This window comes from Bombina bombina, chromosome 8, assembly GCF_027579735.1.
Source record: "Bombina bombina isolate aBomBom1 chromosome 8, aBomBom1.pri, whole genome shotgun sequence".
NCBI classification, from domain to species: Eukaryota; Metazoa; Chordata; class Amphibia; order Anura; family Bombinatoridae; genus Bombina; species Bombina bombina.
In genome coordinates, this window is record NC_069506.1 from 212,584,133 (window position 1) to 212,728,311 (window position 144,179).

A 144,179-nucleotide genomic window follows, 5' to 3' on the forward strand; every position below is an offset into this window, starting at 1 on the left:
AGCAGCAGTTATTATTAAATACACAGTCAAATAAGGGCCGGCTTTAGAATTCTGAAAGGATCCTGTATAAAAAAGAAAAACACAGAGATTCATTAAGTAAACCGTACACAAAAATAACACATGCAAACCTATGTAAAAGAAAGCCAATGCATTAAAGGGGTATGCAATACTAATAACTATATACCTTTCAGAGATGGAAAATGCCTTTTAGAAAATTGTACCAACTCTCAGCAACAGCAGCAGCAGTTATTATTAAATACACAGTCAAATAAGGGCCGGCTTTAGAATTCTGAAAGGATCATGTATAAAAAAGAAAATCACAGATATTCATTAAGTAAACAGTACACAAAAATAACACATGCAAACCTATTTAAATGAAAGCCAATGCATTAAAGGGGTATGCAATACTAATAACTATATTATTACCTTTTAGAGATGAAAAATGCCTTTTAGAAAATTGTACCAACTCTCAGCAGCAGCAGCGGTTATTATTAAATACACAGTCAAATATGGGCCGGCTTTAGAATTTTAAAAGGATCCTGTATAAAAAACAAAAACACAGAGATTCATTAAGTAAACAGTACACAAAATAACACATGCAAACCTATGTAAAAGAAAGCCAATGCATTAAAGGGGTATGCAATACTAATAACTATATTATTATATTTCAGAGATGGAAAATGCCTTTTAGAAAATTGTACCAACTCTCAGCAACAGCAGCAGCAGTTATTATTAAATACACAGTCAAATAAGGGCCGGCTTTAGAATTCTGAAAGGATCCTGTATAAAAAAGAAAAACTGTTAAGTAAACAGTACACAAAAATAACACATGCAAACCTATGTAAAAGAAAGCCAATGCATTAAAGTGGTATGCAATACTAATAACTATATACATTTCAGAGATGGAAAATGCCTTTTAGAAAATTGTACCAACTCTCAGCAACAGCAGCAGCAGTTATTATTAAATCACAGTCAAATAAGGGCCGGCTTTAGAATTCTGAAAGGATCCTGTATAAAAAAGAAAAACACAGAGATTCATTAAGTAAACAGTACACAAAAATAACACATGCAAACCTATGTAAAAGAAAGCCAATGCATTAAAGGAGTATGCAATACTAATAACTATATACCTTTCAGAGATGGAAAATGACTTTTAGAAAATTGTATCAACTCTCAACAGCAACAGCTGTTATTAAACAGTCAAATAAGGGCCGGGCCCGGCTTTAGAATTCTGAAAGGATCCTGTATAATAGCAAAAAATAAAACAGGTTCTTTAAGTAAATAAAACAGTAGACAACAAATAATTTAAAAGTTAAATTATCTTTATAACCACTTTCCTACCTTAGAGAGCTTGTGGAGCATACAGCAGGAGAAGTCCTCTTCTTTAAAGAAACCCATGTTTTGCGCCATTTTTTTTTTATATTCGCCAGGTGGTGATGGTAGATTTTTCATGTTCGTTTTTACAAAAAAATACTATAATTTGCAGAAATAGCAGCAGCAGTAGCAACATCAACTGTAGATTATGAATGCCAAATATCATATAACATTAAATTCTAGTGGTACAAGACACCGTCTATCTGATTAGAAATCCAGCAGCAGTAGATAGGTAGGCCAGTCCAGGAAGCAGTAAAATGACATAAAAAATAATAATTCTCTTTTATAATTTGATTTATAAAAAAATATTTTTAGATTTTATATCCTTTTAAAAAAAAATAATTTGGGGGAGGTTTAGATATTTGTATCCACCTCAAACACAATTGGTCTTTGTTCTGAAGGTTCATTGTCTGTATCACTGCTGGTAGTGTTTTGTCTGATAGCCTCCAACTGATATTGTTCTGGTATCCAGTGTTGATTCATTTTGAGAAATGTTAAATGGTCAACATTTACACTAGATTGTCTATTTTGCTGATCAGTCACAACACTACCAGCAGCACTAAACACACGCTCTGACTGAACACTCATTGGAGGACAATTTAAATATTGAACTGCAATATGTGACAATTCTAGCCATAATATTTTTTTGGTTTTCCAGTAACTCAGTGGGTCAGAAAAAGGCTCAATAAAAGTGTTATCCAACATATACCATTTGCACTGAAGAACACTGATTGTCTTCATGTAATCTTGCATCTTGACTTGTAGCCATAATGCCATATTTGCCAAAAAGACCCCACAATGAGTTACTGGAATTACCTCCGCAAACTGAATTGTCAGATATTGAGTCAGACTCAGAACTGTTACAATCTGGGAAAGATGGCCGACCACTACCAGTGCAACTGCTGCTACACTTCTTTGTAGAGTTGTTTGAGTTTGCTTGCCAATTAATTTCAATTTCTTGCTTGACTTTGGAGATGAGTACTCCCTTGCATCTCTCAACTGTATCCCTCTACAAAATTATACATCTGACCTTTAAAACATGGGTCCAAAAGAGTAGCAAGAAGGTACTCATCTCTTTTTTTTGATGGAGATGATCCTTGGATCTTTCAACAAACAAATAATTAATTTTCTTTCAAGCTGAGCAAGATCAAACAACTCTATATCATCATCATCTTCATCAGAATCAGATAGACAGTTATCTTGTACTTGATGCAAGGAACTCAGTCTAGTTTCAAGAAGTTAAATTAATGGAAGGACCAGACTAAGGCTTGCATCTTGTTCACTTACCATTAATGTTGCCTCTTTAAATGGCTGAAGAACCCTGCACACATCACTCATAAGATGCCACTGTGCCGAAGTCAAATAAACTCCATCTAATGTTTTTCTTAAAGTCATAAGGTATTCAATTATTGGCTTTCGTTGTTCATAAAGGCATTGAAGCATGTCAAACGTGCTATTCCATCGCGTAGAAACATCAATTATGAGTTGATGGCGTGGCAAATTATTATTTTCTTGTAATGTTAGTAACGAATTTTGGGCATGGTAGGTGCTGTGGAAATGCGAGCATATCTTTCGTCAAGCATTCAACATGTCATGAATATGTGTTGAATCTGAAAGAAATTTGTTAACAACCAAATTTAATATACACTGTGTGCAGAATTATTAGGCAAATGAGTATTTTGACCACATCATCCTCTTTATGCATGTTGTCTTACTCCAAGCTGTATAGGCTCAAAAGCCTACTACCAATTAAGCATATTAGGTGATGTGCATCTCTGTAATGAGAAGGGGTGTGGTCTAATGACATCAACACCCTATATCAGGTGTGCATAATTATTAGGCAACTTCCTTTCCTTTGGCAAAATGGGTCAAAAGAAGGACTTGACAGGCTCAGAAAAGTCAAAAATAGTGAGATATCTTGCAGAGGGATGCAGCACTCTTAAAATTGCAAAGCTTCTGAAGCGTGATCATCGAACAATCAAGCGTTTCATTCAAAATAGTCAACAGGGTCGCAAGAAGCGTGTGGAAAAACCAAGGCGCAAAATAACTGCCCATGAACTGAGAAAAGTCAAGCGTGCAGCTGCCAAGATGCCACTTGCCACCAGTTTGGCCATATTTCAGAGCTGCAACATCACTGGAGTGCCCAAAAGCACAAGGTGTGCAATACTCAGAGACATGGCCAAGGTAAGAAAGGCTGAAAGACGACCACCACTGAACAAGACACACAAGCTGAAACGTCAAGTCTGGGCCAAGAAATATCTCAAGACTGATTTTTCTAAGGTTTTATGGACTGATGAAATGAGAGTGAGTCTTGATGGGCCAGATGGATGGGCCCGTGGCTGGATTGGTAAAGGGCAGAGAGCTCCAGTCCGACTCAGACGCCAGCAAGGTGGAGGTGGAGTACTGGTTTGGGCTGGTATCATCAAAGATGAGCTTGTGGGGCCTTTTCGGGTTGAGGATGGAGTCAAGCTCAACTCCCAGTCCTACTGCCAGTTTCTGGAAGACACCTTCTTCAAGCAGTGGTACAGGAAGAAGTCTGCATCCTTCAAGAAAAACATGATTTTCATGCAGGACAATGCTCCATCACACGCGTCCAAGTACTCCACAGCATGGCTGGCAAGAAAGGGTATAAAAGAAGAAAATCTAATGACATGGCCTCCTTGTTCACCTGATCTGAACCCCATTGAGAACCTGTGGTCCATCATCAAATGTGAGATTTACAATGAGGGAAAACAGTACACCTCTCTGAACAGTGTCTGGGAGGCTGTGGTTGCTGCTGCACGCAATGTTGATGGTGAACAGATCAAAACACTGACAGAATCCATGGATGGCAGGCTTTTGAGTGTCCTTGCAAAGAAAGGTGGCTATATTGGTCACTGATTTGTTTTTGTTTTATTTTTGAATGTCAGAAATGTATATTTGTGAATGTTGAGATGTTATATTGGTTTCACTGGTAAAAATAAATAATTGAAATGGGTATATATTTGTTTTTTGTTAAGTTGCCTAATAATTATGCACAGTAATAGTCACCTGCACACACAGATATCCCCCTAAAATAGCTATAACTAAAAACAAACTAAAAACTACTTCCAAAACTATTCAGCTTTGATATTAATGAGTTTTTTGGGTTCATTGAGAACATGGTTGTTGTTCAATAATAAAATTAATCCTCAAAAATACAACTTGCCTAATAATTCTGCACTCCCTGTAGATAAGTTGACTAATTTTTCATTAGGCTGACGTTCCTCTCCAGGCCTCAGACAAAATATAATCTGAAACAAAGAGAGGGCTATCAGCTCAATTTTAAGTATATTCTTAAGCCAATATTCCAAGTTACTCCATAGATTTCTCATTCTAGGACAAATAAAATTAATCCTCAAAAATACAACTTGCCTAATAATTCTGCACTCCCTGTATGTGCAAAACAAGGCACATGTATCATTTGTCCATTCTTGAGTGCACAAACAATGTTAGAGCCATTGTCTGAAGACACAAAGCCAACCGTGAGGCTGTGTGGCAAAAAACAATAATTTATTACTTCATTCAGCTTATCAAGAATATTAGCTGCATTGTGATTCTTTCGTTCAAAACTATTCATGCACAGTGTTGCATGCTTACGCTAAGATATGCGTTGCATTGGCCTTGAGGAAACATACTCATTAGAGTCATTACTTACAACAAATGATACCCAATGTGCAGTCACAGTCATATAGTCTGCACCCTGTGGACTTGTCCACATGTCAGTTGTAATATGAACTTTGTTACACTCTGACATTTCTAATTGTTTGCCAACATTTTCTAAAACAAGTTTATGAATTTGGGGAACACCTTTTTGTGAGAAATAATGACGACTCGGGATTTGCCAACGGGGAACCACTGATTACATTAATTCCCAAAAGCCTTGACCTTCAAAAAAACTAAAAGGAAGCATATCGATTGCAAACATTTTTGCAACTTTAAAATTAATTTGGCGAACACGTTTATGGTTTGGGGGATATTTTTGACCACTTTCAAAAGCAACTTGTAAAGTACTCTGCCGCTTAGACACTGCTGTACTCCCAGAAATTGGCAATAAATTTGATAAAAGTTGATTGCTGCTGCATGAACTTCTACTGGTGTTATTGAAGCCATCATCATTGGCAGTAGGTGGTAGCATAACATTAGTATTTCTTTCTGTGGATAAAGCAACATTTGTATTTAAATATCTGTCCCATATCACTTTGTGTCTACTATTCATATGAGACTGCAAGGAAGTGGTTCCCAAATTACTTCCTGCTTTTCCTCAACTTATTTTTTTTATTACATATTTTACATGTTGCTTTACTTTGATCTAGTTTATCGACAGAATAAAAATTCCAAACTACACTACCACCTACTGCACTACTACGTGGTCTGGGAGTCGTAATGGATGATGATGATGGAATTTCCATTACAGCAGCGCCAGCTGCTCTTATTTCACAAGTTGCAACTTGTGGTGGTGTAGCATCTAGTGGTTCAATTGTGGGAATTTTTCTTTGTTTGGCCCCGTTGGCATTAGAATTATTTCTATCTGACTGTGGCTGCAACATTGGTGACTCTTTGGATGGAATAGCATGTTTGAGATGCTTTTGGAACAGTGGATACGTAGAAGTGATGGTGCAAGGTGGATTTTGTTCCTCAATGGTACTGCAATCTGAATCATCAGAATCACAATGAAGAGTTGGAGTATAAACAGATCCTTCAGATATATAATCTTCAAATTCCAATTCAGAATTTTTTTCATTTTCTACAGAGATGCTGCTACTGCTGCTGCTATTCCTTCCGGAAGATTCCATAGTTATTTCAAGATCAACTTCATTATCCCCTGCTGGTTCTCTGGATAATTCATTAATAGAAGTGGATTTTTCTAATGCTGCTTCCTGCGAGCACTGCTGCTCTGCATGTTCAGATACAATTGGGGGATTTTTTTTCTTCAAAAAGGCATGAATTGCCATTCTTTGATGACCACTGCGTGTGGTTACGGACACTTTGTTTTCTTTAACTACTTCAACTGTCTCCATTAGCTTATGCTGCTGTTGTCTGCTGCTCCTGGAAGCTGAAATCATTCTTCTTGCAACTTTTTTGGGCATCTTGGTAGATTCCAATTAAAGAGGACACTGCTTTAATTTTATTGAATAATAAAATGTGATGAGTGACAAAATGCTATTGCACGTCTGTGTCGTTATTTCTTGTTGCTACTGCTGCTGCTGTATAAATCTTCTCACTCTATAAGTAACAATGAATTAACTTAGGATAAAACACATACATATACACCCAAAAATAACATATATATAATACATATAACATTACGTATATGTATAGTATGTAAACAAAAGTTACTAGAAATGTGTTACATTTTTGCATAGTCTACTGACTATGTGATTTTGAATGTTCTTTATTGACAAAGCAGAGTAGAACTGTATAGTTGTTAAAACTTGTATTGTAGTATATGTGAGTGTGTGTGTATGTGAGTGTGTGTATGAGTGTGTGTGTGTGGTTGTATGAGTTTGTTTGTTAGAGTGTATGGGTGTATGAATGTGTGTGTACGTGTGTATGAAAGTGTGTGTATGAGAGTGTGTGTATGAGATTGTGTATGTATGAGAAAGTATGTGTGAGAGTGTGAGTATGAGAGTATGTGTGTATGGGAGTGCATGTGTGTGAGAGTGTGTGTGTATGAGATTCTGTGTGTGTGTGTGTGGTTGTATCAGTGTTTGTGTATTAGAGTGTGTGTGTATGATAGTGTGTGTGTGTGTGTGTGTCAGAGTGTGTGTGTATGAGAGTATGTGTGTGTATGAGTGTGTGTATGTATGAGTGTGTATGAAAGTGTGTGTGTATGAGAGTGTGTGTATGTGTGTGTGTGTGATTGTGTGTGTGTATGAGAATGTGTGTGTATGACTGTGTGTGTGTGTGTGTGTATGAGTGTGTGTGTACGTGTATTTATGCAATTTTAATAAATACATTACAAGCGTGGAGGGGTCTCATTTCAAACATTTCGCCAAATGGGAGACCAACTGTCTTAGACTTTCATAAGTTAAAAAATTTGAATTCGAATTTTAATTAGAAATAAAACCATCTTATCTATTATAGTTAATAATGGAATGGTGTTAAAATTCAAATTCAAATTTTAACATCTCTAATAACTATAACAGATAAGATGTGTTAATTTTGAATTAAAATTCAAATTTTAACACCACTAGTAACTATAATAGATAAGATGTGTTAATTTCGAATTCAAATTCGAATTTTACATCTTTGCTATAGTTTTTAATTCGAAATTAACACAATAATAGATACAATTCGAAACTAAAACAATAACTATAACAAAGATGTAAAATTCGAATTTGAAATGAACATATCTATTATAGTTAATAATGGTGTTAAAATTCGAATTTTAATTCGAAATCAACACCTATATCACTTAATAGTTAGATTAAGTGATGGAGGTGTTGGTTTTCGAATTAAAATTCGAATTTTAACACCACTAGTAACTATAATAGATAAGATGTGTTAATTTCGAATTAAAATTCGAATTCAAATTTTACATCTTTGCTATAGTTTTTAATTTGAAATTAACACAATAATAGATACAATTCGAAACTAAAACAATAACTATAACAAAGATGTAAAATTCAAATTCGAAATGAACATATCTATTATAGTTAATAATGGTGTTAAAATTCAAATTTTAATTCGAAATCAACACCTCTATCACTTAATAGTTAGATTAAGTGAAGGAGGTGTTGGTTTCAAATTAAAATTCAAATTTTAACACCACTAGTAACTATGATAAGATGTGTTAATTTTGAATTAAAATTCAAATTTGACATCTTTGCTATAGTTTTTAATTTGAAATTAACACAATAATAGATACAATTCGAAACTAAAACAATAACTATAACAAAGATGTAAGATTCTAATTCGAAATGAACATATCTATTATAGTTAATAATGGTGTTAAAATTCGAATTTTAATTCAAAATCAACACCTCTATCACTTAATAGTTAGATTAAGTGATGGAGGTGTTGGTTTCTAATTAAAATTCGAATTTTAACACCACTAGCAACTATGATAAGATATGTTAATTTCAAATTAAAATTCGAATTTTACATCTTTGCTATAGTTTTAATACGAAATTAACACAATAATAGATACCATTCGAATTTAAAACAATAACTATAACAAAGATGTAAAATTTGAATTTGAAATGAACATATCTATTATAGTTAATAATGGTGTTAAAATTCAAATTTTAATTCAAAATCAACACCTCTATCATTTAATAGTTAGATTAAGTGATGGAGGTGTTTGTTTCGAATTAAAATTCGAATTTTAACACCACTAGTAACTATAATAGATAAGATGTGTTAATTTCGAATTAAAATTTGAATTCAAATTTTACATCTTTGCTATAGTTTTTAATTCGAAATTATCACAATAATAGATACAATTTGAAACTAAAACAATAACTATAACAAAGATGTAAAATTTGAATTTGAAATGAACATATCTATTATAGTTAATAATGGTGTTAAAATTTGAATTTTAATTCGAAATCAACACCTCTATCACTTCATATAGTTATATAAAGTGATAAAGGTGTTGGTTTCGATTTAAAATTCAAATTTTAGCACCTTTAGTAATTATAATAGATAAGATGGTTTTATTTAGAAGTAAAATTAGAATTTTACATCTTTACTAGTTAATAATTCGAATTAACATAATAAAAATTTGAAATTAAAATACTTAACACATCTATCACTTAATATAACTACTATAGGCCTTAAATTCGAAATGAACTCCATAATAACTATAACAAAAATGTAAAATTCGAAAATAACACCATAATAACTTTATTAAAGGGACATGAAACCCACATTTTTTCTTTCATGATTCAGAAAGACAATGTGATTTTAAACAACTTTCTAATTTACTTCTATTATCTAATTTGCTTCATTCTCTTGATATCCTTTGCTGACAAGCATATCCAGATAGCATCAGTAGCTGCTGATTGGTTGCTGCTCATAGATGCTTTGTGTGATTGGTTCACCCATGTGCTTTACTATAACTTCAACAAAGGATATCTAAAGAAGAAGCAAATTAGATAATAGAAGTAAATTGGAATGTAGTTTAAAATTGTATTCTCTACCTGAATCATGACAGAAACATTTTGGGTTTAGTGTCCCTTTAACTAAGATGTAAAAAATACAATAGATTATATAAGCACCATAAAATTCAAATAGATTATTCTTTACTTGAAAATTGTAATTCAAAATTATAACCTTTAGTAATTGTATTTTGAATAAAATAATAATTTGGAATTTCCAATAGAAAAAATACAATACAATCTACATAAGTACAGATAGCACTACAGCATTATCAACTCAAATGCAAAGCCAAAAAAATGCATACAATTTTTTTTTTAAAATAAATAGTACAAATGAAAAAAATCTAATTAAAATAAAATTAAAAAAACCATTAAAATAAGCATTTTAGGCTACAGTCCCTAATTATACATATAAGAGTTCATAAATCTAAAAGAAAATATATTATACATTAAATATAAATTACACCCTAGTCAGCATCACTGGCTGCCAATGACCAATTCCATACCAAGATATACAAGGCAGGACTAGCACAGTAAAACACAACCAACACTACATTACAACAATTACAACATCTCTATGATGAACATCAGTACTTCTCAACCACAGTCCTCAAGATAACCTAGGCTAGTAGGCTATCTTTATAACGTCTTAAAGGGATAGTCTAGTCAAAATTAAACTTTAATGATTCCGACAGAGCATGCAATTTTAAGCAACTCTCGATTTTACTCCTATTATCAATGTTTCTTCATTCTCTTGGTATCTTTATTTGAAAAAGCAAGAATATAAGCTTAGGAGCCGGCCCATTTTTGGTTCAGAATCAGAACATGGGTAGCGATTGTTGGTTGGTGATGACTACATTTATACTCCAATCAGCAAGCGTTACCCAGGTGCTGAACCAAAAATGAGCCAGCTCCTAAGCTTGCATTCTTGCTTTTTAAAATAAAGATACCAAGAGAATGAAGAAAAAATGATAAAAGGAGTAAATTAGAGAGGCGGAGCGAGTGGTCTGCCAAGATGGCCGCCAAACACTAAGGCTCTTGCGACAAGCTAGGAGCTACGAGAATTAATCTACGCTATTCAGCTCTTTTTTTTAAACATGGAGGTACATCCAGCTTTGTGAATCTAGCAGGACCACACAGATTCCACTCAAAAGTTTTTCCGACTCGTACTTGCAGTGATCCGCAGCAGGACAAGGCGCGGAGGCCCCACACCTGTGACGCAGCAAGTTAACGATCATCGGACAAATAATAGCTTCAGCCCATACCCCATCTTTTACCGGGAGGCTGACCCGCATCGTCAAATGCACACAAAGTATTACCGTCAACCATAGTGGCACCGAGAGAGAACCCCTCACATACGAGTCTGCCAGCTGCCGCTCCGGAGGGCCGTGGCTCCGCTCCGGGGCACAGGAGATGAACTACATATGCCCGACTTTGCTGCCGGTAAGCATATTGACAGGAGGACAATGTATAATGATATCTCACATGTGAAAATTAGCTACCCTAATGAGACACGAGATTGATGTGATATAACTGGCAAATAAGGGGCATTTATTGACGTTGTACTTACTGGGAAAAGTTAACAGCAGTAGCATTCTGAAAAGCAGTTGAGGACTTTTTTCTAAGAAAGCAGTAATCAGTTGGCTGGAAAAACTGCTGAACATAACCATGATATAAAAATATAAAGTGTATCACCTCTGCATTTTACCCTGCTAGTCCTTAGTATGTAAGCATAATAATAATGCAACAACAGGGCAGCATGGTTTACACAGTTTCTAAGAAAGCAGCCCTGAATTGGCACTGATAACAAGCTCTTAAAGATATTTTACATAATGGCTCTACTACAATATCTTCTATAACAGAGGCTCATTTGTACTATAAATGGTGCAGGGCCTTGTACACACTAATACAAACTGTTTAAAATAAGAAGGATTGCTCCTTCTCATTGCTTATGATCTTTACAATGAACGTCTGGTGCATTAAGTGATATCACTTCTGTATTAAAATCGCTCCATGGACCGTGTTTGAAAGAAATACCAGCAGGCCTAGCAGGGTCCAAATTGCTTTTTAAGCCCTAAGCCCAACTCCTAACCTCACGGTTCATACAACGACTCTGTAAGTCTGCTTACTGGGACATTAGAGACTGCCTCAGTCACACCCATTTCACACATAAAGCGGAGGGAAGAGGATTATCATTACTTGATCCCAAAAAAGACCTACAGAGGGTGCATAGTCCTTTTGAGCTACTGGATCTAGCCTCAGTCCCCCTCCCTTTCCCGCTGTCTTTTATGTCAGCGGGTCATATCCGCTTCCCTTTTCCCGAGATCGCTCTGTGAGAGTAAATTCCCTGGGGAGTGAGGCTCATCTACTAAATGCTTATTCTACTGTAACTATACAATCATCTATATTCAAGAAAATGTCGCAAAGAAGGTTAGTAAAATCAGACAAACCACAGAAAACACCTCAAAAATCGCAGGAGGCCGTTAGTGCCTTCTTTAAACAAGTAGATAAGAATAAACACAAGAGCGGTTCAACTCCTTTACACCCCAATGTCTCAGTAGAAAGGGAAGATTGCTCTGAAAGCTCCAGATGCTCGACACCTGAGGCAACTGAAATAGCTGATGAACCACCTATTACCTACAAGGCCATAAAAGCTCTAATAGATCAGGTTAAGATATGTATAAAGGAGGAATGTGCAGACCTGAAAAAGGACATTTCAGAATTGAGCCGTAGAGTTGACTCACTAGAAGAACATGAATATGTTTTCTCTCAGAAGATGGCAGATCTGACTTCCAAAGTTACGCACCAACACCAAAACTTTGCAGAAATGGAAGATAAGTTGGATGACCTTGAAAATCGCACCAGACGCAACAACTTACGATTTCGAGGCATCCCTGAAACAGTACAAAATAATGAAATATGTGAATTCCTACAAGATCTCTTCTCAGAAATGGCTGGTGCAGGAGATGTGGAGTTGACAAATGTTATCCTAGATAGGGCACACAGAGCCTTGTGTCCCAAACCTGACGACGACTCTCCACCCAGAGACATTATTGTTAGATTCCAAAATTATCAACATCGAGAAGATATATACAATCTGTCCAGAAAACAGCAAACAGTGTCATACCAAGGAAACCGTATACAGATCTTTCAAGATTTATCCACAAGGACATTGCAAAAAAGGAGAGAATTTTCAGCTTTAACACTTCATCTTCATCTTCGGCAACTGAAGATCCCTTACAGATGGGGATTTCCCACCTCAGTGATTTCCGCTAAAAATGGGAAGAGATTTGAATGCCGAAACTTATCTGACATTGAAAAGTTCTCTCATATGATGGGAATCCCTGCTCCAAACGGAGATTTGGAACTGCCACCTCAAAATCCTCTGATGGGAAAAACGGCCCCCAAACCACAGAGAAGACCTTGGCCGACAAAGTCAACAAGTCAACTTAAAAGGAAACAGATCAGTCCAGTGGATACTGACTTAATACAACCAGGTTGACCATGCTAGGACCTTCTGTCTTTTACCCTACTATAGGCTATGTCCTTTTTATCTGACTATGTTAGATCTTATATGTCAGAGATTGGACACCGCTTGCTACCAACTCTATGCGGAAGAAAACTGGTATGCAGCAGCAGCCGTAAAGGAAACCTTTTAGCTGCCTAATTTATCTAGGTTACCTAAGAGTTAGTTATATAATATTTTTGTCAGACCGATCTTAGTTATTGAAATAATATCATAGTTAGTGTTTTGGAAGCAAGGATATGAGATGATGAGATCTGCACAAACAATGACTGTTTTTGCCATGTGTTGGCTCCCTCGCACCTCTGGGCACTTTTAGGAGGATCTGCTTAACTCTACCCGGTATAACTACGATTTAGCCCGGCTGTGGGCGAGGGTAGAGGTGGAGCACCGCGGGTGTGCATGGGTGCGACTGATCTAGTACATTTTTAACAGCTAGATATAGATCATGAAAGATTGAACTGTTTGCGATGAATACTATAAGACAATATAAGAATATATGCCTACGAAATATCCCTTTACAATGTATGGGTGTACCCCCTAGTTAAAAATAGTTTTACCAAGTATGAAAACTGTATTTAAGTTATAACCAATTTATATTGCTATTTTTATGTTGTGCTGAATACAATACTTGCAATGTATGTAGCTACCTGGCCTGTTATTCTGCCTCACCTGTTGAAAGTTTTTCAAGTTCATTTTATTGTATTTATATACCCTTCCATACCACTGTTTGTGGTAATATTAGACACTACAACAAATTAAGCTCTGTCCACAGGTTTTAGCTTATTTATTTCTTTTGTTTCCTCAAATTTCCCTTTTCTCCCCCCTTTTTCCTTTTACCTTCTACACGTGAATGACTAAGAGGAGAGATCTTTACGTCCACTGAATTTGCCTGTAGACCTTAAACTGTGGGAATGAACACTGTTACTGTAGCAAGCCAAAATGTAAAAGGATTTCTATCCGCTGAAAAGCGTTCTATAGCATACTTCGACTTCCATAAGAAGGGAATTGACATAGTTATGCTACAAGAAACCCACTTTAAGAGACGAAATGAACCCCACCTAGCCACGCGCTATTTTGATAAGCACTTTTTTAGCTCAGGCTTAAGCAGAAAAAATTGTGTATGTATTTCAATTAAGCGTAATGTCCTCTTCAAATTAATTCAGAAATATTCAGATAGAGAGGGAAGACTGCTAATTCTGGTAGGGCTGTACTACGGTACCTTAGTCACTTTGGCCAATGTCTATGCCCCAAATAGGCCTACACCCAGGTTCTATAAATCAGTTATCAATGCCATCCTAGATATCTCAAAAGGCCCAATTATTTTAGGAGGGGATTTCAATTTTACTATGCACCCTTCCATAGACAACTCCACAGGGAAATCATACCTCAGTAATAAAATTCTAAAAGCCAACTGTGCCGCTCTATATTCTATCTCTTTGTTCGACACCTGGAGAGTAGCGCATCCCACACAGAAAGATTATAAATTCTTTTCTCACGCTCAACATTCCTACTCCAGGCTAGATTACATATTGTGCAGTCAGACGCTCTTAACTAACCTAGTCCAATCTAAAATATCACATACTGAAAGTAGAAAGAATGGGACAGGCGCAGCCTGACTCAAGTGAAATACAATTTATTTGAACAGTAAGTGCACAAGACAAGTGGCTACTTACAAACATAAAAACATTATAGGCATATATGTAAGCAAATTCCAAGGTGAAGACTACTGCAACAATCCACACTGTGCTGTTGAAAACACCTTCCAAATGGTGTCAGTGATGATGCAAAAAGTCATAAAATGGGATAGAAATGTCTCTACGCGTTTCGTCTGGGTTCGCCCAGACTTTGTCAAGAGTGATTCTGTTCTGTGCTCCAACCGGCTTTTAAAGGAGCTGATGCAGGTGATAGGTCAGCCTATCATATGCCACCTGTGTTACAACCTGTGTTCAAATGCCTGACAAAATAACATAGCTAAGTGCTGAGATCAAATTTGTTACAAATAAATAAATACATTGAAAAAAACAGCCATTGAAACAGTTTAAAAATGTACAATCTTATGTGGATAAAAACCTGAAAATAAACATAATATAATAATGTCTCTGAATTGATTAATTCAGGGAAGTGTATGATTTAAAACAGTAATACTTCACTAAAAAGCTAAAAAAGGTGTCGGCATTGTGGAGCCAAATTCAATTTTATAAAGTTAACAAATACAGAATCTAGTCGGTATAAGAAAGTGTAATTAAAAATTTGATTAAAAATAAATAATGAATATTTTATAAATATACAATGGATAGAGTGTTATTGTTGTTATCAACTGATGGGATGACTTATTAGGAGGGGTGATTACTAAAACATTTACATAAATGCCTGTAAATCTAGTTCTAAATTTAAACCAGCAGGGTGCATAGCATCCAGTTGGTATATCCAAAAGGATTCTCTGCGTCTTAGTGTCAGTAGCCTGTTAGGATATTTGTTTGGCGGAATCCAGTCAATAACTTGGATTTTTAAACACTTAGGATCAGAGTTGTGATATAATCTAAAATGTTCAGGAACACTATGTGTTTTTAGACCATTTTTAATGTTATTAATGTGTTCATTGAGTCTAGTACGTATGTTCCTTTTGGTTCTCCCTATGTAAATCATCTTACAGCTGCAGCTCAAAAAATACACTACAAATGTAATGCTGCAGTTGCATTTATATTTTTGTTTAAAGGTTTTAGTGCCTCCTGAACTAGTGAAATTTATGTTTTTATCTATATATTTACACAACCCACATCTTGCTACCCCACACTTGTATGTACCCGGTTTTTGTTGTAACCATTGTAGGGTAGTGGTACTTGTTTTTGGTTTCCCTGTTTGGCGTAGTTTGGTGGGTGCTAATATGTTTTTAAAATCAGTATTTTTCTTAAACGTAACTAATGGTTTATCTGATAAAATCCTTCCTAAAATGGGATCTGCTTTTAATACCCCCCAATGTTTACTTAATATGTTCTGGATATCTTTGGAGCCCTGATTATAAGTTGTTACGAATCTAACACTATCTTTATTACCATGTTGTTTTTCTAATTTGCGTGGTTGCAGTAATGTTTTCCTATCCATCAGTTGTACCTTTTCTTTGGCCTGTTGGATTATGGCTGCCTCATAGCCTTTTTCCAAGAATCTAGCATCTAAAATGTTTGCTTCATGTTTAAAATCACTGTCCCTGGTGCAGTTCCTTTTAATTCTCTGGTATTGACCCAGGGGTATATTGGTTTTCTACCTGGGTAAATGACCACTTTTGGCATTAAGAAAGCCATTCTTATCTGTTGGCTTGCGAAAATTCTTAACTTTAACTTTGTCATTTTCATCTGAGAATAATACTAGCTCTAGGAACTCAATCTGTTTTTTATCGATCTTAGAGACAAATTTAAGATTAAAGGTATTAGAATTCATATGGTTTATGAATTCTTTGCTCTTAACTTCACTGCCTTTCCATATTATTATTACGCCGTCTATGTATCTGGAATAACAAATGAGATTATTAATGTATGGATTGTTGGACCAAATGCATTTTTCTTCAAAGTTATGCATGTAAAGATTTGCATAAGATGGGGCGAAAGTCGTCCCCATCGCAGTTCCTTGTATCTGTTTAAAAAATTGCTCGTTAAAAACAAAATAATTATGCGAAAGTATGAAGCTAATGCTTTCTAGAATAAATTCTAAGTGTATCGTGGACTTGATATCTCTATTTAGGGTCTCGTTTATTGCTTTTATACCAAGGTCATGTGGGATGCATGTATATAGTGAAGATACATCACATGCAATCCATAAATAGTCACTTTGCCAATTCATTCCTTCAAAAATATTTATAGTGTGTATGGTGTCTCTGAGATATGCCCTAGTTTTTTGTACCACTGGTTGTAAGTAGTGGTCTATGTAAATCGAAAGATTATTGGTTAGGGAGCCTATTCCGGAGATGATTGGCCTGCCTGGCGGTGAAACTAAGGTTTTATGAACCTTTGGCAGGTGATAAAATGTGGGTATAGATGGAAAATTTTCAGATAGGAAGTTAAATTCATCATTATTCAAAATATAATTGTTTTTTGCTTCTTTCAGGATGTTGTTAAGCTCTTTTTTATACTTAAGAGTGGGATCAAAATTTTATTTTTTATATGTCATTGGGTCATTAAGGATCCTATGAGCCTCTGTTAGATAGTCCCCTCTATTTTGCACAACCACCCCCCCCCCTCCCTTATCGGCCACCCTGATTACTATGTCTTGATTACTTAGTAAATTTTTTAGAGTTTTCCTTTCATCTCTGGAAAGGTTGTCATTATATTTATTTGTCCAATTTTTATCTTTCTTATTCCAGAGTTTGGTGAGATCACCACAAACTAATTTATTGAATGTAGTTATAAATTCCCCTTGTGTTGAATAGGGATAAAAACTTGATTTACGTTTAAAGTGACTATGTTTAATAGTTTCTTCGTACTCATAAACACTTAGGTTTAAGAGATCCTGTTGGTTTTGTGAGAGAGTTGTAAAACTTTCCTCACGTGTAATTAGATTATTGAGTATTTCTAGAGTCGATTGATCTGAATGATCTAATGTAGTGACCGTAGGTGTGGATGCAATAGGTGTGGTCTTTAAGAATTTTTTTTTATTGTAAGGTTTCGAATATATTTCTGGAGATCTATATAGGTTTGGAATTTATCCGGTGCTTTTTTTGGGGCAAAATTGAGACCCTTGGCTAGAAGATTAATTTCTTTACTGCCTAGAACTGTATCTGAAAGATTAAAGATGTTGGCTTTATTCTTTTCTTCTTCATTCTTTTTGTGTTTGAATAATTGAATCTGTCTCCCCCCTCTGCATCCCCGCTTGGTCTTCTTCGTTTGCCTGGTGTGATTCTCGTATTCCCCCCTATTTGTTCTATTCCTTCTGTGGAGTTCCGAAATCTCCCTGTTGGGGAGGTTGCCAGGTCTAAAAAATGTAATTTATGACTTCTATTGCTTTGATCCCTTTCTTTATTAGTATTCCCCAAATTTTGTGCCGTCTTAGGTTTTGCCTCTTGAGTGTGCCAATTGGGATGTTGATAAATTTCCTGTTCTTGATTGGTCAATGTATCAAATCTATTGTAAGTTGGAACTGCTGATACATTGTATCCGTTATTATCAATAGATCTATTTTCTCTCATGTAAGGTGGTGTAAAGCAATTGGAATTATTCCGATTTCTCCAAGTGTTTTGTTTTGGGGTATTTGAGAATCTATTCTTATGTTCTGGTTTATATGTGTCCTGATGGTTTAAGTGGGTTACATGGTTATGATTTTTACTTGTGTAACCCCTATCGTTTGAACTATTAGACCCTCCATATGACATGTGAGGTACATATTTCAACTGGTTCCTGTCTTGTTCAAATGTCTGGGATGTCTCTGCTCTATGGCTATTCCCATTATGATTAAAACTCTGACGTGTCTCCTGTTTATGATTGGGAAAATTATGTGTATTGGTGTTTTGTCTGGTTCCATTTTTGTGTGTTGATTCTATGGTTCTCAGGGTTGAAAAATGTACTCTTTTGGACATACCAGATGAAGTAAAGTCTTCCCTATTCATATGTATTTGGTGACACATGTTTGTGCTTTCTACCTCACTAATTGGGTCATCTTTGATTTTATATGTGTGTACCCTATCATGTAGGTAGTCATCTTTGTCCCTACATAATTTTTTATATTTGGCTTTCATGAGATCTGAACCATATTTTTTATTTCTTTCCTGAATACTGTCATTTAATTTTTTCCAATATTCATCCGTTTGGAAATTTTGGATTTTGGGCAATAGATTATCTAAAGAGCTTTTGATTTTGTCTAATTTGTTCTCTCTATATCTAGTCAGAATCCTGATAAGGGTTAGAGAACAGTCGTGGAAAGCTTTATCCCACTCTGTGCTATATTCAACATCTTCTAGGTCGAAGGCTGTTTTTTTGTACAATCTTAAACCCCTGGGGACTATATCATGTAATAAATAATTGTCTAAAAGAATTAGATCCTGCCACTCCTTGGTGTCGTTGTTTAATAATTTTTCTAATTCTTTAAAAAGAGTGTTAGGATCCAATTGTTCCAAATTGTTTGTAGCCACATTTGTCTGGGCTAATAGATCCAAGGCCCGCTTTCTGTAGTGTCTATTAGGACAATCTCCAAAGTTATAAGTACTCATAATGACTCAAGTGTGTTTTTGACCCTATACTTAAGACTATTTTAGTGGGATTTGTTATACTGAGAGGATTCTAATGTAGCCTTTGGATTGTGTCTGTAATGTTTTGTTAGCAACCAAGAGTGAAGGAAAAATATGAATATATATAGAAACCAAAAAACACCCTAATGGAAATCAATGGTACAAAAAATCAAATGCGTTTTTACAACGTATAACTTGCCAGTAACAGAGATATGCGCACCATATAAAGTGTCAAGTAATGGAGCTATATTGTTATCTAATATTTTTGAGAACGAGTGTTTACATTACTACTCACGTGATCAGGATGCTGATATTGCTAAACAGTGTCGGCTTAATAATTGATTCCGACAGGCACTCTGTAAGTTGAGTAACTGTAGCTAAAAAAAATGCTGATAAATACTAAACAGTGTCGGTTTTATGATTAATTCCGACTGCCTGCCTCATTTTTCTCAGTATTCACATTTTGGGGTTGATCTCCCCTGGTTACGGCACTCCGGTATTGCTTACACTTCATTGGATGTCTTCACGCTTCCCTGTGGTTCCGGTTCTGGTCTAGGATTAGCGTTGCCGCACGCCGTGACTCTGCCCCATAAAGTGAGATGAAGTCTGGGAAGTAATATCTTGTTATGGTGGAAGTTACTTATCTTACCGTTTTTTGATTTGAGTAGGATGGGACATTCTTTCACGCCACGATTCTTGGCGGCGCAATAGAGACAGAGATTGTTTAACCTATGCCGAGTCTTTTTCTCTGGTTTCAGGGGGCCTCTTACAAAGGCAATATCCATAGGCTCATCCTGAGATTTTGTTGGGAGCAGAGGGGTAGACAAATAGGTTTTCTTGTAAGTGTGATCAGTAACTCCTTTCTCAAATTTCCTCTCCCTGAGGCGGCAATCTATGGATATAATTAAAATCATTAAGGTCTCTAAATTTTCAGGAATCTCTGCACGTGCAAGCTCATCCTTTAAGGAATCAGAGAGTCCAATCCGGAACTGGTTTCTCAGAGCTGGGGTATTCCAAAGTGTGTCTGGGGCCCATCTTTTGAATTCTGTGATGTACTCTTCGACAGGGCGTCTACCCTGTTTGAGACTCCTAATAGCAGTCTCGGCTGTATTTTGTTTGTCATGATCTTTATATAATAAAGACATGGCATTAAAGAATGACTCAAGTGAGTTAAGGATAGGGTTGTTATTCTCATAATAAGCGTTAGCCCAGCTTTTAGCTTTGCCTCTTAAATAAGATATTACTGTTAATACTTTTATTTTTTCAGTAGGATAACTACGGGGTTTAAGTGAAAAATAAAGATTACACAAATTCTTGAATTCTCGAATTTGAGATCTGTCTCAAGAGAATTTTTCTGGTGGACATATTTGGGCTTCAGGAGGTATAACTTCGAGTGCAGGAGTTTTAACAGTTGTTTGTTCACGGATGTATTTCCATAATTCCTGATTCTGTGTTTGCATGTCCCTAAGCCCCTGTATCATTAGGTCCATGTTTTGAGCTAATGCTCCCACATGATTTGTGAGTTCAGTTATGTCCATCTTTACTGAATATACATGGGTAAGTTTGTTTAAGGCTAGGTAATATGTAAGGATATGGCAAGACTACCCAAATATATGTATATACTTCTACAACTCCACTCAGTCTCACACCAAACCTCGGGTATTGTGATTTTGAAATACCCTTGTTATGCTCATAGATTTGAGGGTGACCTTCTGAGGGTCAAAGATGTAACACAAATAATATACTGAGTTGCTAAAGCGTAACTGGAATTTGCTAAGATACAATGTAGTTGGCCTGATGTATGTACACAGGAACACAGTGCTCTGAATTTGATTTGTACACTGAAAGAGATTTCACAAGCCTAGTGACGGAAAGGTATGCAACATAGTATAAGTCAGTTGTACTTATGTCAAAGTTAGTAGCTTATAGTTGATATGGATGAGATATTATGTAGCTGAAATTGAGGTTACGTAAGCAAATAGTAGCAAGAGGATTGAGGCCAAACAGGCAGATCAATGTACAACAATGAAGCTGGCAGTCTCAGACAGGTAAGCAGGGCAAGCAGTATAAGAACTTGGCACAAGGGGAGATACAAGCAGAAAATGCAAGAATGTCTTTACACAGTACCGTACAATTATGCCGTCCGTGCCGTTCTAAAACCAGCTGCCTGGTTGATGTTGTCGGTCTCTGCTGGTGACGTCACACGCTCCGGCACGTAGTAGCAGGATGGTTCTGGCTTGTTGCAAATGAAGTGCGCTATACGCTGAAGCAGGATCCTGTATAGCAATCTGGTAGATAAGAACTTGGTTAGTTCAAACAAACAAAGGTCGTAGTGATCAGCTGCAGATTTGGCTGTGTAGAGAGTGCAGGCTAAGATAGTCAGGCTAAGCTCAGAATGATATCCCAAAAATACCAAATTACCTAGCAGAGGTGTAAAGGTGGATGACGACTAAATAAGGAGGTGTAGTCACATGACAAGAGCACTTAAAGGGGAGGAATATCAAAACAAGGAATAGATGTTAACATGATCCTGACAATAATTGACTTCTCTGTGCTTCTAGGCATTAATAAAGCCTTTGATATTTTCTTGTATCCATCTCTTTATCTCGGAGATCTTTGGACAGTGCCTTGCCACCCATAGTTGATTGTTTGCTTTAGTTGCACTACCAGGGACTGGTATACTCCAGGAAAGCTCTTTTTTATGCTTGGCTAATCAATATGCCCACAGTTGATCACAGTTGGAGCTTTGTGTGTGTCATTGAGCAGGTGATTAGCTACACCTGATTGAGTTTACAAGTAATTTTACAAGGGGGTGATCCTTTTTCCAACTCAGTGATTCTGTTTTTGAATTGTCTTTAATTTTGTCTGACATGTTGGTGTTATATATTTCACTTGGATGTTATAAGTTGCACTGAGCAAATACAACTGGATAAACAAAAACTGTGCCTGTCTTTATTTCAGGCTGCAAAGCAACGGAATCTTTCAAGTGTGGTAATTATTTTCAATACCCACTGTATATATATATGCCATCCAAAAAATGCAGGCACTCACTGGACTTTTTTGTAAAAAGATAATTTTATTAATTCAATTTAAAATCCAGACATAACGTTTCAGCACATAATTGTGCCTTTGTCAAATGTCAAAAGAATCCAAAGAAGTACAATGAAGCACCTAAAACCACTGACAAACAACTAAAAACACACTCCTTAAATATCACCAAAGTTACCGCCATCAACCCGCTCGTGTCTCTCAGATGCGCATCACTGTCGTCACACTGGCACGCTAACGTCCCTAACGTAATGATGCATATTCCGACGTTGTCATAGCAACGTCCATAAACAATACAGCAAGGCGCGTATCACAACTACAAGCAGCTGGTGGGCACATACAGTCTAAATGCGCACGCGCTCAAGGCGCTCAATAATAGGTGGAAAACGTTGTCAAGACAACTGTCATAAACAAACCACGCAAATAGACAAATATATGTGGACATCACACATCTAACAGCGGCAACAATATACAATATGTGTCAAACGCTAAGTGCAATGTAGGCTCATGGGGCTATAACTGATCGATCACTCACCGGATCACAATAATCAAACAAAGATAAAATAGTCATCAGCTTGCCCCAGCCTAAGTTAACAAATTAGCGTTTGAGACATAGGAATCAAATCATGAGAAAAAACATAATTAGTCATACAGTTCACAGAAATGGCATACCGGACTGAAGGGAACATATTGTTAATAAGTGAAACTGCCCAGCACAAGCAGTGTCACAAAACCAAATGATATTATAATTAGTCAAATACATCAAGGGGCATCACACCTCAATGAGGTATGTTAGAAACTTCAGTAAATAGCAAGCACCCATCCAAATAATGGAGATATTAAAGGTGTACACAACAGATCTGTGGGAGTATTCAGGAATACATGAGACACTTAGTAAAACGGACTGAAGTCTAATGACATATTGAGGCACCTTGGAGCTAGTGTGTCCAACCTGTAGATCCACCTACTTTCCAGTTATAACAGTCTCCTGGCCCTATTGCCACCTCTAGGCATAAAGGGCACATGGTCGATTAGCATGGATCTTATGCTTGAAATGGCATGCTTGTGATTTACACAGTGGAATGCCACTGGTTGGTCTGATTCCCCCTTTTTTAGGGCCTCCCGTATGGCATATCTATGGTTCGCCATTCTCTCCCGGAAGGTAGTTATTGTTTTACCGACGTAAACACTGGAGCATGGGCAAATCAAGATGTATATAACAAAAGTGCTTGTACAAGTCAGCCGATGGTTAATTTTGAATCTATGTTTATTGTGCAGATGCTGGAATGTATCTCCTCTTAGCATACTATTGCAAGTAGTGCAACTGCCACATGGGAAACACCCCATTTTTGTCGACTTTAGCCATGTCTCCTTACGATAATGTTTGATGGGGTCTGATTTGACCAATACATCTCTCAGATTATTTGCCCTGCGATATACCATCCTAGGAGCCGTCATACTCTGAAATGGGAGTGTAGGGTCAGTCTCAACCACCGGCCAGTGTCTCTGTACTGCTTCTGTCAGTCGTTCACATCTAGGTGTAAATGTCGTAACCATATTTAGTTGTCCACAGGTGTTCTTAACCACAGTGTTGGTACCCTCAGTGACATCTGTATTAAACAGTCTCTCCTGAATATCATGTATATCCTCCATCGCATAGCCTCTTTTTGTCATTTTTTCTCCCATTTCCTTCATTTGGATTTGCATCATGGGTGTCTCGCTATTATTTCTAATGACACGAGTGAGCTGAGAGGTGAGAACACCTTTCTTTTGGTGCCTGGGGTGAAAGCTTCTTGCGTCAAGCAATGAATTACTGTCCGTAGGTTTCGTGTATAACGATGTACCGAACCGCACATCACCACAGGCATCAACCTTAAACACACACAAGTCTAGAAAATGTACATTATTGAGATGGAATTCAAGTTTAAATTGGATAGGATTCACCATGGAATTCAAATGTGACACCCATTCACGCAACATCACCTTGCTACCCCTCCATATCATGAAGACATTATCTATATAGCGAGTGTTGTGTTTCACATTAGGGTGATCAAATGGTTTCATCAATTCCTGTTCATACCAGGCCATATAGATGTTAGCGTAAGTGGGTGCCACATTCGAACCCATGGCGGTACCTGCAACCTGTAAGTAGTAGTCATTTTCGAACTTAAAGTAGTCCCTTTCCAAACAGAAAGTTAAAAACTCACACAAAATTCAACAGGCGGACCGTCACCATGGACCTGACAGCCCCCACCCCACCAATGTGGGGGATCACAGTGTAGAGACTGTCCACATCCATGGTGACCAGAATGTCCTCCTGCTGTAGACCAATGTACCCCCTAAGTACCTTAAGCAAACTAGGTGAATCCTGTAAATAGGCCTTGGTGTTCTTAACTACACTCTGGAGGTGTGAATCAATATATATGGCCAAATTAGTCAATACAGAACCACGGGCAGACACAATCGGTCTGCCCGGTGGATTCGTGAGAGTCTTATGAACCTTAGGAAGCAGGTATAATATAGGTACAATGGGATAATCAGTAACCAAAAAAGAATGCTCTTTTTCACTCAGTATACCTGCTTCAAAGCTACACTGTAGGAAATTGTCTATTGCTTTTTTATAGAGATAAGTAGGATAACCCTTCAACTTCATGTAAGTATTTAGGTCTGATAGCTGTCTCAGTGCCTCTTGTCGATAGTCAGCGTAGTCCTGAATAACGATAGATCCGCCCTTATCGGCAGGGGGGATAATAATGGATGTATCATTGCTCAATTCTGTTAGGGCCTTAGTTTCTGCAGCACTAAGATTAGAATAGGTATGTGTCTGAGGTGTTTCCTTAATGTTATTGGTGAGTAATCTTGTATGGGTGTTAGGTGGCTCAAAGGTAGAGGCCTTCTTAAAGGATTCAGACATATAAGTCTGATCCCTTAAATGACTGTATGTGCCCACCAGCTGCTTGTAGTTGTGATACGCGCCTCGCTGTATTGTTTATGGACGTTGCTATGACAACGTCAGAATATGTGTCATTACGTTAGGGACATTAGCGTGCCAGTGTGATGACAGTGATGCGCATCTGAGAGACACGAGCGGGTTGATGGCGGTAACTTTGGTGATATTTAAGGAGTGTGTTTTTAGTTGTTTGTCAGTGGTTTTAGGTGCTTCATTGTACTTCTTTGGATTCTTTTGACATTTGACAAAGTCACAATTATGTGCCGAAACGTTATATCTGGATTTTAAATTGAATTAATAAAATGATCTTTTTACAGAAAAGCCCAGTGAGTGCCTGCATTTTTTGGATGGCTTGGATACTTGTATAGCAGTGCACCGTGGCATTACTGGTTGTGGGTAAGATTGTGCTGTCCTTCCTGGATTTTGCATATATATATATATTTTATAGATGTAATGCACCAGTTTCAAGTGAAATAGCATACTGATAACATGACCCTTAATGTTAGTCAGACATTGAGTGGGATTCTTTGAATTTGGTGATTTTAAATAAAATAGTACACCATCCTCCATCGAGGTTTTTGCAATCTTGTTGGATTGTATAGAGGCATCCTTATTTTATAAAATTGTCATGTTCTGTATTTGGCTTCTCCAAAAATGAATTATAATTTTTATTACAGATACCCTATGTTTTAAAGGGATCTTTTGTGTTCTAGACAGAGCATACAATATTTAAAATGTTTCATATTTGCCTAATTCCCTTGGTATTCTTGGTTGAAGAGATACCGAAGTCGTGTCTAGGGCATTACATGGTGGGAAACAGTGCTGCCATCTAGTGCTTTTGCAAATGGATAACATTCATGCTCAACTGCTGCCACATAGTTTTCCAGACAAATGCACAATCCTGAGCTTACGTCCATGCTTTTCAACAAAAGTTACCAAGGGTACAAAGAACATTTTATAATAGAAGTAAATTAGAAAATTGTTTAAAATTAAATGCTCTATCTGAATCATTACAAAAATGGGGTTTCGTGTTCCTTTAAATGTACAATATTTATGCCTGTCATGCAGTTACACATCTATATACAATGTTTAACACTGCCATCTAGTGGTAACTGATGATATTTAAATCCATTATGAATGCCTTAAAAACAGAACAATGTCATTTTACTGTATATAAAAGTTTTTTTTTTCTACCTTAGACCTACTTGAGTATAAATAATATCATAAGAACTAATTTACCCTTCAGACTCACCAGTTTTTTGGTACGCAGCTGCTGTAAAAATCTGTGTTTCTATGTTTTGTATGCAAGTCACAATATACTTTTTTTCTTATAGGACTACATTATAGCAACCTGATAATCACTATTAAATAGTAAAATCAGACCCTTACATCTAGTTATTATGACAAGCCTCCCAGAACCTTTTGACCCAGATGGCTTTTTGCACTAGGATGTATATATCACACGCGTTGTTTTAACCCTTTAAATTCTGGCAGACTTATCCCCTCATCAGTATCTTCTTCATCACAATAAACCCCTAACATGGCCAGCCACCACAAGATACCCACCTAACATCTATTTTTTCCCATAGTTGGTCTTCCCCACAAAATGACCCCTTTACACTAAATTAATCGCACAAAACTATCTTCCCACTGCAATATACTCTTTCTTTAAGAGACATAAAACCACTGGGCCTGATTACAAGTCAAGAACAAAAATGCAAATGCTAATATCACACACCACTTGCATTTGTGTGCTCACATTACAAGTAGTTTTTTTTTGTGCCTCAGCTTAATGTTGTGAATATTATACATTGCACTAGCACAAACATACAGGCCAGCATTTATCATCGTGTATGCATTTATCATCTGCCAGAAGGACAGTGTTTTATCACGTGAACCTGTCTGCCGGGGATTGCAGAATGTGTTAAGCATAATGCCGCCCCCTGCTCTCGATAGCCCAATGGCGTACGAGTAGGGGTTGTCAATCACAGTGGGGCCAATGTACCCCGGGTGATTTAATCCACCAGCTAATAGGTGGCATACTGGTTAGGATTCTGCAGTCTGATGACTGCTGATTCTTAACTATGAGCAAAAATGTCCTTTGCTCCTTATGTTTTTACACTTGGGGGCCGATTTATCAATGCCTGGCGGACATTATACTCCAGGCATTGCAAACTGTTATCCTTCAGCTACTCTTTATCACTGTCATCTGTATGGGGAAAAATAGCCAGTCACCATCATCAGTTCACACTTTGGGGTAGATTTACCATTGTGCGGACAGACATGATCCACTGTAGCGATCATGTCCGCCGCACATTGATAAATGCCAACAGCATACACTGTCAGCATATATCATTGCACAAGCAGTTCGGGTGAACTACTTGTGCAATGCTGCCCCCTGCAGATTCTCAACCTGATGATATGTGATCAGACTTATTGCTGTATGCTGCCTCCTGTTTCCGGCGAATCTGAAGACTTGCGTGGAATCAGATGCATTAGGGGCCATTTGGCCCATAATAAATCGACCCCATTGCATTACAGGGACAGTAAATGTATAAAATAATCAGTCAATAGAATTTCAGTAGCTCTCATCCTATTGGCTGATTTGAGCAGCCAATATGATTTCAGTAGCTCTCATCCTATTGGCTGATTTGAATTTCCAAAATCAAATCAGTCAATAAGAATGCAAGGGATGCCATATTGAATCGCGTACCTTGCATTGAAGATTCAGTATATGGTGGTGACCGTATAAAGAGAATGCTCTGCGCCGGATGTCTTCAGAAGGGACCCACTCCGCACCACCGGGATGAAGATAGAAGATGCCATTGTGATGAAAATAGAATATGCCACCTGGATGAAGATAGAAGACGCTGCCTGGATGGATGAAGACCTCACCACCTGGATGAAGACTTCTCGCCGCCTGGATGTCCGGAAACTGTAAGTGGATCTTCGAGGGTTAGTGTTAGAATTTTTTAAACTTTTTTGGGTGTTTTTATTTTTTTACTTTAGGGTATGGGCTTTTCTTAAAAGAGCTAAATGCCCTTTTTCAGGGCAATGCAAAAGAGCTAAATGCCCTTTTAAGGGCAATGCCTGTATAAATGCCCTTTTCAGGGCAATGGGTAGCTTAGGTTTTTGTTAGAGATAGGTTTATTTATTTAGGGGGGTTGGTTGAATGGTGGGTTTTACTGTTGGGGGGGTCTTTGTATTTTTTATTACAGGTAAAAGAGCTGTTTAACTTAGAGCAATGCCGTACAAAAGGCCCTTACAAGGGCTATTGGTAGTTTATTGTAGGCTAGGTTTTTTTTTTTTTTTTTGGATGGGCTTTTTTATTTTTATGGGGCTATTAGATTAGGTGTAATTCTTTTTTATTTTTGATAATTTTGTTTGTTATTTTTCATAATTTAGTGTTTGTTATTTTTTGTAATTTAGTATTTTTTATTTTTTTAATTAGATACTTTGTAATTTTTATAGTAGTGTTATAATTTTTTAATGTGTATTTTAGTTTTCTTTAATTTGTAGTTAGTTTAATTTTAGTTTAATAGTTATATTAGTTTAATTGTTAGTTTAAACTTAGTTTTTTTAATTTAATTTAAGATAGGGTAATTGTAATTTTAATATAAAGTTAGGGGGCGTTAGGTTTAGGGGTTACTAGTTTAAATTAGTTAATTGCGATGTGGGGGCTTTCGGTTTAGGGGTTAATAGTTTAATTTAGTATATTTAATTGTGGGGGGCTTGCAGTTTAGGGGTTAATAGTTTTATTATAGTTGTGGTGGTGTAGGGGTTAATAACTTTATTATAGTGGTGACGATGTCGGGGAGCAGCAGAATAGGGGGTTAATAAATTTTATTAGTGGCGGCGATGTCCGGAGCGACAGATTAGGGATTAATAACTTTAATATAGTATTTGCGATGCAGGAGGGCCTCGGTTTAGGGGTTAATAGGTCATTTATGGGTGTTAGTTATTAGTTTTATGTAAAAGTTTTGTTGCGTAAAACTCATAACTACTGCTCTCAGATGGCGGTACGGATCTTGTCATTATAGGGTGTAACGCAAGCTTTTTAGCCTAAACACAAAACTCATAATGGCTGCGCTTTAGAAGTCCCATGCAAAAACTTCATTTTTATGAGTGCGGGACTGACGTTGCGTTACAGGCTAAAAGGCTTGCGGTACAACTATACCGTCAAGACTCGTTATGGCTGCGTTGCTGTTTTTTCAGTGTTAAAAGACGAACGCACAACTCTTAATCTACCTGAATGTTACATCATTCTGCAAATAGCAAATTCTGCAGCGCGCCTGCAAACCGCTTTTGAAAATAAGACATGATTAGAAGAGCCTGGCGAGGAGACAAGGTAAGTATAACTTTAGGGGGGAAAAAATCTCTCAAAATCTTTTGATTTTACAAGATGTCGCTAAGATGATGTTACATTATTCTGCACTATGTGCAGAATTATTTAACATTATATTTTACATTTACTGTCCCTTTAATGTGATCTTGTGGGGTTACACTTTGATCTTGCAAAATATTATAGTAAGTTTTCAATTGAGGAGAAAAATAAAGTGACTATGGTCTACATTTATCAAAGTGTCTATAAGAAGAAGAGAACTTTTAAGAGGATGTCAACCTCAATTTGTGTCAATTTGTCAAATTTATAAAAAAATTAACCCGGATATTTGTTTTAATTCGGGCAAAATAATAAGCGATGTTTGATAAAAAAGGAGTCTGTCTGGACGCGGATAAGTAAATTTATCAAACTGTGTATTTCTTTTGACTCACCTGATAAAGTTTATATTGCCAAATAGTACCTTCATGCAGTGCAACTTGTATATAAACTCAGTTCACAAACATTTCAATTTTTTTTTTTTTTTATGTCTGCACATACCACACTCCCTTGCAAGCCCTAAGACAAGCATCCTGATTGGATGTTTAAAATGCTTCTACAGTGGAATGTAGCTACTGAGGTTTTGGTTTATGTTGTTTACATAGAGATAGCTGTTCATGTTATCAGGGGTGTAACTAGCATTTATATAGCCCCAGGACATAGGACCCCCATTTTGATAGCGCCTTTTCATAATAATGCCTAATTACTTATAGACACCCATATTCCAAAGAATAGCAGATGGTTTTTTGTGGGGATATGCAATAGCAGTTTCTTCATATATAGCTAAACAGTGGGAAACCTGCCACCATATTTGTAAAGGCAAATCAATACATTTCCTTACAATCACCGAGATTAGAAGTTGTGTGCTAAACTCGTTGCATAAATAACACAAAAAATTAGCGGTATCGCACTCTCCATAGCGCTGCCATTACAAGTTACTGAAAACCTTCTTTTGTTGTGCAATATGGTGCAATAAGCTCCATAAAGCACAAAAGCCAAGGCTTGACTTGACGTTCTTGTGCACGTTTTCCCCCATAGACATCAATGGAGAGAAAGTGTTAGAAAAAAACTAACACCTGCGGTCGCGGAATGGCAATCGCTATAACGTAACCCCATTAATGTCTATGGGGAAAAGAAAGTTATATATAAATCTCACACCTAACATAAACCACTAGTCTAAATACCCCTAATCCACCGCCCTCTGACATTGCCGACACTAATTAAAGTTATTAACCCCTAAACCGCTGACCCCCCCCACATCGCCAACACTAAACTAAACCTGATAACCCCTAAACCGCCAGCCCCCTACATCACAAAACACTAAATTAAACTATTAACCCCTAAACCTAACACCCCCCTAACTTTATTATCAATTTTGCCTCTAAAGCTGCTAAAAATGATAATAAAGTTGGAAGTAATGTAACTACATAAGAATACGTCGATAATACGGCTAGGCCATTGAGCAAGCATTTGTCCTTCACTCCCTAGCAAGTACAAGCCCTGCAGGGAGAGCTGTGAGCACTATGTGTGATTCATAGGGATAATAAAAGGCTATATTTATATTTAATGTGTGGGACTGACACATTGCACCGGGCGGCAGTTTACAGTGCGGTATAGGGCTATATTATGTGTGCTCTAAATATCCCAGCATAACGCTCACAGCTCTCCCTGCATGTACATGCCTCTGCTTTATCGCCAGTGTCTCACTAGGTGGGTTGTCTGCTCTCACTAGGCGGGAGCTCGGCTGCACCGCCATCAATCAGCTAGGATTAGCTTGTTTGCCCATGCTGTATTCTGTGTATGCTCAATTATTTTATAGGCTATTGTACAAGCCCTGCAGGGAGAGCTGTGAGCGTTATGCTGGGAAATGTAGAGCACACATAATATAGCCCTATACCACACTGTAAACTGCAGCTCGGTGAGATGTGTCAGTCCCACATATTAAATATAAATATAGGCTTTTATTATCCCTATGAATCTCGCATAGCGCTCACAGCTCTCCCTGCAGGGCTTGTACTTGCTAGGGAGTGAAGGACAAATGCTTGCTCAATGGCCTAACCGTATTACCGACGTATTCTTATGTAGTTACATTACTTCGAACTTTATTATCATTTTTAGCAGCTTTATACATGTCAATGACAAAGTTTATTATCTTTATATGCTTTATTTAAATATCCCATATTGTTTTGAGTGTATAATGTCCCTTTAAAATAACTTACCTGTGAAAAAAAAACTAAGATTAAACAGTAAATTAACCTAACATTACTATTTTAAAAAAGAAAAGAAAAAAACTAAATTACATTATTAAAAAATCCTAACACTACAAAAAAAATTAAAAAAACCTAACTTTAGAAAAAAAAAAAAAAATGATGAAAATTAAAAATAATCTAACATTACAAAAAAAAAAACACTAACATTACGAAAAATAAAGAAATATAAGATTTCAAAAAATAATAAATGAAATTATCCAAAAAAAATAAAAATTAAACCTAATCTAATAGCCCTATAAAAACAAAAAAGCCCTCCGTAATCTAAAAACTGTTCTCTCTCATGCCTACTCTTCCACCATAAATAACTAAATAACCAAAGTATCGAAACAAATCCAAGCCCTAGAACTTAAAAAAACCCACAACATGCTGGAGAAATTTAAAAAGATCTATTATCACTATGGCAATAAAGCTTCCACTCTCTTGGCCTCTAAACTCAAACACAGAACAGCCCAGGCTAGGATAATGTCCATACAAACCTCCTCGGGGGTACACGTCTATGCTCCTGCAGACATAGGGAACGCCTTTGGACAATACTACCTAAATTTGTACAATATAGAAGCAAACCTAGAATCTCCAGCATGCCCCTTAGAGGATATCACCGCCTTCCTTAACTCTCTCTCTCTCCCCTCGTTGACTCCTGAGGACACCCCCACCCTAACAACTCCGATAACAACGCAGGAAATCTTGAAAATCATTCAAAACTTAAAATTAGGAAAAGCCCCTGGCCCTGATGGCTTCACAGCCAGATTCTACAAAGCCCTCCATCCCCATATAGCCCCCATTCTCTGCAGATTCTTCCAAGAGATATTCTCAGGAGTCTCCTTCAAAGCAGAGTTCTTAGAAGCCGTGATAATCACAATTTTGAAACCAGGTAAGCCACCTGATCTTTGCAGCAGCTATCGCCCCATTTCATTGATTAACCTCAATACCAAGATATACGCCAAACTCCTGGCCAACAGAGTCTCAAAAATTATCTCCCCTCTCATAGCGAATGATCAGGTTGGATTTATTCCGAATAGGGAAGGCGCAGATGCGTCCAGGCGAATACTCGATATCCTCAAAGTTGCAGCTCGAGGAGACACCCCCTTCCTGGCCCTGTCACTCGACGCTGAAAAAGCGTTTGACAGGGTCAGATGGGATTACTTATGGGAAACCATGAGCACTCTCCAATTCCCTGTTGCATTTATATCTGCGATAAAAGCCCTCTATAACCACCCCTCGGCCATCGTGCGAGGAGCTGGGTTCCAATCTTCCAAATTTACTGTAGCTAATGGCACCAGACAAGGCTGTCCTTTATCCCCCCTCCTGTTTGTTATAGCCATAGAACCCCTAGCCCAATTCATTAGACGAGACCCCCGTACCAAAGGCCTCCCCATCGGACCTCACACCCATAAAATCTCCCTCTACACAGATGACATTACCCTTTTCTTAACATCGCCCAAAGAATCCCTTCTTGCAGTATTTACTAACCTAAAAAGGTTTGGTGATTTGAGCTTTTATAAACTCAATATCGCCAAAACAGAAGCTCTTCCTATAAACATCCCTATTAAAGATCTCGCCCCCCTGCAGACGACACACCACTTCCAGTGGAAAACTACGTCTCTTAAGATTTTGGGAGTTCACCTTAGCCCGGATCCTTCCGCCACGATAGCTCAGAATTATACGGATAGGCTTTCAGACTTCAAAAAGGTCCTTGAGACCTGGGAGTTTCGGGAGATCTCATGGACTGGACGCATTGCCGCGGTTAAGATGTCCTTCCTCCCCAAGATCACATACCTTCTCAGAGGCATTCCATATAATGGCTCATAATCTTAAACATCTCTTATCCTTTCATTACAGCCTCCTCACCAACTCACATCCCTCCCATAAAATATCACAACACCACGCTTGGTAAAAAGAAATAGGGTTCACTGTAACTCTGGATGTTTGGCACTCCAGAATTATGACAACCAAAAAACTTCTTCACTGTGCCACTCTTTGGGAACTATATTACAAAGTTCTAGTCCGCTGGCACCTTGTCCCAATCATGTTACATAAGATCAACCAGTCACAATCCCCAGAGTGCTGGAGGAAATGCAGAGCTAGTGGTACGGCACTACACATATGGTGGTCTTGTCCGGTGATTCAGCCGTTATGGAAGAAAATATACACTCTCCTCCAATCCCTTGGCCTTACTCCCCCATTCACCCCAGAAGTAGCCCTTCTACACATGCAGATGCCCAATCTTACCCCCTCCGGGGAAGCCCTTACAATCTATGTCATCATGGCCACAAAACTTGCCCTAGCCAGAGCTTGGAAAGAGGAAGATCCACCTGCTCTTTCCCAGATAATCTCCACTGTCCACTTTGTTGGACAAATGGAACAATATTCATATAAAGTCCTTGACAAGGTTGATTCCTTCCATGAGATCTGGTTCCCATGGATTTCAAAATTCCCAATCTGAGGTACTAACCTCTAAACCCCCTCTTAGAGCTTTCCCTCCTCCCCCCTCCCCCCCCTTTTTTTTCTCCGCCCCCTTTTCCTCCCCCTTATCATTATTACTTCTCACAGGCTCCATTTTTTTAATAACACATGGATACAACACCACAAGACAGTCAACAGCAGACACAGCTCCTTGATATATTTTCTTCACAGACCACTTTCAGAAAAGAGACCCTTTCCATGCCTTCTCTTTTGTTCTCCATATATATATATATATATATATATATATATATATATACACATGCATATTCTACCTTTATAATGCTTCCTTATGTATTTTGTCTGTATCTATAGATGATCTTGTTCTGTATCATTTTAAGGCTTTGTTTTGATTTTTGTTAATTTGTTTCAATAAAAAATTAAAAAAAAAAAAGTCACCCCAAAATAAAAACAGCCCCTAATCTATCAATAAACTACCAATAGCCCTTAAAAGGGCCTTTTGTAGGGCATTGCCCTAAATTAAACAGCTTGTTTACCTACAAAAATTACAAAGTCCCCACTAAAAGTAAACCCAACCAACCCCCCAAAATAAAAAAACTGTCTAAAAAAATCCTTAGGTACCCATTGCCCCTAAAGGGGCATTTGTATTGGCATTTAACTTAAAAGGGCAATTAGCTCTTTTGTGACAATTAAAATAAAAAAGCCCTAATCTAAAAAAAAAAAAACTAACACTAACCACAGAAAATGTACTCACCGTTCCTGAAGTCCGGAAGTCCAGGCAGAGCAAAGTCTTCATACATGTGGCGAAGATTTTTTCCAGGGCGGCATCATCTTCTATCCTCTTTCCGGCGGTGCAAAGTGGTCTTCAGCAATGCGCAGATCCGGAGCGCTGGTCCTCATCTGGAGCGCTGGTTCTCTTCAGCAGTGAGGGACTCCAGCAACGTAGATCCACTTCATGCGATCTTCCGCCACATAATCAAGCTTCAATGCAAGGTACCCCTTTTATATTGGGGTACCGTTGCATTCCTATTGGCTGAAATATTCAAATCAGCCAAAAGGTTGAGAGCTGCTTAAATCCTATTGCTGTTCAAATCAGCCAATAGGAATTAAGCAACTCTCATCCTATTGGCTGGTTTGCATTTTTCAGCCAATAGAAATGCAACAGTACCCCAATATAAAAGGGGTTACCTTGCATTGAAGCTTAAATGTGCGGCGGTTAATAGGTAGTTTATGGGTGTTAGTGTACTTTGTAACATTTTTGTTATGAGTTTCGCAACATCCATAATTAATGGTCTCATATAGCAGAATGGAACGAGGTGGTATAAGCTATAACGCTAGTGTTATAGCCGGACCGCACAACCTGTAATACAGGCCCAATAAAAATCCCGCACTCCAAAGCCAATTTTTGAGTGCGGAATGGAGAGTTACCTAAAGGCTAAAATGCTAGCGTTATAGCCGTACCGTCGCAACTTGTAATACCAGAGACCTGCATATTCCGTGCACAATGACCAATTTTTCAGCAGTATAGCCATACCACATCACTTGTAATCTTGCCCATTGTGAGCAATGTTTTGTAAGATAGGCCCATATAGGAGTGGCCTGGTAAAAGTTGAGACCTCTGAGACCCCTGTAGATATGCACCTGCATGTCCTATATATGTATTTTTTTCATAGATATACTGCACCAATTTCAAGTGAACACATCCCTAAATGTTAGTCAGCAATGGAGTGTGATTTTTTGAATTTGGTGATTCACCAACTTTTTTTTTGTTGTTAAATGAAATAGTTAGTACACCCTTCTCCATTGTGTACTTGCAATCTTGTTGGATTGCATAGAGACATCCTTATTTTATAAAATTGTCATGTAGGGTATTTGACTTTTCCAAAAATAAATTATAATTTTTATTACAGATACCTTAAGTTTTAAAGGGATATGAAACTCCAATTTTTTCTTTTGTGATCTAGACAGAGCATACAATATTTAAAACGTTTCAAATGTACTTCTATTATAAAATTTGCATTGTTCCCATGATATTCTTTGGTGAAGAGATACCTAAGTCAGTTTCAGGAGCATTACATGGTAGGAAATAGTGCTGCCATATAGTGTTCTTGTAAATAGATAACATTCTTGCTAAACTGCTGCCACATAGTGTTCCAGACACATGCATGCTGCCAAGCTTACGTCCATGCTTTTCAACAAAAGATACAAAGAGAACAAAGAAAATGTGATAATAGAAGTAAATTTAAAAAATTATTAAAATTACATGCTCACGGGGGGCGGAGCCAGCAGCCGAAACAGCAAGACATGAATTTTCTGAGCTCCTGATCTCTGATCAATTGGGCCACTTTTACAAGCAAACAAAGTGATCCTCTTGACTGGGTCCTGAGATGCAGAACAAGCTTATTGAGACATTAAAAATGAGTAACTACAAAGATACGAAGATCTGAAAATACTCTGTGTCACCAGAGTAGTGCAAGCCGCCATCTTAAGAAATTTCTACGCACCATCACAACTTACAGTGAATTGTCCTTTGCACACTGGATTAGTTACCATATGGGCCTCTAGTTATCAAGCTGTCAACCGCAAATACGCTGGAATTCCGCAGCGTATTTGTGGCGAGCCTGATTCGCCTTAGTTATTAAACCCTACAGACCGGCAAAAGTAGAATATAGTGACGTTACATACGATCCGCCTGACTCAGTTCGACACAGATCGATGCTTATGTCACTCCAGATGTTCCGAACGCATGTTCGGCACAATCTGACTACTTTTGCTAGTTATCAAATAACTAGCAGGTACGCTCGGCACTTTTCCGGCCCAGCATACCTGGTTTTCAATCCGTCACCCTGGAGGTGGCGGATGCCATAGGAATCAATGGGAGTCTGACAGCAGCGAAAGCTCATGTTCGCTGCTGCCCGATATCCCATTGATTCCTAGGGTAATGTCTACACCTAACACCCTAACATAAGCCCCAAGTCTAAACACCCCTAATCTGCCCCCCTACACCGCCGCCACCTACATTAAACTTATTAACCCCTAAACCGCCGCTCCGGGAGCCCACCGCCACTCTAATAAACTTATTAACCCCTAAAACACCGCTCACGGACCCCGCTGCAACTAAATAAAGTGTTTAACCCCTAAACCGCCGCTCACGGAGCCCACCGCCACCTACATTAAATATATTAACCCCTAATCTACACCCCCTACACCGCCGCCACTATATTAAATGTATTAACCCCTAAACCTAAGTCCTAAATCTAAATAAATATTCCTATTTAAAACTAATAGTTACATTGTAGCTATCTTACGGCTAGATTTAGAGTTGGGCGGTAGCCGTCAAAACCAGCGTTAGAGGCTCCTAACGCTGGTTTTTAACGCCCTCTGGTATTTAGAGTCAGTCATTAAAGGCTCTAACGCTCACTTTCCAGCCGTGACTTTTCCATACCGCAGATCCCCTTACGTAAATTACGTATCCTATCTTTTCAATGGGATCTTCCTAACTCCGGTATTTAGAGTCGTGGCTGAAGTGAGAGTTAGAACTCTAACGACAAAACTCCAGCCGCAGAAAAAAAACAGGAGTTAAGAGCTTTCTGGGCTAACGCCGGTTCATAAAGCTCTTAACTACTGTACCCTTAAGTACACTAACACCCATAAACTACCTATGTACCCCTAAACTGAGGTCCCCCCACATCGCCGCCACTCAAATTTTTTTTTTAACCCCTAATCTGCCGACCGCAAAGCGCCGCCAGCTAAATTATCCCTATGTACCCCTAATCTGCTGCCCCTAACACCGCCGACCCCTATATTATATTTATTAACCCCTAATCTGCCCCCCTCAACGTCGCCTCCACCTGCCTACACTTATTAACCCCTAATCTGCCGAGCGGACCTCACCACTACTATAATAAATGTATTAACCCCTAATCCGCCTCACTAACCCTATAATAAATAGTATTAACCCCTAATCTGCCCTTCCTAACATCGCCGACACCTAACTTCAATTATTAACCCCTAATCTGCCGACCGGAGCTCACCGCTATTCTAATAAATGGATTAACCCCTAAAGCTAAGTCTAACCCTAACACTAACACCCCCCCTAAATTAAATATAATTTACATCTAACGAAATTAATTATCTCTCATTAAACAAATTATTCCTATTTAAAGCTAAATACTTACCTGTAAAATAAATCCTAATATAGCTACAATATAAATTATAATTACATTGTAGCTATTTTAGGATTAATATTTATTTTACAGGCAACTTTGTAATTATTTTAACCAGGTACAATAGCTATTAAATAGTTAAGAACTATTTAATAGTTACCTAGTTAAAATAAATACAAAATTACCTGTAAAATAAATTCTAACCTAAGTTACAATTAAACCTAACACTATACTATCATTAAATTAATTAAATAAAATGCCTACAATTACCTACAATAAAACCTAACACTACACTAGCAATAAATAAATTAAATACAATTCCTACAAATAACTACAATGAAATAAACTAACTAAAGTACAAAAAATAAAAAAGAACTAAGTTACAAAAAATAAAAAAATATTTACAAACATAAGAAAAATATTACAACAATTTTAAACTAATTACACCTACTCTAAGCCCCCTAATAAAATAACAAAGACCCCCAAAATAACAAAATGCCCTACCCTATTCTAAATTACTACATCAGCCAATCAGAATCAAGTTCAATCCGATTGGCTGATTCGATCAGCCAATCAGATTGAGCTCGCATTCTATTGGCTGTTCCGATCAGCCAATAGAATGCGAGCTCAATCTGATTGGCTGATCGAATCAGCCAATCGGATTGAACTTGATTCTGATTGGCTGATTCCATCAGCCAATCAGAATATTCCTACCTTAATTCCGATTGGCTGATAGAATCCTATCAGCCAATCGGAATTCGAGGGACGCCATCTTGGATGACGTCATTTAAAGGAACCGTCATTCATCGTTCAGTCGTCGGGCCGGATGGATGTTCCGCGCTGGAGGTCTTCAGGATCCTGCCGCTCCGCTCCGGATGGATGACAATAGAAGATGCCGCCTGGATGAAGACTTCAATCGGATGGAAGACCTCTTCTGCCCCGCTTGGATGAAGACTTCGACCGGATCATGGACCTCTTCAGCCCCCCGCTTGGGCTTGGATCAGGACATCGGAGGAGCTCTTCAGGACGGATCGGTGAACCTGGTAGGGTGAAGACAAGGTAGGAAGATCTTCAGGGGCTTAGTGTTAGGTTTATTTAAGGGGGGTTTGGGTTAGATTAGGGGTATGTGGGTGGTGGGTTGTAATGTTGGGGGGGGTATTGTATGTTTTTTTTTACAGGCAAAAGAGCTGAATTTCTTGGGGCATGCCCCGCAAAGGGCCCTGTTAAGGGCTGGTAAGGTAAAAGAGCTTTGAAATGTAGTAATTTAGAATAGGGTAGGGCATTTTGTTATTTTGGGGGTCTTTGTTATTTTATTAGGGGGCTTAGAGTAGGTGTAATTAGTTTAAAATTGTTGTAATATTTTTCTTATGTTTGAAAATATTTTTTTATTTTTTGTAACTTAGTTCTTTTTTATTTTTTGTACTTTAGTTAGTTTATTTCATTGTAGTTATTTGTAGGAATTGTATTTAATTTATTTATTGCTAGTGTAGTGTTAGGTTTTATTGTAGGTAATTGTAGGTATTTTATTTAATTAATTTAATGATAGTATAGTGTTAGGTTTAATTGTAACTTAGGTTAGGATTTATTTTACAGGTAATTTTGTATTTATTTTAACTAGGTAACTATTAAATAGTTCTTAACTATTTAATAGCTATTGTACCTGGTTAAAATAATTACAAAGTTGCCTGTAAAATAAATATTAATCCTAAAATAGCTACAATGTAATTATAATTTATATTGTAGCTATTTTAGGATTTATTTTACAGGTAAGTATTTAGCTTTAAATAGGAATAATTTATTTAATAAGAGATAATTAATTTCGTTAGATGTAAATTATATTTAACTTATGGGGGTGTTAGTGTTAGGGTTAGACTTAGCTTTAGGGGTTAATACATTTATTATAGTAGCGGTGAGCTCCGGTCGGCAGATTAGGGGTTAATGTTTGAAGTTAGGTGTCGGCGATGTTAGGGAGGGCAGATTAGGGGTTAATACTATTTATTATAGGGTTAGTGATGCGGATTAGGGGTTAATAACTTTATTATTATAGCGGTGCGGTCCGCTCGGCAGATTAGGGGTTAATAAGTTTAGTTAGGTGGAGGCGACGTTGTGGGGGGCAGATTAGGGGTTAATAAATATAATATAGGGGTCGGCGGTGTTAGGGGCAGCAGATTAGGGGTACATAAGGATAATGTAAGTAGCGGCGGTTTACGGAGCGGCAGATTAGGGGTTAAAAATAATATGCAGGGGTCAGCGATAGCGGGGGCGGCAGATTAGGGGTTAATAAGTGTAAGGGTAGGGGTGTTTAGACTCGGGGTACATGTTAGGGTGTTAGGTGCAGACGTAGGAAGTGTTTCCCCATAGCAAACAATGGGGCTGCGTTAGGAGCTGAACGCGGCTTTTTTGCAGGTGTTAGGTTTTTTTTCAGCTCAAACAGCCCCATTGTTTCCTATGGGGGAATCGTGCACAAGCACGTTTTTGAGGCTGGCCGCGTCCGTAAGCAACTCTGGTATCGAGAGTTGCATTTGCGGTAAAAATGCTCTACGCTCCTTTTTTGGAGCCTAACGCAGCATTTTTGTGGACTCTCAATACCAGAGTTATTTTTATGGTGCGGCCAGAAAAAAGCCCGCGTAGCTAACGCACCCCCTTGGCCGCAAAACTCCAAATCTAGGCCTTAGTTTTTTGTTTTTTTTTACAGACAAGTTTGAATTTATTTTAACTAGGTAGAATAGTTATTAAATAGTTATTAACTATTTAATAGCTACCTAGTTAAAATAAATACAAAAGTACCTGTAAAATAAAACCTAACCTAAGTTACAATTACACCTAACACTACATTAAAATTAAATTAATTACCTAAATTAAAATAAATGAATTACAATTAAATAAAATGAACTAAAGTACAAAAACCCCCACTAAATTATAGAAAATAATAAAATAATTACAAGAATTTTAAACTAATTACACCTAATCTAATTCCCCTAATAAAAAAAGCCCCCAAAATAATAAAAAGCCCTACCCTATACTAAATTACAAATATCCTTTAAAAGGGCCTTTTGCGGGGCATTGCCCCAAAGTAATCAGCTCTTTTACCTGTAAAAAAATATTACAATACCCCCCAACATTAAAACCCACCACCCACACACCCAACCCTAAAAAAAACTAACACTAACCCCCTGAAGATCACCCTACCTTGATAAGTCTTAACCCAACCGGGCCGAAGTCCTCAACGAAGCCGGGCGAAGTGGTCCTCTAGACGGGCAGAAGTCTTCATCGAAGCCGGGCAGAAGAGGTCCTCCAGATGGGCAGAAGTCTTCATCCAGATGGCAGCTTCCATCTTCATCTATCCGGTGCGGAGCGGGTCCATCTTCAAGACATCAGACACAGAGCATCCTTCCAGGCCGACGACTACCCGACGAATTAATATTCCTTTAAATGACGTCATCCAAGATGGCGTCCCTTGAATTCCGATTGGCTGATAGAATTCTATCAGCCAATCGGAATTAAGGTAGAAAAAATCCTATTGGCTGATGCAATCAGCCAATAAAATTGAAGTTCAATCCTATTGACTGATCCAATCAGCCAATAGGATTGAGCTTGCATTCTATTGGCTGTTCCAATCAGCCAATAGAATGCAAGCTCAATCCTATTGGCTGATTGGATCAGCCAATAGGATTGAAGTTTAATCCTATTGGCTGATTGCATCAGCCAATAGGATTTTTCCTACCTTAATTCCGATTGGCTGATAGAATTCTATCAGCTAATCAGAATTCAAGGGACGCTATCTTGGATGACGTCATTTAAAAGAATATTCATTTAAAAGAATATTCATTCGTCGGGTAGTCGTCGGCCTGGAAGGATGCTCCACGTCGGATGTCTTGAAGATCGACCCGCTCCACGCCGGATGGATGAAGATAGAATATGCCGTCTGGATGAAGACTTCTGCCCATCTGGAGGACCTCTTCTTCCTGGCTTCGATTAAGACTTCTGCCCGTCTGGAGGACCCTTTCGCCCGGCTTCGTTGAGGACTTCGGCCCGGTTGGGTGAAGACTTCTCAAGGTAGGGTGATCTTCAGGGGGTTAGTGTTAGGTTTTTTTAAGGGGGGATTGGGTGGGTTTTAGAGTAGGGTTGGGTATGTGGGTGGTTTTTAAATTTGGGGGGGTATTGTAATTTTTTTTACAGGTAAAAGAGCTGATTACTTTGGGGCAATGCCCCGCAAAAGGCCCTTTCAAGGGCTATTTGTAATTTAGTATAGGGTAGGGCTTTTTATTATTTTTTTATTTTATTTTATTAGGGGAATTAGATTAGGTGTAATTAGTTTAAAATTCTTGTAATTATTTTATTATTTTCTGTAATTTAGTGTCTGTTTTTTTTGTACTTTAGTTAATTTTATTTAATTGTAATTAATTTATTTTAATTTAGGTAATTAATTTAATTATAGTGTAGTATTAGGTGTAATTGTAACTTAGGTTAGGTTTTAGGTTTTTTTACAGGTACTTTTGTATTTATTTTAACTAGGCAGCTATTAAATAGTTAATAACTATTTAGTAACTATTCTACCTAGTTAAAATAAATACAAACTTGCCTGTAAAATAAAAATAAACCCAAAGCTAGCTACAATGTAATTATAAATATAAATATTTATTTAGATTTATTTAAATTATATTTAAGTTAGTGGGTGTTAGGTTTAAGGTTAGACTTAGGTTTAGGGGTTAATAACTTCATTATAGTGGTGGCGGTATAGGGGGCAGATTGGGGGTTAATAAATATAATGTAGGTGGCGGCGGTGTAGGGGGGCAGATTAGAGGATAATAAATATAATGCAGGTGGCGGTGGGCTCCGGGAGCGGCGGTTTAGGGGTTAAACAATTTAGTTGCGGCGGGGTCTGGGAGCAGCAGGATAGGGGTTAATAACTTTATGTAGGTGGCAGCGGTATAGGGGGCGGCAGGTTAGGGGTTAATATGTATAATGTAGGTGGCAGTGGGCTCCGGGAGCGGCGATTTAGGGGTTAATACATTTATTAGAGTTGCGGTGGGGTCCAGGAGCGGCGGTTTAGGGGTTAATAACTTTATTTAGCTGCAGTGGGCTCTGGGTGGGCTCTGGGAGCGGTGGTTTAGGGGGTAAAACAGTATAGTATAGTGTGGGTGCTTAGTGACAGGGTACCAATAAATCTGTAAAAAAGCCGAAGAGCAGCGAGATCGATGACTGTTAGTTAACAACAGTCCGCTGCTCATCACACCGTACTTGGTGCGTGGCTTTTTGACAGCTTTTTTTATAATTTTGGAGAGCGCATTCAGGTCCACGGCAGCGATGTTAGGCGAACTTAGGCGAGTGTATTGGGGTCGTCGAATGCCGTTAAGTTGACAGCTTGATAACTAGAGGCCATAGCATTCTAAAACTCTGGTAGCAACTAATACCCCCCCCCCCCCCCCGGAGTAAGAAGATCTTCATAATTATCATAGTCAGGTAATACGTATGAAGCCATGATACCTTGCACTATGGAGAGGCAGATAGCAACCATGCTTCGCAACCTACTGATCTCCCTGGACAGTCATCATCAATTCCTTATTGGGGAGTTGAACGCTACTGTGGACCCACTCCAAAATTCCCACTTAAATGCTGGTGAGGCCAAGGAACATAACAGTTCCGGTACACCAGATGCACAACTGCAGAGAGGAGATATAACTCAAAGTGCAGAAGACATTGCCAAATGTGCTCTCTGTGAGAAAGGGAGACATTACGGTAGCCCTGCTTCAGGAATTTTGATGCAAGCCTCAGTAATAACACATATGGAGGGCTCACATATCTGGCTTGATCTTGTTTATAGAGCCAAAAAACTAACCCTGCCTCTATCTTTACCTGGGAGCCCTGCTTACGCTATTAAGGGTGCATCCACGGTGGACAAGCCTGGCGGGCTATCTCGATCAACAGCCCTCATACAAGACTCGCAGCCCTTAGCAAAAAACTATCATGTCAAGAGAGGAGTTGGTTAGATGATTGGCCTTATTTCAGCACTCCTGGCTTCAACAAGTAGCAACCAGATTTAGTCCTTATGATTTGTCACTTTTTTACTTTATTTTTTTTAATTTAACGCTTAAGTTGTAGGACTATTAGTAGCAAACATTTAACCTATGCTCAGCATAATATTATGCACCAGTTTGATTTAACCTGTTGTGTCAGTTAATTTTGTTCATATTCACCTAGATTTAGAGTTTTGCGGCCAAAGGGGTGCATTAGCTACGTGTGGGTTTTTTTCCCCGCACTTTTTAAATAACGCTGGTATTTAGAGTTCTCTGAAGGGCTGCGTTAGGCTCCAAAAAGGGAGCGTAGAGCATAATTTTCCACCACTTCAACTCTCAATACCAGCGTTGCTTACGGTAGCGGCCAGCTTGAAAAATCTGCTCGTGCACGATTCCCCCATAGGAAACAATGGGGCAGTTTGAGCTGAAAAAAAACCTAACACCTGCAAAAAAGCAGCGTTCAGCTCCTAACGCAGCCCCATTGTTTCCTTTGGGGAAACAGTTTCTAAGTCTGCACCTAACACCCTAACATGAACCCCGAGTCTAAACACCCCTAACCTTACACTTATTAACCCCTAATCTGCCGCCCCCGCTATCGCTGACACCTGCATTTTATTATTAACCCCTAATCTGCCGCTCCGTACACCGCCGCAACCTACATTATCCCTTTGAACCCCTAATCTGCTGCCCCCAATGTCGCCGACACCTACATTATATTTATTAACCCCTAATCTGCCCCCCCAGCGTCGCTGCTACCTTACCTACACTTATTAACCCCTAATCTTCCAACCGGACCTCACCGCTACTATAATAAATGTATTAACCCCTAAAGCTAAGTCTAACCCTAACCCTAACACCCCCTAAGTTAAATATAATTTAAATCTAACGAAATAAATTATTTCTTATTAAATAAATTAATCCTATTTAAAGCTAAATACTTACCTGTAAAATAAACCCTAATATAGCTACAATATAACGAATAATTATATTGTAGCTATTTTAGGATTTATATTTATTTTACAGGCAACTTTGTATTTATTTTAAATAGGTACAATAGCTATTAAATAGTTATTAACTATTTAATAGCTACCTAGTTAAAATAATTACAAAATTACCTGTAAAATAAATCCTAACCTAAGTTACAATTAAACCTAACACTACACTATCAATACATTAATTAAATAAACTACCTGCAATTACCTACAATTAAATCAACTAAACTAAATTACAAAAAATACCCATTAAATAAACTACCTGCAATTACCTACAATTAAATCAACTAAACTAAATTACAAAAAAAACAAACACTAAATTACAAAAACAAACAAACACTAAATTACAAAAAATAAAAAAAGATTACAATAATTTTAAACTAATTACACCTACTCTAAGCCCCCTAAAAAAATAACAAAGCCCCCCAAAATAAAAAAATGCCCTACCCTATTCTAAAATAAAAAGTTAACAGCTCTATTACCTTACCAGCCCTTAAAAGGGCCTTTTGCGGGGCATGCCCCAAAGAAATCAGCTCTTTTGCCTTAAAAAAAACATACAATACCCCCCCAACATTACAACCCACCACCCACATACCCTTAATCTAACCCACCCAAACCCCCCTTAAAAAACCTAACACTAAGCCCCTGAAGATCTCCCTACCTTGTATTCACCCAGCCGGGTATCACCGATCCGTCCAGAAGAAGAGGTCCTCCAGAGGGTCCAAAGTCTTCATCCTATCCGGCAAGAAGAGGTCCTCCAGAGGGTCCAAAGTCTTCATCCAGACGGCATCTTCTATCTTCTTCCATCCGGAGCGGAGCGGGTCCATCTTGAAGCAGCCGATGCGGAGCCATCCTTCCTCACCGACGGACTAACGACGAATGAAGGTTCCTTTAAATGACGTCATCCAAGATGGCGTCCCTCGAATTCAGATTGAGCTCGCATTCTATTGGCTGTTCCGATCAGCCAATAGAATGCAAGCTCAATCTGATTGGCTGATCCAATCAGCCAATCGGATTGAACTTCAATTTGATTGGCTGATTCAATCAGCCAATCAGATTTTTCCTACCTTAATTCCGATTGGCTGATAGAATCCTATCAGCCAATCGGAATTCGAGGGACGCCAGCTTGGATGACGTCATTTAAAGGAACCTTCATTCGTCGTTAGTCCGTCGGTGAGGAAGGATGGCTCCGCGTCGGCTGCTTCAAGATGGACCCGCTCCGGATGGAAGAAGATAGAAGATGCCGCCTGGATGAAGACTTTGGACCCTCTGGAGGACCTCTTCTTGCCGTATAGGATGAAGAGTTCGAACCCTCTTCTGGACGGTGATACCCGGCTGGGTGAATACAAGGTAGGGAGATCTTCAGGGGCTTAGTGTTAGGATTTTTAAGGGGAGTTTGGGTGGGTTAGATTAGGGGTATGTGGGTGGTGGGTTGTAATGTTGGGGGGGGTATTGTATGTTTTTTTTTTCAGGCAAAAGAGCTGATTTCTTTGGGGCATGCCCCGCAAAAGGCCCTTTTAATGGCTGGTAAGGTAATAGAGCTGTTAACTTTTTATTTTAGAATAGGGTAGGGCATTTTTTTATTTTGGGGGGCTTTGTTATTTTTTTAGGGGGCTTAGAGTAGGTGTAATTAGTTTAAAATTCTTGTAATCTTTTTTTATTTTTTGTAATTTAGTGGGTTTTTTTTTGTAATTTAGTGTTTGTTTGTTTTTGTAATTTAGTTTAGTTGATTTAATTGTAGGTAATTGCAGGTAGTTTATTTAATTAATGTATTGATAGTGTAGTGTTAGGTTTAATTGTAACTTAGGTTAGGATTTATTTTACAGGTAATTTTGTAATTATTTTAACTAGGTAGCTATTAAATAGTTAATAACTATTTAATAGCTATTGTACCTAGTTAAAATAAATACAAAGTTGCCTGTAAAATAAATATAAATCCTAAAATAGCTACAATATAATTATTTGTTATATTGTAGCTATATTAGGGTTTATTTTACAGGTAAGTATTTAGCTTTAAATAGGATTAATTTATTTAATAAGAAATAATTTATATTGTTAGATTTAAATTATATTTAACTTAGGGGGGTGTTAGGGTTAGGGTTAGACTTAGCTTTAGGGGTTAATACATTTATTATAGTAGCGGTGAGGTCCGGTCGGAAGATTAAGGGTTAATACTTGAAGTTAGGTGTCGGCGATGTTAGTGAGGGCAGATTAGGGGTTAATAAAATTTATTATAGGGTTTGCAAGGCGGGAGTGAGGTGGTTTAGGGGTTAATACATTTATTATAGTGGCGGTGAGGTCCGGTCGGCAGATTAGGGGTTAATAAGTGTAGGTAAGGTTGGGGGGGCAGATTAGTGGTTAATAAATATTATGTAGGTGTCGGCGGTGTTAGGGGCAGCAGATTTGGGGTACATAGGGATAATGTAGGTGGCGGCGGTGTCCGGTCGGCAGATTAGGGGTTAAACATTTTTATTAGATTGGCGGCGATGTGGGGGGGCCTTGGTTTATGGGTACATAGGTAGTTTATGGGTGTTAGTGTACTTTAAAGCACAGTAGTTAAGAGCTTTATAAACCGGCGTTAGCCCATAAAGCTCTTAACTCCTGACTTTTTTCTGTGGCTGGAGTTTTGTCGTTAGCGTTCTAACGCTCACTTCAGCCAAGACACTAAATACCAGCGTTAGGAAGATCCCATTGAAAAGATAGGATACGCAATTGGCGTAAGGGGATCTGCGGTATGGAAAAGTCGCGGCTGGAAAGTGAGCGTTAGACCCTTTCCTGACACTCTAAATACCAGCGGTCGGCCAAAAGCAGCGTTAGAAGCCCTTAACGCTGGTTTTGACGGCTACCGCAGAACTCTAAATCTAGGTGAAAGTGTTTTATTTCTTATCTCATACCATGTTTACTATGTTCATTGATAGGCGGTTGCTAATTGTACTGGGGACAGTCTTTTGCCAAATTTAAAGTTACAGAAGTATACCAACAGCACCATAGCTACATTAGTCTTTAATGATCACACTGCTGTTATAAGACATAATGTAGATTGATATATGGGCTAAATGATTTTACAGTTTGTGTATAATGCTCATGACAATTCAGTACTATATGGGTGTTTGCCTCGCAGTTTGACATACGGAATCTCTTACAGTAGCCTGATAGAGCAGTTCTATTACAGTATTCAGTGCTGCTGGCGGACAACTCTGTTATTGTCTTGTTCCCTGTATGTTTTCTGTTTAATTGCATGTTCAATGGCAACACTATATATACCTGAAGTATAGGTGTGATATATGGTACCCTATAATGTTATTTGCAAAGAGATGTTTAATCCTCTAAAGTCAGATAGGGTTATTTTTTAGTGCTACATGCTCTTATACATTATAAAATTTACTTATACCTCCTGGGCAATTAGCCTGTTATACATATGATGCTATAAATACACCCTAGTGGTTAACCTATAATACCTCACTATATCGCACAAGCGGACTGTCTGCAGCCGAGACAGTTTGCTACAGCCTTGTCAGGGACTATAGTCAAACAATACACTGTAAAGGTATCTACCAACACCTTCCCTACAGAGGCTCTATATTTTGAACTTTATCGATATAGTGACTTAATTTTTTTAATATAAACTTAGAATTTAGGGGGAAATATAACTACAGAGGTACTTTTATATTCCCATATATACGTGAATAGTCTATAACTCCTATACTATACTTTCTAATGTTGAAAGGTAAAATGTGTTTGAGTGTCATGATCTTGCAAAGATTTTAAGTAATTAGAGAAGGGAATTATATGACCTGAAAATAAGAAATGATTTACTTCCTAACTATTTATCAGACAACGTTTTAATTACTGTCTAAACAATAGCTTTTTGTCTTCATTTAATTAATTCTACATAAATCTTCCCCCCCCCCACTATAATACAATTATAATTGATTAATTAATTATTAGTATAAGTTAAACCCAGTTAGAATGCTGGGTAAATCTCCAAGCGGCTCATGCCCGCTGAATTCCATATTCCATTTCCTAGAGGTATTCCGAGATTTCATTTGTCTCATTATTTAGGTACTTAGGCACAATAGGAATATGAACAGGTGGTGGAAATATATAGGTTAGCTACAGATTTGAGATTTATATTGAAACAATTTTTCCACTTCCTTTTGCAGGCAATTGGGTAGGTTATAACGTGTTAACATCCTAAATAATCTAACAAGTTTGCAAGTTGACAAAGTGCCTAGTTCAAATGAGTAATGTATTCATATGTAAATCATAGTTGTTTAAGGAGTAGAGAATTTGGAATACAGAGGATAAAGATTTGAACCTCCCCAATATGTTTGAACATTTAAGCTCCAAGCTTTTCACTATTATATATCTTCCTATTAGGAAGCAAAGCTTGATCTAGAGGTTCTTCTGGAATAAAGATTTAATAATATAAAAAATGTAAGGTAATGATATAACCAACATATTATTCTCCTATATAGTTTGTTGGAAAATTTGTTCTTAATATTTACATTGAGAATATTTATAAATGTGCAATGTGTGGTGAAGTAGCACTCTATGGCCTAGATTTGGAGTTTGGCGGTAGAAGGGCTGTTAACGCTCCGCAGGCTTTTTTCTGGCCGCACCATAAAATTAACTCTGGTATCGAGAGTTCAAACAAATGCTGCGTTAGGCTCCAAAAAAGGAGCGTAGAGCATTTTTACCGCAAATGCAACTCTCGATACCAGCGTTGCTTACGGACGCGGCCAGCCTCAAAAACGTGCTCGTGCACGATTCCCCCATAGGAAACAATGGGGCTGTTTGAGCTGAAAAAAAACCTAACACCTGCAAAAAAGCAGCGTTCAGCTCCTAACGCAGCCCCATTGTTTCCTATGGGGAAACACTTCCTACGTCTGCACCTAACACTCTAACATGTACCCCGAGTCTAAACACCCCTAACCTTACACTTATTAACCCCTAATCTGCCGCCCCCGCTATCGCTGACCCCTGCATATTATTATTAACCCCTAATCTGCCGCTCCGTACACCGCCGCAACCTACGTTATCCCTATGTACCCCTAATCTGCTGCCCCTAACACCGCCGACCCCTATATTATATTTATTAACCCCTAATCTGCCCCCCACAACGTCGCCGCCAGCTACTTACAATAATTAACCCCTAATCTGCCGAGCGGACCTGAGCGCTACTATAATAAAGTTATTAACCCCAAATCCGCCTCACTAACCCTATCATAAATAGTATTAACCCCTAATCTGCCCTCCCTAACATCGCCGACACCTAACTTCAATTATTAACCCCTAATCTGACGACCGGAGCTCATCGCTACTATAATAAATGGATTAACCCCTAAAGCTAAGTCTAACCCTAACACTAACACCCCCTTACTTAAATATAATTTAAATCTTATGAAATTAATTAACTCTTATTAAATAACTTATTCCTATTTAAAGCTAAATACTTACCTGTAAAATAAACCCTAATATAGCTACAATATAAATTATAATTATATTGTAGCTATTTTAGGATTAATATTTATTTTACAGGCAACTTGGTAATTATTTTAACCAGGTACAATAGCTATTAAATAGTTAAGAACTATTTAATAGTTACCTAGTTAAAATAATAACAAAATTACCTGTAAAATAAGTCCTAACCTAAGTTATAATTAAACCTAACACTACCCTATCAATAAATTAATTAAATAAACTACCTACAATTACCTACAATTAACCTAACACTACACTATCAATAAATAAATTAAATACAATTGCTACAAATAACTACAATTACATAAACTAACTAAAGTACAAAAAATAAAAAAGAACTAAGTTACAAAAAATAAAAAAATATTTACCAACATAAGAAAAATATTACAACAATTTTAAACTAATTACACCTACTCTAAGCCCCCTAATAAAATAACAAAGACCCCCAAAATAAAAAATTCCCTACCCTATTCTAAATTAATAAATGTAAAAGCTCTTTTACCTTACCAGCCCTGAACAGGGCCCTTTGCGGGGCATGCCCCAAGAAAATCAGCTCTTTTGCCTGTAAAAAAAAACATACAATACCCCCCTCCAACATTACAACCCACCACCCACATACCCCTAATCTAACCCAAACCCCCCTTAAATAAACCTAACACTAAGCCCCTGAAGATCTTCCTACCTTGTCTTCACCATCCAGGTATCACCGATCCGTCCTGGCATCCGGTGCTGAAGAGGTCCAGAAGAGGGTCCAAAGTCTTCCTCCTATCCGGCAAGAAGAGGACATCCGGACCGGCAAACATCTTCTCCAAGCGGCATCTTCGATCTTCTTCCATCCGGTGCGGAGCGGGTCCATCTTGAAGACCTCCATCGCGGATCCATCCTTCTTCTCCGACGACTAGACGACGAATGACGGTTCCTTTAAATGACGTCATCCAAGATGGCGTCCCTCGAATTCCGATTGGCTGATAGGATTCTATCAGCCAATCGGAATTAAGGTAGGAATATTCTGATTGGCTGATGGAATCAGCCAATCAGAATCAAGTTCAATCCTATTGGCTGATCCAATCAGCCAATCAGATTGAGCTCGCATTCTATTGGCTGATCGGAACAGCCAATAGAATGCGAGCTCAATCTGATTGGCTGATTGGATCAGCCAATAGGATTGAACTTGATTCTGATTGGCTGATTCCATCAGCCAATCAGAATATTCCTACCTTAATTCCGATTGGCTGATAGAATCCTATCAGCCAATCGGAATTCGAGGGACGCCATCTTGGATGACGTCATTTAAAGGAACCGTCATTCGTCGTCTAGTCGTCGGAGAAGAAGGATGGATCCGCGATGGAGGTCTTCAAGATGGACCCGCTCCGCACCGGATGGAAGAAGATCGAAGATGCCGCTTGGAGAAGATGTTTGCCGGTCCGGATGTCCTGTTCTTGCCGGATAGGAGGAAGACTTTGGACCCTCTTCTGGACCTCTTCAGCACCGGATGCCAGGACGGATCGGTGATACCTGGATGGTGAAGACAAGGTAGGAAGATCTTCAGGGGCTTAGTGTTAGGTTTATTTAAGGGGGGTTTGGGTTAGATTAGGGGTATGTGGGTGGTGGGTTGTAATGTTGGAGGGGGGTATTGTATGTTTTTTTTTACAGGCAAAAGAGCTGATTTTCTTGGGGCATGCCCCGCAAAGGGCCCTGTTCAGGGCTGGTAAGGTAAAAGAGCTTTTACATTTATTAATTTAGAATAGGGTAGGGAATTTTTTATTTTGGGGGTCTTTGTTATTTTATTAGGGGGCTTAGAGTAGGTGTAATTAGTTTAAAATTGTTGTAATATTTTTCTTATGTTGGTAAATATTTTTTAATTTTTTGTAACTTAGTTCTTTTTTATTTTTTGTACTTTAGTTAGTTTATGTAATTGTAGTTATTTGTAGCAATTGTATTTAATTTATTTATTGATAGTGTAGTGTTAGGTTAATTGTAGGTAATTGTAGGTAGTTTATTTAATTAATTTATTGATAGGGTAGTGTTAGGTTTAATTATAACTTAGGTTAGGACTTATTTTACAGGTAATTTTGTTATTATTTTAACTAGGTATCTATTAAATAGTTCTTAACTATTTAATAGCTATTGTACCTGGTTAAAATAATTACCAAGTTGCCTGTAAAATAAATATTAATCCTAAAATAGCTACAATATAATTATAATTTATATTGTAGCTATATTAGGGTTTATTTTACAGGTAAGTATTTAGCTTTAAATAGGAATAAGTTATTTAATAAGAGTTAATTAATTTCGTAAGATTTAAATTATATTTAAGTTAGGGGGGTGTTAGTGTTAGGGTTAGACTTAGCTTTAGGGGTTAATCCATTTATTATAGTAGCGATGAGCTCCGGTCGGCAGATTAGGGGTTAATTATTGTAAGTAGCTGGCGGCGACGTTGTGGGGGGCAGGTTAGGGGTTAATAAATGTAATACAGGGCTCGGCGGGGTTAGGGGCAGCAGATTAGGGGTACATAAGTATAACGTAGGTGGCGGTCGGCAGATTAGGGGTTAAAAATGTTTAATCGAGTGGCGGCGATGTGGGGGGACCTCGGTTTAGGGGTACATAGGTAGTTTATGGGTGTTAGTGTACTTTAGGGTACAGTAGTTAAGAGCTTTATGAACCGGCATTAGCCCAGAAAGCTCTTAACTCCTGCTTTTTTCAGGCGGCTGGAGTTTTGTCGTTAGAGCTCTAACGCTCACTTCAGAAACGACTCTAAATACCGGCGTTAGAAAGATCCCATTGAAAAGATAGGATACGCAAATGGCGTAGGGGGATCTGCGGTATGGAAAAGTCGCGGCTGAAAAGTGAGCGTTAGACCCTTTAATCACTGACTCCAAATACCGGCGGTAGCCTAAAACCAGCGTTAGGAGCCTCTAACGCTGGTTTTCACGGCTACCGCCAAACTCTAAATCTAGCCGTATATTTGATATATTTAAAAAAGGGGGTTTGTGTTCCTTTAAATGTACAATATTTATGCCTGTCCTGCAGTTACACATCATATAAAATGTATAACACTGCTGTCTAGAGGTAACTAATGATATCTGAACATAAATACATAAATATTTAAAAGGAAAGTCTACTCCAGAATTTTAATTTTTAAAAAAGATAGATAATCCCTTTATCACCCATTCCCCAGTTTTTCATAACCAACACTGTTCTATTTGTGCACGTTACCTCTGTGATTACCTTTTTTCTAAGCCTCTGCAGACTGCCCCCTTACCTCAGTGCTTTTGACAAACATGCAGTTTAGCCTATCAGTGCAGACTCCTAAATAACTCAATGGGAGTGAGCACAATACTATCTATATGACACACATGAACTAGTACTGTCTAACTGTGAAAAACTAAAATGCTCTGAGCTAAGAGGCGGTTTTCAGCAGTTTTAGAAATCAGTTTAAGCCTTCCTAGGTTTAGCTTTTCAAAAATACCACCAAAGGAACAAAGACATTTTGATGATAAAAGTACATTAGAAAGTTGATTAAAATTACATGCCCTATCTAAATCATGAAAGTTTATTTTTGTCTAGACTGTCCCTTTAAATCGATTATGAATGCCTTATAAACAAAACAATGTCATTTTACTATACATAACAGTTGTTTTCTTTTACCTTAGACCTACTTGAGTATAAATAATATCATAAAAACCGATTTACCCTTCAGACTCAACAGTTTTCTGGTACACAACTGTTGTCAAAATCTTTTTATATGCAAGTCACTATATACTTTTTTTCTTATAGGACTACATTATAGCAACCCTGATAATCCTCATACCACTATTAAATAGTAAAATCAGGCTATTTGCACTAGGATATACAGTATATTACTTAGGTGTTGTTTTAACCCTTTAAATTCTAATGGCTGACTCATACCCTCATCAGTATCCTCCTCACCACAGTAAACCCCATCCACCACAAGATACCCACCTAACATCTATTTTTTCCCATAGTTGGTCTTCCCAGCAAAATGACCCCCTTACACTAAATTAATCCCCAAAAACTATCCTCCCACTGCAAGATACTCTTCCTTTAAGAGACATAAAACCATTGGGCCTAATTACCAGTCAAGAACAAAATAAAAACATATTCACATAACACTTGCATTTGTGTGCTCACATTACAAGTAGTTTTTTTTTTTTTTTGTACCGCAGTACAATGTTGTGAACATTATTCACTGCACTACCACAAACAAATAGGCCTGGCATTTATCATCTGCCAGACGGGCACTGTTCGCTCACGTGAACCTGCCCACCGGGAATTGCAGAATGCGGGCAGCGTAATGCCGCCCTCTGCTCGCTATAGCCCAATTAGGGGTTATCAATCACTCTGGGGCGAAAGTACCCGGGATAATTTAATCCACCAGGTAATAGGTAACGTACTGGTTAGGAATCTGCAGTATGATGACCGTGCTTTCTAACTATGACCAAAAATTAAAACTACACATTATTTTCCTAAGTAATGTCCCATCAAAAATCAACCCCTGAACTACCAGACCCTGTCAAATTTAATGAAAAAAGTAAACGGGCGTGCACTCGAAAATAATAAGGTAATAAAAATAAAACATATTTAGGGCTATTATGCTGGTGGTTTTTAACATGGTCAAATAAAGAATATGTTTTATTTTTTTAATCCTGATTCATTATGAAAACATAATTTAATTTGTTCCTTATATTTTTACAATTAGGGCTAAATTACAAGTGGAGCGCTATAAATCACTTTCATGAAAGTGAAATTAGCGCTCCACTTTGTAATACCAGAGCACTGTAATGAACGCTGGTATTACAAGTTATCCACAATGCGAACACGAGCTTGCATTTGCATTGCTAGGAAGCATAGGCTCTTTTGGGAGCCTTGTTCTGATGCCGTCACAGACGGCAACAAAACTTCAGCGCCTGTGAAGGGGGTAAGTCGCGCAGCAATAAAATATATACTGTATGTATATGCCAATATACATATATGTTTATGTGTTAATGTGTGTATACACATAGTAACTCATAAATATATATGTATATAAGCATATTCATATATATATATTTGAATGCTGCCTGACTTACCTCCTTCGCTTCCTAACAATTGCCTAGATTACGAGTTTTGCATTAGAGGCTATGCGGTGCTAACGAGCAGTTTTCACTCACCACTCACTTACAGACAGCGCTGGTATTACGGGTTTTTACAAACCCGGCGTTAGCCGCAAAAAAGTGAGCGGAGAGCAACATTTTGCTCCACATCTCACCTCAATACCAGCGCTGCTTACGTTAACGGTGAGCTGGTAAAATGTGCTCATGCACGATTTCCCCATAGGAATCAATGGGGAAGAGCCGGCTGAAAAAACCTAACACCTGCAAAAAAGCAGCGTTTAGCTCCTAACACAGCCCCATTGATTCCTATGGGGAGATACATTTTATGTCTACACCTAACACCCTAACATGAACCCAGAGTCTAAACACCCCTAATCTTACACTTATTAACCCCTAATCTGCCTCCCCCGACATCGCCGACACCTGCATTATATTATTGACCCCTAATCTGCCGCTCTGGACACCGCCGCCACCTACATTATACTTATGAACCCCTAATCTGCTGCCCCCAACATCGCTGACACCTACATTATATTTTTTAACCTCTACTCTATCGCCCCCAATGTCGCCGCAACCAACCTACATTTATTAACCCCTAATCTGCTGCCCCCAATGTCGCCGCCACTATAATAAAGTTATTAACCCCTAAACCTAAGTCTAACCCTAACCCTAACACCCCCTAACTTAAATATAATTAAAATAAATCTAAATAAAATTACTACAATTAACTAAATTATTCCTATTTAAAACTAAATACTTACCTATAAAATAAACCCTAAAATAGCTACAATATAACTAATAGTTACATTGTAGCTAACTTAGGGTTTATTTTTATTTTACAGGCAACTTTGTATTTATTTTAACTAGGTGCAATAGTTATTAAATAGTTATTAACTATTTAATAACTACCTAGTTCAAATAAAGACAAATTTACCTGTAAAATAAAACCTAACCTAAGTTACAATTACACCTAACACTACACTACAATTAAATTAATTACCTAAATTAAATACAATTAATTACAATTAAATAAAATTATCTAAAGTACAAAAAAAACAAACACTAAATTACAGAAAATAATAAAGAAATTACAAGATTTTTAAACTAATTACACCTAATCTAATCCCCCTAACAAAATAAAAAAGCCCCCCCCCAAAATAAAAAAGCCCTACCCTACACTAAATTACAAATAGCCCTTAAAAGGGCCTTTTGCGGGGCATTGCCCCAAAGTAATCAGCTCTTTTACCTGAAAAAAAAATACAATTCCCCCCCCCAACATTAAAACCCACCACCCACACAACCAACCCTACTCTAAAACCCACCCAATCCCCCCTTAAAAAACCTAACACTAACCCCCTGAAGATCACCTTACCAGGAGACGTCTTCACCCAAAAGGGCCGAAGTCCTCAACGAAGCCGGGAAAAGTCTTCATCCAAGCCGGGCGAAGTGGTCCTCCAGACGGACAGAAGTCTTCATCCAAACGGCATCTTCTATCTTCATCCATCCGGCACGGAGCCGGGTCCATCGTCAAGACATCCGACGCGGAGCATCCTCTTCTTCTGACGGCTAAACACAGAATGAAGGTTCCTTTAAATGACATCATCTAAGATGGCATCCCTTCAATTCCATTTGGCTGATAGAATTCTATCAGCCAATCGGAATTAAGGTAGGAAAAATCCTATTGGCTGATGCAATCAGCCAATAGGATTAAACTGGCAATCTATTGGCTGATTGGAACAGCCAATAGAATGCCAGCTCAATCCTATTGACTGATTGGATCAGCCAATAGGATTGAACTTCAATCCTATTGGCTGATTGCATCAGCCAATAGGATTTTTTCTACCTTTATTCCGATTGGCAAATAGATTCGTCAGATTAGGAGTTAAAATATTTATTATAGTGTTTGCGATGTGGGAGGGCCTCGATTTAGGGGTTAATAGGTAATTTATGGGTGTTAGTGTACTTTTTAGCACTTTAGTTAAGAGTTTTATGCTACAGTGTTGTAGTGTAAAGCTGTTAACTACTGACTTTTAAATGCGGTACGAGTCTTGATAGGAGAGGGTCTACGGCTCACTTTTTGTCAGACTCGTAATACCGGACGCAATTGACATAAGTGAATTTGCGGTATTTCCGAGTCTGGCCAAAAAAGTGAGCAGTACACCTGTACCTGCAAGAATCGTAATACCAGCGGGCATTAAAAAGCAGCGTTAGGACCGGCCAACGCTGCTTTTTAACCATAACGCACAACTTGTAATCTAGCCGAATGCAAATGCAAGCTCGTGTTCGCATTGTGGATAACTTGTAATACCAGCATTCATTATAGTGCTCTGGTATTACAAAGTGGAGTGCTAAATTAGTTTTAATGAAAGCGATTTATAGTTTTTAGCGCTCCACAGTTCCCATAGACCACAATGTAAAGACACTTTTCAGTGCAATCTTTTTCACCCCACTCCCACCAACTTTAGCCCCAAGATACTGCCTGGTGCATTAGTTTTATTAAAAAATTAAGATGCTGCCATCTTTATTTCTTTTACAAAGATATGACGAGTCCACGGATTCATCCTTACTTGTGGGATATTATCCTCCTGCTAACAGGAAGTGGCAAAGAGCACCACAGCAGAGCTGTTACATAGCTCCTCCCTTGACTCCTCCCCCCAGTCATTCTCTTTGCCTATGCTAGTAATAGGAAGGGTAAAGTGATAGTGGTGATAAAATTATAGTTTTAATTTCTCCAATCAAGAAGTTTTTTATTTTAAATGGTACCGGTGAGTACTATCTTGCTCAGGGAGGATATGGAAGAAGATTTCTCCCTGAAATTGATGATCTTAGCAGCAGTTACTAAGGTCAATTATGGTTCCCACAAATCTGAAGGTAATATAAAGGAAACTCTTCAGTGTGGAGGACGGTCTCATGCAGTAAACAGCATTTGAGGTATGTGTCAGCCTAATTTTTCTGTGGAAACTTTGTATATTAGAATTGGCTGTATTTGGTTCCTTATAGTGGGAACAGGGTAAGCAGTAGTCCTAAATGAAAAGGGGAGTTACTGTCCAACTAGGTGTTTTCTTTCTTACATTATTGCAGCACATTTCATAAGCAGCATATAATTGGACACTGGGACTTTTATTTTCATAAGTTTATTTATGAAGGACAACAGTAAAAGAGATTTTATTTTGTGTGTAGACATTTGGAAACCACATGGCTGTTTTTAACCGCTTCCCCTGCGGTAGTTAAATTTCTTAGTGTGACGTCCATTGTGGGCGGGGCCTATTTTCGTGCCTCAGATGCGCAGTTTACTCTGAAGGAGACAGCAGACATTAGCTCCGGGTTGGGCCCTATCTGTGTTTTGCACTATCCGGATTGGTGTCGATTCGTTTGGCAGTTCTCTGGGGGCAGGTAGGCGCCACAGCAGAGCTGTAGCGAGGTGCAGGGGTCATTATTTAGAAAATTTTATTATTTTTTTTAATTAATGTTCCTGTAAAGAGTAAATTCAATCCTTGCATGTGGATGCAATAATTTTTGGCAACCTTATATATCTATACCTAGTTTTTAAAAGTTCATAGACGTTTTTAAGCGTGTCTGGGAAAAAATTGTGTGCTTTTATTTCTTAAAGGCACAGTACTCGTTTTTTGCAAAATTGTTTTTTTCAATAAATAACGTGTTTACCAACTGTTGTGGTTATTACTACTTTGTTTAACATGTCTGACATTAAGGAATCTCATTGCTCTATGTGTTTAGAAGCCATTGTGGAACCCCCACTTACATTGTGTACCTCTTGTACTGATAGAGCCTTACACTGTAAAGAACATATTTTAGAAATTTTTAAGAAATGAAAGTATGTCTAAGGATGATTCTCAGTCTGAAGATAATCAGGATATGCCATCTAATTCTCCCCAAGTTTCACAACCTCTAACACCCACACAAGCGACGCCTAGTACCTCTAGTGCGTCTAATTCTTTTACTCTGCAAGATATGGCTGCAGTTATGTCAACTACTCTTACTGAGGTATTATCTAAACTGCCAGGTTTGCAAGGTAAAAGCAGTAGGCCAGGTATTCATGTTAATACTGAACCCTCTGATGCTTTAGTAGCCATTTCCGATGTACCCTCACAATGCTCTGAATTGGGGGTCAGGGAATTATTGTCTGAGGGAGAAGTTTCAGATTCAGGGAATGTGTTACCTCAGACAGATACGGACTTTGCGTCCTTAAAATTTAAACTTGAACACCTTCGCCTGTTGCTCAGGGAGCTCCTGGCGACTCTGGATGATTGTGAACCTATTACAATTCCTCCAGAAAAATTGTGTAAGATGGATAAATATCTAGAAGTACCTACTTACACTGATGTTTTTCTGGTTCCTAAGAGAATTTCGGAAATTGTTAGAAAGGAATGGGATAGACCAGGCATACCGTTCTCTCCCCCTCCTAATTTTAAGAAAATGTTCCCTATATCAGACACCATCAAGGACTCTTGGCAAACGGTCCCTAAGGTGGAGGGAGCAATATCTACTCTAGCTAAGCGTACAACTATACCTATTGAGGACAGTTGTGCTTTCAAAGACCCTATGGATAAAAAACTAGAGGGTCTTCTAAAGAAATTATTTATTCACCAGGGTTTCTTGTTACAACCTACTGCCTGCATTGTTCCAGTAACTACTGCGGCGGCTTTCTGCTTTGACGCCCTTGAGGAGTCTCTGAAAGCAGAGACGCCCTTAGAGGACATTTTGGACTGATTTAAAGCTCTCAAGCTAGCTAATTCTTTTATCACAGATGCTGCTTTTCAGATTGCTAAATTAGCGGCAAAAAATGCAGGCTTTGCCATTTTGTCGCGAAGAGCGCTATGGTTAAAATCGTGGTCTGCTGATGTATAATCAAAATCTAATCTTTTAACTATTCCTTTCAAGGGTAAGACCCTATTTGGCCCTGAATTGAAAGAAATAATTTCAGACATTACTGGAGGTAAAGGCCACACCCTACCTCAAGATAAACCCCTTAAGATGAGGGGTAAACAAAATAATTTTCGTTCCTTTTAAAATTTCAAAGGAGTACCCTCTGCTTTCCCTTCCTCTACTAAACAGGAAGGAAATTTTGCTCAATCCAAGTCTGTCTGGAGACCTAACCAGACCTGGAATAAGGGTAAACAAGCCAAGAAGCCCGCTGCTGCTACCAAGACAGCATGAAGGGGCAGCCCCCGATCAGAGACCGGATCTAGTAGGGGGCAGACTTTCTCTCTTTGCTCAGGCCTGGGCAAGAGATGTGCAGGATCCCTGGACATTAGAAATTGTGACCCAGGGGTATCAACTGGAATTCAAAAATTTTCCCCCAAGAGGGAGATTTCATCTTTCATGTTTGTCTGTAGACCAGACAAAAAGAGAGCCATTCTTACACTGTGTAAAAGACCTCTATACCATGGGAGTAATTTGTCCTGTTCCAAAACTGGAACAGGGACAGGGGTTTTACTCAAACCTTTTCATGGTTCCCAAAAAAGAGGGAACTTTCAGACCTATTTTAGATTTAAAATGTCTAAACAAATTTCTCAAAGTCCCATCATTCAAGATGGAGACTATACGAACAATCTTACCAATGATCCAGGAGGGTCAATACATGACCACCGTGGACCTAAAGGATGCGTACCTTCACATTCCTATCCACAAGGATGATCATCAGTTTCTAAGGTTTACTTTTCTGGACAAGCATTATCAGTTTGTGGCCCTTCCCTTCGGGTTGGCCACAGCTCCCAGAATTTTCACAAAAGTGCAAGGGTCCCTTCTAGCAGTTCTCAGGCCACGGGGCATAGCAGTGGTATCCTATCTAGACAATATCTTGATTCAGGCGTCAAATCGTCATCTGACCAAATATCACACAGACATTGTGCTGTCCTTCCTAAGAACTTATGGTTGGAAAGTGAATATAGAAAAGAGTTCACTTGTTCCACAAACAAGAGTTCCATTCTTGGGAACTCTGATAGACTCGGTAGACATGAAAATATTTCTGACGGAAGTCAGAAAATCAAAGATACTAAATACTTGCCGAGCTCTTCAGTCCATTCCTCGGCCATCAGTGGCTCAGTGTTTGGAGGTCATTGGATTAATGGTAGCAGCAATGGACATCGTCCTGTTTGCTCGCTTTCATCTCAGACCGCTGCAGCTGTGCATGCTCAAACAGTGGAATGGGGATTATGTGAATTTATCTCCTCAGATAAATCTGGATCAAGAGACAAGAGACTCTCTTCTTTGGTGGTTGTCACTGGATCATCTGTCCCAGGGTATGTGCTTCCGCAGGCCATCATGGGATATAGTGACAATGGACACCAGCCTCTTGGACTGGGGTGCAGTCTGGAATTCCCTGAAGGCTCAATTACCAATCAATATTCTGGAACTGAGAGCAATATTCAATGCGCTTCAGGCGTGGCCTCAGTTGGCGCTGACCAAATTCATAAGATTCCAGTTGAACAAAATATCACGACTGTAGCATATATCAATCATCAGGGGGGAACAAGGAGTTCTCTTGCGATGATAGAGGTATCAAAGATAATCCGATGGGCAGAGAATCACTCTTGCCATCTATCAGCAATCTATATCCCAGGAGTAGAAAACTGGGAAGCGGATTTTCTAAGTCGTAAGACTTTTCATCCGGGGGAGTGGGAACTCCATCCAGAGGTGTTTGCATCATTGACTCAACAATGGGACACACCGGAATTGGATCTAATGGCATCTCGACAGAATGCTAAACTTACACATTATGGGTCCAGGTCAAGGGATCCCCAGGCTGTACTGATAGATGCTCTAGCAGTACCTTGGTCGTTCAACCTGACTTATGTGTTTCCACCTTTTCCTCTCCTACCTTGTGTGATTGCAAGAATCAAACAGGAGAGAGCTTCAGTAATTCTAATAGCGCCTGCATGGCCACACAGGACTTGGTATGCGGATCTAGTGGACATGTCGTCTCTACCTCCGTGGAAACTATTGTTGAGGCAGGACCTTCTCATTCAAGGTCCGTTCCAACATCCAAATCTAACTTCTCTGCAGCTGACTGCCTGGAGATTGAACGCTTGATTTTATCAAAGCGGGGATTCTCTGAGTCGGTCATTGATACTCTGATTCAGGCTCGCAAGCCTGTCACTAGAAAGATTTACCATAAGATATGGTGTAAATATTTTTATTGGTGCGAATCCAAGGGCTACTCATGGAGTAAGATTAGGATTCCTAGGATCTTGTCCTTTCTCCAAGAAGGATTGGAGAAGGGGTTATCTGCTAGTTCTTTAAAAGGACAAATTTCTGCTTTGTCAGTTTTATTACACAAGCGTCTGGCGGATGTCCCAGACGTTCAGTCTTTTTGTCAGGCTTTAATCAGAATCAAGCCTGTGTTTAAACCTGTTGCTCCGCCATGGAGTCTGAATTTAATTCTTAATGTTCTTCAAGGGGTTCCGTGCATTCCATAGATATTAAGCTATTATCTTGGAAGGTTTTGTATTTAGTTGCTATCTCTTCTGCTCGAAGAGTTTCTGAGCTTTCTGCTTTACAATGTGATTCGCCTTATCTTATATTCCATTCTGATAAGGTGGTTTTGCATACTAAACCTGGATTTCTTCCTAAGGTTGTTTCAAATAAGAATATTAATCAGGAAATTATTGTTCCTTCCTTGTGTCCTAATCCTTCTTCTAAGAATGAACATCTATTACATAACTTGGACATGGTTCGCGCTTTGAAGTTTTACTTACAAGCAACCAAGGATTTTCGTCAAACATCTTCTCTTTTTGTTGTTTATTCTGGAAAGCGTAGGGGTCAAAAAGCTACGGCTACCTCTCTCTCTTTTTGGCTGAAAAGCATCATCCCCCTGGCATACGAGACTGCTGGACAGCAGCCTCCTGAAAAAAATACGGCTCATTCCACTAGAGCTGTGGCTTCCACATGGGCTTTGAAAAACGATGCTTCTGTTGAACAGATTTGTAAGGCTGCGACTTGGTCCTCCCTTCATACTTTTTCCAAATTTTACAAATTTGATACTTTTGCTTCTTCAGAGGCTGCTTTTGGGAGAAAGGTTCTTCAAGCAGTGGTGCCTTCCTTTCAAGGGTAAGACCCTATTTGGCCCTGAATTGAAAGAAATAATTTCAGACATTACTGGAGGTAAAGGCCACACCCTACCTCAAGATAAACCCCTTAAGATGAGGGGTAAACAAAATAATTTTCGTTCATTTCAAAATTTCAAAGGAGTACCCCCTGCTTTCCCTTCCTCTACTAAACAGGAAGGAAATTTTGCTCAATCCAAGTCTGTCTGGAGACCTAACCAGACCTGGAATAAGGGTAAACAAGCCAAGAAGCCCGCTGCTGCTACCAAGACAGCATGAAGGGGCAGCCCCCGATCAGAGACCGGATCTAGTAGGGGGCAGACTTTCTCTCTTTGCTCAGGCCTGGGCAAGAGATGTGCAGGATCCCTGGACATTAGAAATTGTGACCCAGGGGTATCAACTGGAATTCAAAAATTTTCCCCCAAGAGGGAGATTTCATCTTTCACGTTTGTCTGTAGACCAGACAAAAAGAGAGCCATTCTTACACTGTGTAAAAGACCTCTATACCATGGGAGTAATTTGTCCTGTTCCAAAACTGGAACAGGGACAGGGGTTTTACTCAAACCTTTTCATGGTTCCCAAAAAAGAGGGAACTTTCAGACCTATTTTAGATTTAAAATGTCTAAACAAATTTCTCAAAGTCCCATCATTCAAGATGGAGACTATACGAACAATCTTACCAATGATCCAGGAGGGTCAATACATGACCACCGTGGACCTAAAGGATGCATACCTTCACATTCCTATCCACAAGGATCATCATCAGTTTCTAAGGTTTGCTTTTCTGGACAAGCATTATCAGTTTGTGGCCCTTCCCTTCGGGTTGGCCACAGCTCCCAGAATTTTCACAAAAGTGCAAGGGTCCCTTCTAGCAGTTCTCAGGCCATGGGGCATAGCAGTGGCACCCTATCTAGACAATATCTTGATTCAGGCGTCAAATCGTCATCTGACCAAATATCACACAGACATTGTGCTGTCCTTCCTAAGAACTTATGGTTGGAAAGTGAATATAGAAAAGAGTTCACTTGTTCCACAAACAAGAGTTCCATTCTTGGGAACTCTGATAGACTCGGTAGAGATGAAAATATTTCTGACGGAAGTCAGAAAATCAAAGATACTAAATACTTGCCGAGCTCTTCAGTCCATTCCTCGGCCATCAGTGGCTCAGTGTTTGGAGGTCATTGGATTAATGGTAGCAGCAATGGACATCGTCCTGTTTGCTCGCTTTCATCTCAGACCGCTGCAGCTGTGCATGCTCAAACAGTGGAATGGGGACTATGTGAATTTATCTCCTCAGATAAATCTGGATCAAGAGACAAGAGACTCTCTTCTTTGGTGGTTGTCACTGGATCATCTGTCCCAGGGAATGTGCTTCCGCAGGCCATCATGGGATATAGTGACAATGGAAACCAGCCTCTTGGACTGGGGTGCAGTCTGGAATTCCCTGAAGGCTCAGGGAACTTGGACTCCGACGGAGTCTCAATTACCAATCAATATTCTGGAACTGAGAGCAATATTCAATGCGCTTCAGGCGTGGCCTCAGTTGGCGCTAACCAAATTCATAAGATTCCAGTTGGACAATATCACGACTGTAGAATATATCAATCATCAGGGGGGAACAAGGAGTTCTCTTGCGATGATAGAGGCATCAAAGATAATCCGATGGGCAGAGAATCACTCTTGCCATCTATCAGCAATCTATATCCCAGGAGTAGAAAACTGGGAAGCGGATTTTCTAAGTCGTAAGACTTTTCATCCGGGGGAGTGGGAACTCCATCCAGAGGTGTTTGCATCATTGACTCAACAATGGGGCACACCGGAATTGGATCTAATGGCATCTCGACAGAATGCTAAACTTCCACATTATGGGTCCAGGTCAAGGGATCCCCAGGCTGTACTGATAGATGCTCTAGCAGTACCTTGGTCATTCAACCTGACTTATGTGTTTCCACCTTTTCCTCTCCTACCTTGTGTGATTGCAAGAATCAAACAGGAGAGAGCTTCAGTAATTCTAATAGCGCCTGCGTGGCCACGCAGGACTTGGTATGCGGATCTAGTGGACATGTCGTCTCTACCTCAGTGGAAACTATTGTTGAGGCAGGACCTTCTCATTCAAGGTCCGTTCCAACATCCAAATCTAACTTCTCTGCAGCTGACTGCCTGGAGATTGAACGCTTGATTTTATCAAAGCGGGGATTCTCTGAGTCGGTCATTGATACTCTGATTCAGGCTCGCAAGCCTGTCACTAGAAAGATTTACCATAAGATATGGTGTAAATATTTTTATTGGTGCGAATCCAAGGGCTACTCATGGAGTAAGATTAGGATTCCTAGGATCTTGTCCTTTCTCCAAGAAGGATTGGAGAAGGGGTTATCTGCTAGTTCTTTAAAAGGACAAATTTCTGCTTTGTCAGTTTTATTACACAAGCGTCTGGCGGATGTCCCAGACGTTCAGTCTTTTTGTCAGGCTTTAATCAGAATCAAGCCTGTGTTTAAACCTGTTGCTCCGCCATGGAGTCTGAATTTAATTCTTAATGTTCTTCAAGGGGTTCCGTGCATTCCATAGATATTAAGCTATTATCTTGGAAGGTTTTGTATTTAGTTGCTATCTCTTCTGCTCGAAGAGTTTCTGAGCTTTCTGCTTTACAATGTGATTCGCCTTATCTTATATTCCATTCTGATAAGGTGGTTTTGCATACTAAACCTGGATTTCTTCCTAAGGTTGTTTCAAATAAGAATATTAATCCGGAAATTATTGTTCCTTCCTTGTGTCCTAATCCTTCTTCTAAGAATGAACATCTATTACATAACTTGGACATGGTTCGCGCTTTGAAGTTTTACTTACAAGCAACCAAGGATTTTCGTCAAACATCTTCTCTTTTTGTTGTTTATTCTGGAAAGCGTAGGGGTCAAAAAGCTACGGCTACCTCTCTCTCTTTTTGGCTGAAAAGCATCATCCCCCTGGCATACGAGACTGCTGGACAGCAGCCTCCTGAAAAAAATACGGCTCATTCCACTAGAGCTGTGGCTTCCACATGGGCTTTGAAAAACGATGCTTCTGTTGAACAGATTTGTAAGGCTGCGACTTGGTCCTCCCTTCATACTTTTTCCAAATTTTCCAAATTTGATACTTTTGCTTCTTCAGAGGCTGCTTTTGGGAGAAAGGTTCTTCAAGCAGTGGTGCCTTCCGTTTAGGTCTCTGTCTTGTCCCTCCCGTTCATCCGTGTCCTGTTGCTTTGGTATTGTATCCCACAAGTAAGGATGAATCCGTGGACTTGTCATATCTTTGTAAAAGAAAAGGAAATTTATGGTTACCTGATAAAAAAATTTCTTTTACGATATGACGAGTCCACGGCCCGCCCTGTCATTTTAAGACAGAGTTTATTTTATTTTTTAAAACTTCAGTCACCTCTGCAACTTTTAGCTTTTCCTTTCTCTTCCTATACCTTTGGTCGAATGACTGGGGGGAGGAATCAAGGGAGGAGCTATGTAACAGCTCTGCTGTGGTGCTCTTTGCCACTTCCTGTTAGCAGGAGGATAATATCCCACAAGTAAGGATGAATCCGTGGACTCGTCATATCGTAAAAGAAATAAATTTATCAGGTAAGCATAAATTTCCTTTTTTTAATAAACTACACTAGACAGTATTTTGGTGCAATTTGGGGCAGATTTCTAAAAAAAAAATTATGTTTGCGGGAGCACAATTATTTAGCGCTCCACTTGTAATCTAGCCCTTGGTGTCTTGGCTCTCTGCCATCTTTATATTGATGCACGCTGCATTGTTTGAGTGCTATATAGAAGTCAGTACTAATCGGCAGGAAGTTGCTCCTGGGGCAGGACTTGCCTGTTTGTTGCATTTAGTTGGCCCATCACATCTGACCCCTAAACTGCCACAACTCAAGATACCGGACACCAGATAGAAGACTTCAGACAGGAAGTAGAATGAATGGGACTGTTGCCATTGGGGTATCAGTGTACATCAGCTTTTATAAAGCATTATTATAAGTTAATAAGAGCTTGCATTGGGCATGGAATGTTTATGGTAAATGTAAGTAATTATGGTATGAGTTCATTTTACAGCGCATGTAAAAAAAGTCTGGAACTATTATTGGACAGAAAGTATATGAGAGATTAGCACATATCAGCTCCAACACTGTGCAGGCTGCAGGGATAGAGACATATCCCAATCACAATATAGACAAACACAAGGCAGCAGCACCAGTGAAAAATAATCCTTTACTTAGGACAAAAGAGAAACAAAACACAACGTTTTCGGGCTCACCCCTTAGTTATGTGTACAATTCTAACATGGTAGATCATTATATTTATACCTTTCAGGTGGAAGTATTCACAGGTGTATCAATCACAGCAATTACCAGATATTGCCATCTATTGGCATACAGCTGTCATTACATTCCTAGAAGTGCATATAAAAATACTAACACTGATCCATCTAGCAAAAAATCACTATACATCGCCACCCACTGGTGAATATATCAAATTACAGAATATATAATTACAAATAGTCAGACCTATATTTACATGTTTAAACTACATTTCATCATCTGAGGCAGGAGTATAGAAGATAACGGCAAGGGATATTAATTTACATTATGCATTACATTTCTCATAGATTATTAATGAAATGAAGATCCTAGCCAGAACAGTCACAGATTAAAACCTTTTACAGAAACAATGACCAATCCAGGTCCCTATTAACACCCTTTGGATATAAGGTATCCAATTAAATATCCAAAATGCCTCACGTCTCTTTAGAATTAACTCCCTATCGCCACCTCTCCTGGGTCTCTCTATCCTCTCTATTATTTGAAATCTTAGCTGGGAAATTTGGTGTCCTGCCTTCACAAAATGATTAGAAACTGGAGCTTTCTTGTCACCCCTCCTTATATTAGACTTATGTTGATTCATGCGTTTTCTAGCTTTCCTGGTGGACTCGCCAGCATAAACCAAACCACACAGGCATTTAATTAAATATATAATAAAGTCTGAATTACAGGTATAGTAATCTTTTATATCAAATGTTCTCCCAGTATGTGGATGACTAAATTGATGACCTTTGATAATGTTGCTACAACTAAAGCATCCCAGACAGGGGTAATAGCCTTTATTCTTATCAGTAATGTATCTGGGTCCACCAGTCCTAGCACTACCAATATCGCTCTTAAAGAGGGCATCACTATCAGAGGGGGCTCTTCTATATGAAGGCATAGGATATTGACTGAATTCAGTATCCAAAGGGTTACAATCCCTAAGAATATTCCAATGTTTTCTGATAACATTCTGTATTAGTCTAGATTGTTTGTTATATTGGCTAACAAACACTAATCTGTCTTTATTCTTATCATACTGTGTACCCCTTTTCCTCTCTTTTAATAGGTCCTCCCTACTTAATGCCAAAACTTTGTCAATGTTGTTATTGATGAGTTCCTCAGGATAACCCCTGTTAATAAACAGTCTACCCATCTCCTTTAGTCTACATTCAACTAGATTAGGATCAGATACAATCCTTCTTACTCTTAAAAGTTGACTGTAAGGCAGAGAACTCAACAGGGGCACGGGATGGGCACTATCATACTTCATCAAGTTGTTACGGTAAATGCTCTTTTTGTATAAGTCTGCACATAGCTGGTTCTCACCCTTATATACGGATGTATCCAATAAATCAACTCTGGATTCACTGAATGTAATTTTAAACTTAATAGACTTAGTAGAACCATTTAGATCGGCCACAAATTCTAACAGGGTTCCAATGTCGCCCCCCCAAACGCCAAATACATCATCAATATCATGCCACCATTCTCATACACAAATTTCTCTTCAAAAGAGTTCATGTATATATTTGCATAATTGGGGGTGACATTGGAACCCATCGCCGTTCCCTGTGTCTGCATAAAGAACTGATCCAGAACTGATCCTGAAAAATAAAGTAGTTACATTTTAACCCCTTAGTGACCAGAGCACTTTTCCATTTTCTGTCCGTTTGGGACCAAGGCTATTTTTACATTTTTGCGGTGTTTGTGTTTAGCTGTAATTTTCTTCTTACTCATTTACTGTACCCACACATATTATATACCGTTTTTCTCGCCATTAAATGGACTTTCTAAAGATACCATTATTTTCATCATATCTTATAATTTACTATAAAAAAAATGATAAAATATGAGGAAAAATGGAAAAAAACACACTTTTTCTAACTTTGACCCCCAAAATCTGTTACATATCTAAAACCACCAAAAAACACCCATGCTAAATAGTTTCTAAATTTTGTACTGAGTTTAGAAATACCCAATGTTTACATGTTCTTTGCTTTTTTTGCAAGTTATAGGGCCATAAATACAAGTAGCACTTTGCTATTTCCAAACCATTTTTTTCCAAAATTAGCGCTAGTTACATTAGAACACTGATATCTTTCAGGAATCCCTGAATATCCCTTGACATGTATATATTTTTTTTAGTAGACATCCCAAAGTATTGATCTAGGCCAATTTTGGTATATTTCATACCACCATTTCACCGCCAAATGCGATCAAATACAAAAAATTGTTCACTTTTTCACAAATTTTTTCACAAACTTTAGATTTCTCACTGAAATCATTTACAAACAGCTTGTGCAATTATGGCATAAATGGTTGTAAATTCTTCTCTGGGATCCCCTTTGTTCAGAAATAGCACACATATATGACTTTGGCGTTGCTTTTTGGTAATTAGAAGGCCGCTAAATGCCACTGCGCACCACAAGTGTATCATGCCCAGCAGTTAAGGGGTTAATTAGGGAGCTTTTAGGGAGCTTGTAGGGTTAATTTTAGCTTTAGTGTAGTGTAGTAGACAACCCCAAGTATTGATCTAGGCACATTTTGGTATATTTCATGCCACCATTTCACCGCCAAATGCGATCAAATACAAAAAATTGTTCACTTTTTCACAAATTTTTTCACAAACTTTAGGTTTCTCACTGAAATCATTTACAAACAGCTTGTGCAATTATGGCACAAATGGTTGTAAATGCTTGTCTGGGATCCCCTTTGTTCAGAAATAGCAGACATATATGACTTTGGCGTTGCTTTCTGGTAATTAGAAGGCCACTAAATCCTGTTGCGCCTCACACGTGTATTATGGCTAGCAGTGAAAGGGTTAATTAGGGAGTTTGTAGTGAGCTTGCAGGGTTAATTTTAGCTTTAGTGTAGAGATCAGCCTCCCATCTGACACATCCCACCCCCTGATCCCTCCCAAACAGCTCCCTTCCCTCCCCCACCCCACAATTGTCCCCGCCATCTTAAGTACTGGCAGAAAGTCTGCCAGTACTAAAATAAAAGGGTTTTTAAAAAAAAATGAAATTTTGTTTAGCATATTTACATATGCTACTCTGTAGGATCCCCCCCTTAGCCCCCAACCTCCCTGATCCCCCCTAAAACCGCTCTCTAACCCTCCCCTCTGCCTTATTGGGGGCCATCTTGGGTACTGGCAGCTGTCTGCCAGTACCCAGTTTACAATAAAAAGTGCTTTTTTTTTTTTTTTTTTCTTTTTTTCTGTAGTGTAGCTTCCCCCCCCCCCACCCCCCACAGACAAACCCCCACCACCTTGCTGATTGTTTTAATTTTCATTTATTATATATTTTTTATTTCCCCATTTTCTGCAGTGTAGCGGTTCCCACCCGCTCCCTCCCCGTGCACGCGCCCGCCCCCACCCTCCCGTGCACGCGCGCGCGCCCGTGCGCGCCCCCAGCCACCCCCGCCCACGATCCCGCCCCCCTTCACATCCACAGGGCCATCGATGGCCGCCACCCGCCTCCCGGTCCGGCTCCCACCCACCAACACATGGAGCAACCGATCTCCGGTGCAGAGAGGGCCACAGAGTGGCTCTCTCTGCACCGGATGACTTAAAAAGGTTATTGCAGGATGCCTCCATATCGAGGCATCACTGCAATAACCGGAAAGCAGCTGGAAGCGAGCAGGATCGCTTCCAGCTGCTTTCCACACTGAGGACGTGCAGGGTACGTTCTCAGGCATTAACTGCCTTTTTTCTGAGGACGTACCCTGCACGTCCTCAGTCGTTAAGGGGTTAAGATGATATTCAACAATTCTAGTAAAAAAAGTACATTGCAGTTTAGAGAACCTCCCACTAGAGGCCAGAACATATTCAACAGCTCCCAAACCACTGGAATGACAAATTGATGTGTAAAGACTTACAACATCCATGGTATATAAAATATATTTATTACCAGGGAGCACCACCGTATTCAATTTCTGCAAAAAGTCACCTGTGTCTTTAATAAATGATTGAGCCTCTTCTACAAATGGACAAAGTAACTTATCCAAATACACAGCTATATTTGAAAAAATTGATTCGGTGCTGGCCACAATGGGACAGCCCGGGGGTCTTTCTGTGCATTTATGCACTTTGGGCAAAGTGTAAAAAACAGGAGTGATACCCTCATCTTTATCCAGAAAAATCTTGGTGTCTTGACTTATAATTCCATTTCTACACACCCACTCAAGTACAGCTTTAATTACCTTTCTTACTTCAAATTTGGGGTCGCGGGGAACCCTCATATACACTTCTTTATCAGAAAGTTGGGATAGGATCTCTGAAATATAATAATCCTTGTCTAACATGACTGTAGCGCCGCCCTTATTAGCACTTTTCAGTATTATTGTTTTATTATCTTGCAGAGACTTCAATGCCAATTTATCAGCATGGGAAAAATTCATACATTGCATCTGACGTTTGGCATACATTTTATGTTGCAATTTCCTTATATCACCCAAAACTAACAGCTAGATTTGGAGTTTGGCGGCCAAGGGGGTGCGTTAGCTACGCAGGCTTTTTTCTGGCCGCACCATAAAAATAACTCTGGTATCGAGAGTCCAAAAAAATGCTGCGTTAGGCTCCAAAAAAGGAGCGTAGAGCATTTTTACCGCAAATGCAACTCTCGATACCAGAGTTGCTTACGGACGCGGCCAGCCTCAAAAACGTGCTCGTGCACGATTCCCCCATAGGAAACAATGGGGCTGTTTGAGCTGAAAAAAAACCTAACACCTGCAAAAAAGCAGCGTTCAGCTCCTAACGCAGCCCCATTGTTTCCTATGGGGAAACACTTCCTACGTCTGCACCTAACACCCTAACATGTACCCCGAGTCTAAACACCCCTAACCTTACACTTATTAACCCCTAATCTGCTGCCCCCGCTATCGCTGACCCCTGCATTATATTATTAACCCCTAATCTGCCGCTCCGTAAACCGCCGCAACTTACATTATCCCTATGTACCCCTAATCTGCTGCCCCTAACACCGCCGACCCCTATATTATATTTATTAACCCCTAATCTGCCCCCCTCAACATCGCCGACACCTGCCTACACTTATTAACCCCTAATCTGCCGAGCGGACCTGAGCGCTACTATAATAAAGTTATTAACCCCTAATCCGCCTCACTAACCCTATCATAAATAGTATTAACCCCTAATCTGCACTCCCTAACATCGCCGACACCTAACTTCAATTATTAACCCCTAATCTGCCGACCGGAGCTCACCGCTACTATAATAAATGGATTAACCCCTAAAGCTAAGTCTAACCCTAACACTAACACCCCCCTAACTTAAATATAATTTACATCTAACGAAATTAATTATCTCTTATTAAATAAATTATTCCTATTTAAAGCTAAATACTTACCTGTAAAAGAAATCCTAATATAGCTACAATATAAATTATAATTATATTGTAGCTATTTTAGGATTAATATTTATTTTACAGGCAACTTTGTAATTATTTTAACCAGGTACAATAGCTATTAAATAGTTAAGAACTATTTAATAGTTACCTAGTTAAAATAATAACAAAATTACCTGTAAAATAAATCCTAACCTAAGTTATAATTAAACCTAACACTACCCTATCAATAAATTAATTAAATAAAATACCTACAATTACCTACAATAAAACCTAACACTACACTATCAATAAATAACTTAAATACAATTCCTACAAATAACTACAATGAAATAAACTAACTAAAGTACAAAAAATAAAAAAGAACTAAGTTACAAAAAATAAAAAAATATTTACAAACATCAGAAAAATATTACAACAATTTTAAACTAATTACACCTACTCTAAGCCCCCTAATAAAATAACAAAGACCCCCAAAATAAAAAAATGCCCTACCCTATTCTAAATTAATAAAGTTAAAAGCTCTTTTACCTTACCAGCCCTGAACAGGGCCCTTTGCGGGGCATGCCCCAAGAAAATCAGCTCTTTTGCCTGTAAAAAAAAAACATACAATACCCCCCCCCCAACATTACAACCCACCACCCACGGAATTAAGGTAAGAATATTCTGATTGGCTGATGGAATCAGCCAATCAGAATCAAGTTCAATCCGATTGGCTGATCCAATCAGCCAATCAGATTGAGCTTGCATTCTATTGGCTGTTCCGATCAGCCAATAGAATGCGAGCTCAATCTGATTGGCTGATTGGATCAGCCAATCGGATTGAACTTGATTCTGATTGGCTGATTCTATCAACCAATCAGAATATTCTTACCTTAATTCCGATTGGCTGATAGAATCCTATCAGCCAATCGGAATTCGAGGGACGCCATCTTGGATGACGTCCCTTAAAGGAACCGTCATTCGTCGGGAGACGCCGAAAGAAGAGGATGGATCCGCGTCGGCTGCTTCAAGATGGACCCGCTCCGCACCGGATGGAAGAAGATAGAAGATGCCGCTTGGATGAAGATGTTTGCCGGTCCGGATGTCCTCTTCTTGCCGGATAGGAGGAAGACTTTGGAGCCTCTTCTGGACCTCTTCAGCACCGGATGCCAGGACGGATCGGTGATACCTGTTGAGGTGAAGACAAGGTAGGAAGATCTTCAGGGGCTTAGTGTTAGGTTTATTTAAGGGGGGTTTGAGTTAGATTAGGGGTATGTGGGTGGTGGGTTGTAATGTTGGGGGGGGGTATTGTATGTTTTTTTTTACAGGCAAAAGAGCTGATTTTCTTGGGGCATGCCCCGCAAAGGGCCCTGTTCAGGGCTGGTAAGGTAAAAGAGCTTTTAACTTTATTAATTTAGAATAGGGTAGGGCATTTTTTTATTTTGGGGGTCTTTGTTATTTTATTAGGGGGCTTAGAGTAGGTGTAATTAGTTTAAAATTGTTGTAATATTTTTCTGATGTTTGTAAATATTTTTTTATTTTTTTTAACTTAGTTCTTTTTTATTTTTTGTACTTTAGTTAGTTTATTTCATTGTAGTTATTTGTAGGAATTGTATTTAATTTATTTATTGATAGTGTAGTGTTAGGTTTTATTGTAGGCAATTGTAGGTATTTTATTTAATTAATTTATTGATAGGGTAGTGTTAGGTTTAATTATAACTTAGGTTAGGATTTATTTTACAGGTAATTTTGTTATTATTTTAACTAGGTAACTATTAAATAGTTCTTAACTATTTAATAGCTATTGTACCTGGTTAAAATAAATACAAAGTTGCCTGTAAAATAAATATTAATCCTAAAATAGCTACAATATAATTATAATTTATATTGTAGCTATATTAGGATTTCTTTTACAGGTAAGTATTTAGCTTTAAATAGGAATAATTTATTTAATAAGAGATAATTAATTTCGTTAGATGTAAATTATATTTAAGTTAGGGGGGTGTTAGTGTTAGGGTTAGACTTAGCTTTAGGGGTTAATCCATTTATTATAGTAGCGGTGAGCTCCGGTCGGCAGATTAGGGGTTAATAATTGAAGTTAGGTGTCGGCGATGTTAGGGAGTGCAGATTAGGGGTTAATACTATTTATGATAGGGTTAGTGAGGCGGATTAGGGGTTAATAACTTTATTATAGTAGCGCTCAGGTCCGCTCGGCAGATTAGGGGTTAATAATTGTAGGCAGGTGTCGTCGACGTTGAGGGGGGCAGATTAGGGGTTAATAAATATAATATAGGGGTCGGCGGTGTTAGGGGCAGCAGATTAGGGGTACATAGCTATAATGTAGGTGGCGGCGCTTTGCGGTCGGCAGATTAGGGGTTAAAAAAAAAACCGAGTGGTGGCGATGTGGGGGGACCTCAGTTAAGGGGTACATAGGTAGTTTATGGGTGTTAGTGTACTTTAGGTTACAGTAGTTAAGAGCTTTATGAACCGGCGTTAGCCCAGAAAGCTCTTAACTCCTGCTTTTTTCTGCGGCTGGAGTTTTGTCGTTAGAGCTCTAACGCTCACTTCAGAAACGACTCTAAATACCGGAGTTAGGAAGATCCCATTGAAAAGATAGGATACGTTATTTACGTAAGGGGATCTGCGGTATGGAAAAGTCGCGGCTGAAAAGTGAGCGTTAGACCCTATTTTCAGTGACTCCAAATACCGGCGGTAGCCTAAAACCAGCGTTAGGAGCCTCTAACGCTGGTTTTCACGGCTACCGCCAAACTCTAAATCTAGGCCTAAATTAGCAAATGTATCAACACTATGGTTACTGGTATTAGGTACAAATTGACTCTTATTTTTTAGACCCAGCTCAATATTTAAAGGGTTTCCACTCTGAATAGCTACTTGAGAAAAGATATCACCAGACCTCTTGTTATCAGCTGCAAAAAAACACCTTTAATTTAACAGAGCGAAAGAAACGGAATAAATCCTGTTGTAACCTAAAAAAGTTAAAATTTTTCTCTGGACAAAATGGAAGTCCTTTCTCCATCACAGCAACCTCATCACTGTTAGGCACATAACATGATACATTTACCGTTAGTGGCAGTTGCGCTTCGTCTTGGAGCGTGTCTGTCTGTGCTGTTTCACCTGCTGCTCCTGCCGTTGATATGGTCCCTGCTTGCTTTTTCCGGCCTCTGTTGTGCCTCCTCCCTCCACGCTGACATCGCTGTCGGATTCCCCCTGGGAACATTCAGTAGTGGAGCTGGAGGAGGAGGATCCCTTCTGCATACACGCTCTCCGACGCCAAGGGCCTCTGACAGCATTATGTTCACTCGCTTGTGGGTCACGTGTCCATCTATATATGTGATCGGATCTGTAGTCCTTATCACGGAAAAATTCAGAGCGTTTGCGAGCTTCCATCGTCTTTCTCAGATCATCCACTGTTGGAACTATTACTGGAGTAGATAAGGCTCACCACTGTCATTATGTTATCAAATGTTTCTGTTTTGTAGTTCCTTATCTGATCATTCATGCTGAGGCTAATTAGAGACAGATATTATTATTTTATCTTTCCAAGGCCACATTTCACTATTTTTATCCCTTTTTTATTTTACCAAGAAATATGTTTTATACTTTAGATGATAATTTATTCCACTTCCCTTTTATATATTGTGTTCACATTACAAAAGCTATTTCCATGTAGAAATTTCCAGTTCATTAATCTCACCTCTGCTTTTTATTTATTTATTTTTAATTGAGGGGAATCATTAGACTTGCCCTTGTTATAAACTAATATTAATGGTTTATTGAAAAACTGCATTCCAACATAATGATAGACATCATCATTATTGAGTAAATTATGTATGTTTTTTTTTTCTGTTTGGCCAGGCAACAAATATTTTGCTGTATTGGAGATTTCTGAATATCCATGGGAAAACCTAATTAAAAAGCCTGTGATATATCTTGTTTTTAGAGTATTTTTGAGGGTCAATCCAGCAACATTACCATAATAAAACAGGCATGTAAAAAATGAACAATTGCACACACACCTTTACAGAACTCATTTTACAAACTTGTTTCCAAATGTTGCAGTCATAGTTATTATTTTTCAGCATTGTTCATGTTATATATATATAACAAATGTATTCGGCTATTTAAAGGGACAGGAAAAACCTTTTTTTTTTTTATTAGTTGAGATAGAGCATACAATTTTAAACAACTTTCCAATTTAATTCTATTATCTAATTTGCTTCATTCTCTTGCTATTCTTTGTTGAAAAAGCATCAATTAACTACTGTGAGCTAGTTAACACACTGGGAGAGCCAATAACATGAGGCAAATACGTGCAACCACCAAACAGCAGCTTCTAAAATCATGGAGGCAAAGGTGGCCCATCTTCAATCTTCCTCACGGCAGCGGTGGTCCATCTTCATACATCTTCTGGGAAGCCTAAAAAGTCTTTATCCATCTTCCATCCGATGTGTCTTTTTATCTTCTTCAGATCTTGCTTCACCAACATCGTCTTCATGTGGTCACCTGCCACACACTGAATTTTTATACTCCCCTTGCATTGCTATTGGCTGACTTTCATTTCCAAATTCAAATTAGCCAATAGAATGAGCTTTCTCTATTGGCATGCAAGTTCAGTGAGTAGTATCTTTGGGGTTTAGCTGAAGGTTTTTTGGGGGGCAGTGTTTTTTTTTGTTTGTTTTTTAAGAAAAATACTTTTGATTGCTGTAGATCACTGATTTTCAAACCTCTCCCCAATAGTCCAGGTTTTCTGGATATCCTTGAATGAGAGCAGGTAAAATAACCATGTTTACTAATCAGCTGATTGTTTCGCCTGTGCTCTAGTTCAGAAATCCTCAAAATGTGGCCTGTAAGGAAGGCCTGAGGATAGGTTTGAAAACCAGTGCCCTAGGTCAATGCCCTGCTAAAAATGCCCTTTTCAGAGCAATTTAATATAGGGTGTTTTAGATTAGTTTTTTTTTTATAATATTTTTTTTTATTATTATTATTGGGTAGCAAAAGAGCTATGTTCACTTTAGGGCACTGCCCTACCCAATGCTCTTCTAAGGGCAATGTCCAACCAAATGCCCTTTTAAGGGCAATCTTTTTTTAGGGTAGGGTTGTTTTTTAGTTTATGGTTTTTTTATATAGCAAAATAGCTGGAATTGCTATAGTAACTTTTAGTGTTAATATAGGGTGGTATTTTTAAGGGGGGGGGGGTTAGTTTTAGAATAGGTATAACTGTTGGGTATTATATTTTTGGTAATTTTAAATATTATTTTCTGTAATATTATTTTGTTTATGTAATGGTAAAATAGTAACATAACAAAGTAGATGAGGTTGAAAAAAGATTGAAGTCCATCAAGTTCAACCTATACAAATCTAAAATACTTACAAGCTCCAGTTAAATTTAAATAATTCCACTAAAAGGTGGCACATTTAATACTAGCAATCATATCTATGAATTTTGTTTATAGACAGAGATGTATCCAAACAATTTTTAAATGTATCTAGGGTATTGGCATTCACTACCTCCTTTGGTAATGAGTTCCACAATTGTATTGCTCTTACAGTGAAAAAAATGTTTCCATTGCAGGAGATTAAATCTCCTTTCCTCCAACCTTAAATTGTGACCTCTTGTCACAAACAATTTTCTTGGAATAAACAGAGCTTCTGCCATCTCTGTATATGGACCTATTTATTTATATAAAGTAATCATGTCACCTTTCAAGCACCTCTTTTCTAAAGAAAACAGACCAGTTTGGCTAGCCTCTCCTCATAGCTTAAATTCTCCAATCCCCTTAATAGCTTTGTGGCCCTTCTCTTAACTTTTTCTAGTTCTGCAATATCTTTTTTTGCGATTGGTCCCCAGAACTGCACTCCATACTCAAGGTGAGGTCTTACCAGGGCTTTATATAGTGACAGAATTATGCTTTCCTCCCTTCAATGCCTCTTTTAATACATGCTAGTATCTTATTAGCCTTTAAAGCCGCTGCTCTGCATTGCTCACCCATCTTTAGCTTGTTATCTATTACTACTCCCAAATCCCTTTCCTCCTCTGTTTGGCTAAGTCTTGTCCCATTTAAATAATATGTTGCCTGCTTATCTTACTCCCAAAATGTAGAACCTTGCATTTTCCCGTATTAAATCTCATTTTCCATTTACCTGCCCATACTTCTAATTTTTGCATGTCCCTTTGTAACGAAAGTTCATCCTGCGCTGACCTTATGACCTTACTTAACTTAGTGTCATCTGCAAAAATAGAGATGTTGCTATTTAATCCTTGCTCCAAGTCATTTATAAAAATATTAAAAAGAGCAAGGCCCAGTACTGATCCCTGGGGGACTCCACTGATTACCTTTGTCCAATCTGAGCATAATCCATTTACTACTACTTATTGCTTCCTATCTTTTATCCAGTTATTTATCCATGAGCTAACATTTCAGCTATTCCCAGTCCCTTAATTTTGTGCATTAATCTTTCATGTGGCACTGTATCAAATGCCTTTGCAAAATCTAAGTATATCACATCAACTGCTTCCACTTTATCTATATTTTACTTACTTCCTCATAGAATCTAATTAGATTAGTTTGACATGATCTATTTCTCATAAAACCATGCTGATTAGAACTCATAATGTTGTTTTTATATTTTCTGTTATGTTATTTTTTTATGTAATGGTAGTTTTTTATGTAATGTTAGTTTTTTTATTTAATGTTAGGTTTTTATTTTTGTAACATAGGGGGTGTTAGGCTAGGGGTGTTAGGGGTTAGCTGTTAGAATGTTAGTGGGTACTTTGCAATAGGAGTTGTGGTGGTTTAGGGGTTAATTGTTTAGTGAGACAGTTTGCCATGTGGGGGTGTGGCAATTTAGGTGTTAATAATGTAGCGGAGTAGTTTGCGATGTGGGGGTGTGGCAGTTTTGGGGTTAATAGTGTAATGGAGTAGTTTGCAATTTAAGGGTGTGGCAATTTAGGGGTAAATAGTGTAGTTGGGTGGTGAATCAATCGAACTTGAAGAAATACAGACCGCAAAGACTAGATCACAAATAGTAAAGACACCCAGTGAACACCAGAGAAATAGATTAGTATCAGCTGGAGAGTTTACAAAAGTCCAACAAGTGAATTAATTTGGGAGGGTGTAAAGCAATATTAGCGAGAGATCATTTTTCCCCAAAAACATTAAGTGCTATGTGGACAATAAAATTGGTAATCCTTATTCTTACCCTGACATGCTTGGGAATCCAGATTAAATCCTCTAACAGAACATAATTTACAAGGCTGGTGCATGCTCTGAAATCTTCCACTTAGAAACATAGAAACATAGAATTTGATGGTAGATAAGAACCAAAAAGGCCCATCAAGTCTACCCATATTACGTTACTTTTTCCTTAAGATAGCCTTATGCATGTCCAAGGCATTTTTTAATTCCTTTACAGTCTTTGTGTTTACCACCTCAAATGGAAGTTTATTCCATGAATCCACCACCCTTTGTATAAAAAAATGCTTCCTCAAAATTCTCCTGAATCTGCTACCCTCTACCTTTAGATTGTGACCCATTGTTTTGGCATTTATTTTTTGTGAAAAATGCTTTCAGCTTCTTTTTTATTAAGTCCCTTCATATATTTGAAGGTTTCTATCATGTCACCTCTTTCCCTTCTATCCTCCAAAATGTACATATTTAGATCATAGAGTTTTATATTTTAGACCATGTACCATTTTAGTAGCCCTCCTTTGGACAGCTTCTAGTTTATTTATATCTTTCTGAAGATATGGTCTCCAGAACTGTACACAGTATTCCAGATTTTGTCTAACTAATGATCTGTAAAGTGGCATAAGAACCTTGCTATTTCTGCTACTAATACCTCTTCCAATGCAACCAACTTAGCCCTGCACATTTTTATTTAACACCATTAAATAACATATCTTTTTGAAGCTATACAATCATTATGGGCTAGATTACAAGTGGCGCACTATTGCATGAGGATCTTAAAGCAACTGCAGTGTTTTTTTACGCTCAAATCCATATTACAGGTGGCGCTCTATTTAAATAACCTTAAATTTGTTTACATTCCCCATATTTTCTATGGGGTGCATTGAGCGGCAATGTGCGTTCGTATTAAGTTAAAAGTAAATAGTTTGCTCAAACGCTATTGCTTTTAATGCTCAAACTTTTTACACAACTCGAAAGTTTGCTTAAAGAGTTTGGCTGGAGTTAAAATTTGCACTAAACTACACTATTAAAGGGATACTGATACATGCAATTTTAGGCAACTTTCTAATTTTGTCCTATTATCAAATTTTCTTCATTCTCTTGGTATGTTTATTTGAAAAGCAAGAACGTAAGTTTAGATGCCGGCCCATTTTTGGTGAACAAACTGGGTTGTCCTTGCTGATTGGACAGCATCAATAAACAAGTGCTGTCCATGGTTCTAAAGCAAAAATGTGCTGGCTCCTTAGCTTAGATTCCTTCTTTTTCAAATAAAGATAGCAAGAGAATGAAGAACAAATTAATAATAGGAGTAAATTAGAAAGTTGCTTAAAATTGCATGCTCTATCTGAATAATGAAAGAAAAAAATTGGATTCAGTGTGCCTTTAGGGGGATATCTGTCAATCCATCAACTTAGTTGCATTCAACGTCACTAATACGCTAGCCTAACATTGCCTAACATTGCCTAATATCGCAGCCACGGATCTGAATACGCTCTCCATATTTAAAGCCGGCAAAAAGCTGCGCACCAAGTTCGGGGCGATGAGCATCGGACTGTTGTTAACTAACAATCATCGATCTCGCTGCTATTCAGCTTTTAACCAACTTTATTTATACCCTGTCACTAAATGCCGCCACTGTACTAAAATGTTTAACCCATATTCCGCTGCTCTCGGACCCCACCGCAACTAAATAACAGTATTAACCCCTATTCCACCACTCCCGGACCCCACCGCAACTAAATAAAAGTATTAACCCCTATTCCGCCACTCCCGGACCCCACCGCAACTAAATAAACGTATTAACCCCCAAACCCCTGGCCTCCCACATCACTACCACTAACTAAACCTATTAACCCCTAAACCGCCGGCCCCCCACATCGCCATAAACTAAATTAAGCTATTAACCCCTAAACCTAAAAACCAGCTAACTTTACATTAAAATTACAACATCCCTATCTTATAATAAATTAAAACTTACCTGTAGAATTAAATTAAACTATATTAAACTATTAATTAACCTACCCTATTATACTAAAATTACATTAAACTACCAATTAAATTAACTATATTACATATTAAAAAACCCTAACCCTACCCAAATTATTTAAATATGCTATTAAAAATTACTAAATTACAAAAAAACAAGCGCTAAGTTACAAAACAAACAAACACTAACGCCTAGATTTAGAGTTCTGCGTTAGCCATCAAAAGCAGCGTTAAGGGCTCCTAACGCTTCTTTTTACCGCCCGCTGGTATTTAGAGTCAGCCAGGAAAGGGTCTAACGCTCACTTCCAAGCTGCGACTTTTCCATACCGCAGATCCCCTTACGCCAATTTCGTAGCCTATCTTTTCAATGGGATCTTCCTAACGCAGGTATAGAGTCTTGGCTGAAGTGAGCATTAGACCCTCTACCGACAAGACTCCAGCCTCAGAAAAAAGTCAGTAGTTAAGAGCTTTCTGGGCTAACGCTGGTTTATAAAGCTCTTAACTACTGTGCTCTAAAGTACACTAACACCCATAAACTACCTATGTACCCCTAAACCGAGGCCCCCCCACATCGCCGCCACTCTAATAATTTTTTTTAACCCCTAATCTGCCGACCGCACACGGCCGCCACCTACATTATCCCTATGAACCCCTAATCTGCCCCCCCAACGTCGCCGCTACCTTACCTACACTTATTAACCCCTAATCTGCCGACCGGACCTCGCCGCTACTCTAATAAATGTATTAACCCCTAAACCGCCTCCCTCCCGCCTCAAAAACCGTATAATAAATATTATTAACCCCTAATCTGCCCTCACTAACATCGCCGACACCTAACTTCAAGTATTAACCCCTAATCTGCCGACCGGACCTCTTCGCTACTCTAATAAATGTATTAACCCCTAAAGCTAAGTCTAACCCTAACCCTAACCCTAACACCCCCCTAAGTTAAATAAATTAAATATTATTAACTAAAGTCTTCCTATTTAAAACTAAATACTTACCTGTAAAATAAACCCTAATATAGCTACAATATAACGAATAATTACATTGTAGCTATTTTAGGATTTATATTTATTTTACAGGCAACTTTGTATTTATTTTAACTAGGTACAATAGCTATTAAATGGTTATTTACTATTTAATAGCTACTTAGTTAAAATAATTACAAAATTACCTGTAAAATAAATCCTAACCTAAGCTACAATTAAACCTAACACTACACTATCAATAAATAAATTAAATCAATTAACTACAAGTACCTACAATTAAATAAACTAAACTAAATTACAAAAAAACCCCACTAAATTACCAAAAATAAAAAAAGATTACAAGAATTTTAAGCTAATTACAACTACTCTAAGCCCCCTAATAAAATAACAAAGCCCCCCAAAATAAAAAATTTCCCTACCCTAATCTAAATTAAAATAGTTAACAGCTCTATTACCTTACCAGCCCTTAAAAGGGCTTTTTGCGGGGCATGTCCCAAAGAAATCAGCTCTTTTGCCTGTAAAAAAAACACAATACCACCCCCCAACATTACAACCCACCACCCACATACCCCTACTCTAACCCAAACCTCCCTTAAATAAACCTAACACTACCCCCCTGAAGATCTCCCTACCTTGAGTCGTCTTCACTCAGCCGAGCACCAATGGACCAAAAGAAGACATCCGGAGCGGCAGAAGTCTTCATCCTATCCGGGCAGAAGAGGACATCTGGACCTGCAGACATCTTCATCCAAGCGGAATCTTCTATCTTCATCCATCCGACGAGGAGCGGCTCCATCTTCAAGACCTCCGGCGCGGAACATCCTCTTCCTACCGACGACTAACGACGAATGAAGGTTCCTTTAAGTGATGTCATCTAAGATGGCGTCCCTCGAATTCCGATTGGCTGATTCTATCAGCCAATCGGAATTAAGGTAGGAAAAATCTGATTGGCTGATTGAATCAGCCAGATTCAAGTTCAATTGGATTGGCTGATCCAATCAGCCAATCAGATTGAGCTCGCATTCTATTGGCTGTTCCGAATAGAATAGCTTTAGGGGTTAATACATTTATTAGAGTAGCGGCGAGGTCCGGTCGGCAGATTAGGGGTTAATACTTGAAGTTAGGTGTCGACGATGTTAGGGGGGGGCAGATTAGAGGTTAATACTATTTATTATAAGGTTTGTGAGGCGGGAGTGCGGCGGTTTAGGGGTTAATACATTTATTATAGTGGCGGCGAGGTCCGGTCAGCAAATTAGGGGTTAATAAGTGTAGGTAGGTAGCGGCGATGTTGGGGGTGGCAGATTAGGGGTAAATAAATATAATATATGGGTCGTCGATGTTAGGGGCAGCAGATTAGGGGTACATAGGTATAATGTAGGTTGCGGAGGTGTACAGAGCGGAAGATTAGGGGTTAATAATATAATGCAGGTGTCAGCGATAGCGGGGGCGGCAGATTAGGGGTTAATAAGTGTAAGGTTAGGGGTGTTTAGACTCGGGGTTCATGTTAGGGTGTTAGGTGCAGACTTAGAAAGTGTTTCCCCATAGGAAACAATGGGGCTGCTTTAGGAGCTGAACACTGCTTTTTTGCAGGTGTTAGGTTTTTTTTCAGCCCAAACTGCCCCATTGTTTCCTATGGGGATATCGTGCACAAGCACGTTTTTCCAGCTAGCCGCTACCGTAAGCAACGCTGGTATTGAGAGTTGAAGTGGCGGTAAATATGCCTGTACGCTCCCTTTTTGGAGCCTAACGCAGCCCTTCAGAGAACTCTAAATACCAGCATTATTTAAAAGGTGCGGGGGGGGAAAAAACATGCGTAGCTAACGCACCCCTTTGACCGCAAAACTCTAAATCTAGCCGTAAGTTACAAAAACAAACAAACCACAGTATCAAAAATAAAAACGAATTACGTCTAATCTAATAGCCCTATCAAAATAAAAAGCCCCCCCCAAAATAAAAAAAACCTAGCCTACAATAAACTACCAATGGCGCTTAAAAGGGCCTTTTGCGGGGCATTGCCCCAAATAAATCAGCTCTTTTACCTGTAAAAAAAAATAGAAACACCCCCAACAGTAAAATCCACCACCGAACAATCAACCCCTCCAGATAAAAACCCTATCTAAAAAACCTAATATCCCCATTGCCCTGAAAAGGGCATTTGTGTGGGCATTGCCCTTAAAAGGGTTTTAAGCTCTTTTACATGCCCAGACCCTACTCTAAAAATAAAACCCACCCAAAAAACCCTTAATTAAACCTAACACTAACCCCTGACGATCCACTTACAGTTTTTGAAGTTCCGCTTGAAGGATCCATCCAGCCGGCAAGAAGTCTTCATCCGGGCGGCAAGAAGTCTTCATCCAGGCGGCCTCTTCCATCTTCATCCAGCCTGCAAAGTCTTCATCCATGCAACCTCTTCTATCTTTATTCAGGCTAGGTTTTTTTTTTTTTGGGGGGGGGGGCTTTTTTATTTTGATAGGGCTATTAGATTAGGTGCAATTCATTTTTATTTTTGATACTGTGGGGTTTTTTTGTAACTTAGTGTTTGTTTTTTTTGTAACTTAGCGTTTATTTTTTTTGTAATTTTGATAGTATATATAAATAATTTGTGTAGGGTTAACTTAATTGGTAGTTTAATGTAATTTTAGTATAATAGTTAGGGCAGGTTAATTAATAATTTAATATAGTTTAATTTATTTTTACAGGTAAGTTTTAATTTATTATAAGATAGGGATGTTGTCATTTTAATGTAAAGCTAGCGGGTTGTTAGGTTTAGGGGTTAATAGCTTAATTTAGTTTATGGTGATGTGGGGGTCTGGCGGTTTAGGGGTTAATACGTTTAGTTAGTGGTAGTGATGTTGGAGGCCAGGGGTTTAGGGGTTAATACATTTATTTAGTTGCGGCAGGGTCCAGGAGCGGCGGAATAGGGGTTAATACATTTATTTAGTTTTGGCGACGTCTGGGAGTGGAGGGATAGGGGTTAATACTTTATTTAGGTTGTGGCGGGGTCCAGGAGTGGTGGAATAGGGGTTAATAACATTACGTAGGTGGCGGCGATGTCAGAACGGCAGATTAGGGGTGTTTAGACTCAGAGCTTATGTTAGGGTGCTAGGTGTAAACGTTACTGGTTTTCTACCATAAAAATCAATGAGATATCTGGCATCATCGAACATAAGCTTTCCCTGCTTTCCGACTCCCATTGATTCCTATGGCATCAGCGGCCTCCAGGGTGGCAGATTGAAAACCAGGTACGCTGGGCCAGAATAGCTGTCAAATAGTGCCAAATGTGTATTCAGAATATCTGTAATGAGGTAAGCATCGATCTGTGTCGGATTGAGACCGGCGGATCGTTTGTTACGTTACAGATTTCAAGTTTTGCCGGTCTGTAGGCTTTGATAACTAGGTCGAATCAAGCTTGCCACAATTACGCTGTGGAATTCCAGCGTATTTGCGGTTAACGGCTTGATAGATATCCCCCTTAAACTCTAAACCACCAGATAGCCCACATTGCAAAGTACCCTACTACACTATTAATCTCTAAACTGTCACACGCCCACATCCCAAAGTCTATCTAAAAAAATGTACTGTAATAGTTGCCCTGATAAGGGAATTTGGTAGGACAGTGCCCTAAAGTCACTCGGATCTTTTGCTGCCCATAAAATAAAAAATAAACTATCCTATGGGCAATTGCTATAGTACATTTTAGTGTTAGTCTAGTATTTTTTATTTTTTATTTTTTTTAAGTGGGTTCTTTAGTTTTAGTAGGCATTAGTGATGTCGTGAATAGTTCGCCGGTGAATAGTTCCCGGCGAACATAGCATGTTTGCATTCGCCGCGGCAGGCAAGCATATGCGATGTTCGATCCGCCCCCTATTCGTCATCATTGAGTAAACTTTGACCCTGTATCTCACAGTCTGCAGACACATTCCAGCCAATCAGCAGCAGACCCTCCCTCCCAGAACCTCCCAGCTCCTGGACAGCAGCCATTTTAGATTCTTTCGGAAGCTGCATTGTTAGTGAGAGGAGGGACAGTGTAGCTGCTGGTGATTTTATAGGGAAATTGATAGCTAGGCTAGTGCATTCAGTGTCCACTAAAGTCCTGAAGGACTCATCTGATCTCTGCTGTAAAGACAGCACCCCAAAAAGCCTTTTTTAGGGCTAGAACATCATTTTTTTCCTGTGTAATCTAATTGCAGTTGCTTGCCTGCCAAGCCACTTGCCCAGTGCCACCACTCATATCTGGTGTAACAGTAGTGTAAATTTAAAAAAAAAAAAACTTTTTTGACTGTGAAACATCAGTCTGCTAGTGTAATCTAATTGCAGTTCCCTGCCTGCCAGCGTGTGTGCCAGGCCCACTTGCCCAGTGCCACCACTCATATCTGTTGTAACAGTAGTGTAAATTTAAAAAAAAAAAAAACTTTTTTGACTGTGAAACATCAGTCTGTGTCAGGTCTCCTGTCAGTCATTTCATAGCCCTTCCCACTTTGTCTTTAAGAGTATCCTGTTTCCTGTAAACAGGTGCTTAGTATTGAAACTGCTTCCTAGCAGGTGTATGTGCAGTTGTTTCTTAGGATACAAACCTAACATAATCTCCTTTCTCTAAGCCACTTGGACATCTGAACTAAGGATTAAAACTCCTCTCTACTACTGCAGTATTTATTGCCCCTGCAGTTTCTGAAGCTACATTGGACCGCAACATATTTCACAGCACACCTTCCTATTACAAAATCTTGTGCTCCCTTCTTGCCACAACTCCACTGGCACTTAGTGGTTGTTTCCTGAGTACAAGTCAACTAACCAGAAGAAAACCAAAGCAATTACAAAGAGGAAAACTGGATTGTAAAACCGGAACTTAGCCACACACCCTTTTGTGACATCACTCTCTGTTCATTCAGCTTCATTGCAGCCTACTCTGATTCAGTGTGTCAGCAGCCTGTCAGCAAGTCTGAATAGGATTGTTTCCATCTCTACACTATCTGATACAAGGTAACACCTTGCCTGAACTAACTAACAGAGACTTTGTTTACTATAACACCAGAGCCTTTGTGTTGTTACATTGTGCCCAGTTTAACTTTAACCTTTAATAACTTTTCACTGAAAGTTAATCTGTATTCATCCACATTGAATACAGAAACTCAGGTGGAACAAACTCCTTTTATGCAACACTGCAATTGAGATCCAAAACTATATTCATAATTGTAACAGAGTATACACAGAATATCACATAATACTAAGCCAAACAGTGAAATGGATCCAGCAGAGCTGCCTCTGTATGTTTATTCACTTTCTCAACGTGTGGATCAACTTAATCAAGGGTTAAGGGAAATTCAGCTAGAAAATCAAACTTTGCATAAAATAATAAAGGATTCAATACAACAAAAATCATGTCATACTGAAACTATCCCAGAACCATTAGTATCTCAACCAGATATGTTTCATGGTGACAGGAAGCTCTATAGACAGTTTAAACATGCTTGCAATTTGTTTTTTGATTTAAGAAATAAAACATATAATACTGATAAAATAAAGGTATTAACGATAATATCCTTTTTACGTGTAAAACCCAGTGCATGGGTCGACCAATTCTATGAAAATGATGATCCTATTTTAAGCTCTCTTGATGAATTCTATGAAGCAATGGATGATCTGTATCAGGATAGCAACATCCAGAACACAGCTGAAACAAGAATGAGAGCATTAAAACAAGGAAAGAAAAATGCAGAAGAATACCTCACTGAATTTAAACATTACGCCACAGATTCACAGTGGAATTCAGTAGCGCTGAAAAATCAATTCAGGCTTGGGTTGTCTGATCCAATAAAAGACGAGCTAGCTCATATTGAACCTCCCAAGACGCTAGAAGATTTAATGAAGTTAGTTGTGCAAATAGATAGGCGTCTCAGAGAGAGGAAGGCAGAACGTCAATCCTCAGAGTACACGCCGCGGCTACCTCGACTTCACTATTCAGAGTCTCCTAATCCCCAAGCAATATCAAAAAGTAATTCAGAAGCAATGGACATCGGGGTTATTCGAGGACCCCTGACGTCAGAAGAGAGGAGCAGTCGGAGAGCACAACAATTATGTATGTACTGTGCTAACCCTAATCACAGTGTGAAGGATTGCCCACTACTTATCCGTACAAAGAGAAGTAAATTTACTTATATACATTCTGTTATGCCTAAAGATCTAAAACCAACTTACTGTCATCTATCTCTATTTTTACAGTGGGACCAAAACCGAACAAGGATTGATGCAATCATAGATTCAGGAGCGACAGGAAACTACATAATAGGACTTTCACTGTAAATAATAAAATTCCACTAGTGGTTAAGCAAACTCCTGTTGTAATTAGAGTTATTGATGGTACTACAATATCCACAGGTCCTATAACACACAGTACTATACCATTATTAGTTACAACTCACACTGGTCACACAGAGTATATTGTTTTCGATGTATTGCCTTCACCTTTGTTTCCCATTGTACTAGGCTTAGATTGGTTGCGGCTACACCAACCTGGCATAAACTGGAAAACTCTAGCTGTTGAACTAAACTCCACTTATTGTCAACAAACCTGTTACCCAAGGGATATACTAATACAAATTCCAGATCCTATTCCGACACTACCCCCTCAATATACTGATTTTCAAGACGTGTTCAGCAAAAAGATGGCAGAAACTTTACCACCTCATCGCAAGTACGATTGCCCAATTGAGTAAATGCCAGGGTCATCCATACCGTTTGGACACCTATACCCACTCAGCCCGCCAGAGTTGGCACATTTGAAAGAATATCTTGAAGAAAATCTGAGGAAAGGATTTATCAGACCGTCTACCTCACCCGTGGGAGCGGGAATGTTCTTCGTAAGGAACAAGGACTCGTCTTTAAGACCTATCATAGACTATGGAGAACTCAATAAAAGAACAATCAAAAACAGGTATCCGCTACCTTTGATACCGGAACTCATAGAACGCCTACAAGATGCTAAAGTATTCACAAAGCTCGATCTACATGGCGCATATAATTTAATCCGCATACGAGAAGGGGATGAGTGGCTGACGGCATTTAGAACCAGATACGGTTTATTCGAGTATCTGGTAATGCCGTTTGGTTTATGAAATGCGCCAGCCACTTTCCAGCATTTCATCAATGAAATATTCAGAGATCTATTTGATGTATGCATTGTCATTTATCTTGATGACATCCTTATATATTCAGACACTATGGAGCAACATGTTAAAGATGTCAGGAAGGTTTTGACAAGACTTCGATCTCATCAATTATACGCTAAGCCAGAGAAGTGTTTGTTCCATACTAAGGAGGTGTCATTTCTTGGATACCATATCAGTCCAACTGGGATCCAAATGCAAGACAACAAAGTCCAGACAGTCTTAGAATGGAAAGAACCCGCTACTAAAAAAGAATTGCAACGTTTTTTGGGATTTGCAAACTATTACAGAAAATTTATAAAAAACTACTCCAAGATTGCAAGACCTCTCAAACAACTTATCAGCTCGACTACTCCGTTCCGTTGGACACCTAGCGCTGCCGAAACATTTTCATACCTAAAACATTGTTTTACATCTGCACCTATATTACGTTTTCCAAACCCAAAGCTGCAGTATATCCTAGAAGTGGATTCATCTGACTTTGCAGTTGGTGCAGTACTCTCGCAAAGAGAAACAATAGATTCCCCCATTCATCCAGTCTCTTTTTATTCTAAGGTGATGACTGCTGCTGAGATGAATTACTCCATTGGAGACAAGGAGCTTTTGGCAATAAGAAACTCCTTGGAACACTGGAGACACCTGCTTGAGGGGACTTCTACTCCAATACTCATATACACAGACCACAGAAATTTAGAGTTTCTTCAACAAAACACTATCTGCAAGACAGGTTCGATGGAGCCTTTACTTTTCACGTTTTGATTTTCATATCATGTATCGACCAGCCAGTAAGAATGGCAAAGCCGATGCTTTGTCAAGAAAGGATACCAAACCAACACAAAGCACAAATCCATCTTTTATCATTCCAGCAGAACGTTTTATCCATCTGTCAACACAACAGGATTTCATAACATCTTTAAGCAAAGCACTTACCAATGACAAAGAGATTCCGCATTCTTTGGTAACAAAGCATACCAATGGATTATATTATCATGGTGAACAACTTTACCTACCTGACATATTAGTTGAACCTATACTTAAAATGTACCATGATTCTCCCATCTCTGGTCATCTCGGAGTGAATAAAACTATAGCAATCATAGCAAGACAGTTTTGGTGGCCAGCTATGAGGAGGTCCATTACAGAATATGTAGACACCTGTCATGTATGTGTTACTACCAAACCAGAAAGACAGAAACCTTATGGACTCTTAATGCCTATCGCTCCATCTACCAAACCTTGGGAACATATCGGAATGGATTTTATTGTCGACTTACCTCCTTCTGGCAAACAGAACACCATTCTGGTAGTCATAGATCTCTTTACGAAGATGGGTCACTTTATACCCTTCCACAAATTACCTACATCTACAGAAACTGCAGATTTATTCATGAAACATGTTGTCAAATATCACGGGATCCCACATAGAATCACCACTGATCGTGGAACTCAATTCACCTCTCAATTTTGGAGAAAATTGTGTGACAAACTCCAAATAGACCATAGATATTCCACTTCATTCCATCCTCAGACCAATGGCCAAACTGAGAAACTTAATCAATGGCTTGAACAGTACATTCGCTGCTATTGTTCTCAACATCAACAAGATTGGCTCCAACACATTCATCTAGCAGAATTCGCTTATAACAATAATACCAATTCTTCAACTAAATTATCTCCGTTCTTTGCGAATTATGGATATCATCCTCAAATACTACTGACTGATTCACTTCCATCACCTTCACCATTGGTCGATGAGTTCCATAATTCACTACTTGAAATATTCAAACAAATCCGACACAACATAATTGCTGCACAAGAGCCCCAAAAACGATACTATGATCTGCGTAGAAGACCATCACCAAACTATCAGGTTGGAGATCTTGTTTGGTTATCCCCCAAAATTTAAAAATGCAAGTACCCAGTAAAAAACGTGGTAGTCTGTTTATTGGACCCTTTCCTATTGCCAAGGTCGTTAACCAGAATGCAGTCACTTTGACATTGCCTCCATCATCAAAACTTCATCCAACCTTTCATGTATCACTACTGAAACCGGCAAAACCAACTAGAGTATCTACTCCAAATGCTTCATCTACTTCAGTTCCTTCCGATTTGCTGGAGTATGAAGTTGAAAGTCTGGTGAATTGTAGGATTTCCAGGGGTGAACTCCAGTATTTGGTGCTCTGGAAGAACTACATCGAGGAAGATGACACCTGGGAACCCTCCTCTAATCTTCCCGCTCCTAAATTTGTGGCACAATTCCATAGGCGAAATCTGGATCGTCCCCGGCCTCAAGCTGTGGGACAGCTTGCTTAGGTGGGGGGTCATGTCAGGTCTCCTGTCAGTCATTTCATAGCCCTTCCCACTTTGTCTTTAAGAGTATCCTGTTTCCTGTAAACAGGTGCTTAGTATTGAAACTGCTTCCTAGCAGGTGTATGTGCAGTTGTTTCTTAGGATACAAACCTAACATAATCTCCTTTCTCTAAGCCACTTGGACATCTGAACTAAGGATTAAAACTCCTCTCTACTACTGCAGTATTTATTGCCCCTGCAGTTTCTGAAGCTACATTGGACCGCAACATATTTCACAGCACACCTTCCTATTACAAAATCTTGTGCTCCCTTCTTGCCACAACTCCACTGGCACTTAGTGGTTGTTTCCTGAGTACAAGTCAACTAACCAGAAGAAAACCAAAGCAATTACAAAGAGGAAAACTGGATTGTAAAACCGGAACTTAGCCACACCCCCTTTTGTGACATCACTCTCTGTTCATTCAGCTTCAGTGCAGCCTACTCTGATTCAGTGTGTTAGCAGCCTGTCAGCAAGTCTGAATAGGATTGTTTCCATCTCTACACTATCTGATACAAGGTAACACCTTGCCTGAACTAACTAACAGAGACTTTGTTTACTATAACACCAAAGCCTTTGTGTTGTTACATTGTGCCCAGTTTAACTTTAACCTTTAATAACTTTTCACTGAAAGTTAATCTGTATTCATCCACATTGAATACAGAAACTCAGGTGGAACAAACTCATTTTATGCAACACTGCAATTGAGATCCAAAACTATATTCATAATTGTAACAGAGTATACACAGAATATCACAGTCTGCTTGTGTAATCTAATTGCAGTTGCCTGCCTGCCATTGTGTGTGCCAGGCCCACGTGCCCAGAGCCACCACTCATATCTGGTGTAACAGTAGTGTAAATTTAAAAAACTTTTTTAACTGTGAAACATCAGTCTGCTTGTGTAATCTAATTGCAGTTGCCTGCCTGGCAGCATGTGTGCCAGGCCCACTTGCCCAATTCCACCACTCATATCTGGTGTAACAGTAGTGTAAATTTAAAAAAAAAAACTTTTTTGACTGTGAAACATCAGTCTGCTAGTGTAATCTAATTGCAGTTGCCTGCCTGCCAGCATGTGTGCCAGGCCCACTTGCCCAGTGCCACCACTCATATCTGGTGTAACAGCAGTGTAAATAAAAAAAAAAAAACTTTTTTGACTGTGAAACATCAGTCTGCTTGTGTAATCTGATTGCTGTTGCCTGCCTGCCTGCCAGCCAGCGTGTGTGCCAGGCTCACAGCATATACTGTGCCCACTTGCCCAGTGCCACCACTCATATCTGGTGTAACAGTAGTGTAAATTTAAAAAAAAAAAAAATTTTGACTGTGAAACATCAGTCTGCTAGTGTAATCTAATTGCAGTTGCCTGCCTGCCAGCGTGTGTGCCAGGCCCACTTGCCCAGTGCCACCACTCATATCTGTTGTAAAAGTAGTGTAAATTTTTTTTTAAAAAGTTTTTGACTGCGAAACATCAGTCTGCTTGTGTAATCTAATTGCAGTTGCCTGCCTGCCAGCGTGTGTGCCAGGCTCACAGCGTATACTGTGCCCACTTGCCCAGTGCCACCACTCACATCTGGTGTAACAGTAGTGTAAATTAAAAAAAAAAATTTGGACTGTGAAACATCAGTCTGCTTTTTTGTGTCAGGCTCACAGCGTATACTGTGCCCACTTGCCCAGTGCCACCACTCATATCTTGTTTAATAGTAGTGTAAGTGTACATTTAAAAACAAAAAAACTTTTTGGATTATGAAACATCAGTCTGCTTTTTTTGTGTCAGGCTCTCAGCTTATACTGGGCCCACTTGCCCAGTGCCAACACTCATATCTTGTTTAATAGTAGTGTAAGTGTACATTTAAAAAAATAAAAACTTTTTGGACTGTGAAACATCAGTAGGCTTTTTTGTGTCAGGCTCACAGCATATACTGTGCCCACTTGCCCAGTGCCACCACTCATATCTTGTTTAATAGTAGTGTAAGTCTACATTTAAAAAAATAAAAACATTTTGGACTGTGAAACATCAGTCTGCTTTTTTGTGTCAGGCTCACAGCATATACTGTGCCCACTTGCCCAGTGCCACCACTCATATCTGGTGTAACAGTAGTGTAAATTTAAAAAAAAAAACTTTTTTGACTGTGAAACATCAGTCTGCTAGTGTAATCTAATTGCAGTTGCCTGCCTGCCAGCGTGTGTGCCAGGCCCACTTGCCCAGTGCCACCACTCATATCTGTTGTAAAAGTAGTGTAAATTTTTTTAAAAAAAGTTTTTGACTGCGAAACATCAGTCTGCTTGTGTAATCTAATTGCAGTTGCCTGCCTGCCAGCGTGTGTGCCAGGCTCACAGCGTATACTGTGCCCACTTGCCCAGTGCCACCACTCACATCTGGTGTAACAGTAGTGTAAATTAAAAAAAAAAAATTTGGACTGTGAAACATCAGTCTGCTTTTTTGTGTCAGGCTCACAGCGTATACTGTGCCCACTTGCCCAGTGCCACCACTCATATCTTGTTTAATAGTAGTGTAAGTGTACATTTAAAAACAAAAAAACTTTTTGGATTATGAAACATCAGTCTGCTTTTTTTGTGTCAGGCGCTCAGCTTATACTGGGCCCACTTGCCCAGTGCCAACACTCATATCTTGTTTAATAGTAGTGTAAGTGTACATTTAAAAAAATAAAAACTTTTTGGACTGTGAAACATCAGTAGGCTTTTTTGTGTCAGGCTCACAGCATATACTGTGCCCACTTGCCCAGTGCCACCACTTATATCTTGTTTAATAGTAGTGTAAGTCTACATTTAAAAAAATAAAAACTTTTTGGACTGTGAAACATTGGTCTGTTTTTTTGTGTCAGGCTCACAGCGTATACTGTGCCCACTTGCCCAGTGCCACCACAAATATCTTGTTTAATAGTAGTGTAAGTGTACATTTAAAATAAAAAAAAACTTTTTGGACTGTGAAACATCAGTCTGCTTTTTTGTGTCAGGCTCACAGCTTATACTGGGCCCACTTGCCCAGTGCCACCACTCATATCTTGTTTAATAGTAGTGTAAGTGTACATTTAAAAAAATAAAAACTTTTTGGACTGTGAAACAATCAGTCTGCTTTTTTGTGTCAGGTTCACAGCGTATACTGTGCCCACTTGCCCAGTGCCACCACTCATATCTTGTTTAATAGTAGTGTAAGTGTACATTTAAAAACAAAAAAAAAATTTTGGACTGTGAAACGTCAGTCTGCTTTTTTGTGTCAGGCTCACAGCTTATACTGTGTCCACTTGCCCAGTGCCACCACTCATATCTTGTTTAATAGTAGTGTAAGTGTACATTTAAAATCAAAACAACTTTTTGGACTGTGAAACATCAGTCTGCTTTTTTGTGTCAGGCTCACAGCTTATACTGGGCCCACTTGCCCAGTGCCACCACTCATATCTTGTTTAATAGTAGTGTAAGTGTACATTTAAAAAATAAAAACTTTTTGGACTGTGAAACATCAGTCTGCTTTTTAGTGTCAGGCTCACAGCGTATACTGTGCCCACTTGCCCAGTGACACCACTCATATCTTGTTTAATAGTAGTGTAAGTGTACATTTAAAAAAAAAAACATTTTGGACTGTGAAACATCAGTCTGCTTTTTTGTGTCAGGCTCACAGCTTATACTGTGCCCACTTGCCAAGTGCCACCACTCATATCTTGTTTAATAGTAGTGTAAGTGTACATTTAAAAAATAAAAACTTTTTGGACTGTGAAACATCAGTCTGCTTTTTTGTGTCAGGCTCACAGCGTATACTGTGCTCACTTGCCCAGTGCCACCACTCATATCTTGTTTAATAGTAGTGTAAGTGTACATTTAAAAAAAAATGACAGGCAGAGGCAGGCCACCCCGCAGATGCCATCGTGGTCGTGGTGCTGTGATTCCCTTTGGCCCTAGGATAATGCCTAGTGTTTAGAGGCCACGTACCATGAACTCGAAAAGTTATTAGGAGGACATAGTTGACTTTTTAACACAGGACACCCAATCTTCTATAGCTTCCGCTCCAAACCTTGACGCACCATCCTCCTTCAGCTTATCTTCGGACACTTCTCAAGTTACCACTCGCCCGCTACCGCCACCACCAACACTAGCACCACAGCCGCTTCACTTGATGTGTCAGAGGAGTTATTTACACATCAGTTGGAAGAAATGAGTGATGCGCAACCATCATTGACAGAGGATGTAGATAACAGTGATATGTCTCAGTCAGGCAGCATTACAGACATGGACGTACAGTGTGATGATGATGATGTTGTACCCGCTGCTGCTTCCTTTGTTGATTTGTCAGATACAAATGAAGCGGTTGATGATGACAATGCATCCGTTGATGTCACGTGGGTGCCCGCTAGAAGAGAAGAAGAAGAGGGGGAAAGTTCAGATGGGGAGACAGAGAGGAGGAGGAGGAGACGAGTTGGAAGCAGGGGGAGGTCATCGCAAGGAGCTAGTAGCACAGTCAGACAGCATGCATCAGCACCCGGGGTCAGCCAGACATCACGCCAATCAACGCATGCTGTTGCCACCACCAGAATGCCGTCATCGCAGAGCTCAGCAGTGTGGCTTTTTTTTGTGTGTCTGCCTCTGACAACAGCGATGCCATTTGCAACCTGTGCCAAAAGAAACTGAGTCGTGGGAAGTCCAACACCCACCTAGTTACAACTGCTTTGCGAAGGTACATGATCACACATCACAAATGCCTATGGGATCAACACATTAGTAGAAGCAGCACACAAACCACAAACTCAAAGTCGCCATCCTCCTCCTGGTCCAGCATCTTCAGGCATGTCAACCACTGCTGTCCTCCTTGCCCCCTCTCAACCATCCGCTACTCCGTCTCTCTTCCGGAGCAGTTCCTGCTCATCTGCCCACAGTCAGGTGTCTGTCAAGGACATGTTTGAGCGTAAGAAGCCAATGTCACAAAGTCACCCCCTTGCCCGTCGTCTGACCGCTGGCTTGTCTGAACTCTTAGCCCACCAGCTTTTACCATACAAGCTGGTGGAGTCTGAGGTGTTCAAAAAAATTTTAGCTATTGGGACACCGCAGTGGGAGGTACCCGGCCGAAATTTCTTTGCACAAAAGGCAATCCCCAACCTGTACTCGATTGTTCGAAAGGAAGTAATGGCATGTCTGGCACACAGTGTTGGGGCAAGGGTCCATCTGACCACTGATAGCTGGTGTGCAAAGCATGGTCAGGGCAGGTATATCACCTACACTGTGCATTGGGTAAACCTGTTGAAGGCTGCCAAGCATGGAATGCGTTGCTCTGCAGAGGAGTTGGTGACACTGCCACAACTTGCAGTCAGGCCTGCTGCCACCTCCTCTACTCCTCCTACTCCATCCTCTTCCATAACCTCCTCGGCTGAGTCCTCTTCTGCTGCTGCGTCTTGCTCCACATCAACGGTTCCCCCCCAGCTCCCCAGGTACTATTCCACATCTTGGATACGGCAGTTTCACGTCATATTGGGTTGACTTGCCTGAAACCAGAGAGTCACACCGGACGAGCACTCCTGTCCGCCCTGAACGCACAGGTGGATCAGTGGCTGACTCCAAACCAACTGGAGATCGGCAAAGTAGTTTCTGACAACGTAAGTAATTTGGTGGAGGCATTGAAATTGGGCAAGTTGACACATGTGCCGTGCATGGCACATGTGTGTAATCTGATCGTACAACGCTTTGTACATAAATACCCAGGCTTACAGGATGTCCTGAAGCAGGCCAAGAAGGTGTGTGGCCATTTGAGGCGTTCCTACACGACCATGGCACACTTTTCAGATATCCAGCGGCGAAACAACATGCCAGTGAGGCGCTTGATTTGCGACAGCCCAACACATTGGAATTCAACACTCCTAATGTTCGACCGCCTGCTCCAACAAGAAAAAGCTGTTAACGAGTATTTGTATGACCGGGGTGCTAGGACAGCCTCTGCAGAGCTGGGGATTTTTTTGCCACGTTACTAAACGCTCATGCACAAAGCCTGTAGGCTCATGCGTCCTTTTGAGGAGGTGACAAACCTAGTCAGTCGCACCAAAAGCACCATCAGCGACATCATACCATTTGTTTTCTTCCTGGAGTGTGCCCTGCGAAGAGTGCTGGATCAGGCTGTAGATGAGCGTGAAGAGGAAGAGGAAGAGTTGTGGTCACCATCACCACCAGAAACAGCCTTATCAGCATTGCTTGCTGGACCTGCGGCAACCCTGGAAGAGGATTGTGAGGAAGAGGAGTCAGAGGAGGAATGTGGCTTTGAGGAGGAGGAGGAAGACCAAGCACAACAGGCATCCCAGGGTGCTCGTTTTCACCTATCTGGTACCCGTGGTGTTGTACATGGCTGGGGGGAAGAAGATACCTTCAGTGAGATCACTTAGGACATGAGTAGCTCGGCATCCAACCTTGTGCAAATGGGGTCTTTCATGCTGTCGTGCCTGTTGAGGGACCCTTGTATAAAAAAGCTGAAGGAGAATGACCTGTACTGGTTGTCCACGCTACTAGACCCCCGGTATAAGCATAAAGTGCCTGAAATGTTACCAAATTACCGCAAGTCGGAAAGGATGCAGCAGTTCCAAAATAAATTAAAAAGTATGCTTTACACAGCGTATAAGGGTGATGTCACAGCACAACGGGAATCTAACAGGGGAAGAGGTGAAAGTAATCCTCCTCCTCCCGCGACCATGCCGGCAAGGACAGGACGCTTTACAGATGTGTTGTTGATGGAGGACATGCAGAGCTTTTTAAGTCCTATGCATCGCCACAGCCCTTCGGGGTCCACCCTCAGAGAACGACTCGACCGACAGGTAGCAGACTACTTCGCCTTAACTGCAGATCTCGACACTCTGAGGAGCGATGAACCCCTTGACCAATGGGTGTGCAGGCTTGACCTGTGGCCTGAGCTATCCCAATTTGCGATAGAACTTCTGGCCTGCCCCGCTTCAAGTGTCCTGTCAGAAAGGACCTTCAGTGCAGCAGGAGGTATTCTCACTGAGAAGAGAAGTCGCCTAGGTCAAAAAAGTCTAGATTACCTCACCTTTATTAAGATGAATGAGGAATGGATCCCGAAGCGACTGACATTTGGCGATACATTCGAGTAAAATAAGCCTGAGGAGATGAGCTGCCTTGGGCTAAAAATGGTCCACACGCTGCTGTATTTTATCTTCGAATGCCGGATGACTTGCATGACTTATCCGCCACCAACTAGGGTTCATGCCGCAATGTTTTCGGGCACTTTCTGCCTGGGAAACAAACATACATTTTTCTGGCCGCTGCTACAGCAGCGGCTGCAACAATACCTAATTTTTCAGGCATGTGTAAATGCCAAATTTTTCTGGCCTCTGGTGCTGCACTGTGGCTTCAAAGACCAAACAAAAAAAAAAGGCACGTAACAGGGATTAAACTGATAGGAATAGTACTACTTAACACACCACTCCTATCTGGTGGCACATTAGATTGCATGCGCAGTGCCCCAAATTTGAAGTAGGAGAACCGACCAAGCATCTTTTTCCATCTCCCAGTTCCTAAGATCCATGCCATATACACGTCCCCTGGCACCGCAACTGCCTCTGGGAACCTTACCATGGGTCCCAGACCGCACGTCTTGTAATTCTCTGTCTGGGAAATTATCTATCAAATCTATCTATTTATCTATCAAATCTATCTATCATATCTATCAAATGTATATTGCATCTATTGATCTATCTATCTAATCTATGTATCTATCTATCTATCTATCTATCTATCAAATCTATCTATCTCGTGGCCGGACTGTTTTGTGACAGCCACTTTTGTTTCGGCCAAATGTCCGTCGGCCAAATGTCTGTCGGCTAAAAGTCCGGCCACGATTGCACGCGCATGCCATATACACGTCCCCGCAACTGCCTCTGGGAACCTTACCATGGGTCCCAGACCGCACGTCTTGTAATTCTCTGTCTGGGAAATGATATATCTATCAAATCTATCTATTTATCTATCAAATCTATCTATCAAATCTATCTATTTATCTATCAAATCTATCTATCTACCTATCTATCGTATCTATCAAATGTATCTATTGCATCTATTGATCTATCTAATCTATCTATCTATCAAATCTATCTCGTGGCCGGACTGTTATCTGACAGCCACTTGTGTTTTGGCCAAATGTCCGTCGGCCAAATGTCCGTTGGCCAAATGTCCGTCAGCTAAAAGTCCGGCTATGATTGCACGCGCAGCGCCCCAAATTTGAAGTAGGAGGGCCGACCAAGCATCTTTTTCCATCTCCTGGTTCCTAAAATCCATGCCATATACAAGTCCCCTGATAGGGGATGTAACAGGGATTAAACTGATAAGAATAGTACTACTTAACACACCTTATAATAAAGCAGAGAGAGGCAACACAGAGAGAGGAGTCTGAAGAAGAGGAGTCAGAGGAGGAAGGTGGCTTTGAGGAGGTGGAAGACCAAACACAGCAGGCGTCCCAGGGGGCTTGTTGTCACCTTTCGGGGACACTTGGTGTTGTACGTGGCTGAGTGGAGGAAGAGACCTTCAATGACATCAGTGAGGACAAGGAATGGGACATGGCTAGCTTGTTATCCAACCATGTGCAAATGGGGAGTTTGCGGTTGTGCAAATGGACTGTTTGCGGTTGTTTGCAGTGCGTTAAACGTGGAGTTTGGTCTGTCACTGTGAAGTGGGAGTAACTCTTACACTACCTGATCAATACAACATCATACCTGATGTTTTAAAGCACGTTATTCCAAACAATTTAGGAATGTTAGGTGATTTATGTCCTTTATGGATTAAAACCAGACTCTGCATCAACTATGTAATTTTACGTGGGAGTTTTGCCATGGATCCCCCTCCGGCATGCCACAGTCCAGGTGTTAGTACCCTTGAAACAACTTTTCCATCACTATTGTGGCCAGAAAGAGTCCCTGTGGGTTTTAAAATTCGCCTGCCTATTGAAGTCAATGGTGGTTCGCCCGTTCGTGAACAGTTGCGGACGATCACGTTCGCCGTTCGCGAATGGAAAATTTTAAGTTTGCGACATCACTAGTAGGCATAACTGTGTTTTTTTATTTCTTTGTATATTTTTTTCTGTAATTGTAGTTTGTAGAAATCACACACAAAATATCTCTTCACTTGTAATCAAGGTCATGAGCCTATAAAATCAGTCCTAGCAGCTTTACGGCTAGATTACAAGTTTTGTCGGTAAAGCTGTGTGTTGCTAACACTCAGTTCCAGCTCACCGCTCACCTACAAACAACGCTGGTATTACAGTTTTTTTTAAACCCGGCGTTGGCCTCTAAAAAGTGAGCAGAGAGCAAAATTTAGCTCCACATCTCACCTCAATACCAGCGCTGCTTACGGTAGCGGTAAACTGGCTGAACGTGCTTGTGCACGATTTCCCCATAGGAAACAATGGGGCTGAGCCGGCTGAAAAAAAACCTAACACCTGCAAAAAAGCAGCGTTCAGCTCCTAACGCAGCCCCATTGTTTCCTATAGTGAAATACATTTTATGTCTGCACCTAACACCCTAACATGAACCCCGAGTCTAAACACCCCTAATATTACACTTATTAACCCCTAATCTGCCACCCCCGACATTGTCGCCACCTGCATAATATTATTAACCCCTAATCTGCCGCTCCGGACACTGCCGCCACCTACATTATACTTATGAACCCCTAATCTGCCGCCCCCAACATCGCCGAACACTACATTATATTTATTAACCCCTAATTTGCTGCCCCCGACATCACCGCATCTATATTAAATTTATTAACCCCTAATCTGCCACCGCCAACGTCGCCGCCACTATAATAAAGTTATTAACCCCTAAACCTATGTCTAACCCTAACCCCCCTAATTTAAATATAATTTAAATACATCTAAATAAAATTACTATTATTAAATAAATTATTCCTATTTAAAGGGACAGTCAACACCAGAATTTTTGTTGTTTAAAAAGAAAGATAATCCCTTTATTACCCATTCCCCAGTTTTGCATATGCAAGACAGTTATAATAATACACGTTTTACCTCTGTAATTATCTTGTATCTAAGCCTCTGCTGACTGCCCCCTTATTTCAGTTCTTTTGACAGACATGCAGTTTAGCCAATCAATGCTCACTCCTAGGTCACTTTACGTGCATGAGCTCAATGTTATCTATATGAAACATGTGAACTAATGCCCTCTAGTGGTCAAAATGTATTCAGATTAGAGGCAGTCTTCAAGGTCTAAGATATTAGCATATGAACCTCCTAGGTTTAACTTCCAACTAAGAATACCAAGAGAACAAAGCAAAATTGGTGATAAAAGTAAATTGGGAAGTTGTTTAAAATTGCATGCCCTATTTAAATCGTGAAAGTATTTTTTGGACTTGACTGTCCCTTTAAAACTAAATACTTACCTATAAAATAAACCCTAAGCTAGCTATAATATAACTAATAGTTACATTGTAGCTATCTCAGGGTTTATTTTTATTTTACAAGCAACTTTGTATTTTTTTTAACTAGGTACAATAGTTATTAAATAGTTATTAACTATTTAATAACTTCCTAGTTAAAATAAAGTCAAATTTACCTGTAAAATAAACCCTATCCTAAGTTACAATTACACCTAACACTACACTATAATTAAATGAATTACCTAAACTAACTACAATCAAATACTATTAAATTAAATAAACTAAATTACGAGAAAAAAACACTAAATTACAGAAAATAATAAAATAATTACAAGTTTTTTAAACTAATTACACCTAATCTAATCCCCCTAATAAAAAAAAAAAATGCCCCCCAAAATAATAAAAATCCCTACACTAAATTACAAATAGCCCTTAAAAGGGCTTTTTGCGGGACATTGCCCCAAAGTAATCAGCTCTTTTACCTGAAAAAAAAAATACAATACCCCCCCAACATTACAACCCACCACCCACACACCCAACCCTACTCTAAAACCCACCCAATCCCCACTTAATAAAACCTAACACTACCCCCTTGAAGATCACCCTACCTTGAGACTTCTTCACCCAGCCGGGCACAAGTAGTCCTCCAGACGGTCCAAAGTCTTCATCCTATCCGGGCAGAAGAGGACATCCAGATGGGCAGAAGTCTTCATCCGGGCGGCATCTTCTATCTTCTTCCATCTGGAGCGGAGCGGGTCCATCTTGAAGCCAGCCGACATGGAGCATCCATCCAGACAGACTACCCGACGAATGATGGTTCCTTTAAATGACGTCATCCAAGATGGCGTCCCTTGAATTCCGATTGGCTGATAGGATTCTATCAGCCAATCGGAATTAAGGTAGGAAAAATCCTATTGGCTGATGCAATCAGCCAATAGAGTTGAACTTGCATTCTATTGGCTGATTGGAACAGCCAATAGAATGCAAGCTCAATTCTATTGGCTGATTGGATCAGCCAATAGGATTGAACTTCAATTCTATTGGCTGATTGCATCAGCCAATAGGATTTTTCGTACCTTAATTCCGATTGGCTGATAGAATCCTATCAGCCAATCGGAATTCAAGGGACGCCATCTTGGATTACGTCATTTAAAGGAAACGTCATTCGTCCGGTAGTCGTCGATCTGGATGGATGCTCCGCGTCGGCTGGCTTCAAGATGGACCCGCTCCGCTCCGGATGGAAGAAGATAGAAGATGCCGCCTGGAAGAAGACTTCTGCCCGTCTGGATGTCCTCTTCTGCCCGGATAGGATGAAGACTTTGGACCGTCTGGAGGACCACTTGTGCCCGGCTCGGTGAAGACGTCTCAAGATAGGGTGATCTTCAAGGGGGTAGTGTTAGGTTTTATTAAGGGGGGATTGAGTGGGTTTTAGAGTAGGGTTGGGTGTGTGGGTGGTGGGTTGTAATGTTGGGGGATATTGTATTTTTTTTTACAGGTAAAAGAGCTGATTACTTTGGGGCAATGCCCCGCAAAAAGCCCTTTTAAGGGCTATTTGTAATTTAGTATAGGGTAGGGATTTTTATTATTTTGGGGGGCTTTTTATTTTATTAGGGGGATTAGATTAGGTGTAATTAGTTTAAAAATCTTGTAATTTTTTTTATTTTATGTAATTTAGTAATTGTTTTTTTTCTCATAATTGAGTTTATCTAATTTAATTTTATTGTAGTTAATTTAGGTAATTAATTTAATTATAGTGTAGTGTTAGGTGTAATTGTAACTTAGGTTAGGGTTTATTTTACTGGTAAATTTGTCTTTATTTTAGCTAGGTAGTTATTAAATAGTTAATAACTATTTAATAACTATTGTACCTAGTTAAAATAAATACAAACTTGCCTGTAAAATAAAAATAAATCCTAAGATAGCTACAATGTAACTATTAGTTATATTGTAGCTAGCTTAGGGTTTATTTAACAGGTAAGTATTTATTTTTAAATAGGAATAATTTATTTAATACTAGTAAATTTATTTTGTTTTATTTAAATTATATTTAAGTTAGGGGGTGTTAGGTTTAGGGTTAGACTTAGGTTTATATTTATTATAGTGGTGGCGACGTTGGGCGCGGCAGATTAGGGGTTAATAAATGTAGGTAGGTGTCGGCAATGTTAGGGACGGCAGATTAGGGGTTAATAATATTTAACTAGTGTTTGCGAGGCGGGAGTGCGGCGGTTTAGGGGTTAATATATTTATTTAAATGGCGCAATGTCCGGTTGGCAGATTAGGGGTTAAAAACCTTATTTAAGTGTTTGCGATGTGGGGGTTAATAGGTAGTTTATGGGTGTTAGTGTACTTTTTAGCACTTTAGTTAAGAGTTTTATGTTACGGCTTTAGCCCATAAAACTCTTAACTACTGACTTTTAAATGTGGGAGGAGTCTTGACAGGAGAGGCTGTACCGCTCACATTCTCCAAGACTCGTAATACCTGCGTTAGGAAAATCCCATAGAAAAGATAGGATACGCAATTGAAGTAAAAAAAAGTGAGGAAAAAAAAGTGAGCGGTACACCTGTACCTGCCAGACTCGTAATACCAGCGGGCGTTACAAAGCAGCGTTAGGACCCCTCAATGCTGCTCTTTAAGGCTAACGCAAGACTCGTAATCTAGGTGTTAGTTTAAAAATTATACTGGGTAATTATTTATTCAAACTGATGCTAATGAATATGGCCAGTTTTTTTGTTTTGTTTTTTACCAAAATAGGTGGCAATACTAGGAGGGGCCAATCCAGACTCATTCCTAAAGTAGACAAAGATTATCACAGATTTTTTTTTTTTTTTTTTAGCATAGCTTTCATTATTTTGCGTTTCATTATCAGATAGACCCAGCTGAGGCCAGTTAGGGACAGATACCTAGCAAATTTAGCTTTGAAAACCCTGACAGACAGATATGTAGCAAGCTTAGCCCTGAAAAGCCTGCCATGTGCTTTTCCAGTTCTGTTTATATAATCAAAAGTACAAATATATTAGGATTAATATATAATGTAAAATGAAACAGACAACATAAAAATGTTGTTTCTTAAAGGGACAGTCTACACTAAAATTGTTATTGTTTAAAAAGATAGATAATCCCTTTATTACCCATTACACTGTTTTGCATAACCAACAGGGTTATATTAATTAGAGATGTGCATTCATTTTCAGATAAATGAACATTCCTCACGGAAATCACATTTTTATTTAGTTTTAAGTAAATGAAAATCAGAAAGAATGCATCTTCAAAGAAAACAAAAAAATACTGACAAAAACCATCGGTATTCATTTGTTTCCTTTTTTTTTTAAGTGGTTAATACCTACATTACAGTAAGTATTGTAGCTGCAGGTGAACTTTTCACCTGTAGCTTTGAAACATTTATATTTTTTTTTTTTTTTTTTTTTGTTTAAATAATTTTTATTGAGGTTTATGATAAAATAACATACAAATATAATAACAGACGAAACTCATGTAACAACGGGAAACATCATTATACAGTAAAAGCTCAGTAGCTATCAGTTACAGGTCACTAGTAGCATATTGTACAATAGGTTCCAATGACAGAGTAATGTTAGACAATATGAAATCATAAGTAGAGTTCCAACATAAAACAAACCTCATATAATTTTTTACTTTTGTAGTACTGAACATAATGGTTCATTAACAGTCAGTAGACAACACTATATAATATAAACATGAATTAACGAGTTGGTTATTGATATCAAGCGAGAGAAAGAGCAACTCAACAAATGTATACCGCATAGTTTAGGAAAGAGGGGAAGGAAAAGAAGGGGAAGAGAGAGAAAAAAAAAAAAAAAGGGGGGGGAGGTAAAGGATGAGGAGGGCAGGTGGGAGGATGACTCCCCATCTCTGGTTCTAAGTGTCCCAAAAGCTCTAGATCCCTACAGGAGAACCCACCGGCGATCAGCTTCCACACCCTATGTCTGGTGTCATCTAGAATCCTATTACATAAAACACAAGGCATTGCTAGCACGTGATAATCTCTGCTTCTAGGCATTGTCGCCAAGCTTCCCAGCATAGACAGTGAATCGGAATTTTGTTGTTAGCTGCAAAGACCGCGCATTCCATAGCTTCAATATGTACCATTGTAGACTTAATCTGGTTCCACCTAGGGCCCTTAGGTTGGAGCCATGCCTTAGCGATATTTAGTTTAACAGACATCAAAATATAGATGCACAGGTATTTTAAGTGTCGAGGTATCTTGTCAGAGAATAAATGAAATAGTGCCACAACTGGCCGATTAGATTCCGCCAAACCTAGTTTGGTGCAGTAATAGAATGCCCTGGTCCAGATTCTCTGAATCTTAGGGCACTCCCACCACATATGGGCAGGGGATCCCACTTTGCCGCATCCCCTCCAACACATAGAAGAGTTTGTTTTGGAGATCTGAAATAGGCGTAAGGGAGTGTAATGCCATTGTGTCAGGATCTTAAAATAAAGTTCAAAATAGGTAGTACTATGAACCGCGTTTTTTGTTAACAGGGTTGCAAACCTCCACTCCTCTTCAGAAGCGTTAAAATGCAGAGCACCCTCCCAATGCATGATATAGAAAGATTTGTTATATATAGGTGCTTGTATGAGGGCGGAGTAGGCCAGAGAGAATACCCTTGGGGCGAGATATTTTGCATCCCAAAGCCTCTCCCACAAAGTTCGGGGTCTTAGAGGTCCCGAGGTAAAACCCCAAACACGCAGAAAGTTTCGTAATCGAAAGAACTCAAAACTCATCAGGGGTGAAGGGGAAAATCTGCTTTGAAAAAGAGTGACTGAGAGTAGACCCGTATCCGAGATCAAGTCCTCTACACTCCGAATCTGTAGTGCCTTCCACTCCTGGGGATGTGAATCTGCTAAGGCCCCCAAAAGGCCTGCGATAGAGTGGGTCGGGGAGGGATGTGGAGCTAATTTATATTTGTTTTAACAAAAACAAATGTAAATGTTCAATAAAAATTAAATTTTTGTTTCATTTTAAACTAAATGAAAACTGAATAGTACAGCCAACAAATATTCGGGGAAATGAATTTCCCTGAATATATATAAGGAAAAAATATTCTTCTCTGCACATGTCTAATATTAATTTACTTTTTACCTCTGTAATTACCTTGCATCTAAGCCTCCTAATCTAAGTTTTTTTTTTTTTTTTTTTACAGACTTGCATTTAAGCCAATCAGTGCTGAATCCTAAGTAACTCCAAGGGAATGAGCACAATAATATTTATATGGCAAACATAAACTAACGACCTCTAGGTGTGAAAAACTGTCAAAATAAACTGAGGTAAGAGGCAGTCTTTAAGGGCTTATACATTAGCATATGAGTCCACCTAGGTTTAGCTTTTAACAAAGAATACCAAGAGAAAAAAAGCAAATTTGATGTTAAAAATAAAATGGAAACTTGCTTACAATTGCATGCCCTATCTGAATCATGAACGTTTAATTTTGACTAGACTGTCCATTTAACAAAAATGCTTGATCAACAGGGATTTTCTTGATCCTTCTGAGATCATCAAGTAGCCACTTCAACAACAAAATTGACTCCATCAGAAGTGAAATCAGCTCTCAACATACTTCCAATCTCCCACCCCCTCAAAAGCTCACGATCACCCAAAACCCAAACATCCAAAAATGCAACTCTTTTTCCCCTGTTAATGAGGATGAAGTTTCTGCCCTTATACTGTCCTCCCACCTCACTACCTGTCCCCTCGACCCCATCCCCTCACAGCTCCCCTCCCTCTCTTCTACCCTCACCCCCATACTCACACACATTTTCAACCTCTCCCTCAGCACTGGTACATTTCCCTCATCCCTAAAACATGCACTGGTCATACCTATCCTCAAAAAACCTTCCCTCAATCCAACCTCCCCTTCCAATTACCGCCCTATTTCCCTACTCCCTCTTGCCTCAAAGCTCCTCGAAAAGCTAGTTTACGCACTAACACACTTACACTAAACTCTCTTCTAGACCCACTGCAATCTGGATTTCGTTCCCATCACTCTACAGAGACAGCAATTGTCAAGGTTACCAATGACCTACTTACAGCAAAATCCAAAGGCCACTTCTCTCTGCTTATCCTCCTTGACCTGTCTGCAGCCTTTGACACTGTTGACCACCCTCTTCTGCTCCAAACCCTCCAATCCTTCGGCATCTGTGACACAGCTCTCTCGTGGTTCTCTTCCTATCTGACTAACCATACATTTAGTGTAGCATTCTCCGGAGCATCCTCTGCCCCGTTACCACTTTCTGTTGGGGTACCTCAAGGCTCTGTCCTTGGTCCCCTTCTCTTTTCAATCTACATGTCGTCACTAGGTTCCATAATAAAATCCCATGGGTTTCAATACCATTTGTATGCTGATGACACCCAAATCTACCTCTCTGCACCAGACCTACCTCCTTCCTTACTAACCAGTGTCACTAACTGTCTTTCTCACATCTCATCTTGGATGTCCTCTCACTACCTTAAGCTAAATCTCTCCAAAACTGAACTCCTTATTGTTCCCCCTTCTTCCAATGTCTCTACCCCCAAAATTTCTTTAACTGTTGATAATTCCATCATTACCCCTACCCCCCCCGCACACCCAATGTCTTGGGGTCACACTTGACTCAGATCTTTCCTTCACTCCTCACATTCAGTCCCTGGCTGAAGCCCGCCGCTTCCACCTTAAAACATCGCTAAAATTAGACATTTCCTTACACAAGATACAACCAAGATTTTTATCCACTCTTTCATCCTTTCCCGCCTTGACTACTGCAAATCGTCCTCTCTGGTCTAACTAGCTGCCGCATAGCTCCTTTACAATCCATTATGAATGCCTCTGCCAGGCTCATCTTCCTTACTCGTCGCTCTTCATCTGCTGCACCTCTCTGCCAATACCTTCACTGCCTTCCTCTTGCCTCTAGGATTAAATATAAAATCCTCACCCAGACATATAAAGCTCTCAACTGCACTGCTCCCCCTACATCTCAGAACTTGTCTCTAGATACTCTCCCTCCCGTCCCCTTCGATCAGCTCAGGATCTCCTCCTCTCCTCCTCTATTGTTATTTCCTCACATTCCCGTTTACAGGACTTCTCCAGACTGGCCCCCATCTTGTGGAATTCCCTGCCTTGCTCCATAAGACTCTCCCCTAGTTTTAACAGCTTCAAGCACTCCCTAAAAACTCTACTATTCAGGGATGCATACAACCAACACTAACCTTTCCTAACTCCAATGCTTTCCCCTTGAACCCCTTAGAATGTAAGCCTATGGGCCAGCTGTTTACAGATTGCTTCATAAGAGCCAACTACAACTGTGAAACTCTCGGCAGGGCCCTCTACCCACTTGACCCCTACAAAAGCTATCCTGTACACGACTATGTTTACAGCGCTGCAGAATCTGTTGGCGCTCTACAAATACCTGATAATAATAATAATAATAATAATGATGTTACTGGGAGTTCCTCCCTCAGCCAGTGAGGGGTTCCCCTTGTTCTGCATTAGAAGGGGGGCCCCCCAGGAGGATGATCTGTTATCATCCACAGCATTCAGTACATAGTGCAGAGGAAGAAAATATGTTGCAATTAATACTTTAAAGTTAAAACTGTGAGTATCAAGAAATGGTTGATATTTATGTCCAATGGACATATTATTACTAAATATGAATTTTATTTCTCCTATTATTGGCCAGATTATGAGTAGTGCGATAACAATTGTGAGCAAGCGATATTGGGTTTATCATGCCTGTTTGTGCACGTCGGAAGCAGCATGCATATTACGTATAAAGTAATTCACTTAAGCCAATGTCCTCTATTTATCAAGCTGTCAACCGCAAATACGCTGTAATTCTGCAGCGTATTTGTGGCGAGCCTGATTCGCCTTAGTTATCAAACCCTACAAACCGGCAAAAGTAGAATATAGTGACGTAACATACGATCTGCCGGACTCAGTCCGACACAGATCGATGCTTAAGTCACTCCAGATTTTCCGAACAAAAGTTCGGCACAATCTGACTACTTTTGCTAGTTATCAAAGAACTAGCAGGTACCCACGGTACTTTTCCGGCCCAGCGTACCTGGTTTTCAATCTGTCGCCCTGGAGGCAGCGGATGCCATAGGAATCAATGGGAGTCTGAAAGCAGCGAAAGCTTATGTTCGCTGCTGCCCGATATCCCATTGATTTCTATAGGAACGTCTACACCTAACACCCTAACATGTACCCCGAGTCTAAACACCTCGAATATGCCCCCCCTACATTTCCGCCACCTACATTAAATTTATTAACCCCTAAACTCCCGCTCCAGGAGCCCGCCGCAACTAAAAAAACTGTTTAACCCCTAAACCGCTGCTCCCGGAGCCAACCATCACCTACATTATATATATTAACCCCTAATCTGCCACCCCCTATACCGCTGCCACTATAATAAACATATTAACCCCTAAACCTAAGTCTAACCCTAAACCTAACACCCACTAACTTAAATATAATTTAAATAAATCTAAATTAATATTCCTATAATTAACTAAATTATTCCTATTTAAAACTAAATACTTACCTATAAAATAAACCATAAGCTTGCTACAATATAACTAATAGTTACATTGCAGCTAGCTTAGGTTTTATTTTTATTTTACAGGCAACTTTGTATTTATTATAACTAGGTAGAATAGTTATTAAATAGTTATTAACTATTTAATAGCTACCTAGTTAAAACAAATACAAAAGTACCTGTAAAATAAAACCTAACCTAAGTTACAATTACACCTAACTCTACTCTATAATTAAATTAATTACCTAAATTAATAACAATTAAATACAATTAAACAAAATTAACTAAAGTACAAAGACAAACAAACACTAAATTACAGAAAATAATAAAATAATTACAAGAATTTTAATCTAATTACACCTAATCTAATCCCCCTAATAAAATAAACAAGCCCCCCAAAATAATAAAAATCCCTACCCTATACTAAATTACAAATAGCCCTTAAAAGGGCTTTTTGTGGGGCATTGCCCCAAAGTAATCAGCTCTTTTACCTGTAAAAAAATTACAATACCCCCTAATAAAATAAAAAAGCCCCCCAAAATAATAAAAAGTCCAACCCTACACTAAATTACAAATAGCCCTTAAAAGGGCTTTTTGCGGGGCATTGCCCCAAAGTAATCAGCTATTTTACCTGAAAAAAGTACAATACCCCCCAACATTAAAACCCATCACCCACACACCCAACCCTACTCTAAAACCCACCCAATCCCCCCCCTTAAAAAAACCTAACACTAACCCCCTGAAGATCACCTTACCTTGAGACGTCTTCACCCAACCGGGCCGAAGTACTCAACGAAGCCGGACAGAAGTGGTACTCAAGATGGGCAGAAGTCTTCATCCAAGCCGGGCAGAAGAGGTCCTCCAGACGGGCAGAAGTCTTCATCCAGATGGCATCTTCATCCATCCGGCCCATTTCCAAGACATCTGACACGGAGCATCCTTCCAGGCTGACGACTACCCGACGAATGAATATTCTTTTAAATAACGTCATCCAAGATTGCGTCCCTTGTCCCTTCAGCCAATCAGAAATAAGGTAGGAAAATTCCTATTGGCCAATAGGATTGAGCTCGCATTCTTTTGGCTGATTGGAACAGCCAATAGAATGAAAGCTCCATCCTATTGGCTGATTGGATCAGCCAATAGGATTGAACTTCAATCCTATTGGCTGATTGCATCACCCAATAGGATTTTTCCTACTTTAATTCCGATTGGCTGATAGAATTCTATCAGCCAATCGGAATTCAAGGGACGCCATTTTGGATGACGTAATTTAAAGGAACATTTATTTTGAAGAAGACGTTGCCAGAAGAGGATGCTCTGCGTCAGATATCTGGAAGATGGAGCTGCTCCGCGCTGGAGGGATGAAGATAGAAGATGCCGCCTGGATGAAGACTTCTGCCCATCTGGAGGACCTCTTCTGCCCGGCTTCGATGAAGACTTCTGCCCGTCTGGAGGACCACTTCTGCCCGGCTTCGTTGAGGATTTCGGCCCGGTTGGGTGAAGACTTCTCAAGGTAGGGTGATCTTCAAGGGGTTAGTGTTAGGTTTTTTTAAGGGGGGATTGGGTGGGTTTTAGAGTAGGGTTGGGTGTGTGAGTGGTGGGTTTTAATGTTGGGGGTATTGTACTTTTTTCAGGTAAAATAGCTGATTACTTTGGGGCAATGCCCCGCAAAAAGCCCTTTTAAGGGCTATTTGTAATTTAGTGTAGGGTTGGACTTTTTATTATTTTGGGGGGCTTTTTTATTTTATTAGGGGGATTAGATTAGGTGAAATTAGTTTAAAATTCTTGTAATTATTATATTATTCTCTGTAATTTAGTGTGTTTTTTTGTACTTTAGATAAATTTTATTTAATTTTATTTAATTGTAGTTAATTGTAGTTAATTTAGGTAATAAATTTAATTATAGTGTAGTGTTAGGTGTAATTGTAAGTTAGGTTAGGTTTTATTTTACAGGTACTTTTGTATTTATTTTAACTATGTAGTTATTAAATAGTTAATAATTATTTAATAACTATTGTAGCTAGTTAAAATAAATACAAACTTGCCTGTAAAATAAAAATAAACCCTAAGCTAGATACAATGTAACTATTAGTTATATTGTAGCTAGCTTAGGGTTTATTTTATAGGTAAGTATTTAGTTTTAAATAGGAATAATTTATTTAGATTTATTTAAATTATATTTAAGTTAGGGGGTGTTAGGGTTAGGGTTAGACTTAGGTTTAGAGGTTAATACATTTAATATAGTGGCGGCGGTGTAGGGGGGCGGATTAGGGGTTAATAAATATAATGTAGGTGACTGTGGGCTCCGGAAGCGGTGGTTTAGGGGTTAAACACTTTATTTAGTTGCGGCGGGGTCCGTTATCAGCGGTTTAGGGGTTAATAAGTTTATAAGAGTGGCGGTGGGGCGGTTTAGGGGTTAATAAGTATAATGTAGGTGCCGGTGTGTAGGGGGGCACAGATTAGTGGTGTTTAGACTTGGGGTACATGTTAGGGTGTTAGGTGTAGACATTACCATAGGAATCAATGGGATATCGGGCAGCAGCGAACATGAGCTTTCACTGCTGTCAGACTCCAATTGATTCCTATGGCATCTGCCACCTCCAGGGCGGCGGATTGAAAACCAGGTACGCTGGGCCGGAATAGTGCCGAGCGTACCTGCTAGTTATTTGATAACTAGCAAAAGTAGTCAGATTGTGCTGAACTTGCATTCGGAACATCTGGAGTGACGTAAGCATCAATCTGTGTCGGACTGAGTCCGGCGGATCGTATGTTACGTCACTAAATTCTACTTTTGCCGGTCTGTAGGGTTTCATAACTAAGGCGAATCAGGCTCGCCACAAATACGCATATTTGCGGTTGACAGCTTGATAAGTAGGGGCCAATGGGTAGAGAGACAAACAAGTATTTGTCTCCTATTCCTGGTGCAGCCCTCCTGCCTAACAATAAGTTTATTAAATAATTTTAGGTTGAAAAAAATAGGAGTAGAATTAGCAAGAAAAAATTGAGGAAAAATGAATAGAGGATCACGGCACAATCTGCAACCAATAGTAAAATACAAAACTTTATTAGTACAAAGTTTAAAAATATGTGATTTAAGAAACTTCTGATAAGGGACCAAAATATCATAAGGCCAGTGGGGATTAATAGATACAAGCAAAATTATTGGGGCTATAACTAAATGTCTGAAATAAACAAACATAAACCAAAAGCCACCATACACAATCATTTATTCCCTTTAACACTTGATCCGTGACAGAGCAACATCCCCTGAGTATGCCCGGCCGATACACTGGAATGTTGGCGTTGGTCTGGGGGATGTTTATGAAAACAGGTACAAGTGAACAAGAATACCACACATATCGACTGAGCCAGGTTTACACATGCGTTCACAAGGTCATGGTCATGGTTTTAGCACCCACCCATATTACAAGTTCAGCAGTGGTTAGATTATCTTGAACTAAGCTTTTTGAAAAATGACACATCCAATGTTTCCAATAGGTCCTGAAAAACGTTATTCTGCACTTCTATTACAAGTTGCTAGGTAATATACGCATGCACGCACTATTGAGAAGATTTCCAGATTTTTTAACCACATCTCCCACCTCTGGTTAAATAATTGTGCTTCTATGTTTTCAATATGTTTCATCTGCATATGGTCAAGAATCCTTACTAAGGTGCTCACATAGGTCTAGTATACTAGAAATTAAACAAACATCACAGCCAATATGTCCCAGATGACCAACTTTGCTTGTTCACTTGCTCCTGGACAACTCAGGGGCCTAGTTATCAAGCCATCAACCTCAAATACGCTGGAATTCCGCATCGTATTTGTGGCGAGGCTGATACGCCTTAGTTATCAAAGGCTTGAGACCGGCAAAAGTAGAATTTTGTGACGTAAGCATCGATCCGCCGGACTCAGTCCGACACAGATCGATTCTTACGTCACTCCAGATGTTCCGCACACAAGTGCGGCACATTCTCACTACTTTTGCTAGTTATCAAAAAATTAGCAGGTACGCTCGGCACTTTTACGGCCCAGCGTACCTGGTTTTCAATCCGCCACCCCTGGAGGCGGCGGATCCCATAGGAATCAATGGGAGTCTGACCATAGCGAAAGTACAAGTTCGCTGCTGACAGACATCCCATTGATTTCTATGGGAGCTGTCTACACCTAACACCCTAACATGTACCCCGAGTCTAAACACCACTAATCTGTCCCCCCCTACACCGCCGCAACTAAATAAAGTTATTACCCCCTAAACCGCCACTCCCAGAGCCCACCGCAAGCTACTCTATACATATTAACCCCTAAACAGCCGCTCCCGGAGCCCACCGCTACATATTAACCCCTAAACCGCCGCTCCCGGAGCCCACCACAACCTATATTAAATGTATTAACCCCTAATCTGCCCCCCCTACACCGTCGCCACCTATAATACATTTATTAACCCCTATCCTGCCCCCCACTACACCGCCGCTCCCGGAGCCCACCGCAAGCTACTCTATACATATTAACCCCTAAACCTAAGTCTAACCCTAACGCCCCCCCTAACTTAAATATTAATTAAATAAATCTAAATAAATTAACTCTTATTAACTAAATGAATCCTATTTAAAAATAAATACTTACCTTTAAAATAAACCCTAATATAGCTACAATATAAATAATAATTATATTCTAGCTATCTTAAGATTTATATTTATTTTACAAGTACCTTTCAATTTATTTTAACTAGGTACAATAGCTATTAAATAGTTATTAACTATTTAATAGCTTACCTAGCTAAAATAAAGAGAAATGTACCTGTTAAATAAATCCTAACCTAAGTTACAATTACACCTAACACTACACTATACTTTAATAAATTATTCCTATTTAAAAATAAATACTTACCTGTAAAATAAACCCGAAGATAGCTACAATGTAATTAATAATTATATTGTAGCTATCTTAGGATTTATATTTATTTTACAGGTAACTTTGTATTTATTTTAGCTAGTTAGAATAGTAACTACCTAGCTAAAAGAAATACAAAATTACCTGTAAAATAAATCCTAACTTAAGTTACAATTAAACCTAATACTACACTATCATTAAATTAATTAAATAAACTACCTACAAATAACTACAATTAAATACAATTACATAAACTAACTAAAGTACAAAAAATAAAAAAAAGCTGTTACAAAAATAAAAAAATAAGTTACAAACATGTTAAAAATATTACAACAATTTTAAGCTACTTACACCTAATCTAAGCCCCCTAATAAAATAACAAACCCCCCCAAAATAAAAAAAATGCCCTACCCTATTCTAAATTAAATAAATTTCAAAGCTCTTTTACCTTACCAGCCCTTAAAAGGGCCATTTGTGGGGGCATGCCCCAAAGAAAACAGCTCTTTTGCCTGTAAAAGAAAAATACAACCCCCCCCAACATTAAAACCCACCACCCACATACCCCTAATCTAACCCAAACCCCCCTTACAAAAACCTAACACTAGCCGGCCAGCAGCCATGCTAGAAGGGAAAAATGGGAGCTCCTCAATTACTCCACAATAAACCGCTAATTATCCTGGCTCTATGCGTCCTCAAACCTTTACATCCAAGGGTCAAGTAATGCCAACATGTGCTGCCCTGGATAATACTAATTCTATATAATTAAGCGATGCAGTGACCTCTATTTAAGCCTATTTCAGACTCCAACTGCGGCCTCTGTTTTGACCGCCAACCCCCCCATGTCACTTGGCGTAACGCAACTAACAGTGCATTGCAGAAATAACTTCAACCAGTCAAGGGAATCACTGCACATCAGCTAATCATTTTCATACTCCTGAAAGAGGAGGCAAAGAGACGAGACATTTAAAAAAAAAAAAAAAAATTAAAAAAAAAAGGAACACATGCAACATTTCTACAAAATGGAGGCGGAAATCATCGCGGCTCTTGCTGCATTAGAACGGACTATGGACCTGCAATTTGCTGACTTGTCGCATCATATACTCCTTCTGAGAACCGGAATGCCTAGCTGTTCTGACCATGGGGCTCCTCAAGCAACACCTCACTCTATGGTGATAGAAGACGTAAGTTACTCACCGCTAGCACACCTGACCGAAACATCTGACACCCGACCTCTCACCCAGCCCAGCATGTACTCTAAGCGGACCGAAGAGGTTCATCCTCGAGAGCTCCTCTCTATTGGTCTGGTGCCTAAGGCAGACTCGGGCCATGAGATTACGGCAGCCTTACTTGTACCTATTGCGACACAGCCAATTGAGACAGGTCCGGATCTTAGCGCAGTACAGTTCATTCAGGCCCCACGCCATACACCCGGTGCAAAAAACCCGCTGACTCTAAAGACAGGCAACCAAAGTTTACTGATGGCCACTTACTTTGACTGCTCAACTAGACAACAGCGCTTACAGCCTACTCTACTCCTAAAACTTGCACAGGCCGGTCACTGAAACCTGGTATATATCTACAGATTTGGCGAGAAATAGTCGGTTTTTGGGGTTTGGGGTCTCCTGGTTTTCAACCTCTCATCAAAGGCCTGATTGCAACCATTATGAGTCCCTCACCAGCTGCAGAAGGGGAATCGGTTAGAAGCGCGAGGTACTTCTTTTTGAGAGTTGTGATAACCAGGAACGTCCTGCTAAATACGATATTACATCGCACTCTCTGAACTTATTCATATGACCATTAAGCTGACTATCCCATGCTGTACTGGAGAACAAGTAGGACATACACTCTTTAATTTTAAGAATATGTTTGTGCAGTGAAAGCTCCAACATCACAGGTCTACATAACAAGGGACATACTTATGATGGTTAGCTTCCCACACCGCAGGTCCCCACGAGGCAAACACCAAGACAGTCTCCTTCTTTTAAAGGCCTGAACATTGATCCTGGGACATGTAGCAGCACACCCTTACGACACAAACTTTGTGTCACTAAAGTCTTCCCTTATGTTCTCCATACTACTGGGATTACCCACAGAATAGCTTAGTATCTGTTAAAGTTTATACAGTTTAATGCTTTGTGTACTTATTGTCTGCTTTGCATGTTGCAGTGTATTATATTTTTCAATCGAGCACAGTATACACCACGTCACTGACCGTTTGTTTTATATCTTACTAGATGATCTGTGTGATTTATAATAATATCCCATATGTATATTATGTACGCTCCCCTACTCTCTCTATAAGGAGTCAACCCAGAGAGATATGTGATGCCTCCCCCTACCTACTTTATAACATTTAACTTGCAGAACATGCCATATATCTTTCATCCAAAGTTCTTGAGAGCATAATACCCTTTCTCCTAGAGCATCTATATACTCTACTATGATAGTCTGAATTATTCACAGTTCAAAAAATGCTCCTGTTCATAAGATCTAATTAACCTGTGCAATACTCATGTCCTTAAGAGATTTCTCCTCTGTATTATCACCCTTTCACTCAGTCAAAAAGGTTATTAATGCTGTACATAACTGATAATGATTAGATGTATTCGCTTTCAATGTTAGAAAAGAACTGTAGGCGCCATTGTTTTGCTTTTCTTGTGCACACATCATAGGTATATATGGTTCACACTGTATTTTTATGCATCATTTATTTGCACGCTGAAGGGGGAATATAACTTAGTATAAGGGTCACTGTCAGTTTTATTTCCAGCTTATAAGACAGTTCTAAACTCTGCTAGAGACAGTAAGGTTGAGTAATTTCTATCTAACTTACATAGGACTCTCTAGCTTATTCGTTGAGTGTAGCAGTTTTCACTAGAGGGTGGCTAGAATTGTTTGCCCCTCCATATATGATGTTGTTTATTTCCAAGTGCTCTAGAGTTACTGTTCGCTCTGAATTTTACACTGATATTTAACCTTGCTCTCATAAAACTATATGCTCTTAATAGCCTTATAAAGGAAGATTGTATTCCCTATGTTATCGCTTAAACCTTTTCTGTCCTTGCATAAGGCCCACGTTATGGAAATTAGCTCAACTCTTAATATATTAGCTATCATGTGTAGCCTTTTAGCTTTCTATTGGTGGCTTTTGTCCATTTAATATCTTTATCCTCATAATTGTTTCTTGGCCGAGAACTAAAGCACAAATGCCATGGTTATGCAGGTCACAGAGTAGCTTTTTATGTGCTCAATATGTGGGAATTTCTAGAGCCTCAAGTCCTACTCTTCATATAAACTGTAGAGCCCACATTTAGGTTATTAGACATTAATATATGCTCTGGTTTCAGACATTAAGTTGCCCTATATTCAAACTAGAGTGCTTAACTTATCCACTACTAAGTATCCCCCTGCAGGCCCCTACACATCTTACCACTAGATGGTTTTTGCACTGTTGTTTATGACTATCTAACGCTAATATATAATATCAACTGTATTTTTTTCCTCTATCGTATTAGGGGCTAACCTCCAACCAATCCTCTCCTGGGCCACATAATGATCCCTTTATATGGCAATTCCTTTATATTTAGTTAATAAGTTTGGTATGACCTGAGAGTAGATATAGATATCCTATGAGGAACCTGTCCCCCAACCACCCTGTTGCCCGTCCCATCAAGTTTATCATCTGCTCAATTGTGACCCATCTAAACCATACTATAACAATTGAGTTGTATCTCTCAATGCTCAATTGTGACCCATCTAAACCATACTATAACAATTGAGTTGTATCTCTCAAATACCCGGACATGCCCCCCCCCATCCCCTTTATTTTTAACCAGAGCGGCTCTTGCCCGCTGAATCCCTCTCCCCCAAAATAAACCCATGACACTCTCCCCCATCATACCACGACTCGCTTTGAGTAGACAACTTACTTAATGGTTTTTACAGTAATTTGGGGACCATTCTTACTTTCACTAAGCCAAAGGTTATAAAATGAGGTTTTTCCATCCGATAAAGTCATCATCCAGGCGGCGCTGAAGAAAAGTCTTCGATCCGGCCGATGTCATCTTCAAAGAGGCGCTGAAGAGGTCTTCTATCCGGGCAAAGTCATCTTCCAAGCCGGGTCTTGAATCTTCCTTCCGCCGACGCGGAACCACCTTCTTCACCAACGGACTACGACGAATGACGGCTCCTTTAAGGGACGTCATCCAAGATGGCGTCCCCTCAATTCCGATTGGCTGATAGGATTCTATCAGCCAATCGGAATTAAGGTAGGAAAATTCTGATTGGCTGATGAAAACCCAGATAGAAGACCTCTTCAGCGCCGCCTGGATGATGACTTCATCGGATGGAAGATTTCTTCAGCGCCGCTTGGAGGATTAACTTCTTCCTCTCCGGATGTCCACTTCGGTTCCATCGGTGGCTCGGCTGAGTGAAGACAACTAAAGGTAGGATGATCTTCAGGGGATTAGTGTTAGGTTTTTGTAAGGGGGGTTTGGGTTAGATTAGGGGTATGTGGGTGGTGGGTTTTAATGTTGGGGGGGGTGTATTTTTCTTTTACAGGCAAAAGAGCTGTTTTCTTTGGGGCATGCCCCCACAAATGGCCCTTTTAAGGGCTGGTAAGGTAAAAGAGCTTTGAAATTTATTTAATTTAGAATAGGGTAGGGCATTTTTTATTTTGGGGGGGTTTGTTATTTTATTAGGGGGCTTAGATTAGGTGTAAGTAGCTTAAAATTGTTGTAATATTTTTAACATGTTTGTAACTTATTTTTTTATTTTTTGTATCTTAGCTTTTTTTATTTTTTGTACTTTAGTTAGTTTATGTAATTGTATTTAATTGTAGTTATTTGTAGGTAGTTTATTTAATTAATTTAATGATAGTGTAGTATTAGGTTTAATTGTAACTTAGGTTAGGATTTATTTTACAGGTAATTTTGTATTTCTTTTAGCTAGGTAGTTATTAAATAGTTAATAACTATTTAATAACTATTCTAACTAGCTAAAATAAATACAAAGTTACCTGTAAAATAAATATAAATCCTAAGATAGCTAAAATGTAATTATTAATTATATTGTAGCTATCTTCGGGTTTATTTTACAGGTAAGTATTTATTTTTAAATAGGAATAATTTATTAAAGTATAGTATAGTGTTAGGTGTAATTGTAACTTAGGTTAGGATTTATTTAACAGGTACATTTCTCTTTATTTTAGCTAGGTAAGCTATTAAATAGTTAATAACTATTTAATAGCTATTGTACCTGGTTAAAATAAATTGAAAGGTACCTGTAAAATAAAAATAAATCCTAAGATAGCTAGAATATAATTATTATTTATATTGTAGCTATATTAGGGTTTATTTTAAAGGTAAGTATTTAGTTTTAAATAGGATTCATTTAGTTAATAAGAGTTAATTTATTTAGATTTATTTAATTAATATTTAAGTTAGGGGGGCGTTAGGGTTAGGGTTAGACTTAGGTTTAGGGGTTAATAATTTTATTACAGTGGCGGCGGTGTAGTGGGGGGCAGATTAGGGGTTAATACATTTATTATAGGTGGCGACGGTGTAGGGGGGGCAGGATAGAGGTTAATAGGTTTAATATAGGTTGCAGCGGGTTCAGGGAGCGGCGGTTTAGGGGTTAAACTATTTATTTAGTTGCGGAGAGGTGCGGGATCAGCAGGATAGGGGTTAATAATTTTATAATAGAGGGCGACGGTGTAGGGGGGGCAGGATAGGGGTTACTAGGTATACTGTAGGTGGCAGCGGTGTCCGGGAGTGGCGGTTTAGGGGTTAATACATTTATAAGAGTTGCGGCAGGGTCTAGGAGCGGCGGTTTAGGGGTTAGTAACTTTATTGAGTTGCGGGAGGCTCCGGGGGCGCCGGTATAGGGATAGAACAGTGTAGTTTAGTGTGAGTGCTTAGTGACAGGCTAGCAATAAAGCTGGGAAAAAGCCAAAGAGCAGCGAGATCGGATGAGTGATAACTCTCACAGTCCGCTGCTCATCGGCCGCGGCTTTTTGACAGCTTTATTTGATAACTTAGGCGTATTTTTTCAGGTCTGCGGCGGCGATGTGAGGCGAGCTTAGGCGGGCGTATTGGGCCGGCGAAGCCAGAAAAGTAGACGGCTTGATAACTACCCCCCTTCGTCTCAGCACAATCATATGTGCCAGCCGTTTTGCCCATCTACAGCATATATACGCAGCACTTTATAAGTTTATTCCATGTCAAATAGGATGACTCAATGCACTTTCACTGTTGTAATCAAGAAGTTTAGGTATGCCATCCTTAACAAGTGACATCCTGTCATAGGAGTTCTTCACACAGGCGATGCTTGGCCTGATCTCAAGAGGGGCTAATAGAATATGGGGGGCATACCTAATGTGTGGGGGACAATGCACCGTCCCCATATTGCTCGGCAGCCACTGTGGAACCAGCAAATGGCATATTGCATCCACCAACACTTCCATTCTATCAATGTCAACTTTGTGTGCAATGGCAACATGCACATTATGAACGTGTTTGCAGAGTATCCTGTACCACTCACAACTAACTTATTATCTGATACTCATATGTGTGGGCACAGTTGGAGACAACAAATTGGCATCATAGATCGATTGGTGTTCAGTACTAATGCACAGCACACATACAAACATTTACAATTTACAGTACAGCATTGGGATCCCATTAAATGCACTTAGACATCTGTGTGTACTAAATATGTGACAGTTAAAGTTTATTTTGATCTTTGAAATGTCTCTAATGTTCTCTACATAAATTAGCACACTGCCATGTAATGTTCCTTGTCAAGTTTGTGGGAGCACAGCTGCACATGGATTCTGTAGACCCCGCACACTGACAAAAAAAATCAGTGCATGACACAGCAAGAGAGATATTTTAACACTCTGCCCACCAAATGTACACTCAATTACTGACAGCAAGGAAAGCCAGTGGCAGGGTCAGAAGCAACAGCGGAAACTCCAAACAAAGGACATTGACATTGCCAAACCTGAAGATTGTTGATTTAATCTTTATGGAACCAAAGACCTTCATAAGGTAATCATACCCTTTTATGTTAAAAACTAATAGGAGAGTGCCACCTATTGATTTAAAGTGTTGATATGAATCTAAACCAAAACCACAAAATAGCTGCTGTTTTGCTGAAGATGGAAACAGTATGGACAAGGGAAAAAAGGAAACAGCACTGATTCTCTGTACACTTAAAATTGGACTATCTACTCAAATAAAAAATATATAGTAAAATAAAATAAAACCCAACAAGTGAAAATATATAAATATTTATGTAATAAAACAAATATTATTAAATAATATGCAGAGTTGTACAAAAATATTAATGCCCTGTGCTGGTGCAGTTAAACATTTCTACAGTAGCAGGGTTACATAAATGTGAGAATAGACATGTTGGGGGATATTTATCAAAGCGTCAACTATATTGCATTCGCGGGTGTCAATACGTTTGCCAAACATCGCCAAACATCGCGGCCGTGGATCTCAATATGCACTCCTTATTTATAAACAAAGCCAACAAAAACCCACACATCAAGTACGGGACGATGAGCATAACACTGTTGTTAACTAACAGTCATCAATGACGCTGTAATTCGAGTTTTTTCCAACTTTATTTATACCAACTAAACAGCTACAAAGTACACTAACACCCATAAACTACCTATATACCCTTAAACCGACACCCTCCCACATCGCGCCACTATAATAAACCTAATAACCCCTATTCTGCCACTTCCCGCCACCGCCACCACTAAATAAACTGATTAACCCCTAAACCTCTGGCCTCCCACATCACCACCACTAACTAAACCCATAAACCTCTAAACCGTCAGCCCCCCACATCGCAAAAAAACTAAATTAAGCTATTAACCCCTAAACCTAACAACCCCCTAACTTTTAATTAAAATTACAAGATCCCTATCTTAATATAAATTAAAAATTACCTGTAGAACATAGAACATAGTAGATAAGGTTGAAAAAAGACTGAAGTCCATCGAGTTCAACCTATACAAATCTAAAATACTTACAAAAAGCTCCAGTTAAGCTTAAATAACCCCATTAAAATGTGACCCATTTAATACTAGCAATCATATCCATGAATTTTGTTTATATACAGAAATGTATCCAGACTATTTTTAAATGTATCTATGGTATTGGCATTCACTACCTCCTTTGGTAATGAGTTCCACAATTTTATTGCTCTTACAGTGAAATTACAGTGTACAGTGTACAGTGTAGAATTAAAATAAACCAATTTTAAACTATTAATTAACCTACACTAACTATTACACTACAATTAAATTAAACTACCAATTAAATAAACTAAATTACATATTAAAAAACCTAACCCTACTAAAATTATTTAAATATACAATTAAACCTTATTAAAAAGTACTAAATTACCACAAAAAAAATAAGTTAAAAAACAAACAAACACTGAGTTACAAAAAATAACAATCCAAATTATAAAAATTATTTTTTTACACCTAATCTTATAGCCCTATAAAAAAAATAAAGTCCTCCCCCCCAAAAAAAACCCTAACCTACAATAAACTACCAAAGGCCCTTAAAAGGACCTTTTGTGGGGCTTTGCCCCAAAGATATCAGCTCTTTTACCTGGCAACAAAAATACAAACACCCCCCCAAAAGTAAAACCCACCACCCAAACAACCCCCCCAAATAAACACTCTAACTCTAAAAAAAACCTAAGCTACCCATTGCCCTGAAAAGGGCATTTGTATGGGCATTGCCCTTAAAAGGGCATTTAGCTCTTTTACTATCCAGACACTAATCTAAAAATAAAACCCACCCAAAAAACCCTTAAAAAAAACTAACACTAACCCCCGACGATCCACTTACAGTTGTTGAAGTTCCGCTTGAAGGATCCATCCAGCTGGCAAAGTCCTCATCCATGTGGCAAGAAGTCTTCATCCATACGGCCTCTTCTATTTTCATCCAGCCAGCGAAATCCTCATCCATGCGGAAAGAAGTCTTCATCCAGACGGCCCCTTCTATCTTCATTCAGACGGCGTGGAGCGGGTCCATCCTGAAGCCATCCGACATGGAGCTCCTCTTCTTACGGTCGCCGCCATAAAATGAAGCTTCAATGCAAGGGACCCGATTCTAGATGGTGTCCCTTGCATTCCTATAGGCTGATTTGAGTGTTAAATTCAAATCACCCAATAGGAGCCTAGTTTCTGAAATACTATTGGCTGTTCAAATCAGCCAATAGGATGAGAACTACTGAAATTCTATTGGCTGATTTTACAGCAGTGAACGTAAGAAGAGGATCTCTGCGTTGGATGGCTTCAGAATGGAACCCGCTCCGTGCCGGCTGAATGAAGATAAGGGTAAGTGTTAGGTTTTTTTAAGGGTTTTTTGGGTGGGTTTTATTTTTAGATTAGGGTCTGGGCAGTAAAAGAGATAAATGCCCATACAAATGCCATTTTCAAGGCAATGGGTAGTTTAGGTTTTTTTAGAGTTAGTTTTTTTGGGGGGTTTGGTTGGTTGGTGGGTTTTACTGTTGGGGGGTGTTTGTATTTTTTTTGCCAGGTAAAAGAGCTGATATCTTTGGGGCAATGCCACATAAAAGGCCCTTTTAAGGGCCATTGGTAGTTTATTGTAGGCTAGGGTTTTTCTTATTTTGGATTTTTTTTTTTTTGATAGGGCTATAAGATTATTTTTTGTAATTTAGTGGGGGGTTTTTGTAACTTAGATTTTTTTGGTAATTTAGTACTTTTTAATAAGGTTTAATTCTATATATTTCAATATTTTTAGTAGGGTTGGGTTTTTTTTAATATGCAAGTTAGTTTATTTAATTGGTAGTTTAATTTAATTGTAGTATAATAGTTAGGGTAGGTTAATTAACACTTTAAAATTAGTTTATTTTAATTCTACAGGTACGTTTTAATTTATATAAAGCTAGGGATCTTGTAATTTTAATTAAAAGTTAGGGGGTTGTTAGGTTTAGGGATTAATAGCTTAATTTAGTTTTTTTGCGATGTGGGGGGCTGACAGTTGAGGGGTTAATAGGTTTAGTTAGTGGTGGTGATGTGGGAGGCTAGAGGTTTAGGGGTTAATAAGTTTATTTAGTGGTGGCAGTGGCAGGGAGTGGCAGAATATGGGGTAATAATTTTTTTAATCAGTGTCCTGGTGGATTGCACAGTATAAAATACACGTTGAAGTAACTGAATTTGCCTACTTTGATTTTTTTAAGGATTCTTTTGAAATTATTCTGCACACATTTCCTTAAGTGGTACATGTTCTCAACAAATATTTCTCGCATATCTATAAAACTTGATTGAGTTTCTGTACACGCATCACATTTTGTAGGCTCAGCTTCAACATCCAGGATCTCATCCTTTTTCACAACATCTGTAAATGTTAAACAATGGGTTCATGTCATATACTTATTAATTTTAATAGTCTTAAAATTACCTTTCACAGCAGACACTTGTGCTTTATCAAAAGGTTGCTCTTCATCTATTAATTTGCACAATTTAAAAAAAAAAAAAAGGTTAAATCTGAAGGATTATCTGAAATGATAAATTTATGATTTTTGCAAACAATATTTATCCTTATTATACATTGCAGTTCTGACTTTATTTTAAAGAGTTAATAATAATATCATGCATAGTTGTTTATCTATCGAGTGACAAGCATTTTGTAATAAGTTAGGGTACTTTTCCATTAATGGAGCACCACTCTAGTACAATACAGTTTTTTTCAGTTATTGCCAAAGTACAGTAGAAGCTGAAATTTCCTCATCTCCACTCTCTTTGTTGTCCCCCCCTGGGGGATTCAAGGGGAGACAAAGCATCAATCCATGAGTTTTACTTGGGATGGATGCTGGAGTATTGGCAGTGCTCTGCACCAATCCTATGGCATCCACCCCAAGTTGAACTCGTGGATTGATGCTTTACCCCCTTGATTCTCACAGACGGTGGAGATGGGGAAATTACACCTTTTACAGTACTTTGGAAATAAAGGACAAAAAACGATAGCGTGATTTGCTATTAGTTTGTAGTTCATAGATATTAGTAAATAGTTAAAAAGAGTTAAAAGCAAGTAGTTTGTGTTTAATAAGAACTAGTTAATAGTAGGTTACATTAATAAATAGTAAATAAGAAATAGTTAATAGTTATTAATGGCTAGATTACGAGTTTTGCGGTATAAGTGAAAAAGCAACGTTAAGGTTCATAACGCTGCTTTTTTACTACCGCTGCTATTACGAGTCTTGCAGGTTTAGAGGCACCGCACACTTTTTTGGCCTTAACGCAAATTAACTTACGTAATTTGCGTAAAGTATTTTTTCAATGGGACTTCCATAGCGCAGATATTACAAGCTTTTTCTGGGAGGCCAAAAAGTAAGTGGTACAGCCTATCCCGCAAGATTCATAATGCAATCTAAAGTCAGATCAAAGCATGTAGCATAAAACTCATAACTAAAGTGTTAAAAAGTACACTAACACCCATAAACTACCTATTAACCCCTAAACCGAGGCCCTCCCGCATCAGAAACACTAAAATAAAATTATTAACTCCTAATCTACCACTCCCGACATTACCACCACTATAATAAACATATTAACCCCTAAACCACCGCACTCCCGCATCGCAAACAGGAGTTAAATATTATTAACCCCTAATCTGCTGCCCCAAACATCGCCACCACCTATGTACATTTATTAACCCATTATGTAATTTATTTAATTGTAGTGTAAGGTTAGGTGTTAGTGTAAGACAGGTTAGGTTTTATTTTACAGGTAAATTTGTATTTATTTTAGCTAGGTAGTTAGTAAATAGTTAATAACTATTTGCTAACTAGTCTACCTAGTTAAAATAAATACAAACTTGCATGTAAAATAAAAATAAACCCTAAGCTAGATACAACGTAACTATTAGTTATATTGTAGCTAGCTTAGGGTTTATTTTACAGGTAAGTATTTAGTTTTAAATAGGAATTATTTAGTTATTAATAATATGTTTTATTTAGATTTATTTTAATTATATTTAAGTTAGGGGGTGTTAGGGTTAGACTTAGGTTTAGGGGTTAATAAATTTAGTATAGTATAGTGGTGGCGACGTTGGGGGTGGCAGATTAGGGGTTAATAAATGTAGGTAGGTGGCGGCGATGTTAGGGGTGGCAGATTAGGGCTTAATAATATTTAACTAGTGTTTGCGATGCGGGAGTCTGGCGGTTTAGGGGTTAATATGTTAATTATTGTGGCAGCGATGTCCGGAGCAACAGATTAGGGGTTAATAAGTATAATGTAGGTGTCGGCGATGTCGGGGATGGCAGATTAGGGGTTAATAAGTGTAAGATTAGGGGTGTTTAGACTCGGGGTTCATGCTAGGGTGTTAGGTGTAGACATAAATTTTCTTTCCCCATAGGCTGCGTTACGGAGCTTTAGGCTGCTTTTTTGCAGATGTTAGACTTTTTTTCAGCCAGCTCTCCCCATTGATGTCTACTGTATAGGGAAATTGTGCACAAGCACGCAAAACCAGCTCACCGCAGCTTTCAGCAGTGCTGGTTTTGGAGTGCGGTATGGAGCTCAATTTTGCTCTATGCTCACTTCTTGCCTGATAACGCCGGGTTTTTATAAACCTGTAATACCAGCGCTGTAGGGAAGTGAGCGGTGACAATAACGTGCAAGTTAGTACCGCACCCCTCATACCGCAAAACTCGTAATCTAGCCATAAGTTAGATTTGTAAGTAGTTAATAGTAAGAAGTTCATAGCTAAAAAGATACAGTTGATAATAGTTAATATTTTGCAAACTTTTATCCTTTGTTATTTCTTTCTGCTCAGATATGAACAAAGTGTTATTTAACAAAAATCTGCATTCACAAATAAAAATATAAATATTTGTCTTTATCTGTGAATACATTTATATTTGTATTTGTTAGGGTTTGACATTTTACATTGAAAATAGTTAAATATCAAGTTACCAGAAGAATCAAATATCAGTATAGTGAAATCTGGCATTTTTGGAACAAATGAGTCCTGAATAATATTGCCATAATCCAGAACGTTTGAATTAAGCCTTAAGGGTCAAAATGTCAACATCGGAACAACGTTCTGATGTAGACAAATTGAAATCCTGCAATAGTGCACGCGATCGCAATTATGGGATCAGGTCATGGGGGCGTCCCTATGACGCTAGGCCTACCCTCTAGACCACAATCACATCCAAGAAGCGCCGTTGGCTTCAGGACAGCCAAACGGCTATGACGCTGCATTCCATCCTAACTGCTCTAAAGCCCAGCGCTTTTTGGATGGAATACAATGCCATAGCGGCGCTAAAAGGTTAAATATTTTTTTAAGCTAAATGATTTGTACATAATTTGACAATGGACATTGAAAAAAAAGTTCTTACCTGTTTTACGTTCATCTTCGCCGTGTACATTTTTTCAATATTTGCAGAATGGTGAGGGGGGACACAGAACACACATGAAAAGTATGTGATGGGTCCTCAGAACAAATATTAATCTGTTGCGAAATGTCAAAATCTGGATTTTCTGTCCTAAAAAGGTTCAGGAAGTCTTTTTTCATCCACATTTAAATATTGATCGCCAAATTTTTCCAATTATGTTCTTAGCTTTAAATTTTTTAAATTTGCCTAATTATTTTTTCTTCCTTAAAACCTTCCTTTTGATGTTGGAAATTAATTTCCGCCGTTGCTGAACAGATTTCTCATTCTGTGCAGTCAAGCTGACAATATCTGCAATGTCCCTCCACATGACATCCCTTTCATGTGGGTTCTTCTTCCTCCTCTGCGATCCCTTTAGGTAGATATATTGCGGCTCTAAGGTGGCCACAAGCACTTTATTTTCTTCCAGAGTAAAGTGTGATGCCACCATGGCAATATTTTTCAAGAATAATGGGATTTATGGAAGTGGTCCAATTTATATATTTTTTTTTTGTCATGCAATTAGTACAATGTGTTTTAAATTCTCACTGGCTGTTAATACGGATGATAATTTTTGCTAAAAATAAACTTTGCACTGAATTATGGTTGACTTGTGTTTGGTTAAAATAATTTTTGATTGGTTGAAAAGTGTGATGCAGTTAGAATTGCAAATTAATTGTATTACATTATGCATATGTCAGATACCTATAGACTGAATATATTATTTAGTAGTAAGTACAACAAAATACCCCATACAAATGTTGCTTATGGGTTATAAAACTGCAAGATAAGAACTCTAGACGATTTCCAAGCAAATAAAAAATCAGGGGGAAAAAATGCTTAATGAAATCATGATCACTATCATAATTCAGACTATCTTGAGATACCCTTACATCCAATGATGTTAACTAGGGAGGGACCATGTAATATTTCAGAACTGAATGGACACAGCATTTTTGCCTTAGTTTAGGTTGAACTCACAACACCCCATTTGGATTCCTAAGTGAGCACTGTCCTGTAACCTTATTTTCGAGTTTGTTCATTAAAATATGCCAATGATACAAATATGTAAAGACATGCTCCAAATGATAATACATCTGTGTCTTTATTTGGTTATGTTTATAATAATGGGACATTTTGAATAACAACAACTTAAGGTACAGTGTAGTGTACAACCGTTATGTGTTTGTAGTTGTTTTTTTTTAGCAGCTGCAGTGTATATCTATTTCTTAATAAAAGAAAAATATTAAGCTATATTTGCACAAAATATTTTTAGTAATCCATAACACTATGATAATGTTTAAATATCCTATATTATAAAAGGCCAGGTATGTTTGTCCGATGCAGTCAAGCGCAGTAGAGACTGCAGCGCAAGACATACATACCTAGCCATAAGGAAGGATCAGTCAAGGCCGAGAGGATCAGACAGCAGATTGGATGGACTGGAGCGGGTGTGACGGAGGCGTGGCCGGGCATTAGCAGGCGTGGCGGTGGGTGTGACTGGACGGGAGCAGGGCGCAGCGTTGATCCTGGCCGGCCGGGTAAGACTGCTGCACTGCAGAAAATGGCCCGTGTACACGGGCTTTAGGACTAGTTTAAAATAATCCAAGTCAATTTAATAGTACTAAATGAAAATGTCTAGTAGGATGTGTGCAATTATTGTATTACACTGTCCCTTTAAACATAACTGTCCCAAGTAGTGGCCTATGGGGGATATTTATCAACGCCTCAACTATGCTGCATTTGCCAACACCAATACGCTCGCCTAACATAGCCTAAAATCACGGCCGTGGACCTGAATAAGCTCTCCATATTTATTAAAAAAAGCCGGCAAAACACTGTGCACCAAGTACGGGGCGATGAGCATCGGACTGTTGTTAACTAGCAGTCATCGATCTTGCTATAATTCGACTTTTTACCAACTTTATTTATACCCAGTCACTAAAAGCCGCCACTATAATAAAATGTTTAACCCCTATCCCGTTGCTCCTTGAACCCGCCGCCACTAAATAAAATGTATTAACCCCTATCCCGCCACTACCGTCTGGATGGATCCTTCAAACGGAACTTCAAAAACTATAAGTGGATCGTTAAGGGTTTTTTGGGTGGGTTTTATTTTTAGAGTAGGGTCTGGGCAGGTAAAAGAGCTAAATGCCCTTATTTTAAGGGCAATGCCCATACAAATGCCCTTTTCAGGGCAATGGGGAGCTTAGGTTTTTTAGATAGGCTTTTTATTTGGGGGGGTTGGTTGGGTGGGTGGTGGGTTTTAATGTTGGGGGTGTTTGTATTTTTTTTACAGGTAAAAGAGCTGATTTCTTTGGGAAATGCCCAGCAAAAGGCCCTTTTAAGGGCCATTGGTAATTTATTATAGGCTAGGGTTTTTTTTTATTTTGCGGGGCTTTTTTATTTTGAGAGGGCTATTAGATTAGGTGTAATTCGTGTTTTTTTGTAAGTTAGTGTTTGTTTTTGTAACTTAATGGGTTTTTTTTGTAACTTAGTAATTTGTGATAGTAGATTTAAATAATTTGAGTAGGGTTCGGGTTTTTTAATATGTAATGTAGTTAATTTAATTGCTAGTTTAATGTAATTTTAGTATAATAGGGTAGGTTATTTAATAGTTTAATATAGTTTATTTTAATTATAAAGGTAGGTTTTAATTTATTATAAGATAGGGATGTTGTAATTTTAATGTAAAGTTAACAGGTTGTTAGGTTTAGGGGTTAATAGCTTAATTTAATTTATGGCAATGTGGGGGGCTGGCAGTTTAGAGGTTAATAGGTTTAGTTAATGGTAGTAATGTGGGAGGCCAGAGGTTTAGGGTTTAATACGTTTATTTAGTGGTGGCGGGGTCCGGGAGCGGCGGGATAGGGGTTAATAACATTATGTAGGTGGCGGCGATGTTGGGGCAGCAGATTAGGGGTGTTTAGACTCGGGCTTATGTTAGGGTGTTAGGTGTTTATGTTACTTGTTTTCTACCATATACATCAATGGGATATCTGGCAGCATCGAACATAAGCTTTTTCTGCTTTCAGACTCCCATTGATTCCTATGGCATCCGCGGCCTCCAGGGTGGCGGAATGAAAACCAGGTATGCTGGGCCATAATAGCCACGAGCGTACCTGTTAACTATTTGATAACTTTGAACAAGTGTCAAATAGTGCCGAATGTGTATTCGGAACATCTGTAATGATGTAAGCTTCGATCTGTGTCAGATTGAGACCAGCGGATCATATGTTACGTCACAGATTTCAACTTTTGCCGGTCTGTAGGCTTTGATAACTAGGTCGAATCAAGCTCACCGCAATTACGCTGTGGGATTCCAGCGTATTTGTAGTTGACGGCTCAATAAATATCCCCCTATGTATTTACATAGAGGTGATTTCTTTGTGCTATATAGCAAATGTAAGAATAAAAACTCCATTGAATATAAGCATTTTGATTACATAAACGTATTTGCGTGCGCACAATTTGAATATGTTTGAAATATTGTTCATGCGTTCTAAAGAAATCTCTATAAATGTGTTGCTTTTTTTAATGTGTGCATGAAGCTATGTCCACTTTTTATTGATGTTAATGTAACCAAATCATCATAAAATATTGCCCATGTAATTGCTGTCTAAACAGTTGTTTGCAAACTATAATGCTCCGCAATGTTTAACACGTAATCATTTATGTAGTAGTCTCCGACATGAAGTTTACTCAATGTACTAATTTCAGTAGCAGTGTTCTAAGTTACCCATGTTTCAGTGTGTACATATGGTAACATATTGCCGGCCCCCAGGACAGTACAAGTATATTGAGGCTGAAGAGCACTGTTCCTGATCCCCTTTGCAGACCTTGCAGCATGTACAAGTCATAAGTATCTATTAAAACATGGCCGAGGTGTCAACCCTAGGCACACTCCAGCAATCATTGTAAACTATGATAAAGATGCAAATCAAAGTAAAGTGACTATTGTCCTATCTTGTGCTAACCCTATAATTTAATTTTGTATATACTGTACATATGCACATTGTTATTCTAAGTGGTTTTCTACTTTCAACTTGTAGTCCCACACCAAAACACCATTAACAAGCTCATTACAGAAAAATTTCTCTAGCACAATTTATGGCTTCATGTAAACGTTATATTACAATCTATCTGTAATCTAATTCTGTAATGTGTGCCAACCTAATGTTAAATTATTTTAAAACATTTACTTTTACAATGCACAGCTTAATTGCTGATATATGCTGTGAATTTACTGTCCCTTAAAATTTCATGTTATCTAGAAATAGCTTTAAAATCTAATATACCTCCAAAGACTAGAGGATGCAATACTTTTACTTTTAGCCATGAATCGTTTTTTCTATGTCTTGCGATTATTTTCATTTGCATTATGTCATTTCACTTGGTCTGTGTTTGTAAATAACATACATTATGCTTACCTGATAATTTCATTTTCATCTGTATGGGAGGAGTCCACAGCTGCATTCCTTACTTGTGGAAAATACTGAACCTGGCCACCAGGAGGAGGCAAAGACACCCCAGCCAAAGGCTTAAATACCTCCCCCACTTCCTCATAACCCCAGTCATTCTGCCAAGGGAACATAAACAGTAGGAGAAATATCAGGGTGAAAAAGGTGCCAGAAGAAAAAAATTGTCAAATTTAGGGCTGCCCATCGGAGAACACGGGCGGGAGCTGTGGACTCTTCCCATACAGATGGAAATGAAATTATCAGGTAAGCATAATTTATGATTTCCATCTTAATATGGGAAGAGTCCACAGCTGCATTCCTTGTGGGGAACATATACCCAAACTCTAGAGTACATGGAATGCTAACGGGATGGAAAAAAGAGAGGTGGACCCTAATCTGAGGGCACCACAGCCTGCAAAACCTTTCTCCTGAAGGCTGCTTCAGCAGAAGCAAAAACATCAAACTTGTAAAATTTTGGGAGAAGTATGTAAGGAGAACCAGGTAGCCGCCTTACAAATCTGATCCATAGAGGCCTCATTTTTGAAGGCCCAAGAGGAAACCACTGCTCTTGTAGAATGAGCCGTAATCCTCAGAGGAGGCTTATGTCCCACCATTTCTATGCTAAACAGATGACACTCCTCAGACAAAAAGATAAGGAAGTCAAAGAGGCCCTCCAATCCCTACGCTTCCCGGAAAAGAGAACAAACAGAGAAAGAGGTTTGACTAAATTCCTTTGTGGCCCGAAGATAGAACTTCAAGGCATAAACCACATCCAGAAATACATTGTAAATGATTAGGACATAAGAAAGGAACCACAATCTCTTGATTGATGTTACGAATTGACACAATCTTTGGAAGAAACCTAACTTGGTTCGTAGAACAGCCTTATCGGCATGAAAAGCCAGATAAGGAGGGATGCATTGCAAGGCAGCAATCACAGATACTCTGCGCGCAGAAGCAATAGCCGGTAGAAAAGGAACGTTCCAAGACAACAATTTAATGTCTACTTTATGCATAGGCTCCAATGGAGCCTGTTGCAAAACCTTAAAGGGACAGTCTACACCAGAATTGTTATTGTTTAAAAAGATAGATAATCCCTTTATTACCCATTCCCTAGTTTTGCATTTCCAAAACAGTTATATAAATACACGTTTTACCTCTGTGATTATCTTGTATCTAAGCCTCTGCAAACTGTCCCCTTATTTCAGTTCTTTTGACAGACATCTATTTTAGCCAATCAGAGCTGGCTATCTGGAACTCCACGTGCGTGAGTACAGTGTTATCTATATGACACACATGAACTAACACCCTCTAGTGGTGAAAAACTGTCAAAATGCCCTGAGAAAAAGGCGGCCTTCAAGGGCTTAGAAATTAGCATATGAACCTCCTAGGTTTAGCTTTCAACTAAGAATACCAAGAGAACAAAGCAAAATTGGTGATAACAGTAATTTGGAAAATTGTTTAAAATTACGTTCCCTATCTGAATCATGAAAGTTTATTTTGGACTAGACTGTCCCTTTAAGGACCATATTTAAACTCCAAGAAGGAGCCTAAGATCTAAACACATGCCTGATCCCAGCAAGCCTTAACAAATGGCTGCACATCTGGAAGCTCTGCAAACCTCTTGTGCAGTAACACAGACAGGGCCAAAAACTGTACCTTCAGGGGACTTTGCAGAAAAACCTTTCTCCAGTTCATCCTGGTGAACAGAATAAGTAGGTCCTCCACACCTTATGAAAGATATGACAAGCAACCAGCTTCCCTCAAAACTAGGGAGCTTTTCGTTCCCCCCTGATAGTTGATGTAAGCCACCAAGGATATATTGTTTGATTGGAATCTGATTAACTGGGACGAACCTAGTAGAGGCCAAGCCTTCAGAGCATTGTATATTACCTAAAGATCCAAAATGAAATCAGGAGGGAGTTTTACCTCCTGAGATCAGAGGCCCGGTGCCTTCCTGGCACCCCAAACAGCTACCCATCCTGACAGACTTGCAACCATAGTCACAATAACCCAGGCTGGTCTTGAGACAGACGTCCCTCAGGACAAGTGATCCAGAAAAACCACAAAGAGAGCGATTCTCCCAATTGGTTGTCCAGAGAAATCATTTGAGACAGATCAGAATGATCGCCATTCCACTAGATCAGCATGTTCAGTTGCAACAGTCTGAGGTGAAACCTGGCAAAGGAAATGATATCCAAGCTGGACACCATGAGACCAATCACCTCCATACACCAAGCCACAGATGGCCTTAAGGAGATCTGGAGGACAAGACATGTTGAAGCTAGCTTGCAACATCTCTGGTCTGTTAGAAATATTCTCATGGGTCAGGGTTTTTTCCCGGCTTTGTTTGCCATGTGCTGCTGGCAGCCATTTTACTCACCTCTCTTGCTGACTCTGGTGCATACTGTGTGATGCTGCTCATATCCTGCACTTCCTTTTATGGCCAGACTGGTGTACATCATCCGTGTGAGACAGGATGCAGTTTCAGAATTGTGATGTCATCACTTATTATTTAAAGGGCCTCTGTTCAGTATGCTTTGCTCCTGTGTATTACCTGACATCCCACCTGGTTCCTGATCTCTGGCTTGTTCCTGACTCTGCTGTTCTTCTTGTTCCTGATTCCAGCTCATCTGACTACTCGCTTTGGCTCCTGACTCGGCTCGTCTGACTATTTGCTTTGGATCCTCACTTGGCCCATCTGATTACCAGCTCTGGTTTTGATTCCTGGCTTGTTATTTGACTTGTGGACATTTTATTATTTTTTGCTATTAATAAAGGTGTGATTATATTTGCACTTCTCGTCTCAGTCTTATTCCTGGCATCCTGACATTACGCATGGTACTAATAATCCACATTTACCTGTCATAATTTCCAGGATGGATGAACAAGATCGCCGCTTGGATCAATTTGCACTAGCCCTGCAAACACTGCTGACTCACACTGCACATTTAGACCAAAATGTCCCGCAAGTTATGGCTGCTCCTGTTTCCGCTGCTGCACCTAGTCCTAACAGGAGCATGTCCGGTTCTGCACCTTTCTACTCAGCGATTTGGAGGTGATCCTAATCAGTGCAGAGGGTTTTTGAACCAGGTGGGCATTTACTTTGAGATGTTACCTCAGGCGTTTCCCTCTGACAGAGCTAAGGTAGGATTTCTCATCTCGTTACTCTCTGACACAGCTCTTACCTGGGCTAATCCTTTGTGGGAGACTAATAAACCTGTGATTTCAAATTACCCTGAATTTGTGGCCTTCTTTCAAAGGGAATTTGATGTTCCAGCTCGCTCCTCCTCTGCTGGTAAACGACTCATGCCCATTCAGCAAGGTAGAAGATCTGTTGTTCAGTATGCAATTCAGTTCCGTACGCTTGCCACAGAGGTAGGTTGGAACAATGAAACCCTTGTTGCTGCCTTCTTTCATGGGCTCTCTGATGCAATTAAAGACAAAGTTGCTGCCAGAGATTTACCAGAGGATCTCGAGACATTGGTGTCTTTTTTGATCCTAATTGACATCAGACTCAGAGAGAGGCCCTCTTTCAAGGAGTGTTTGCGGAAGCCTCTTTTCCGTTGTCTCCTACGTGTTTGTTCCCACCCAAACCTCCCACTCCTCTCATGTCTCCTGGTCCTGAGTCACCAGGTACTGCTGAGCCAATGAAGTTGGGATCCCCGCGTCTCTCCGCAGTGGAGAGGGCCTTTAGGAGGAGGGAGGTGCTCTGTCTCTATTGTTGGTTACAGGGCCACCTTTTGAAGTCTTGTCCTACACGGCCGGGAAACGCTCACACCTAAGGTCCTGTCGGGGGCAGACCTTGGGTGGTTTATCCGCGTCCCTGGAACTGCTAAAGGAGAAATCTTTGGTTACGGTTGTCCTTTCCTGGGTGGACTCCTCCATAGTCACCCAGGCTCTTGTTGACTCCGGTGCTGTGGGCTATTTCATTGACAGTGCTTTTGTATCAAAGCACTCCATTCCTGTTTTGCCTCGGTTCGTTCCGCTTGCTATTGAGGCCATTGATGGCGGGCCCCTTCAGCCCACACTCGTTACTCACAAAACTGCTCTGTTATCCATGGCTGTTGGGGCTCTCCATTTTGAAACCCTCCAGTTCCAGGTGATAAACTCTCCGCATTTTCTGGTTGCTCTAGGTTATCCCTGGCTCCAAAAGCACAATCCCAGTCTCGACTGGCGCAAGTCCGAAATTTTGTCGTGATCTCCGCAATGTATTTCCACTTGTCTTCGGAAACCAGTTAAAGTCTTGTGTACTTCTTTGGTATCTCAATTGCCAGAGGAGTACCGAGAGTTCCTAGATGTTTTTGACAAGATGCTTGCCGGTACGTTGCCTCCTTACCGGTCTTACGATTGTGCCATAGACCTGCAACCCGGAGCCATTCCTCCTCGGGGCTGGGTGTACCCTCTGTCTGTTGCAGAGAATTGTGCTATGGAGGAGTATGTTGCCGATGCTCTGTCACGGGGGATCATCTGCAAATCCTGCTCTCCTGCAGGGGCTGGCTTCTTCTTTGTGAAGAAAAAGGGTGGCGAGTTAAGACCATGCATCGATTATAGGGGTCTTAATCGTCTTACTATTAAGAATGCTTACCCTATTCCGCTCATTACGGAACTCTTTGACCACCTCAAGGGAGCTACGGTCTTTACTAAACTTGATTTGAGAGGAGCATACAATCTTGTTAGGATTAATGAGGGCCACGAATGGAAAACAGCATTTAACACCAGGAGCGGGTATTATGAGTATCTTGTAATGCCCTTTGGCCTATGTAATGCTCCTGCTGTTTTTTCAGGAATTTATTAATGATGTCCTACGAGATATGTTGCAACAGTGTGTTGTGGTGTACTTAGACGACATCCTCATACACTCACCCACACTTGAGGCTCATTTTTTTGTAAGTTAGTGTTTGTTTTTGTAACTTAATGGGTTTTTTTTGTAACTTAGTAATTTGTGATAGTAGATTTAAATAATTTGAGTAGGGTTCGGGTTTTTTAATATGTAATGTAGTTAATTTAATTGCTAGTTTAATGTAATTTTAGTATAATAGGGTAGGTTAATTAATAGTTTAATATAGTTTATTTTAATTATAAAGGTAAGTTTTAATTTATTATAAGATAGGGATGTTGTAATTTTAATGTAAAGTTAACAGGTTGTTAGGTTTAGGGGTTAATAGCTTAATTTAATTTATGGCAATGTGGGGGGCTGACAGTTTAGACTTTAATAGGTTTAGTTAATGGTAGTAATGTGGGAGGCCAGAGGTTTAGGGTTTAATACGTTTATTTAGGTGGCGGCGGGGTCCGGGAGTGGCGGAATAGGGGTTGATAACTTTATTTAGTGGTGGCGGGTCCGGGAGCGGCGGGATAGGGGTTAATAACATTATGTAAGTGGCAGCGATGTTGGGGCAGCAGATTAGGGGTGTTTAGACTCGGGCTTATGTTAGGGTGTTAGGTGTTAATGTTACTTGTTTTCTACCATATACATCAATGGGATATCTGGCAGCATCGAACATAAGCTTTTTCTGCTTTCAGACTCCCATTGATTCCTATGGCATCCGCGGCCTCCAGGGTGGCAGATTGAAAACCAGGTATGCTGGGCCATAATAGCCACGAGCGTACCTGTTAACTATTTGATAACTTTGAAAAAGTGTCAAATAGTGCCGAATGTGTATTCGGAACATCTGTAATGATGTAAGCTTCGATCTGTGTCAGATTGAGACTAGCGGATCATATGTTACGTCACAGATTTCAACTTTTGCCGGTCTGTAGGCTTTGATAACTAGGTCGAATCAAGCTCACCGCAATTACGCTGTGGGATTCCAGCGTATTTGTAGTTGACGGCTCGATAAATATCCCCCTATGTATTTACATAGAGGTGATTTCTTTGTGCTATATAGCAAATGTAAGAATAAAAACTCCATTGAAGATAAGCATTTTGATTACATAAACGTATTTGTGTGCGCACAATTTGAATATGTTTGAAACATTGTTCATGCGTTCTAAAGAAATCTCTATAAATGTGTTGCTTTTTTTTAATGTATGCATGAAGCTATGTCCACTTTTTATTGATGTTAATGTAACCAAATCATCATAAAATATTGCCCATGTAATTGCTGTCTAAACAGTTGTTTGCAAACTATAATGCTCCGCAATGTTTAACACGTAATCATTTATGTAGTAGTCTCCGACATTAAGTTTACTCAATGTACTAATTTCAGTAGCAGTGTTCTAAGTTACCCATGTTTCAGTGTGTACATATGGTAACATATTGCGGCCCCCAGGACAGTACAAGTATATTGAGGCTGAAGAGCACTGTTCCTGATCCCCTTTGCAGACCTTGCAGCATGTACAAGTCATAAGTATCTATTAAAACATGGCCGAGGTGTCAACCCTAGGCACACTCCAGCAATCATTGTAAACTATGATAAAGATGCAAATCAAAGTAAAGTGACTATTGTCCTATCTTGTGCTAACCCTATAATTTAATTTTGTATATACTGTACATATGCACATTGTTATTCTAAGTGGTTTTCTACTTTCAACTTGTAGTCTAACACCAAAACACCATTAACAAGCTCATTACAGAAAAATTTCTCTAGCACAATTTATGGCTTCATGTAAACGTTATATTACAATCTATCTGTAATCTAATTCTGTAATGTGTGCCAACCTAATGTTACATTATTTTAAAACATTTAATTTTACAATGCACAGCTTAATTGCTGATATATGCTGTGAATTTACTGTCCCTTAAAATTTCATGTTATCTAGAAATAGCTTTAAAATCTAATATACCTCCAAAGACTAGAGGATGCAATACTTTTACTTTTAGCCATGAATCGTTTTTTCTATGTCTTGCGATTATTTTCATTTGCATTATGTCATTTCACTTGGTCTGTGTTTGTAAATAACATAAATTATGCTTACCTGATAATTTCATTTTCATCTGTATGGGAGGAGTCCACAGCTGCATTCATTACTTGTGGAAAATACTGAACCTGGCCACCAGGAGGAGGCAAAGACACCCCAGCCAAAGGCTTAAATACCTCCCCCACTTCCTCATAACCCCAGTCATTCTGCCGAGGGAACATAAACAGTAGGAGAAATATCAGGGTGAAAAAGGTGCCAGAAGAAAAAAATTGTCAAATTTAGGGCCGCCCATCGGAGAGCACGGGCGGGAGCTGTGAACTCTTCCCATACAGATGGAAATGAAATTATCAGGTAAGCATAATTTATGATTTCCATCTTAATATGGGAAGAGTGCACAGCTGCATTCCTTGTGGGGAACATATACCCAAACTCTAGAGTACATGGAATGCTAACGGGATGGAAAAAAGAGAGGTGGACCCTAATCTGAGGGCACCACAGCCTGCAAAACCTTTCTCCTGAAGGCTGCTTCAGCAGAAGCAAAAACATCAAACTTGTAAAATTTTGGGAGAAGTATGTAAGGAGAACCAGGTAGCCGCCTTACAAATCTGATCCATAGAGGCCTCATTTTTGAAGGCCCAAGAGGAAACCACTGCTCTTGTAGAATGAGCCGTAATCCTCAGAGGAGGCTTATGTCCCACCGTTTCTATGCTAAACAGATGACACTCCTCAGACAAAAAGATAAGGAAGTCAAAGAGGCCCTGCAATCCCTACGCTTCCCGGAAAAGAGAACAAACAGAGAAAGAGGTTTGACTAAATTCCTTTGTGGCCCGAAGATAGAACTTCAAGGCATAAACCACATCCAGAAATACATTGTAAAGGATTAGGACATAAGAAAGGAACCACAATCTCTTGATTGATGTTACGAATTGACACAATCTTTGGAAGAAAACCTAACTTGGTTCATAGAACAGCCTTATCGGCATGAAAAGCCAGATAAGGAGGGATGCATTGCAAGGCAGCAATCACAGATACTCTGCGCGGAGAAGCAATAGCCGGTAGAAAAGGAACGTTCCAAGACAACAATTTAATGTCTACTTTATGCATAGGCTCCAATGGAGCCTGTTGCAAAACCTTAAAGGGACAGTCTACACCAGAATTGTTATTGTTTAAAAAGATAGATAAACCCATTCCCTAGTTTTGCATTACCAAAACAGTTATATAAATACACTTTTTACCTCTGTGATTATCTTGTATCTAAGCCTCTGCAAACTGTCCCCTTATTTCAGTTCTTTTGACAGACATCTATTTTAGCCAATCAGAGCTGGCTATCTGGAACTCCACGTGCGTGAGTACAGTGTTATCTATATGACACACATGAACTAACACCCTCTAGTGGTGAAAAACTGTCAAAATGCCCTGAGAAAAAGGCGGCCTTCAAGGGCTTAGAAATTAGCATATGAACCTCCTAGGTTTAGCTTTCAACTAAGAATACCAAGAGAACAAAGCAAAATTGGTGATAACAGTAATTTGGAAAATTGATTAAAATTACGTTCCCTATCTGAATCATGAAAGTTTATTTTGGACTAGACTGTCCCTTTAAGGACCATATTTAAACTCCAAGAAGGAGCCTAAGATCTAAACACATGCCTGATCCCAGCAAGCCTTAACAAATGGCTGCACATCTGGAAGCTCTGCAAACCTCTTGTGCAGTAACACAGACAGGGCCAAAAACTGTACCTTCAGGGGACTTTGCAGAAAAACCTTTCTCCAGTTCATCCTGGTGAACAGAATAAGTAGGTCCTCCACACCTTATGAAAGATATGACAAGCAACCAGCTTCCCTCAAAACTAGGGAGCTTTTCGTTCCCCCCTGATAGTTGATGTAAGCCACCAAGGATATATTGTTTGATTGGAATCTGATTAACTGGGACGAACCTAGTAGAGGCCAAGCCTTCAGAGCATTGTATATTGCCTAAAGATCCAAAATGAAATCAGGAGGGAGTTTTACCTCCTGAGATCAGAGGCCCTGTGCCTTCCTGGCACCCCAAACAGCTACCCATCCTGACAGACTTGCAACCAT